The sequence below is a fragment of the Lissotriton helveticus genome, chromosome 4_1 (genome assembly GCF_964261635.1).
Source record: "Lissotriton helveticus chromosome 4_1, aLisHel1.1, whole genome shotgun sequence".
Classification (NCBI taxonomy): Eukaryota; Metazoa; Chordata; class Amphibia; order Caudata; family Salamandridae; genus Lissotriton; species Lissotriton helveticus.
In genome coordinates, this window is record NC_136063.1 from 1232151012 (window position 1) to 1232295190 (window position 144179).

Below are 144179 nucleotides of genomic sequence, written 5' to 3' on the forward strand. Positions count from 1 at the left end.
AATACAGGCATGGCTACTTCCACCTGTACCAAACGTCACAACGATTTCTTGGAAAATCGGCTTAAGCAGTTTGGGAACTTCCCCTTGCTTGAATATTGATTTGTCCAAGAACTCATGTACTTTGCAAAGAATGACTTTTCCCTAGGGGTTCTTTCCTGGCGTTATTATGCCCAACTTTACGTCAAACTATGGCATTCCTAGACACCTTCAAGGTATAAATATACCTTCACTTGCTCTAGCAAGACACGGTGGTTTGGAGCAGTTCGATTATCTACTTGTCCGACGCAGCTCGCTACAGCAAGTGCCGAAGGAAGCCAACCCTCCAGCTGACGCACTGATCAAGAGGCTGTCTTTCTCTTGCCGAGAATCCAGCTCCAGTGTTTCCAAGCTCCCCTTGCGGCGTTATGGGAAAACGAGTCCCAAGACCGAGATACCAGACCTCCTTCATTCTAACTAAGGTATGGAGCTGATTAGAACCTAGAGAAATCTTGGATAGATTATTTGCAAAGAAAACTAAACCTATGCTACACCATACTTACTTCTTCCCGCGCACTAGACTTAGGTTAGGTGCATTGGGGTAGGCGTATTTAGAAACACCAGTTGAGTATTTTTAGTCATTGTTATTTATGTATGTATGTATTTTATATGGCTTAGAAACCATACAATGCGCTTACAGTATTATTTAATAATATTGTTCTCGCTGTATACATTATACTTTGCAGTCTGCATTACGATTGTAACAGTTCACTTTTCTTGCATGAGAAAGAAGACAATTCAATAAACCTTTTATTGAAAACGTCCATCTCTCTATTTTCTCTGCAACTCTGTAGAAACGAAGCATGCACGATTGACTGAATGAAATACTTATCTATTGTTTCCGCGACTCTAGAGATATAATTCTTATTCTTGGGAAACAAAGTTGTCACGTTTATGCGGTTGTCAGAAACTAATCTCTTCTTGTGAATTTCAGAAAGTCTCTAGTGACCTCTGATCTAGCTGGCACTCACTATTAAGTTAAATATATTTGATAGAGACCTAGTTGACCTCAGTCCTATGTCTAATCTATAGGATATGTTATTCCAATGCGCAGAGCCTATTGGAAATATAGGAACTACACTACAATTTGTGTCTGCCCAAGCTTAAAATCGAAACGCATATCGCTCCCAAAAAATTATTTTAATGATAGAGGGATCCAAACCTGTAGATCTGCCATCACCAGAGGACTTGGTACAACAGACCCTCAGTTGACCTGTAAAATGATGAAATTTGTATTATTTTAAACAAAAAAAAAACATATGGATGATGGAAGCAGATTCTGCCAACCAGCAGTGTTTAGTAACTCTATCACAATTTTAAAATGTTAAAAAGCTTTTATGTTAATATCTGATGAAACCGCAAACCTGACAGCAAGTTTACGATATAGAATCACGTATTCATTTTTAACTGGTATCATGATAGGGATATTATTACCAGCTTTTAAGACAAATTAAGTAACATGCTCTTCTTTTATATATTTTAAATCATTTATATGTTTGTAAACTATTGAATCCTGATTTGCATCATGACATTGTTATGGTTTTACTTAACTTCAATAATAAAGTATTGATTGACTGTTGTATTCCCAAAGAGAAGGAGTGGTATGGGTCAGAATAGCGGGATTCCAGTTTTTCTTTTCCCTTCTCCTTTGTTGTTTACTCTTCCGGTCTTTTCCCTTGCTCCAACCAGGGTCTGCGATCTGGAAAAATGGGGCCTCTTCTCTCCACTCAGCCTCTTCCTTCCAAGTGCTATGAAGTAGGGTATGTATATGGGGAAGTCGGTACCTAAGACCATGGGTTCAGGTAAGTGAGGGATGAGGCCTACATCCATATTCAGAGAGGCTTGGGTCGGTTGGTGTTGTATGGCCACATACGTCATGGTATATGCTTTACTGTCCCCATGGATACACTGGATATTGACAAGCCCCATGGTAGCTGGTGGTCCCCGTGGTACAACTTGAGGCCTCATAACGCTCTGGCGTCATCCTGTGTCTACCAGGGCGTTTCTTAGTTCCCCATTAATGACCACTTGCCGATGGAAATGATGGTGTTTTCCTTCTGTGGAACCATACAGAGCTTGAGTATATATCGACCTCCATAGGTTCGTCCTTTTGTGGACATACTCATGCAATATACCCAAATGCGCCACAATGAAGGCATTGGGGCCCCCAAGGGAACAGATGGCCTGGGGGTTAGTGGCATAGGGTTTGGTACCACAGTCACTGTTTCCAGTTGTCAGGGGTAGTGTATTGGTCTGGGGGCTCTCAGGGCGTGACTTCCGGACTGTTTCCAATTCGCCTCTTCTTTACCTTTCTGCACCTCTTGGGCCCTGAAAAACGTTGCCACAATCTCCAAGGCTTTGTCTAGAGATATATCCGCATGCTGGCTAACCCATCCCCGAATCAGAAGGTGCAATGATGTGAAGAACTGTTCGAGGTATATTTTCTCCAATATATCCTACTTGAAGGACGTTACCAGTTTAAGCCATCGGTCGGCTATTTCTTTTATGCGATAGCACAGGGCTCTGGGGTTTTCTTGGGGTCCTTCCCGGATATGCCGCAGCCTCATCCGATAAGTCTCTTTGTCAATGCCCATATGTTTGAGTATACACCGTTTAATATCCGGATAGGGGGTGGTCCCCAGGGGCTTAGAGGCCTGGTAGGCTACTTGGAGGTCCCCAGTGAGGAGGGTCCCAAATACTGCCCCACCTATCCTCTGGCCACAGAGCAGCTTGGGCCATTCTCTCGAAATTTGAGAGGAAGAAATCCGGATCCTCACCCTGTACATACTTCTGGACTCCCACAAATGGAGGTGCTGTGAACCCTCGGAGTTGTCCGAACACCTCGGCGAGCTTCCCCATGTGAGAATCTTGGGCTTGACCTTGTCCTCTAAGAGTCTTGTGCAGGGCTTCCCTCTCAGTTTCTGCTGTCTCCAAAAACCGGGCCATGATCTTTTTAAGTCTCTCCTGCACTTTTGCCATCTTTTTTACTATGCCCTCCATTTCCTCCGATCCCACTTCTGACACCAACTGTCAGAGTGACGGTCAGAAACAGAAGCGAGGAGTCGTATGGAATCTATACTCTGGTATTTATTGAGGGTGAGAGTCAGAGAGATGTCAGTCGGGGGATAAACAAAATAAAAGTCCTGTTATTTCAGCACAGATAAAGGGGCAAAATGCAAAGTCAGCAGGCTTCGGTAGCAAAGTTAGAATGGAGGGGTTACAAAACAAATGGTTTTGGGTAGGCAGCACAGGCACTGTAGTGCAACACACTCTGGATGGGTTCCAACAGGGGTCTGTGGTCCGGGTTGTCAAAAGGAATCTTCGTTGCATCGGAGTAGGTCCGGTCGGGTTCCGAAGTTCCAGCTCTCCAACAAAAGAAAGCAAAAAGTAGCAGTCAGTACTCAAGTCCTGCTTGACCGTTATAACTTCCACTACACCATGTGAGGAACTGGCCAAAGGAGTGAGGAAGCGTGGCTCAGTGGTTAGAGGCGGCAGACCCGGAAGCTGAGATCAGCCATGGACCAGGGTTCGATTCCCCGCCTCGGCGGGTCTCGGGCTCAAAAATTCCACGGACTCGACAATTCTCGCTCCGGTGCCTACTCGACTCACGGGGTCACACTCTGCGACTCTGGGCAATAGCTTGCTTAATCTCCACTACGGCCCCTCGCGGCGGGATGCCTGGCTTTCACCTTGTGAATACCCTACTGGGGTATCTCACAGGGGAATACCAGGACAGGTTCCCTAAGCAAGCGCCTTGAGACCCCTGGGTGATTAGTGCGCTATATAAATCGAAATACATTTACATAATGGGGGACAAACGTATAGGGAAAAGCAATAGGAAGAAGAGAAGATCAGCCGACTGTTAACCCACAGTAGGGTGACCGGTAATACCCACAGTATTCAAAACACTCTACTTTGGTGTGGGGCTGGGTTTAGAACATTCACTTGGTGAGGCAAGGGAAATTAAAAGACCCGCAAGAAAGAATCTCCTTCTATCCCGCTTCCGCCTCCCTCTGCCCAAGTCACGTACCACTGTCAGCCGCAACTCTCCTGAGTTGCAGCGGCTCAGGCGCCTTCTTAGGGATCCACCAGTTCTCAGTCCAGTCCTCCAGAACCTCCGGATCTCCATCTCCGTTGTCTTCGGGTCGGCTGTCAGGAACAGCCTCCGTACTCGTTTCCGCGTCCTTCTCAGGTTCTCCAGCGCTCGCTCTGCTCTCCCACTCTTTCCCTCTCCTAGCAGCTGACAATGCTGTCACGCCTCCTTCCGCCTTTTTCTGCTGAGCCTCACTTTCTCATGGCGCCCCTAATTGGTTGTCCTGTTGTTCCGCTCTGCCTTCCCAAGGATTGGCAGTTTCTTTGTCTTTGTCCTGGCTAGAACGGTAAGAAACCCATAAGGGTTTTACCGAGGGGGTTTCACGGGTTGTGGTAGCGTCCCCAGGGGTTTCCTCACATGAACCAAGGAAAGGCACGACTCAGCCTGATCCACTGTTGAAATAATGACTACGGACACTCCTGACTTGACATGAATGACTAAGTTGATCTTGTATTTATTCTCTCAGTTACAAAAAGGAATTTACAGACTGTTTTTTAATTGTTAGTTAGATAGGCTTTATTCGATAAAAATTTATCATAAAAGCATTTTACTGATTAAAAAAATTGTAAGGCAAATTTTTAAAAGACTGTTAGAAATTCTGCACAAATAGTAAAATATCATAAAATAAGCAGATAAAAGAATATCACATCATATCTTTAAAATAGTCATATGTCCATAGATCCAAGGTTTCCATTGCAGAAGAAAGGGAGGTTTCGAACCATATTGTTCCCCGGCTTGCGGTGAGTGCACTGGAACAAAACCAGAGTTCCTTGTCCTAGGCAGTTGTGATTGCCTTGCAATTGTCTCGGTACTTTTGTCTGATTAACCAGGCACGCCCCAGGAATTTGGCTACACCACAAACAATTGTCAGAGAGGAGGTATCGGTTTTCAAGACTGTTTTTTAATTGTATTAATCCACTTTATATTGGGATTGGAAGAGATAGTAACATAGTAGACTGTCTTTTTGATATAGTAATATGTTTTGGATGATTAAATAATAATAATAATAATATTAAAGTCGTTTATAGAGCGCCTGGCGACGCCATCCCGGCATGTCCCCGCGCTGTGGAGATAAGAATAGGCAAGCAAAAGGAAGACCCCCCTCTGCCTACACACTACATTAAAAATTGTACAAGTGGGTTTTTAAAAGACTTCTAAACTTGGCCTCAGATTTTTCTAATCTTAGGCAAATCAGGAGTCCATTCCAATATTTTGCCACCATCACTCTGAAAGAGCGACCTCCCATCTTTGCTCTTTTTACCCGGGGGATAATCAGCTGGCCCGTCCCTTCTGAACGTAGAGCTCTATTTGGCTCATACTTGTGTATTAGATCTTGAAGGTAAGATGGAGTTTTATGCCAGAGTATCCTGTGGCATATTAAGAGAGATTTAAAAATAACTCTCTTCCTGACCGGTAGCCAGTGTAGAGCCGCTAGAGCAGGTTTGGATGCTGCTCTTTTGGGGAGTCTTAGAACAAGACGCGCGGCTGTGTTTTGAAGGACTTGCAGGCGCCCCAGGCTTTTTTTCTGTGGCGCCTAACAACAGGACATTCCCGTAATCCATACGGGACGTCACCAGCACCTGAGTCATGGTGCGTCTGGCATCCAGAGGAAGTAAGTCTAAGGTGTGGTTGAGTGTTTTCAGCACCCCAAAACACTTTCCCACAAGGCGACGAATGTGGCCTTCGTAGGACAGAGTGGGATCAACCCAAATTCCCAAGTTCTTTGCCTCCTTACAGGGAACAGGCATTGGACCTAGGCATGTTGGCCACCAATCCGGTGTCCAGCTCAGGTTGGCCCCACCCACCACCTCCGTCTTGGAGCCATTTAATTTCAGACAGTGCGAGTCCATCCATGTTGCCAGAGCTTGCATACAAGCCTTAAAATTGGATGCTGCCGTAGAGGGTGCTTCTGAAAAGGAGATCAGCAGTTGGGTGTCATCAGCGTAGGAGACCAACTCTACTCCATACGCTTGCACCACTTCGGCCAGGGGGGCCATGTATAGATTAAAAAGAGTTGGACTCAGGGCAGAGCCCTGAGGTAACTCCTGTTCTAAGGCCATCTCTGCTGATCTAAAAGAACCTCGTTGCACCTAAATCCAACTTGTATCCAATACCCCAGTTACAAAAGTTGTTTACAGACTCGCTTTTAACTGTACTAATGCATTTTATATTGATCAGATGTGATAGTAAAATTGTAGACGAATTTTAAGATAAAGTAATATTATCCGCTTTGGTCATTTTAAGAGGTACAAATTCAACTTTAATAATTTAACTGTCTGGAAATAATTGTCTCTCTGCATATTGTTATGGTTATTATTTTAAACAATAAAGATTTGATGTTGCTGTTGTTCTATACAAAATAATGAAAACAAAGTTGTGATTTCAAACTATTTTTATGATAAATATACTTACAGACAATTAATTATTAAAGTTGCACTTGAAATAATTTGTTTTAGAGGTTTAGAAGTGTATTTATTCATATAGTTTAGTTATGATACATTTCTGCCGAGACACCATTGTATTATTATGGATGCTATGTTGGTATTCTGTTCATCTTGCTCCTGCTAAGTGCCCCTCCCAGTCAATGTCTCCCTACATGTCTTCTCCCCCTACAGGCTTTGTAGAGTTCCAGATACTGTGACACAATTGTTTATTTTCTTTAACAAGTTTGTTTTGTGAATGAAACTTTCATCTTGTACTGAATTTATCATTCTTATGGACACTTCCACTGGAAGTTCCGATGTATATAATGTCTCACATTGTGTTGTACATCTCTAGATTGTGCTGTTGCTGAAGCAGCAAAGGGAGTATTCTTTTTTCCTTAGAAATGGGTTTGTGTTATATTTCGCTTATAAAGATCATTATTCTGATTTGCTCATTATGTATTATCACTAGTCATACTCTCCTTAATTTGCAGTTTTTGTTTATTACATATTTATAAAATGTATATAAAAAGCCCTGATTTTGGGAGTGAGCCCGGGCCTGTTCTTTTTCCTTTAGGGATTCTGTCCATTCCACATATGAGTTGCTGCCTATTGGGACGTAAAAATATTCCGATTTCTGACTATGCTCTCTGTGTCTGAGCCTTCAGTGCATATATTTTAGATTTCTCTGTATAGACTATTGTGTAATAAAAATCATTTACTTTTTCATTGAATCTAGAATTCAGTTATTGAGGGCCCACAGTCAGTATTTTATTATTCTACTAATTCATTTGGACTGATGTTGAGTAGGGTGTTAACTATTATCACAAGATCAAGGATACAGGAATCGAGCTGCCAGAGGTAACCCTTGGGGTGGTCAAAATGTTGTGGAGCGCTAGAATATTGGGATTCAGCTCCCACACATGTATGTATGGTTGGAGAGTTTGAGTCCTGGTGACTCATTCCCTCTTGTTTCTTCCTTCCTCAACTTTGTTTAGGGGTATTTGTCTCAAATGCTTAATTTAACTTAGTTCTTGATATATATTTTGGCAGATGGGATACTCCTTCCCAAACATGGTGGATATCATCATCATCATAAATAACTTTATTCGATTCGAAAGAATCATAAAAGTATACAATTTAGCATACAATTTCACAAATGGTATTTCATATCCAAATGTTCAAAGACAAGAACACAAAACGCAGGATGTATGACATTACAACGCATGCTTTTACCACGCATGCCTTTACAACGCGGTATTTACAACGAATACCTTTACAACGCATAGTGCTTTGGGGCGCTGGATAGTGAATAGTTTAATTTACTATTCCAACTCCAGTCCCCGTGGATAGTAGGGAAGGTGTTGGATGGTAAGTTAAATCTATTCCCTATCCTAGAGCGCACCCCAGCGCAATGCGTTGTAATGTTTTGCATTGTAAAAGTTGCGTCGTAAAGGCACTGCGTGGTAAAAGTTGCGTTGTAAAGGATGTTTCCCCAAAACGCAGTATATCAAAAAGCACAGGATCAATAAACAATATATTGATACAAGAAGATTCCTAAAAATCAATCCAATAGAGCTAAGCATAAAAACTACATTAAAAAACAGTTAATAATGGTCTCAGATGCTCCAAACTTCCTTATATATTCAAGGTCAGATATCCCTCAGGAAGAGTTTAATAGCTTCTTTTAAAAACAAGAAAAAGATGTAAAGTGCACTATGCATTGTCAAACTACATCATCACATATACAAGTGGGGTAGCCTCTCACACCAGCCCCCTTGATTAGGCAGGACAACTGCCAAAACTTAGTACATTTTAGACCAAATTCATTCATATAGATCATCAATAGTATTTCATTTCCATAGATTTCAGTGACAAAAACAATATATCATATCAGAAGACATGCTATCAATAGCGATTCCTGATTAAAAGTGCAGATCTAATAACACTAAGCATACAGCTACATATAGCAGCAGTTTGTAATGATCTCAAGTGCTCAAAACCTTCCTTATAATTACAAGGTCGGATTTCCCTTAGGAGGGGTTTAATAAAACGATCTCTTGGAACTTTATAGAGTGTACAAAAAAGCACAAAGTGCAGTCTGCACTGTTGAGCTTCATTATCACATGGGCAAGGGGGTAGCCTCTCACACCAACCCCCTTAATAAGGAAAAGCAACTAAAAAGTGCAGTGCATTTAGCCGAAGTCTAGCCATTGCGTATGTATAGTAAAAGATAAGTAGAACTGTTGCTGTGATATAACTGCTTCATTTGATAGTTGTTTGTCATTTTAGACAAGCCTAATATAGTACAATATGCATTCTTAATCACCATCTTGATGTCTGGTTTAATAGAGTCAGGGTTATCATAGAAATTACCAAGACCAATTTTAAAAAAAGTTTCCTTTACATAACGCAGCCATGGAATCTGCATGGCACACAGTCTATTACACTCATTCGTCCCCGAGCTCCTTGAAAGGTTGGATTGGCACCATTGGAGTGCTGGTCATCTAGCAAACAGAGATCGTTTGCCACAATGATGTGATTTAATACATCGCCCTGTATAGTGTGCTTAAAGTGTGCGAGTGGTTGTTCATTAGTGTCAAATAAACCACAGACCTTGCTCCCACTATGATAGCATATAGTACAATTAAAAACCCCCAGCCACATCATACACAGAGGAGAAATTCTTTCAGTCACTTTGGCTATTTCTACCTGCAAGCAGTCAATAATAGATGAAGTCTGCATGTCAAAAATATTATAGTACCAAATGATTAAAAGCAAGGGGACAGGAAACAAGTTAGTAATCAAAATCAATTGGTACCATGGAGAAGCCATTACTTTATCTATCTTTAATGACTTGTATTTTACCGAAATTTAGGTCATTAGGCCAACTTTTGCCCTCCCAGCCAGTGAAGGTTCAGCATGGACTACAGATGAATAATATCCGTCCAAAGATGGATCATTTCTGCTCCAAGTTTCTTGGAGACAGATAATGTCAGAGGATTTAATATATTTCATCCATACCTCATCCAATAATCTTCGTGAGATGCCAGCCACATTCCACGAGATTAAGCGAAAAGGAATATATGATGTCAGACCGCAGACCAACATCCCGCATACCATCATACCGCAAATTTGATCCCGCAAGTACTATTAGGCCGCAAATAAAAAGAACGAATACTTTTGAAACGAATATGCCTTTATCACACATGCCTTTACAACGAAAAGGCATGCATATTAAAGGTATACTCGTTGTTAAAGTAGTTAAGGTAAGTAAGAGTACCCTACCCAACCCTACACTACACTGTAATGTAGTACCCCTGCACCACCCACCCTTGAAACACAGTCTTTTTCCTACATTTACACAACCCAGCACAACCCCCCAACACTACCATAAAGCACTTTACTTCCCTACACATACACTACAACACTACCTTAATAAACTACCCCCAGCATGACCCTACACAAACACTACAATACTACCTAAACCACTACACACCAGCATGACCCTACACTACACAAACACTACAACACTACCCTAAACGCTAAAACACTACAACCCAGCATGACCCTACACTACACAAACACTACAACACTACCCTAAACTCTAAAACACTACCCCCACATGACCCTGCACTACACAAAAACTACAACACTACCCTAAACCCTACAACACTACCCCCAGCATGACCCTACACTACACAAACACTACAACACTACCCTAAACCCTAAAACACTACACCCCAGCATGACCCTACACTACACAAACACTACACCACTACCCTAAACCCTAAAACACTACCCCTGCATGACCCTACACTACAACACTACCCTAAACCCTATAACACTTTCCCCAGCATGACCCTACACTACAACACTACCCAAAACCATAAAACACCACCCCCAGCATGACCCTACACTACACAAACACTACAACACTACCCTAAACCCTAAAACACTAGCCCCAGCATAACCCTACACTACACAAACACTACAACACTACCCTAAACCCTAAAACACTAACCCCAACATGACCCTACACTACACAAACACTACAACACTTCCCTAAACCCTAAAACACTACCCTCAGCATGACCCTACACTACACAAACACTACAATACCCTAAACCCTAAAACACTACCCCCAGCATAACCCTACACTACACAAACACTACAACACTACCCTAAACCCTAAAACTCTACCCCCAGCATGACCCTACACTACACAAACACTACAACACTACCCTAAACCCTAAAACACTACCCCCAGCATGACCCTACACTACACAAACACTACAACACTACCCTAACCCCTATAACACATCCCCCAGCACGACCCTACACTAAACAACCACCACAACTCTACACTACACTAACACAACACTACACTACACAATAACTACCCCAGCACAACCCCCACCCCAAAAAAATTAACCCAAACCCCCTTACCTCTCTCCTCATCGTGGTTTTCAAAACGCAATTGCATTTACCATACATGCCTTTACAACGTAATTCGTTGTAAAGGCATGCGTGATAAATGCACATGCGTTTTGAAAAAATGCGGCATGATGGTATGCGAGGTCAATGTCCTTGCGGGTAAATGGTATGCGGCCTGAAAGTCCGCGGGATAAAAAATGCGGGATAATGGCTGCAAACCAGCGAAAAGTGCATCGATTTGGTTATTTACTATATCTAAATGTTTACTAGAGCTAATCCCTTCTACCGTGTGACCAGCTTGTATAGTATTCTGTTTATCATCACTATCTTTAGCCAAACCCTGCATTTTGTCTTTATAGCGTGACAGCTGCGAGTCACTATATTTTCCCAAAGGGTCAACAGATGATATAGGCTCGCTAATGTTCCCACAATATAATGGAAATAGAGCCATGTCTCTTTTTTTTTTTTTTTTTTTTTTTGTGTGCAACATGATGTCTCTCTCTCTCTCTTTATTATACAGTTAATAAAAACCGTAATGTACAAACAGAACAATGCATGTTAGATTAAAATTTTAAAATATATAAAAACATGATCAGGTTCCTAATGTTGGGCGTTTATGCACTGCAATTAAAATAGTATTGACGAACTTCCCAGCTCTTGCTAGTACTTGGGCTGGATTATTACTAAAACACAAAGTCGATGCTTCGCTACTGTGTCTCAGTGATTGTTCCCGAAAGACGGGAATCAGTAGGCGACGTCGATCAGAGGCAAAGAATGGGCAACAGCAAAGCAGGTGGAGCCAGGACTCATGTTTATAGTTACAAAACCTGCAAGAGGGCTGCTCGTTCCACCAGGCCCACTGGGGGTTAAAGTCAAAGATTGGTAGAGCTAGCAGCCTCATGTATAGTATTTTGTTGCGAGTCTGAGGGTTGAGGGAGTAGTTGAAGTATCTTTGTGGTTTTCCCTTGATGTATGATTCGTTCAAGGCAGTAAAGAGTTCGTTTTTAGATAGCCCGGCAACGTCGGTTTGAAATGAAATTGAGATGATTTGTTTTGTTAATGTTTTTTTCCATGTTAGCAGGGGAATAGTTGGGTTAGTAAGAGAGGTTGGTTCGATCTTTAGTGTAGAGATAGCGAGGTGCAACTGTTTGTGCCAAGGGGAGTGATCGTCTTTAAACGCAGCTTGTAGTTGCTCTTTCAAAGATTGTCCTGGTGCTCGTAAGGTGTGTATATAGTATTTGATTAGGTCGCCCAGGCAATAGAGGTTTGCACGTGTCAGGCCCAGCTCGAGTCTCATCCTCGACCTCCTCACATGCTGCGGAACGGAAAAGATTTTCTTGTAAGCTTTTATTTGTATATTTTCCAGAAATGCGTCCATTTTCCCGGGAAAGGCTAAGTGGCCGTAGGTCACTGCAGGTAATAGTTTGGCCCGCAGCACCCTTAGGATTGGTTCGGCTGAGGGACTGTGCAAATGGCGATTCAGGCGCCTAAGGCTATGGATGATCCTCATACCCTTGGACCTTAAGTGTCCGAGGTGTGCGGCTTGGTTTGCCCTGGCATTGAACCAAACTCCTAGGTAGTTGTAGCTGGTGCAAGTCGTTATTTGTGTTCCCCCTGCTCTCCAAATAAGATTTTTCTTTTTGTAGCTCCCAAAGATCAAAATTTTGGTTTTTGATTCATTCATCACAAGATGGTTCTTTATATTATATTTGTTGAGAGCAGTGAGCGATCTTTGCAATCCTGTTTTCGTGTGGTCCATGATGATGATGTCATCGGCATATTGCATTGTCTTTAGGCGAAGCCCGCCCAGTTTTGGGGCAGCCAAGGCTGCGTCAGCCAGTTCCTTTGGTAGATCCGCGGTGTAAAGATTGAATAGTAGCGGAGCAAGTACACAGCCTTGTTTTAGGCCGTTTTCAGTTATTATTTTTTTGGACAATGTTTGTGCACTGGTTTTAATCCTAACCCAGGTGTTATGGTGCAAGGATATCAAGGCTGAAAGAAGAGGAGATGGTATTCCCCAGGAGTTTAATTTGTTCCACAACGTCCCACGGTTGACCCGGTCGAAGGCTGCGCTGTAGTCCACGAAGCAGCAGAATAGAGGTAATTGGCGAGCCAGGGTAGCTTTCCGCGACAAATAGGACAGTGCCATTATGTTGTCCATCGTGGAGCATCCTGCTCTAAAGCATGACTGGGAGTGAGGAAGGATGTTATTTTCGCTGGCCCAGTTTTCTAGTTCCGCCAGTAAGACCCGGGCATATGCTTTGGCTTCGATGTCTAGCAAGGCTATCAATCTGTAGTTGGCCGGATTTGAGAAGTTGCCCTTTTTGTGGATTGGATGTAGGATTGAGCCCTGCCAAGAAGGTGGAATTTTAGCTGTGAGGAAAGCATGTGCGAAAAGGGGTGTGAGGAGTTCAGCCCAAAACTGCCGGAATTTTTTAAAGACTGCTGCAGGTATTCCGTTTGGGCCTGGTGCTCCGTCGTTCTTCATGCGACTAATGATCTTACTTACTGCGTTTTCTGCTAAGGCCAGGCCGGAAATATTTCCGTTGAGTGGGGCTAGAGGCATAGGGGTGGATGAGCGCTCCCGTGCCCCACCGTTATAAAGTTGATTAATGTGCTCCACCCATACGTTTTCAGGGACTCCGTTCTCTCTGGTGTGGCCGTTGTTGCTAAGCTGGTTGATATACCTCCAAAAATGGGCCGGATTTCTGTCCTTTAGGAGGAAGAAAATTTTTAACCAGGCTTCCTCTATGCGTTTGCTCCGTTGGGCCCATGCGCGTTTCTTGCGAGCTGCCCTGTATGGCCCTTTCGTGGATAGCTGGGCAGCTCTTTCTGCTTTTTTCCTGCGATTTGGGCCGTTTTGCCTCTTTCGTTTATTATCAAACGTTTCCTCGTTAGGGGGTTGATTAAGGGTCGTTGCATTCCGGTTTTTTTGAACGGCGGATGAACCCCCCAGAGCCTGATGCAAGTCGCTAAGAAGAATGGGCCAATGGTACAAAATGGCTTCTGGGCCGATAACGCTTTTTAGTTGGGCATTTTTCGTTACCCAATCGGCCAATTTTGGATCTAGATTAATGGACCATTTAATCCTACGTGAAAATTGCTCGTTTTCCTCGCCTATAGGTTCGCCTGTTGGTGTAAATCTGCAGGACGCGGTAAGGAAAAGACTAAAGGAAGCTCTTAAGGGCCTGTGATCGCTCTCGGTTCGATGATCGATGTTAAAGTCCATTAGGTGGGGGGCAAGCGTGTTTCCAACGAACAGATAGTCAATGGTGGAAATGTTTCTATAAGTTGGGAGGGGTGCCCATGTATGGTCGTTTGCTTTTCTTAGGCTAGAAGCAGATGATATAGAGCTAGCTTTAAATAAAGCTTGTAGATACGCGACCTCTTTGGCGGGATTATTTTCGTTTGATGATTTATCGAGCAGTCTGTTGTTAAAGTCCCCGGCTATGAGAGGGATGTGGTTGGGGTATTTAATAAGAAAGTCTCCAATAGTGGCGGCCAGGGCGTCCAGAGCTTGGTTTCTCGGATGTAAGGCAGGATTGACATAGCAGTTGAAGAGAAGCAAACGGAGCGAGTTGTTGTGATTTTTTAATCCGTTGATGCATACTACTTGTGTTCCGGTTGGGTCAGATCCTATCATAGTTGCTTCCAGTCTGTGAGAGTGTTTGATATAGACCGAGAGCCCACCCATTGGCCGCCCGAAAATGTTCTGTCTCGTGGCTGGGACATGGAGTTCGTAGTATCCGGAAAGAGGGGTGGTGGTAGTTGCCCATGTCTCCTGAAGGCAGATTAGATCGCCACTTTGAAGGTACTCTACAGCCGGGATGTTCTTGATCAATTTCTGGAGCCCGGCCACATTCCAGGATATGATTGTGAGGCCGTAGAATTGATTGTTCCAAGTGTAGTCTGTTTTGTCTTTGAGGGAGTCAAAGATACCGTTGAGCTGACTGTCGACCATTTTCGAGTTGGTGTCCTGGTTGGTAGTTGAGGGCCTGAGAGCTGGAAAGGACCCTTCTCTGGTTGCTGGAGCAAGTGATCCTCAGTTGTTCTTGCTGATGAGGAATATTGACCTGATAGTGTCCAGGGCCCGGATCTTCTCCGCACTTTAGAATGGAATAAGTGTTTTTGGAATTTTCAGCTAGAACATGTGGGTATCTAGGTTGAAGTTGGGGCCTGATCTCTATGCCCCAGTCTGCTAGTTGATTTACTTCGCGTAGCATTGCTGTCAGGTGTGTCTGTTGTTTTAGCCCTACCACAGTTGACTCGTCGTGGGAATCACCTGGCAGACTTAAAAATGTTACCCAGGCGATGTCAGCGGATCGTATATGGTTCAAGGATGGAATGTTGTTGAGCAGACGAAGAATATTTCCTCTGTTCAAGACATCGTAGTTGCCTTTAGCATGGTATCTTGGAGTAAGTACGACGGTCACCTCTTCTGGTGTTAGGCGTCTACTGATCCTTGGGGTGCCAGATGTGACTTGACTGTCAGGCTCGGGTGTTGGTCTGTGTATTGAAAGAGTACTGAAAGCCGTGGGTCCGAGTGGGAATGTTGCCGTCTGTTGGATCTCCGTGTTTGTATTGTGTGTAATGATAGAGGATGGTTGCTCAATAACCTCGGGATAAGAACTTAGGATAGATAGTCCGGGAGCAGGACATTTCCCTACGCCTGAGGCTGCTGCAGGTTCAGGGCCAGTAGACGTAGAACAGGCCTCGCCTTTTGATTTGTTATAAAAGCTAGTCAGTGAGGCGGTGGGAGGAGGCGCCACTCTGGTTGGCTCTTCATCGAGGCTCTTGATCTTTATTGATTTTTCTGGTAGGTTAATTGGTACCATTTCTTCAACTTTCTTGCTTGATGTTTTTTTCCTGAAGATTGGGAACAGTTTAGCTGAACTGGTGTCTGGGTTAATTGTGTGTATGCAGGTGGTAAAGGATGCTGCTCGATTTTTGGATTTTTCCCTCTTTTGTGCTTTCTTGAGCTTTTTCTTTGCTTTCCTGGAAAGTGGGGCTACCTTTTGGTTGAGCGCTGTAGCTGCATCAAGATCTTCTGTTGATTGGCAAGTATTCGATGGATATGATCCGGTGGATATAGTCTGCGTTGAAAGTATTGGGCTAGGAGCTGCAGGTGGGGTCGGCTGCGGATTTTTTGTTGGACTAACTGTAAAGTCTGTGGATCGGTTGACTAAGTTGTTAGTTGGTTCCTTGTGTTGGTTGGTTGATGCCAATGACAAGGAAGGTCCAATGGGGAATCTTGAGCAGCGAACTGAATCAACTAAGGAGGTCAGGAGGGCAGGTAGGTTTGCCCATTGGTCCACGATAGCCGCGCATGAACATAAGCAGGTAGTTTGTGAGTTGGAAATCTGATTTACAATATAGTCCATTTTTTCTTTCAGCTCGAATAGGCGTGTTGCTATTGTCTGTAGCAAGTCCATTTGCAGCTCCATTTTAGAGGATTGCCAAAGTAAGGCTTTGGCCGTCAGGTATTGTGGATTGGAGATTTTTGGTGATTCAGGGGCACCCATGAAGCTGGAGTTCTCTGTGTTTTCAGGGGTGTGATGTTGATAATTTGTCCCACTGGATAGTCTGTACAGCTGAGGGGTGGACTCCAGGGTTTGCTCGATTTTGGTTTCGAGTTGCTGCAAAAAGGATGCTGAAAGTTCTCCCAGGTCTTGTTTTTTTAAGGCAGCCGGGGAGCATGTGGCTGCGTTTGGAGAAGAGAGTTGCCTGGTGGGTGAATGGGGTTGATGTATGAGTACCTCAGTTGTTGTTGGTCTGGTGCCCCCGCTTGAGGCTGGTTTGGAATTGTCAATATCAAGTAGTTGTTGCGGGACTCCTAGGGCTGATCCTGTGGTGGTATGAGAGGTCAAGTCGGAGCCCAGCCGCAGTGTGGTGGGACTGTTGGTAGTAGTCATATTATAGTGTAGGAGCGATTGACTGTTAATCGCCGTTTGGCAGGGGACCTGAGTAGTTGTTAGTGGAGGAGAAGAGTCGTCCCAGACACTTGGGCTGTTTCCTAAATGGTCTGTCCTGTCATTTACTGAGAGGTTATTTAAAGGCCTCGGGTGCAGGTAGTTGGTTATGAGGCCTGGGTTGGTGGGTTTTTGGTTATTCGGTACCTTAGGGGTCCCGGAAAGAGTGCCAGAGTTCGGGACGGTTGTAAGATATGTACTTAAACTGTTTGTTATAGGTCCTGCTGAAGCCTCGCCGCTATGGGCCTCTGCGGCTGATTTTGATCTTGTAACTGGGATCCGTGTTGACATCTTGCTATGGATCTTATTGTGGATGCAGCTTAGTTGGTGGTTGGTTGAGCCTGCGATGGTGGAGGAGGCTTTAGATGGCGTTGAGTCGTAGGCCCACAAGGAGTAGGGGTCCGGTTCGGGTTTACTAGTTGTGCCCCAATACTCCTGCTACTGCTTGCAGCTCTCTCTTCCTGTGGCGCTGGGAGCGAGCTCGCGGCTCCTGCCGCGCCAGGATGCACAGGAAGGCGGTTTATAGCTCCCGCTGCGCTGCCGGTGCACAAATCTCCGCCGTGCTGCGGGTCGGCTCGCGACTCTCCGCCGTGATCAGGCGTGTCAGGCGTACTGTAAGGCGGGTCTCCAAGTTGGGGGCAAGTTTCAGGTCTCCACCGTGCTGTGAGGGAAATCTTATCTCCCTTAGGCTCTCCACCGCACTCAGTCGTGCCTGGGGGTTGTGCACATTGAAGGGAGTTTGCGGCTCCTTTAAAGGATTGTAAGGCCGGCCGCCAGGCGCGATGGAGCTCGCAGGGGGCACTCTGCGGCGGCACTGACTTCTCACGTTCAGGTTAGTGGGGGGGGGCGATAGAATTGGATGCAGAGGGAGTAAAAGTGGATGTTCAGGCTCAAAGTGCCCCCTCGTGACCCCCGCCTCACCTCTCTCCACTCTCGCGACGTAGGTGCTCCACCTTGCGGCTCCTCGCAGGTAGCTGCTTGCACACACTTAAGGCTCTGGCTAGACGTGGCTTGTTCCGCTGCAGCTGCTGTCGCCGTCGCCTGCCCTTACCACTGCCGGGCTGTTTCTGAATCCGAATCTGTATCTGAATCAGCGGCCCGCATGCTCCGACTCCGGTGCACACAGGCACACCGCGGCGGTCCGCAGCAAGCCGTCTCCTCCTCCCAGCCGGTCTGCTCCCAACCTTGCACGACGGACTCAGAAACGGCCACCGCCGAGCGCCGAGCGCCAACCGCCAGCTGCCGAAAACAATGAGGCGGCTGGCATACAGAGATGCGGCGGCAGCCCTGACTGCAGGGCAAACACTGGAGGCAGCAGCCACCGGGGAATAGCGACGGGGGAACTCGGCAAATCCGGCAACAAAGCAGCACGGCGGCAACACGGCTAAGGTACGTGGCTCCTCCCACTCTGCATGAATCAAGAGCCCTGCGTCGCCAATAGAGCCATGTCTTTAGCATCATTTCCCATAGGGGTCTCTATTTGTAGTCAATCAACCTCTGCTAAGGTACTCAATGGGTCAAAACGATTTACATGGTACCATGGTGGGAACTGTGATTGCTGTTTTATTTTATTTTGACACTCTATTCCTGTAAGTTGAATTGCCATGTTGGAGGGTGGTAAAAGAACCCCAACGGTAGGATCTGGACTTTTGGCTTATCCATAATTTGGTCGACCATCCTATCATTTATAGCTCTCACCAGCCCTGGGGACCTAAAGGTTAAAACTATACAGTCCCCCTCCAATGATTTCTCACTTGGTCCAACCCATCTGACCCTTTGTGCCATCTTAAGTTCTGGAAACAAGAAATTGTGATTAATACCTGTCTTAGCCTTTACAAGATGCAAAGATTTGTTCCTCAAAGACGGCCAGTCTTCCCCTTCCCCTGGGGTTAGTGGGCGCACATTTACTAAGACAACAATATAAGGTGTGGTTTGAGGTGGCAAATTTAAAATTAAATCTGGGCTACTAACAGGCAAATGGCGTGGGGAACGTTCCACAGCAGTGGTCTTTTGTGGTCTACTTTCATTTTGAGGGAGTCCGGCCTGGTTCTTATTAGTGGGATTTGTTGCCTGATTACCATCCTGGGTTGAGCCATCTACATCCACAGCAGGACTGGCGTTACTTGTGTATCCCTTTGTGTTCCCAACCTGTGTCACACTTTGCCCTGGGCAATCTGATATAGCGGCTTCCCCACTTCTGTTTTTACCCATTTGCTTGTTTAGGCTAGTTCTTATTTCAGCATGTGTCACACAGGTATTTAAGTGTTGGCTCTCTATGCGTGATACCCGATTTTCGATGTCAACCAATTTATGTAAAACAGGTTTTAAATGAACATTCATCATTGCTTCCAGCTTAATCCAGACGTTTTCCTCCATGCCCTGTTGTATAATCGGTGTAATCAGTGTAGTGTTATCTCTGTCAGGGAAGAATCATAACTTAACTCGGGCACTAGTTCAGGTATTATCTCTATGGTCTCGTGCGTACCCTTCTTTACAGGGGGCTTAGATGTATGCTGTTAACGTGGTCTGTTAGTTATCTGTCCCTTTCGTTTTTACCCAGTGGTGCGGACAACTTCCACTTATTTGTTTAGATTTCTGTGCCCTCGTTACTACAGTGGGTTTGTCTCATATAATGGGGGAATCTAGAATTTCCTGGGTACTGGGGGAATCTGGCAGCAATGAGTAGCACCCGTTAATTTGTGGTCCTCCATCCACCTGACCCTCATTTGAATTTGTGCTGGCAGTAGCATAACAAAGTATTTGTGAATCTAGAGACAACCTGCGTTCAGTTAACTTGATTTCATTTATAATTGCAGATTCGGCTCTTACTAAAAAAGAATCCTGAGTACCTACTACCCCTTTCCCTTTACCTTCCTTTGGTTTTGCCATTGTTAATATTACTTCACAAGACACAAAACACTATCAGATAACAAGCAAAGCCAGGATATAAAGCCCTGCATATGACGTGATATACGCAAATGTCACTCAACGGACGATAACCAGCACCCAGCGCATTACGGAAGAAATATATTAATCAGTCCACTGTGCAAGTTTTGGGCCAAAGTCTTACTTAATCTGGACGGTCAGATGTTAATGCCATGGCCCAGCCCGGCCTCTTTTGGCCCCTGACGGCCACAGACGGCCCGCCCTTTGCCCGGGCTTAGCCCGGCGCACACCCGCGCGTGTCCTGCGGGGCGGGAGTGGCAAGTTGTTTAAATATCGCCGATGATGACAAAGGGCGGGGCTGTGTGCTGGCTTGCAGCCCCGCTGTCTCCTGGGCAGTGCAGTCCGCCTTGTAATGCCCCACAAGAGTTCGAAGCGTCAAGCGGGAGGCGCGAGAAATATTTACAGCCACCGGTGAGGACAAAGGGCGGGGCTGAGTGCTGGCTTGCAGCCCCGCTGTCTCCTGGGCCGTGCAGTCCGCCTTGTAATGCCTCACAAGAGTTCGAAGCGTCTCCCGCAAAGCAGGAGGCACAAGAAGTATTTACAGCCGCCGGTGAGGACAAAGGGCGGGGCTGTGTGCTGGCTTGCAGCCCCGCTGTCTCCTGGGCCGTGCAGTCCGCCTTGTAATGCCCCACAAGAGTTCGAAGCGTCTCCCGCGAAGCGGGAGGCGCGAGAAGTATTTACAGCCGCCGGTGAGGACAAAGGGCGGGGCTGTGTGCTGGCTTGCAGCCCCGCTGTCTCCTGGGTCGAGCAGTCCTCCTTGTAATGCCCCACAGAGTTTGAAGCGTTTCCCGCGAAGCGGGAGGCGAGAGAAGTTTTACAGGTACAGGTAGATATCTCATCCGCCGTATTACAAGTGCTTTATATTCTATGGCACTCGCAATAGGGTGTATGGGATCTCCGCCATGTTTGTGACAAAGTACCCCATCCACCAAATAGGAAATACTGTGAACCAGACATTTAAATTTCTCCTTGCATTGTCGCTTATGTCTTTGCGAACCATTGTGAATTCTAATGCATTTGTGTTTCAGCCTTAGCTACTCAGAGAAAACGTTTATTTTATGGTTCATGGATTTTCAAAAACATGTCAAAATATAAGCTAAATCAAATGTCTCTGCAAAACACCAATGAAAGTAATCATCTGATATGTCTTACTTTTTGCTGACATTGTTTCACTGGCTCATTGTTAACAAAACTAGTATGCACATTTACATGTAAGCCTCTCTGTATTTGAGAGTTAATAATGTTTCTCCAAAGTTCCTCAATATAAAGAGAACTTCCATGCTTATCGTTCAAGTACTGTAAATGGGCAGAACTCAGCCTAATTTATGTGACTTAATTGCGAACACAACGTAAAAGGCAAACAAATAAGCGTTGGCAGAAACGTGTATTTGGAGGGTGGAAGTGTTAAGCCTAATTTAATTTCCAGTGTCGAGTACTATGCTGACACAACCACCAAGAGAAGCTTTGCAAATGTTTTATTATTTTTCAACATTTCAGTGCTTTCCATTCAAAGGATATACTGAAGTTGAGAGAATAGTTTATTACCAGCCCAACAAGTGACCATTTTGGGGAAAAATATAATTTAATTCAAATCTCCATAAAGAGAAATTGGAAAAGGTATATTTTCTACAAATTTCTAAAGGTGGCTAATAAAAAGCTAGGAAAATGTTAGCAGAGTGTGTAATCATCGGTCGCATAAAAACAGCAAGGGAAGTGACCTGCATACATTAGTATTTCCGGAGAGCAGAAATGCAATTTCAAAGGAATAATTGCCCACATGGTATCTTTCTTGGAAATCATCAATTATTAAGATTGCCTAGAAAGAGTCTCTCATTTGAGGACTTACATTTTTAACAAAGAAACAAGAACTAGCCTACGATAATGTAATTTATAAGATGCATTGCTGGTATGTTTTTCATAAGACATTTACGCTTACGCTGTGCTTCATGACGCAAAGAACATTTTAATATTATTTTGTAGAACATTTTTTAAAATCATAAACCCAATGAGATGATAAACCTTGTTATGAAAAAAGAACCACAGTCCATCGAGTGTATTATAAATTTCCGATCAAAAAACATTGTAGCACAGAGAATTATGCACAAAATAGTCCCCCGGTCATGCACTCAGTGTAATCCACGGATTCATTTGGGCCAGTGATGGCAGGCAGTAGGCGCTGGCACTCACTTTTGAACTACTGTGCATTCATTGTGCTCTCTCCTCTAAACATTGTAAAATTGGCTGGTACCCAATTGGCACATTTCACCTACTTGTAAGTCCCTAGTAAAGTGGTACCCCATGTACCATGGGCCTTTAAGTGAAATGCTACTAGTGGGCCTGCAGCACTGATTGTACCACCTTCTTAAGTAGCTCAGCGAAACATGTCCTAGGCCTGCCATTGCAACACGTAGTTGCAGCTTTAAACTGCTATTTTGACTCCGCAAAATAAACATTTTGCCGGGCCCAAACCTTCCTTTATAATACGAATAAGTCACCCCTAGGATAGGCCCTGAATATATCAGAGAACAATAAATCAATCAAATAAGTTTATTCGCATTTAGTAAGTGCATAAAAGTGCAAATAATTTTTGCAGTGTAAATTTATCGAAGAATAATTCAAAACAGTTCACACTTAATTTTAAACATTTCCCTTTTAAAATATCAAACTTTACATGAATCCAAATTTCTAGAGGTAGCAGCTATACATTAAAAGAAGAATATACACAGTAATCAATTTACGATGGTATCACCCTCAGGTAGGCATTTCCTTATTTTTTGACAGTTTCTAATTAGCGTGTTTAAGATCTAGCAGCAATTCAATTGAAAGAACTATTAAAAGTTGACGACGGTTAATAAAAATGATCATAAAATACGACACCCCTATCTGTAGATCTGCTCCTAGTTCGAAGGACTGAGTATAAAAAATGTACTAACATAAAACAAATAAAAGGGGTTTCCAAGGAATAAATAATTATAAGGGTGAGGAATAAGAGTATAGGCTCAGTTTATTTTTTAAAGCGTGGATGTACTGTTTCCTTTCAATCTTATAAAAGCCACAAAAGAATAAAATGTGTGACATTGTTTGGGTAGACCAGCCATCACAGGGACATAGTGTTAAGTTATTTAATGAATGTTTGAGAACTGGGTATCATAGCCATGAGGGCAAACAAGTTTCACTTCATCCTTATTACTAAATATTGGTGCATAATATTAGTCACAAAAGAAAGATATGAGTTGTGACTCGTGCGCACTCTGGACAGAGTGTGATAGTATGTAACTGTGACTTTACTTTGATTTTGTTGTCCTCTTTCTAACTCACATTTGGTAACAAAGATCTCTTTTAACTTATTCCTAGCAAATGACATGCATTCCCTGGGTGATGTGTACAAGAAAGCCAAACCCATTTCTGAAAAAGACTTTCTAACATATACAAGCCAGGTAATACTATTGGCTCGGTCGAGCTTAGTTATATCTTTTATTTTCAGCTTGGTTCAACCCAACCGAGTCCCTTTTCCATATGCGCAACCATAGAAGGAGCGGGGCCAGTTTGTCTACGTCAGTGATGAAAGGCCTAGTTCATTGTGTGCGTTCAGATTTGAACAGCCTGGATTCACTGAAAGCAACTTTTTAACAAATGTATCCTCCACTTTCTGCAAAGCACCCACTTCAGCTATGCCCCAGATTTCAGTGCCATAGGTAGCTATGGCAACAGATTTCGCCTGGTATATTTCTACGATTTCCCTAATTGATTTTTTTCCCTAATTTAGAGGTGAATTTCCACAGAGCAACTATGCTTTTTTTGCAACATGTTCATTCTATTTGCAACTATTATGGACCAGTTGAGTTTAGAGTAAAAAAAGAGGCCTAGGTACATAAAGGACTCTACTCGTTCCAAAGAACCCCCATCTCAGTTAAATCAAATAGACTTTTTCCTTCCCAATGCAGATCTTAATATAAACGTTTTCGATCTATTAACCAACAAACCCAATTCAGCCATAAAAGAGGAATAGGTGTTAATCAAGTGCTGGAAGTCCATAGGTGTCCTGGCCATCAAGACTGCATCATCTGCGTAGAAAAGAGCAGGCAGCGATAAGCCGCCTGCTGTTGGAACATTCAGGCACTGTGAGGTCAAGACTTAGTTACATTTTTTGGTATATAGGGAGAACAGAAAAGGGGCAAGAACGTATCCCTGTCGCACTCCCTTTTCAATTTTAAAAGTCTCTGTACATTCCCCATGTTTTCCAAATCTAACTACAGCCCCAGGCCTCTCTATAGATTTCCCTAATAAACAGAATTATGAAACTATCCACGCCCATCGACTCCAAAAGTACCCAAAATTCGGATGGTCCACACAGTCGAAAGCCAAGGACAAATCCACAAAAGCCTCATAAAACTGGCCGTTTTTCACACAGACATATTTTTCATTGAGTAAGGCCAGATTAAGCCCCTGGTTGATTGTTCCCCTCCCCTTTCTTAACCCATATTGAGTCCCTGCTATAATATTGTTGGTGGATGCCCACCCCTCCGGCCTATTTAAGAGCAGTCTTCCAATTAATTTTGCAGGGCTATCCAGCAAAGAAATCAGGCGATAATTTTCTGGAATCATGGGATCTCCTTCCTTATATATAGGAATGATCACCTTTTGTTTCCAGGATACTGGAGGTCCCACTTTAGAAACTGCATTAAAAACTTGCTTCAAGAGTGGGATCCATAAATTTAATGCATGAAAAAAATATCCAGAGGGATCCCATCTGACCCTGCAGACTTATGCTGGCGATTGGGAGAGTGCAAGATCAATTTCCTCTATAGAAAATTCCATCCCCCAGTGGACGATTGTCGAATCGTCCAGATGAGTTATAGCTCTATCCTTCTCTATGCTACAAATGAACTGAAAGTGAGAGAGCCAGGAGGATATGTTTATGTGGGTGTCAAGAGTGGGCTCCCCTCTTTTTGTAGGAAAGAGGCATTTACCAGCCTCAAAAATGCCTTGATGTCTTTACTTCTCAATGCCTTTCCCAATTTTTCCCATGCTTCACCCTCTTACTCTTTTTTCTTCACCTTTCTAGCTGTCTTGTATTCAGCTCGCATTGACCTTATTAGATCTTTATTTCTAGAATTCAATATAAGAGCTGCGCGACGAGCTCTAGAGGCTTTCGGACAATTTGACTCAAATCACCTTTTCGTAGAAGGAGTGTTTCTCATAGGTGGACATGTAAGAATAGATTTTATAGATGTTAAGAGTTTATTAAATTATATGACTACCTGGTCATTGTCAGCGTTAGATTCTAGACAAGCTTTGATCTCAGGTGAGACCTCTTTTACAACCTTTGGGCGGAAGTGACTTGCATCAGATTTCTCCCATTTGAGTGTAAATCCATTTTTCCTACTCAGTATCAGTTTTGGAGTACATAGAGATCTTGGCTTGGCAGGAAAATATCAAAGAAAATTAAAAGCAAGGAAAGCATGATTGATGAACTATGTCATCTCTACCTTTGAAGACTTAATGCTACTTGTATTGTTGGATTGAGTGATTATAAAATCAATTGTCTATGAGACTCCGTTGTGTTGGAAAGTAGGGAGGGGTTGGCCTGTCATTTAGTGACACATATTTATTATATTTAAATACAAGGTTAATAAAAAGCTATTTAAAATGTTACCATGATTTTGATGCACAAAATGAATAAGCAACAAGTCATTGGAGTCAGTTACAACGCAAATACACTGATCTGATTTAAGGCAACAATGTATCTTAAAATCCCCTGCCCAGATTAAAAAAATGGATCATGGATGATGTGTTAATAGAGCTTCCAATATTTTCCCTAACTCATCTGTCACATGTGTAAGATTCTTAAAATTATTATTATAAAAATTAATCAGTAACAGGTCGACTTTCCCAGGAGTTTCTGCCAAAATAACATGAAAATTAGGCAAATTATTAATGACCGTCACCTTGCTGGTGATCGTGTTTGCAATAAGGGTGAGTAAGCCTCCCTTGGATCTACTGGCAATTGACGGCCTGCTGGGGTAACATAGGAACGATAACTACACAGGCTGTTCTGACCAAGTTTTCTGAAAGCAAGTAATTGAAGTTAGGAACACTTTGTGCCAGTTTGGATTATTTTTTGGGGATTCGTATTCCACTATATTTTGTAATAAAAACTTTATGTCATTGCTCGAATCTTGTGAGTGATGCACCATCAGTGCCGGGGAGAGTGATAAAATATCATAAATCGGTATGGGGGTGATGTTATTTATTAAATCAGGACCAGCCAAATGAGCCCGCTCCACAGATACCGGTCCTGAAACCATTTGATTTGAGGTCAGTCAATCACAAACCTCCATGTCTTCCAGCATTGAGTACCTGTTAGAAAGGGCAAGTGGAGCGGGAACCATCTGTGCGTGCTTAAATCTGGGTCTCGCTGGAGGATAACCCTGATTAGCGCATACTGGTATGGGCCTGTAAAAGAAGCCAAAAGAAACTGCTGAGATCTGAGAGTGAAAGGAGGGTGCGGCAAGTAAACCTCCCAATAAATCTCTCTTCAAACATTCATTATCAAAATTTAAAATGACACAGTCTTTATTAATTGTTTTTATATCAGAGCCTATCTACTGTGTTCTTCTGGCCATTAACAAATGGTTTTGGATCAAGTGCCCTTTTTCTGAATTTTGATTCAGCCAGTGTTGAGCCTTGGCCATCAATTGAATTGAGGATTCATTTAGATGTGGGCGCAATAAAGGCATTTTTACTAGGATTACAACAAAAGGGAAAGCAGCAGGAGGAAGATTCATATATTATTGGTCTAGGCTATTTTGTGCCTGCATAAATGGTTGATTTCCCTTCACCTGTGATATTGGCTTATCTTGTAATTGCCCTTTTATTCCTAGGGTCTTGTTTGGTCACCTGTGGAAGACAGCACCTAGGGTCAAGGCTTGTATGGTTAGCTCTACTAGAAGACATCGTGTTAACTACACTAAGGTGAACCTTTGAATTATGGATAGGCGGAGAATTAGCTTGCACACAGCCTTGAGTTATATTTTTACATTTGGAACTCCCATTATTAACTTTGCAATTATTGTTTTTGGAGGTTGTACATGCTTGAGAGGTAATCATAGGATGGGGCAGGACACACTAGGTGGCTGAATTAGCTCCAGGGTCTATCACCGCTTGTTGTGCCAACTTAGACTGAGATAAGCCTTGTAAAATACAATCTATAAAGTCAAACAAGCATAAATAGGCTGCAAGGGTTATTTAAAATGATCTAGTAGAGCAACTCAGTATGGAGGAGGAGCAAAGTCTGTGGGTTGCTGACCATTCAAGCAAGATGTACTAAGTGGCATGGTGACCTTTCAAATCTTTTTGACTAGACATTTTGAAGGCAAGGTCACATTGCCTCTTTTACATTTCCCATTTACAAAGGTTGGGGCTATTGGTATTCCCCTTCTGTGTAGTAGCAACCGCTGAACATACCGTGGGTGATCTAGCAGCCACCGGCAGTTCTATAGGGACAGACAAATCGGCAATAGTTGCGCCCCCCTGTGTTGGTTGAACAAGTGAGGTTGAAAATTGTCCCAACGAGAGTCTCCTTTCTGTGAAGGCTATTTCTTTCTCTAATACCGAAGTTGCTCTATCCAAAAAGGTATTTAAAGTAGTCACAGTTACCTCCTCGGTTGCTGAAGACTGTTTCTTTCCCATTGTAGTTCAAAGGCTGAGCTGCGTAAACGTTAGAGGGGGGCCCAGCCCAGCCCAGCCTCCTCCGGCTCCTACTGGCTGGGATGGGCCCACCGTTGGCCTGGGCTAGGCCTGGTCAAGCCCGCCCGTGTCCCGTGCCACAGGACCCCCACACAGGCTTTGAGCACCTCCTGGTGCAAAGGAAGGTCATGGGCGGCACCTGCCACAGTGCCAGATGGGGGCTGTGATCCCCCAAGAAAGTGCAGTGTGCTAGCAACGATGACAGGCTCTCGTGCCGCGGGAGCCTCGAGCAGGGTTTGAGCATCTCCTGGCTCAAAGGAAGGTCATAGGCGGCACCCGCTGCAGTGCTAGGTGGGAGCCGTGGTCCCTCAAGAAAGTCTCTAATAAAAGAGAGAGGGACCCCGAAACCAAAGGGATAGGGTTCCACAATTGACGTTAGTCAGAAAGAAATTCCCTTTGGGTAAAGTAACAATAGTACATAAGTACTTACAGGCATACAAACAACCATTTAAGCAACCCACATACCACACGGAAGCAATGTAGACAGATGAAACAGACAATGTATGTGAAAACACTCTAAAAATATTTCAAATTATAAAAACAATTTATTCAGGATACATTACATTAAATAAAAACAGAAATTGGGAAACACACAAGGACGGTGCAATAATCAATAAAAACAACATTCAAGTAAAAAGGAGTATACAGGGAAAAAGGATAGAACTCAATCAAAAGACAACGATTTTGAATTCCTCCTTAGTTTGTATTCCCAGATTCGCTCCTTAGGCGTCGACGCGTTTCGGCGGTGTATTCATTTTAATCCGCCTTCATCAGGACAATAATAACGTTTCCCAAATGATTTCTGAAATTTAAATGAGACCAATCTTAAGCTTACTTACTAAAGACAGAAGATCTACTCAATGTCCAGAAATCTAAAATCACAGTCTTTAAAAAAACGTAATGTTTCCAACTCATTATACTAACATACATATATATACATTGCTTCCAAACCAGAACACATAGTACATTAATCATGCTCATATAAGTATACAACATTCATAGCCTGACAGTAGTAGTTCAACACTTTTGTTAATCATCACATCGTTAAGGGCATTGAAATATATATGTTCATGCCTAAGTAAGAATCCAGGAACATTTGATTTTCCATGAGTATTGGTGTGCTGCATTAACCAAAACTTAACATAATAGAGGTGGCGCGAAAAGAGAGCAATGATACATCACCTACCTCTGACAAGAGATATGTCTGACAGATATTGTAAGGGGTATTCAGCCTCCTTATCGTCAAATCAAGATATTCGTCCAGCGAATTCTTTTTTCTATATGTACAGACACCTAGTCAGGAAAAATGAATATATTGAAGGTTGGCCCTCTAAATACCATGGCACAGGATTCACAAGGAACTTAGCTAATGTGTATCCTTTTTTTTCCCCACACAGACTTTAGAGGAGTAAGTTACTCAATACTCTCTTCTATTTTGCTATGCCCATTAATTTATACGTTGGAGAATAGGCATGTCCCAGATTATATCTGATCTGGATACTATAGTCGATCAGAGAAGGGGGTAAATGTTTATAAATAACAGGGAGGCGGCCTCAGTTGAAAGCTCAATGCCTGTTAGTAACCCGGTGCTCTTATGGATAGCGTATACGTTCATTAAGCAAAAAATTATACTCCAAGTACTTACTAGTCAAAAGTTAGTAGTATGAGGCGTAAATACGTCTTTCAGACTCATGGAGATCTCCAGCTAAGTGGCTGGTAGCTGAGGAAATATATATACATAAGAACAGGCCATTACTAGCTGAATGCTACGAAGTAAAGGATAATTGCTATTCAGATATCTAAAGGCATACTTACAAATAGTTAAAAAGCTAGTACGTAAACACGCAGTAATGATGTATTCAGTTCCAACTTCAGTCTCTTTTGATCAGGCTTTTACACGATTTAGTAACAGCATGGGTTCAGGGAGTTGTAATCCAAAGATACCCGCTGTACGAGGGAAATCCTCTTTATGAGCCCTGCATATTGTAACAAGAAAAGGGCAAATACCCTCGTTACAAGCGTGTTCTTAAAACGCTAGCGCAATAAAGTCTAAAGCCCCCATTCAGTGCAGTTACCTTGGGCGCTTTGGTCGCGGACGTCCTGCGTGCTTCTGTTCGTCTTCCCGGCTAGCAGCGTCTAGAGAGAGACACGCAAATTTAAATACCCAGCATTTACGCGGGTGTTTGTTGATGACGAAAGCGGAAATAATAGAACGGGAAAACATACTACCCGTGCTACCAGCCACGTTAGTTAGAATGTGACGTTTAATTATTAGGAATTATCTTTGTCATGATTAAAACGTTATGTGGTTCTACAAAAAACTGATATAGCGGTTAGTATTGTAGTTCAAATTTACTGACCGTCTTGAAAAACTAATTTAAAAAGGAATTCTTTTGTTGTTCGTTTTATTTTAATTTTAATTTTATTTTAAATTTTAAAGGGTCGCTAATGAAAAGATCTTTTTGGCGCTATTTTCCCTTAAATATTTAAAATCGCATATCTCCGGTTCTACTGATTGAAGTTTTGTTGATTTGATCCTAAATTCTTTATATAAAATTACTCTATTTTTCTAAATTGGTGTGTGATTCTTCTTGTGTTGTGTTTCACTTTATTACAGTTTGAATTGCTGCTTAGATACTTTACACATTGCCTCTAAGTCAGAGGTCTTCAATCTGTGGGGCGCGACCCCCAGGGGGGGCGTGGAGTACTTGGAAGGGGGTCACGCATTTCCAGGCCTCACTTCTGACTGGAATCTAAAACATTTGCTCTTCCTTTTAAAAAACGGGAAAAAGGCTTCAGCTGAAAATGTATTGAGTCTCCTGTTCTGTGAAAGAAAGAGGCTCGGCAGACAGATAAAACAATCCTTCATGCCAGGGTGCCTGCTTGCCTGAATGAAATGCAAATGAGTGTTATGAGTCAATGTGCAAATGTAAATGGTGCTTGGGAGCGGTTCTGGCTTTAAATGCTTTGTGACGGAAAATATTGTTTTTGTCTTTTAATGGTAGTAAGAGAAGTTAACAACCGGGCTATGAAGTGCATGTTTTTAATCGCTTAGTATCTCTGAGGAGGTGTTAAAGGGACGGTTATTTGCAACGTTTGAAGCAGTCTACTTATAATGTGTGTAATGCAAGAATGAATTAATGACTTACACTTTCATAGTGCTTTCTGTCACAGGATGTGACCTCGTAGCACTAATAATCCACAAGCCACTATTCCCCACTACACCAACCAAATTTAATTCGTTGGTTCTCTGGTTACACACAGACCTCTGCACTGCATTAACTCATAGAGGTTTTCTAATGTACTACAGTGCATTTCCCACAGAGTATTAACTTTTTTAAATGTATTTTTCATTTAAGCGACCCATTATTTTATATGTAGCTACCTGATGGTGAAAGACCTAAAACACTAGCATAATATTTTGGGGCTGATTTATGAGATGCTTGAGCCGCCAGGGCCTCATTTTTTTTTAAAGCTACGGCGGCATAAGTGTTGCGATCATATCTATGAGGCAACGCAAAGTCACCCTGCATGGTTGAGTTGCCTCATACATATGGAGTAAGACAAAGCAGCTCAAGTTTCTACCTTGACTTAGTCTTTTGAGTACGAGTTCAATGGGCATTGCAGAGGGTGTTCCCACGCAACACCAATGGATTTTGACACTGCCCCAGATTTACAAAACCAGGTAAACCTGGGGCAGCACCAAAACCTTACGCATCCCCACAGCAGGTGAAATGATGAGAAATGTTCATGTCTCCTCGTTTTTTTTCCTCTTTCGATGTGTGCTGCATTCTTTCTGCAGTTCACTAACAAGAAAACTCCTCCCGGTGCACTTCCTGCACAAAACCAATCCTGCCTCCATTGGCGCTATGCAGCAATTTGTGCGCCAACGCAGTGGGAAAGAACAAGAATGCACCATATTTCATAAGTAAGGTGCATTCCTGCCCGTTCACATTGGCATAGGGCAGCGCATCAAGAAGACTTGCGACGCTGCCCTAGGCTAATTCTTCAGTAATTAGGCCTTTTGTTTTTAGCCACACCTTTGATCACGCCCCAATGCTCACTGATCTTTTGTTTGATAAACACTGTTTAATATTATTTTCCCACTGTAAAAATGATTTGCTATGGGAATTGGGAGCTTTTCTGGTTGTCGATAGTTGCCAATGAGAGGAGTACCAAGTTCTAAATATTTTTGTCAGGAGGGGGTCCTTACGCCTAAATAATTTTGACAGGGAGGTCTCGGCATCAATACATTTGAAGACCTCTGCTCTAAGTTAAGGTGACTGCTCTGTGCCAAGGTACCACAGGGTTGACCAGAGGTTAATTTAGGGTTTGCTTGTGAATTTACAGTGACAAGGATTGTGGTTGCTGCTTGAGTAGGGTTTACAGCCACACATTGAAAGAGGACAGAAGTGCATATGCCACAGTCCCCAACACAGGGTACTCTATAGGATTCCTGTGGCTCTTCATGCCAGGGCCACACTAGGGGGTCGATTAGGATGTTGGAAGGACCACCACCACCAGCCATGCAGTGGCGGTCCTTCCATCCGCCGCCGTGAGTTTCTCTCCACCAAATTAGGATGGCGGGGGAATCATTTCCTGACTGCAGCGGACGGAAAGATCGTCCGCCACTTTTCCGCCATATAGATTTATTCAGATTGCCTGGAGGACGGTCCAGGGACCATAAAATGGTGGTGGTGCCTAGCAGGCACCGTCCATAAAATTATGGTGTGGGAAATTTCAGGCCTTTCAATGGCAGCGATGTCACCATGGAAAGGCATGTGGTGATTACTTATGGGGGCCCGTTGCGGGCCCCCATGTGCTGGGGGAAGGTGAGGGTGCACATGGGGGTACCCAAGATACCCCCCTCCATTTCACAGCACTACTTGGCAGGCACTATGTGATGCCTGCCACATAATGCAGTGAAATGTACAGCAGGGTTTTTCACTACTTTTGAATAGATGGGTTTCAGACAAGCCAAAGGACATTCCTTTTTGAAGAATAGCCATTGCCCCCATGCATGGTCTCTTTTGTAACATCAGTCTATATGTTTTGTGTGGCAAATGGTATAAATTATGCCATTCAGAAGGTGTAGATCTTATATTATACCACTCAAGCAGAAATCAGTGGAGATCTGCATGAGTTTGTAAGCCCATGGAGCCAATAATCTACCACCAAAAGTATACAAAAAATGATGGACAGAATGCTCAAAATAATTTCAGCCACTGGTAATTACTCGTTGCTTGTGGTTTCTTCTGAGTGAGTCTCGCCGGGCAGTTTGGGATGAACTGTTCCCATGAGGAACAGGATCAGTACTGATTTCCATTAGGTGGGTCTCTAAATATATATATATTCTCTTTAAACAATCATACCGATGATCAGTGTGGTTTCAGAATCATTTCTTTGGTTGCTCGCCTTTTTGAAAAAAAAAAAGAAAAAGAAAATATATATATATATATATATATTACCTACTGGCGATAGCCAGTAGGTATATATAGTTAGGATTGTTTTCCATAGGGAAATCGCAACATTCCATTGGGAATAACTTTGGCGCCGGTTGAGGAATCTTCCTGAAATTTTCCTTAACTTTGCCTCGCGGCGCTCCAGTCCTTCCCTGAGAGTTTGGGGGGGGATTCGTCAAGCGGGGGCCGAGATAAAAGGGGGGTCCCAAAACGTGTTTTCCCCATGTTAATTTCCATAGGGCGGTTGGACTCACTTCCATCTTGTGCCTCGGTAGACTGGGGCACAGGAAAGCAGAAAAACAAACGTGTAGAACTCAAAAAGGGGGCAGGGAAGAAGCATTCTGACCCCCTAGGCCTGCTCAGGGGGTCCCACAAGGACCCCCAAGGCCCCCAAAAAAAAAAAATTTCTGAAAATCGCGGGGTACGCTTACGGTGTGCGTACCGTACGCGCACGGTACGCGTACCCGTACCCGTACGGTGCGCGTACCTCATTTTTTTTAAAGAAAAAAAAACAAACTTGGGGGCCTTGTAGAAACACCCTGACCCCCCTAGGGCTGTTCAGGTGGTCCCATACAGATATTAACATATATAAACGTTATCCGCTAATAGAATTAGCATTTAAAAAACCTTGCGAGTTCACTGAAAAAACCAAAGGTTTCAGGCCTTATATAGTTAGGAATTAGCATTTAAAAAACCTTTGAAATTCACTGAAAAAACCATAGGTTTCACACCAGTTATAGTTAGGAATTAGCATTTAAACAACCTATGAAATTCTCTGAAAAAAACATAGGTTTCACACCAGTTATAGTTAGGAATTAGCATTTAAAAAACCTATTAAATTCACTGAGAAAACCATAGGTTTGACACCAGTTATAGTGAGCTGAACATTTTATTCATACACACACACACCCCACACACATACCCCCACACACACACCCCACACCCCCCCCCCCCACACCCCCCCCCCCACACATACCTCACACACCCACACCTCCACCCACACCCAAACACCCCACACACCCACACACACATCTTACACACCCACACCCCCACCTACACCCACACACCCCACACACCCCCACCCACACACCCCTCACTCCCCCCCCCACACACACACACCTCACAGACACACCCCACACATCCCCCACACACACCTCACCCCCCCACACACACACCTCTGACACACACCCCACACACACATACACACACCACACACACACCTCACACACACACACACACAAACCCACACACACACTCCTCACACACACACCCACACACACCCCCACACACACACACACACCCACACACACACCCCACCCCCACACCCCCACATCCTACACACACACACCCCACACACCCCCCCCACACACACACCACACACACACACACTCATTATTTTTTTTTTCTTGTTTTGAGGGGGTGCGCGCCCCGGTACACGTATCGGTACGCGTACCGGTACGCGTACCCTGGAGAAAAAAAGAAAGACAGAGTTTTTTACAAATATAGCATTTTTATATAAATTGGAGGTAGTTCTGAAAATAACTGTTTTTTAATTCCTATTGTTGTTTTATATTTTTTTAATTGTATTTTTGTACCCCGCGACTTTAAAAAATAAGATATATTTTTTTTTTGCCTTAGGGGTCCTTGTGGGACCCCCTGAGCAGGCCTAGGGGGTCAGGGTGCTTCTACTCTGGCCCCTTTGCGAGTTTCACACCTTTGTTTCACTGCTTTCTTGTGCCTTGGTTCTAACAAGGCACAAGATGGCTGCCAGGGACCCCCAGTATGCAAGGGGAATTAGTTCCCCCTCTTCAAACATGCACGGGGGCTGCGTTGCAGAGAGGTGTAAAAAAGGGTGTGGCCTCATTACACCTCTATGCAATGCAGCCATCTGGCGCATACTGGAGGCTCCTGGTGGGCTAGTTGGCACCCAGGGACCCCCATTATGCAAGGGGAATTAGTTCCCCCTCTGCAAACGCGCCAGGCGGCTGCATTGCAGAGAGGTGTAACAAGGGGCATAGCCTCATTACACCTCTGCAATGCAGCCCCCTGGCGCATACTGGAGGTTCCAGGTGGGCTAGTTGGCCCCCAGGGGCCCCCAGTATGCAAGGGGAATTAGTTCCCCCTCTTCAAACATGCACGGGGGCTGCGTTGCAGAGATGTGTAAAAAGGGCCGTGGCTTAATTACACCTCTCTGCAATGCAGTCCCCTGGTGCATACTGGAGATTCCTGGTGGGCTTTCAGGTCTTATATAGTTAGGAATTAGCATTCAAAAAAAATTGAAATTCACTGAAAAAAACATAGGTTTCAGGCTTATATAGTTAGGAATTAGCATTTAAAAAACCTTTGAAATTCACTGAAAAAACCATAGGTTTCAGGCCTTATATAGTTAGGAATTAGCATTTAAAAAAACCTTGCAAATTCACTGAAAAAACCATAGGTTTCAGGCCTTATATAGTTAGGAATTAGCATTTAAAAAACCTTGCAAATTCACTGAAAAAAACATAGGTTTCAGGCCTTATATAGTTAGGAATTAGGCACAAGAAAGCAGAAAAACAAACGTGTAGAACACAAAAAGGGGGCAGGGTAGAAACACCCTGACCCCTTAGGGCTGCTCAGGTGGTCCCACTAGGATATTAATATATTTAAACGTTATCCGCTAATAGAATTAGCATTTAAAAAACCTTTGAAATTCACTGAAAAAAACCATAGGTTTCAGGCATTATACAGTTAGGAATTAGCATTTAAAAAACCTTTGAAATTCACTGAAAAAACAATAGGTTTCAGGCCTTATATAGTTAGGAATTAGCATTTAAAAAACCTTACGAATTCACTGAAAAAACCATAGGTTTCAGGCCTTATATAGTTAGAAATTAGCATTTAAAAAACCTTTGAAATTCACTGAAAAAACCATAGGTTTCAGCCTTATATAGTTAGGAATTAGCATTTAAAAAACCTTTGAAATTCACTGAAAAAACCATAGGTTTCAGGAGTTATATAGTTAGGAATTAGCTTTTAAAAAACCTTTGAAATTCACTCAAAAAACTATAAGTTTTAGTGGTGTTATAGTTCGCTGGACATTTTACTCATACAAAACCATTGAAATTGCTCCTATATAGTTAGTTGTATCAGTGATGTCATTTGAGATGTCATCTGTGATGTCACTGACCATGTCATGAACGATCTAATATGTGACATCATCAGCAGTGGATTGCGGGTGCGCGAAATATAGTTAGTACAACTAGTTAGTACAACTAACTATATAGGAGCAATTTCAATGGTTTTGTATGAGTAAAATGTCCAGCTAACTATAACACCACTAAAACTTATAGTTTTTTGAGTGAATTTCAAAGGTTTTTTAAAAGCTAATTCCTAACTATATAACTCCTGAAACCTTTGGTTTTTTCAGTGAATTTCAAAGGTTTTTTAAATGCTAATTCCTAACTATATAAGGCCTGAAACCTATGGTTTTTTCAGTGGAAATATATATATATTTAGTAATAAAGTACCAGAGATTGACCGTACCCTATTTTCTGTGTGAGAAAGTTAATTTCATTTTTTGTCTTCTTCTGCCTTTCCCAAGCAATATATATATATATATATATATATATATATATATATTACCTACTGGCGGTCGCCAGTAGGTATATATAGTTAGGATTTTTTCTCTATGGGATTTTTGAAAATTCTATGTCTAATAACTTTGGCGTTTGTGGACGGAATTGGCAGAAATTTTCAGGAAAATGGAACATTTTGTTTCTGAGCAGCCCCTGGAAATTTGGGGGGGGGGGTTCGTCAAGGGGGGGCCGAGAAAAAAGGGGGGTCCCAAAACGCGTTTTTCCAATGTTAATTTCCATAAGGCGGTTGGCCTCACTTTTAGCCCGAACGGCTGAATGGATTTGCACGAAACTTGGCAAAATTGTAGGGACTGGTAGCCCGATGTGCCTTTGCTAGGTCTCAATATATGTGCTCCAGTGGATTTTGAGAAATTAACGTTAAAAAAAAGATATATATCTGTAACAGCGGACCGGGCAGCGCTCCGGTTCGCGTACTTTTCGCGTTACGGAGCTTTGTGAAGCGAAGCTGATTGGTTCTCTGGCGTCTGTAAACATTCCAAACAGTCCGTAGCGGCCGCCATCTTGTCTCTCGGTAGGATCGAGAGACAAGAGGAGGCCAAAGCGAAGGGGCAAATGACCCTAAGGGGGCATAGTAGATCCTCCCTGACCCCCTAGGTTTGATGTGGAGGTTTTAAAAGGGCCCCGCGGGGCAAAAAAAAAAAAAATAATAATAATCGAACGGCTGAATGGATTTGCACGAAACTTGGCAAAATTGTAGGTACTGGTAGCCCGATGTGCCTTTGCTATGTCTCAATATATGTGCTCCAGTGGATTTTGAGAAATTAACGTTCAAAAAAAGATATATATCTGTGACAGCGGACCGGGCAGCGCTCCGCTTCGCGTACTTTTCGCGTTACGGAGCTTTGTGAAGCGAAGCTGATTGGTTCTCCGGCGTCTGTAAACATTCCAAACAGTCCGTAGCGGCCGCCATCTTGTCTCTCGGTAGGATCGAGAGACAAGAGGAGGCCAAAGCGAAGGGGCAAATGACCATAAGGGGGCATAGTAGGTTTGATGTACCATTTTGCCAAGTTTGGTGTAATTCCGTTCAGCCATTCAGGCTGTAGACGTATCTAAATGTCCTATGGAAAATTGCATGGGGAAAACACATTTGAAAGTGTTGAAATTTAGAACCAATTAAAATGTTACTTTGGTTTTGTATTTGTGTGTGATGAAAGTTAATTGGTTATGTATATATCTAAAATGAGAGGAAACCACAGCCATTTTGTGATACTACTGTCTGAGGTACATTTGTGAGGAATTTTTGGTGCTCAATTTCTGGTGTTTGATTTACACAGTACTAACGCTTCTCCTACTTTCAAAAAGGTGAGTTGTTAATTTGTAAGGGGAACTATGTTGTACACTTTAAGATCATTTGAAAAAAAAATTCTGTTATTTATTTACAGTCCTTCTGTTATACTAAATACTTGATAAAGTTAGTTTTATATTATGTATTACTAAAAACGATAAATGAAAGTGATTATTTTTTTCTGCAATTTACAGCAAGAAATTTCAAAATAAAATGGATCACAATGAAGAGACTGTGGCAATTTCTTTTGAATTATCCACTACATTTATTGAAATTGACAGCACCAATAATGAAATATTCTCACAAGGAGGAGATGACTTGAATGATTTTTTTGATCAATCTCTTGACGGCGAATTTATCGAATGTTTGGAGACCATAGAGTTACAAGAATCATCATTGCAGACTTTTCATGAGGAGATTCCTGATGAGATGATTGAAGAGGAAATTCCTGATGAGGACATGTTACTAGTTCTTTCAAATTATGAAAATTCAGAAGAATACATTTATATTTAGAAATCAAAAATTGTTTGATACATTATTCATTTTTATTTTTAATTTATGAGGTTGTAGCGAAGTGATTGTAGTATAAAATGAGACTTATAGTATAGAGTGCAACATTTTTATGTTACATAGTAAGTTTACTCATATTTACTTCCCTTCTCCCACTATATTATCTCCAATGTGTATTTGACATCTCTTCTTCATCTCCGGCCTCCTTTCTCTCACTGTCTGTCTCTGATGCATCCTATCGCTGCCATTTTGTGTAATTACAGAAGAGAGTAAAATAAAATAGTTCAGAACGTGAAAAGGGGGCAAAGTAGAGTACCCCTCACCCCCTAGGCCTTCTCAGGCGGTCCCAAAAGGATCAGTTCCTGCTTTCCTGAGAGATTATGGTATGAGTTCCATATACCACAATAACTTGCATTACAACATGCAAGATATCTATCTCCTATTACCAACTTTTGGAGATATTCGCGCTGAAGCGCGAATATCTCCAAAAACTAACACCTGCCCTGAGCAGTTCTTAGCCATGTTATCCAATGGGAGGTGGATAACATGGCTAAGAGCATTAGCTCGGTAATGCATGAATATCGCTGACTTTTCAGCGATATTCATGCATTGCGGCCGTTTTTTATCGCATTTGCGATAAACCTTGATAATAGCAAGGTTTATCTGCGATAATTTCTGACGATGCTTAGCGGTAAAAAATTCGTTGCTAAGCATCGTTAGCGATAAATATCGCTTAACTTTGGTAATATGCCCCAACGTCTGTTAACGTTCGATTCGAAGGAAATCAGGAAGTGTTGAAAAACATTGTCTGCGCCATCTTGCCTTTTTTCAAATGCCACACTTTTGTCGTGCACGGCAGCCATTTTAGATGCCTTGACCAGACCCACTCTCTGCACGCTGTCGATCCGTAGCATGGCTCCCCACCCTCGCAAGCATCTCCCCCAGGCACTGGTCACCCCCGCTCTCTGTCTTATGCATGGGCAATAAACCTCCCCCCATCTGCGCTGCTCTTCCCTGAGAATCACACTCTGTGCCCGCCCGACACCTCCCTTTCGCCCTATTCACTACCGCACCCTCTGACACTCCTCTTCCTCTGTGTCCGATTGTCCAGGCCGGTCCCAGGCTATCAGCTAGCCCTGCAGATGTAGTTCATGGCCCCAGCTGTAAAGAATCACCCCTCTTCAAAGGAGTTATAGTAGATCAAGGCCCACACCCGATGAGATCCGTCACACCACACGCGTTCCTACTATCTGAAAACCATCCTGTATTGTGATTGGGGAGGGGACCGAGCCTGAAGCGGAAGATTCCAGGGATGACTCTTTGTACATCAAAGTTTTTACAATTATGTGTCACATTAAAAATATATAGCACTCCAACAAAGTAGTAGGAATATAAAACTTTAATAACTTATAAATATATACAACAAAACAAAAACAGTAAAAACATTTAAACATTTTTAGGGAAAAAGAAGGAACAATGGTCAGTAGCGGTCGGTTGTGCGAATAGTCCCAAGGCAGCACAACGTCCAGATTTCTGGACGGCACCCAGGTGATGTTGCCTGGGTGCCGCACTGATTTGGGTATCCGGTGTGGGGCGTCCCGGGGGGTGGGTCGTCAGTAGCGGTCTGTTGTGCGAATAGTTCCAAGGCAGCAGAACGCGCTGAAATGTGGATGGCACCAAGGTGATGTCCAGTAAGTTGCCGCCCTCTGAATAACGGCGTGGGGCGCCCCGGGGGGGGGGGGGAGGCAGTCCAAAGTTCCGTTAAAAGGGCAAAGGAAAGGATCGGTGGTTTGAACCATCAGTCAAAAAGGGGAGGGGGTGCAACAATTTTTCCTATCGGGTCACACTGTGCTTTCACCGGAACTGATCCGAACTGTGGTCTGCAGGATTCTAGTCATTCAAACTGAGGCTGGCGCCAGCATGGGAGCGCCGACGTCCCGCGGCTACAGTTTCGTCACTCCACGGGCGATCATGGCAGTCATTCCCCATCGGGGGTGTCTGCGGGGGTCGGGGACTCCCGCGGCTCCTCTAGAATCTTCAAGGTCGTGGAGGACTACGGTGGTGGAGTCAACCAGTGACCGGGCCATTTCTTTATGCTGGGCACGCTCTTGCCAGGTCGACCGCCATTTTGAGAGTTCGGTAGCTACCGGCGATCGCGGGGTCAAATGAGCGGACGGGCTCCACCCTGCCGGGTGAGACGTTGCAGCATCGCCACAGTGGAAGAACCCTTTTCCGGGCGCCTGGAGCGCTGAGGGTGCAGCTGGGAAGCCTCCACCTGGGGAGGCGGGAGAGGCCTGTTCGCACCGTCTCTCCCACCCAGTGCACCCCACGGCGTCTCGCTTGACATTTGTTATGGCCGGACCAGGCGATGAGGACGAGCGGGGGGGGGGTCGGAGGCATGTGCAAGACATCCCCCCCCAGTGTTGTCGCAGCCATTATAAAAGAAAGAAGAAATGTCCCGTCCGTCTTTGGGCCGGACCTCCGGTGGATGGCGGCCGGACGCCCTTTGCTCTGGCCCCATGAACGGGTTCCTTGGCTCATCCGGTGGGGCAGGCCTTGGCGTGTGGTGCCTCTCCTGGGCCTTTCGTGCAGTGGCCTCTCCACTCCCAGGCCCTCCATGGATGCTGGCCCAGACTGGGAGAGAGAGGGTCTAACCTGCAATTCTCCAGGGTTACCGCCACCGCGGCCGGATCCCGTCGGCCTCGGCCTCTGGTTGATGGTGGCCGGACTGGGAGAGAGAGGGGAGGGTCGAGGACACAGACATTCCCCCCCTTGCAACTCTCCAGGGTTGCCGTAGCAATCCCCCTGGCCGGGTCCCATTGGCCTCGGCCTTTCCTCCGGCTACACCCTACGTGATAATCTTCTGCCGACGGTTGGCAGCAGGACCCGCCTTATATGTGTTGCTTCCGGCTGGGCGTAGCCGCAAACCTGTTGCACTTTGGAAGTTTCCAGAATGGGGCGGATGTCTGCTGACTTGTATCTTTCCCAGTTTGCCGTTATTTGGCCGTGGCAGGCGGTGGGACAGACACGTTTTGGGGCAGTGAGGGGCGATGAAGCCTCGTTGCCTTGTGGCCGTTGCAATGTCACACTTGGTTTCTCTTACTGTTTTCAGGTTTCTTATTACAGGCTTACTTCTAACGTTTCTTGTTTCTAGGACAATAATAGGTTTTATCATTACGTATTGTTATTGTTTCTTTGTTTGTTATTTAATAAAAAGTTCATCAGTGGCCTACTGATTTTCGTTTTCCTATTCCTTTCTTTCCAGGTTGTTTCATGCTAAAGTTTCTGTTAACAGGATACAGTGATCACTTCGTTATTATTGCATATGTCCTTTTCACTAGGGGTGCTCTCTGGTCGGGCCAGATGACCTAACTCTAGTAAATGGTCCGGGTGAAACAGGTGCATCAATCAGTGGGGAGTAGATAGGCATGACAGATTATAACGGGGGAGAAAGGTCCGCATTACCTACTCTTTCACTACTTGCAAAGATTTTCCTACGTTTATTTGCAAACAGGGAATACCTCCAAAAAGAACCAATTCCCAAACAGTCAATGTTCGGGCAAACAATCAATCAATGAGGAACGAAATAGGCACGACGTGTTAAAGGTTTGCGTTACCTACCCTTCACTATCTGCAAAGGGAGAGAGAATATTCCTATTCTTCCCCGTTTGCAGGCAGAGAAGATCCTTAAGAGAACCAACTTCGAACAATTCAATGCTCGATTCAAACAATCAACAAGGGGTACTGTGAACACAAATGAACGCCGCTTATGTACATACACATTGCTATTTTCAACAGGTTGTTCCTAATGTTTCTATTTTAGCGAGGTCAAAAAGAGATCCCATTAGTGGCCTACTGATTTTGCTCGATTCCTTTTGTTTTTTTACACGATTTTTCGCTATCTGCAAAGACTAAACAGAGTATTGCGACTCTGTGCTTGTTTGTAAATAGAGAATGAACCAAAGAGAACCAATTCTAAAACAGTAAATGCTTGGATAACAATCAATCAAATGGAGAGAGAAGCAGGCACGACGGATTACAACGGGGGCAAAGGCCTGCGTTAACTACCCTTCACTATCTGCAAAGAGAGAGTACTCCTAATAGAAATGAGGGGGGGGGGGCAGCATTGAAAGCAGATCAGTGTGCATAAACACGAAAATGTTTTTTCTTACCACGTACTTGACAATCGACAGCTTATGATATTTGCTATTAAAAAACCATTGAAATTCACTGAAAAAACCATAGGTTATAGACCATATATAGTTAGGAATTAGCATTTACAAAACCTTGAAAATTCACTGAAAAAACCATAGGTTATAGACCATATATAGTTAGAAATTAGCATTTAAAAAACCTTATTTTACTCACACAAAACCATTGAAATTCCATATATAGTTAGTTGTACTAACTATATATCGCGAACCCGCAATCCACTGCTGATCATGTCACATATTACATCATTCATGACATGGTCAGTGACATCACTGATGACATCACTGATGACATCTCAAATGACATCACTGATGACATCACTGATGACATCTCAAATGACATCACTGATGACATCACTGATGACATCTCAAATGACATCACTGATGACATCACTGATGACATCTCATTTGACATTATTGATCACATCACTGATGACATCATTCATGTGATAATACGATGAACCTCTTCAGACTCTAATATAACCTCAGATACACTCAGTGTAAACACAGACTCACAGATTGTCATTCATCCATGAAGTTACACACACACACCTAGTCAGTCATGCAAACAATCAATCACACCTCCATTTTCCCAACTATACAGTTATACACACCTTACTTATTCAAACATATACTAAAACATATTTACTCTCTTATACAATCCTGGATACAAGTTCACAATGATGCATACAGCCACTCACACATTCACTGGCTCTTATGCACAGTTATTTATATATGTCAAGTCTCACATGTACTGTGTTTTACATATGTACTTACTTTGACATGTAGCACTGAGATATCCATTCACTCACCAATACACTGATGCACACAGTCAACCGCCCATACAGCTGTTTCCACATGCACTTTTGAACCCATACATCTAGTGAATCAACTGCTCACACATCTATGCACAGAGTCATACACCTCCCAGCCACCCACACATACACTCAGTCTCCCATACAAATACTTGGGCAACCAATCAATAACCCATATAGTTACTCATATAGCTACTGAACAACACATGCAGCATTTTTCAGAACAACAGACATAATGATGCACAAATTAAGACAGTTTAGTCACTAACCCATGCACTCAGTGGGACACATTTAATCACTCACTCATACAATCAGTCATGCACCTACTAAATCCTTCATCCAGACACTTATACATCCACTCAAGACATATTTTAACTTTACAGAAAAATACAGTCACTGGATGTTGTCATCAGTGATGTCATCAGTGATGTCATTTGAGATGTCATCAGTGATGTCATCAGTGATGTCATTTGAGATGTCATCAGTGATGTCATCAGTGATGTCACTGACCATGTCATGAATGATGTAATATGTGACATGATCAGCAGTGGATTGCGGGTGCGCGATATATAGTTAGTACAACTAACTATATATGGAATTTCAATGGTTTTGTGTGAGTAAAATAAGGTTTTTTAAATGCTAATTCCTAACTATATATGGTCTATAACCTATGGTTTTTTCAGTGAATTTTCAAGGTTTTGTAAATGCTAATTCCTAACTATATATGGTCTATAACCTATGGTTTTTTTCAGTGAATATATATATATATATATATATATATATATATATAGCAACGAAGAGGAACAGAATGCTGGCATCTGTTTTTATTAAGATTTCATGCTCCTCAAGTGCATCCTTACTGCGGAGCAAATGTTGATGAAGATATAGCACAGTGCGCTCGACCGTGAAGGACTGCACCACCCGAAGGCTGTAGTGGGGCCACACGTCTTGGAATCATGCCACAGCCGTAATGTGGAGGAGCATGTTTGGATAAACAAACAGAATTGCATTTTGTGGCCCATTGGTGGGTCTTTATTTTGAACAGTATTTAGGCTCAAAATTGTGCAGCGCCCATTGGGACTTGGATGGCACCGGGGCACTACAGGTCCCAGCATGCTACGGGGGTCATTATCCAGGTGACCATTGGAGGGCGTGTAATTATAAATATGTGTGCTGGTTGAAAGCTGCAGGAGACATGCCTTTGGAAAAAGGGAGAAGACTCCAGAAACGTGTCAGGCAACAAAGAAGAACAGAATGCTGGCATCTGTTTTTAATTAAGATTTCATGCTCCTCAAGTGCGTCCATGCTGTGGAGCAAATGTTGATGAAGAATATATATATCCTTGAGTTCCTGGGGCCATTTTCGTGTGCAGTACTTTGGTAATCAAATCCATTGGTTAGGCGATACCGCCTACGTGTGTGTCTCTGTATGTGTCCTATGTGTGAGTCTCTAGGTGTGCATGGTTGTGTGTGTGTGTTTAGCAGCAAATTTTTGCATTAGCATCCAATAGACATCGGTACTCAATGAGGTGAAGAATTTAGTCTTAATTTTTTCATTAGAATTTATTTAGCAAAAGAGAGACAAGACATTTCGAATGACAACCAGTCTTAATCACAAGTCTTGCTTTAATAAAACATTAAAATGATATTTTTCGAATTGTAGTAAAAAATAAATACTAATCTACATTCATTAGGCACAATTAATTTCAATTAAATATAGTCAATTATAATTAAAATAAAAAATTCCAGAGTAGATATATTATTATTTTGTTTAAAACTAATAATACAGAAAACAGTTATATATATAAAATATGCAATTATTCAACAAATATTCATTTTGAAGAGTTAATGTTTTGCAACATTTTATTTTGTTAACCCTAGGTTAAACATAAGTTTTGGATTTTTTTAACAATTAAATTTGACTTTAAAATATTGTTAATATTTAAAAAGTAATTAATAAACTTTTTAAATGGATCTTATACTTTCCTGTAGGGAGATCCTTTCCACGGTTGTACAGATCTCCACCTAAATCTAAAAGGTTACTTGTAGCAACTTTACCCTCATAAATTCAGTCTTAGATGCCTCCACTCTCTAGTTGATGAAGTGAAGACATGTGAGTCTAGACTTAACTGTAGATCTACACTCACAGATGTTAAAAGCACAACAGTATATTTCGACACCCAGGTGCAGGAGTCAATTAAGACATGAGCAACATTACATTTGTATATTTACCTTTGTGAATAGACCCCACTGTATCCTATTCCCATATGGCCACTGTTTATCCTGTGACAATTTTATGTGTGCTCCTTGTAGTAGGACAAGCTCTGATGGTTGAATATTACGTAATAAATCTGCTAGGGTGTAACACTGCAGTAGATATATTCCCAGACTGCACACCTCCTTTTGGGAGTCTAAAGCATGCCCCTCTCCGAAAGTCAAAGTCAGTGGCATATCCACAGTACCCCAAAGTGCAGCCCCAACCACACTAACAGTGGAATCTAGGTAAGCAGACCTACACACACACACACACACACACACACTCAAAAGTAGTGAAAACACTGAATACCCCAACGAAGGAATATTTATTTTATTTTTTATTTTAAAGGTTTTATATAGCGCTGGCTAGACCCGGAGGTATCAGAGCACTTTACATCAGATCATAATTGCAGGTTACAGCATTACAAAGGTTACACGGTTATTAGAGCCTGGCAACATAGTGACAAGTGAGGTTGAGTCCAACAAAAAAGGACATATACATAAGGGAAAAAGCAGGCAAGGGGAGAGATTCAGGGGAGAGGGTAAGAACAGGGGAAGTAGATAGAGAATGGAGGAGGAAAAGAGGAGGGGAAGGTGAAAGACACAGCATGGAAAGAGGAGGGGGAGGGTGCCGGGGACGCAAACCGGTAGACAAATCAGAGCAGCGTCCATAGTCCAGTAAGCTGTGATCCCAGGGGAAGTGGTATCATTTCCCCATCTCTGTTGCAAGAGGCTCCCTATAAGCAGTGGACTCTCTCAGAGGGGTCTCTGAGACTCCAAGGCCTACATACTGGATCCTTCCCTAAAAAGAGGAGAGGGAGTGCTTTGGCAAGGGGTCCCATGCCATACCTCAACTGTGAGTGGCTCCCTAGGCGTTGTGGACTCTCTCAGCGGGTTCGCTGAGACTCCAGAGTATAAATATTGGATCTTTCCCCAACAAAGGTATAAGGAGTGCTTAGTTAAAGTGCACAAATTGACAGGGGGCTAGGTGGTGTAGTGTGCAAGGGCACAGATTCAGGTGAGAGGGGAAAGAAGCAAAGGAAGTAAAAAACAAAGAAAGAAAGAGTGCTAAATGGGAACAGATAGATACATAGGAGACAAGGAAACAGCAGAGTTACAGAAATACAATGAGGGGGGGTGGGCAAGACAGGGAAACAGGGAGGAAAACGGTGCCCAAAGTCTGGCTGGGTAGGTGACGGTCAGGGGATGAACTAAGGCCGATCTCCTCAATAGCTGAACAGAGCAGCTCCACCGGGCATCGGACATAGTGCTCGGACTCCGCTTTCAGGATGGAGATCAGGAGTACTCAGAGATTGTCAGATTTGAGGGGGGGAGAAACCATGGTCCGAATTAATACCAGACGCTCTTGAGGTCAGGCACAGTCCTGGTAGGATTATGTGGGGAAGATTTCAGCTGGGTGAAAAAAGTCACAACTGGTGGCCATGTTAGGGTCAGGCACCCATCGGCCTCAGCTGCAACCCTGTTGGATTGTGAACTAGTAACACTTACTTAGGACTCTTGGAAGGCAAGGCACTTGATATGGATCACACGTCAGGCTTCCTACCAGGAGCATCTCCACAGTGGATCTGCCATCTCAGGTATCAGTGAACAGGTCAGTCCAGGCAGATGAGACTTGTGCACATCCAAAGGAGATTGTTTAAATGTTTAAATGTCGCTGGCATACAATGTGGATTCTGCACACAACCGCATGCATCTGCTTTATATTAGGGTTCTGGCTATGCACCTGACTGTAATGGAAGCCGCCATTTTAAGTCCTGGCGTCGTATCAGGCAAATCAGGCAGGAAGGATCAGTAGACTGCTGTGAACAGATCACAATGAAAGAGGTATAACTTTGCAATAGGTTATAGCCTGATCAAGGGTGGAGGGTGGGGGAAATGAGCGAGGACTTGTCAAAGTCCCCTATTCATAGCCTCAGTGTGGTATGGTTGTCGCCCACCCCTATTCATCTCTCCTGCTGACCTGAAACCGAGCACTAACCGGAACCACACCCATCACCACCGGGCATCAGCCGTGCTGAACTGGTTGGAAACTGGAAGTGTTGATGGAAAGTCACCCAACTTGGGGTAAAAGATAAAGGATGACCCGATATCAACATTATAGCAAAAACAGACGGCCATATCCCTGGTTGAAAAGTGATAAGATTTGAGTCACAGGCACCATTTGCAGTCAGGGCTTCTTCACGCACACACTATTCTGTTGTTGAGGCTACTTATGTCACTTTATCCACTCTCAGATTATGTTCTCTGCCCCCCCCCCGGGGCTTCTCCAAGCACATACTATTCTCTTCTTGAGGCTGCTTATGTCACTGTACCCACTGCCTTGGGGTTCCAGGTCACATTAATGGCCACCGTCTGCCTTTCAGGGCAGCCATGACTCACGGGCACTCCACAGCCACGCCCTGTTCCAGGAACGGCAGTACAGGGATCCCGCGTTCTGCCCAGCAGGAGGCCCTGACCACATTCTGTCGCGTATGTGCTCCCGGGCTCACACAGAGGGCCCTTCAGAAATTACTCAGACCGCTACCACACCCAAAGGGCTCTTCAGTGCAATCCAGCCGCCGCTCGCCGATACTGCAAAGGGGGCAAGAGGAGTTCCTCACCCACGTATGTCTCCGGAGTCTTCTACGGCCTGGGGGCTGTCATTCTCAGTCTGCCCTTTGTTCCCTCGGTCAGTGTACCTCAAGCAGGTGAGGATGTTGTCCATTTCACACTGAACTCAGCGCCGATGTCGCTTCTTAGGTCGCCCGCCCTCCGACGACGCGAAGCAGCGCCCTCACCATTTGCTATCCAGTGCTGCTCCGCAACCGGGGCAGTATCACCGCGCCTCAGCCTCGATGTTTTCAGTGGAGTTATGTCTCCAGGCTAGCCAACCCGCCACATACACCAGGCGCTCCGCTGTGTTCGTTACTCAGCGTTCGGCACAGCAGCAGGCAGCGTCAGTTGCTAGGTCCCTCTCTCACCGCAGGGTCTGCTCTAGTATCGCCATCTTGTCCGGGTTCAGTGCCCGCGGCCAGCAGTTTCTTGTTGCTTTTAGGGGTGAGCCACCGCTTAAAATCACATCAGGTGGAAGAGGCTGGGTTTCCTGTTCATGTCACTCCGCTTAGTACCAAGGATGTCTCATTTTGGCCAGGATATTTGGCGGATGGCGACCCGGACCAGCAGAGCTATACTAAAGTGCAGCCATCTTGTCGCGAGTGTAATACACAGAATAAAGGCAGCCCAGACGGGACGCTCAACATCTGACACCATATGGATGTCAGACATTTACTTTTGCTAGTTTCTGCTTCTCTTATGGCAGATTGAATGTGCATAAGTGGATTCTTTCCTTTTATGGAGTACAATGTGACTATTGTGCAGGTTCTAACTTTTCCTTTTCACAATTATTATTGCTATCTATAAAGCCAAAACACTGGTTGCATTTAATGTGCCATTTTATCTAATATGGCACGTCCTTCTCTATATTTCTTAAGGAACAAAAAACAAAGAGATGCATTTACTATTATTTCACGCAACGCTGCACAGCAAGGAAACTTGCTGCACTGTGTTGTGTGAAAGGGAATGAATAGAAATACAGAGGTGCAATGGTGCCTGCGTTACGGGCAGTATTGTTTTTGAGCAGGAAGGAACACCTTCCTGCACAAAAACAATCTGTAGAGGCATTTTCCTCTTTATATGAGTGCTGCAGAATACAGCACCCTTAGAAAGAGGAATTAACAAATATTTCTCCTTGTTACACCTCTTTTGAGTAGGAACAACATTTTGGTGCAAACCCAAGTTTTCAAGTCTTTGTAAATCTGGGTTTGTTTCACAACACATGGGTGGATGCATGCGAACGACAATGCTTCACCCATGTAATGCCTATAGGATGTAAAGTAACACAAGGCAGCACATTGACTTTGCGTTGCTTAGTAAATCCGTAAAATTATTTATATCAGCGTTGCACCATAAAAATTATGCAACCCTGACACAAAATCATGGGGCAAATCTGCCCCAAAGTGATCACGCTTTTGTTTTATATGGCATACACTCTAAAAGCCCCACAGTTATTTTCGGATGAAAGCATCACATGTTGATATTGCACCATAAGACAATGTGCTCTGAACACCTTTCTCAAAAACGTCAATTGATTTGTACTAATTTTGCATTTAGTGGCCCGGGAGACAAACACCATTAGCATGTTACTAACAACGGATGTCCACCAACACAGGTATTTCGTAGGTGGATAAATGGATTCTATTGGAAGTGTTCAAGATGACAATAAATAATGTTACTGCTGCAATATTATAGCATCCCTGAGCTGCACATTTGTAAAGCAGAAAAAAGGCATCAGTTCCCCGTCTTGTGAAACGAAATTTTGTGGCAATGAAACTGGGCAAGACTCTGAACAATTAACAAAATTCTGTATCGTCCTCAAAAGCTAAGCAAAATCATATTAACAATCAGTCTAGTCACACAAGCAGCTCTCAGTGTCGAGTGGCTAGTCAGAGGTTAAAATTAGTTTTTATAGAAGTAAATTAGAAGTAAATGTTACTTTTTACTGATTACTCGGGAAGGCACATAAGACATGAAAGACATTATGGTCATAAAATAAAAAATGACCAGTTATGATTGTATTTGTTTTTGTACACAAATCAATATAAAGGCAGACTAAAAAAGTATCAACAACAATATTCTAACAATTGGTTCAAGTAACTAACTAGCCGCTCTTGGTGAGCTAAACATTTCAGACATCATGACCAAATTATCAATCCAAAATCGGAATAATATTGAAGATGAAGATTTATGCTCATTAGTTGAATCTATAGTGTCATCCAAACCAGCATCATGCGGAAAGTAAATCTTCATGACTCTCATGGCAAAGACACCATTTGGTCCAACGTATTATTTTTAACAGCCTTGCGGAAGTCTTCGGAAAAAAACAAGTGTTTGCTGCCTATTTGTAATGACGAAATTACCTCTACTGAACTGTGTTAGATCTGGGGGTCTCTAGTTGGCAAGGGTTATCACCTTTGTCCAAATAGGGACCCTTACTTCTAAGTCAGGATAAGGGGATTACTCTCTTTAATAACCCCTGCTCAACCCCTTTGGTAGCTTGGCACGAGCAGACAGGCTTATCTCAGAGGCAGTGTGTTAAGCATTTGTGAATATACACAGCAATACAGTGATAACACTACAGATGGACACAACACAGGTTTTATAAAAATAAGTATTCTTCATATAGACTTAAACACAAGACCACAAACGACAAAAATCCACAATACTATACTAAAGGTTACTTAAAAGATGATAAAAGTCTCTTAATTCAAGTTGATGGTAATAGCGACAAAGTTCTTGGATGCGGCACGCAAAGTGAACAAAAGGCTCGCAAAAGGGGAGATGCGTCGGTTCCGTGACCCGGGGGAACGGTTACGTCCTTCCTCAATGCTTGCGCAGAGTAGGGGACTCGTCGTGAGCCTTACCGGTGCGGAGGTGATGCGTACATTCTCGACCTGTTGCGGTGCGCAAGATGGCGCCCTGATGTGATGCGATGCCGATGCGATGATCCAGTTGCGATGCGAGAAGAGGGCGCCCTTGATGCGGCGATGCGATGACGATACTATGACGCCCTGGCAGCCTTGCGACGATTCTGTACTTTGGAGCCGCGACAGGCCCTGCGAGGCGCTTCTCCGGCGATGCGATGACAGCTCTCTCGATGCGTCGCGCTTCTCAGGCGATGCGACAGCAGACAGCTTCGATGAGCGCATGCTTCCAGGGAGATGCGACGAACTCTCGCTTCTCCGGCGTTGCGATGATTTCAGCTGTGGCAGCGACACACTTCTTCTCGATGCGTCGCGCTTCCAGCTCCCAGCGGCACGCAAGTGACTGGAGTCAGAATTCCCAGCAAGGATATTCAGGAGGGAGCTGGAGGTGAAGTCTTTTGGCCCTGAGACTTCATCAGGAGGCAAGCACAGTTCAAGCCCTTGGAGAATATTCTGTAGATGAAAGTCCTTACAAAGTCCTTCTCCTTTCCCTTGGCAATGAAGCAACCACTGCAGGCCAACCCAGCAAACAGCACTCTGGCAGAGGGGCAGTCCAAACTCCTGCAGCTTCCTTGGTTCTTTTCCTTGGCAGAAAGGTTTTTTTTGCCAGAAGTGATCTAAAGTCTGTGGGACTGGTTCCCAATATTTATACCAAAATGTTCTCCTCTCTGCCTAGTTTAAACCAGTTCCTGAGCACTGTGTTTACATGCCTCTTCTCTTCCTTTCACTGTGCAGGGCAGAAACATCAGACGCCCCACAGGAGGTGGAGCCAGCACAGGGGAGGGAAGATGCAGCACAGGGGAGGGAAGATGCAGCTCTGGAGTACTCTGTTGACAAGATTCCCCTTCTCCTTTCACTGTGCAGGGCAGAGACATCAGACAAGCCACAGGGGGTGGAGCCAGCATTGTGGAGGGAAGGCCCAGCCCTATTCAGGTCCCAGGTGTACTCTCCCCCTCCCATCTGGATGTAAATCTCCCTAATCACCACTGGGCTGTCCCACACTGTCTCCTGGAATTTCCCCAGCCCTGGCACACACAAACCCAGACCAGGAATACACAAGTCAGCAGAGGCGGGCTCAAATGGTTAGGCAAGCAAATACCTACTTTCTAAAAGTGGTATTTGCAAACACAGAATATTAAAATAACCTTTACTAAAAGATGTATTTTATTATTCTGAGTTCAGGCATACTAAACTCGAATTTCTACCATGTTCCCTGAGTCAGTTAGGATTGTAGGGATATAACAATCGTCACTGCCATTCTAATCTATGGGAACAGGTAGCCTTCAATAGTGAAAAACGAAAATGGCTGTAATTCACTACTAGAACATGCCACACACATCAGAGCATGTCCTACCTTAGACGTACAATGCACCCTGCCCTCGGGCCTACCATAGGGGTGTCTAATATGAAGTAATGGGAAGGTTTAGGGACTGGCAAGTGGGTGCACTTGGCCAAGTCGACATGGTAGTCACAGACTACACACAGGAAGCTGCTTCTGTGGGTGGCACAACCAGTGCTGCAAGCCCACCAGCAGCTTTTGCTCTAAAAGCCCTGGGCACACATGGTGCACTGTACTAGGGGCTGACAGTAGATCAAATAAGCCAATCATGGAATCCAATCAGTATATCAATTTAACATAGGGAGCACTTGCACTGTGGCACTGATTAACAGTGGCACACGGCAGTGGCGTCACTAGAGTGGTGCGGGGGGTGCGGACCGCACCGGGTGACACCATTACATGGGGTGAGGGGGGATGTCCGCAGAGCTCCACGCCTCTGCCTAGGCTCCCGTGATCCTCGACCCATGGCCCCGCCTCCGTAATGGCGAATGCAGTTTCTGGAGAATGCCGAGACGCTGATACTACCGCCGTTGATACCGGGAGCCAAAGCGGGAAAGGAGAAGGTGTAATGCGGCACTGAGCGGAGCAGAGCAGAGAAATCCCGGCGGGCGTTAGAATGCGCCGAGAGAGATGACGCTACCTCGCCGCTGCAGTAGCTGTTTTTGACCCGTCAGCCAGACAGGGGCTCGTGAAAAGCTCAATCCTTGCAGGACACGCCGCTCATCTGTGTTGCGGCCACCCATCTGTTCCTCCCCGAGGTGAGCTAGTGCACATCGTTAATAGCGGGCCAGTCAAGGAGTCTTATATCGGTCTGCTGTAACTGCATCTCTTTAGGCTGTGGGGAATACGGTCAAGTACAGGGCAGCTACGGAGTGATTACTCTCACTGTGTCAGGCTGTTCTAATTCTAATTTTCCACAGAGGAGCAACTGCATTGAAGTACATTGCATTGAAGTGATTGTACACAAAATAAAAAATTCGCTGGGGGTTCCTGAATTCACTGGAACATTAAAAAACTTTTCTCTATCAAAAAAAAAGGATAAAAGATAAGGGGAGTTTACTTCTTAAAAAAAAAAAAAAGAAGAAAAAAATGGGCAAACTTTTGAAAGATGATGACACGGTAAAACTCAGTAAAGTGGAAGCAGCGGCCCGTCAGAGAGCTAAGACACGCCTCGCCCTAGCTCTTGCTAAAAAAGCTGCACGAAAAGCGGCTTGTGAAAAAAATAAAGACACCAATAAGGAGGAGGCGGGGTGCCTTATAACAGATGATACAACACCTGAATCCTCAGATAACGAGTCGCCCTCCTCCTCTTCTTCCCTACAGCACAACGAACAGCAAGAAGCGGCAGAGGAGGGAGATAAGATGAATGATGTTATTTCAGCAGATGTACTTGCAGATGTACTTGCACAGCCACAAGCGGAAGTAGAAATCCACCCTCTAACTCTTAACCCCACCCCGGCACAGGCAATAACAGCGCCTCAGGTGGTAGAAGAGAGGGGAAACAGTGGGACGGGAGGAAAGGAGTTGAGAGATTTTCCACTGTTTACGAAAAGAACTACTCCGAAATCTCCCCTCTCTAATTCTTCACAGCCCCTTCTGGTCTCTCGTACTCTGGATCCCCCAGCCTCTAATGTGTTATCTAAGGGCCCCGACTTGACTGCATCTCCATCCCCATCTCAAACTCAGTTCGCTTCAATAAATGTAACAAATGAAGTGGTTCAAGAAGGGGGATGTATACAAGACAAGACTCCCGGGAACGAAGAAACTCTAGGACTTGATTCTAGTCTCATCGACAAGGAAGCAAGATCTGAGGTAAAATTCCAGCTAGATATTCGCGAGATGCTCAATTTAATCCTCGATGAGATCCGTGAAATCAAAAACAATCAGCGAACGGAACTTGCTGCTATTCACGCTAGAATAGATAAGCTGGAGGAATTAACATTGGCGCTCCCCAATAGGGTCTTGGAAGCTGAGTCAAGGATAGCAGTCCTTGAAGATCAGATGAATCTGGTTTCAGGAGAGACTAAAGAGGCCACAAAAAAGAGGATTTCTATGGAGAACAAACTCGAGGAGTTGGAAAACCACTCCCGTCGATCTAACCTGAGGATCGTAGGGGTTCCTGAAGGAACGGAAGGATCCGATACAGTGCAATGGGTTAACTCTTTTATACAGAAGGCAGTTCTGCCAGACTTTGAAGGAGACTTGACAATAACAAGAGCCCACAGAGTACCGGCTCAGCGCTTTGCGAACTCTCCATTTCCTAGAACTATTTTATTAAATTTTGCGGATTTCAGAATCAAGGAACGTATACTCTCCAAGGCATATCAACAACGCCAGTTTTCTGTTTCCGAAACTACAAAATGCAGGATTTTCTCGGATATGACAGCAACTGCGGCTAAAAGTAGGAAAGAGTTCGTAAAGTTGCTGCAGTTATTCAAGGCTAATGGTGCCCAGGCCTCGATTGCACAGCAATCAAAACTGAAGGTTCTCGTTAAGGGAAAAAAAATTCTATTTACTGATTTAGAAGAGGCACAGACCCTTCTTAATGAAATATCAACAAGGGCCTAGACTCAGTGGTCTAGCTATATTGAATGTTGAATACGAGGAATCCATGTTACAATCCAGAGCTAAAATTAGGGAAAAAAAAATATGAGAGTTTGAAAATATCCAGGCGGGGGCTCTTGGGTTCAGGGTCGCACCAGGGTCACACCGGGGTGTAACAAGAAGACACCAGAAGTAGAAGAAAGGGAGGGATGTGGGCAGCGTGGACAGGAAGGGGGGTCCCGCATCCATGGGGGGGTTTTTGGTGGGGGGGGGTGAATGCAGTAAAAAAATACAAGAGAAGTAGGTTTTTTATTCTTAATATTGGTTGGTACAGAAGAGGTTCAGTACTTCATAGCATTATCAATGACAATTGACTTATGTAATATCCTGTCCATTAACGCGAATGGGCTGTTAAATAAACAGAAATATGGAGCACTTTTGAAATGGGCAATTGCTTTTAAACCCCACGTGGTCTTCCTCCAGGAGACACATTTGAAATCAAACTCCCCAAAGCTGTTTCTTCCTAGATATTTTTCCCATGGGTTTTTTTCCTCTGCGGGTGTCGCCCAGAGGGGTGTTGCTATCTATTTTGCAAGAAATCTACCCTGGGAGATTCTACAAATGCAAAGAGACTCTAAAGGGAGATGGCTTTGGGTGGCAGTGAAATTGTTGGGAAAGATATTCAATTTTGTCAACTATTATGGCCCAATTTTTGATGACACCTCGGCCCTGACTGAAATTAGTGAAAAACTAAGGGGTACTGCAGGGCAAATTATAGTAGGAGGTGATTTTAATTGTATTCAGGATTTAAAGAAGGACACCTCTAATAAGAACAAGAAACAACTAAAACCAAAGACTAAAAGGGTATAAGAGGTTTTTGTATCAGAATATCAATTGCGTGACTCCTGGCGCTCCCTAAATCCCAACCTAGAATCTTATACGTGCTATTCTAATAGGTTCCATACAGCCTCTAGGATAGATTTCTTTTTATCCTCAAGATCGCTCCACATCTCTAACGCATTGATAGGCTGCAATCCATTTTCAGATCATGGCAGGATTGAGGTTGAATTAATATTAGAGGGCACGACAGGGGAGCGACCTAGGTGGCAGCTGGATCGTACCCTTCTACAGAATACGACTTGGGTTGAGGGTTTCAAAGATTGGATAAGGGAATTTTTTTTAGAAAATAGGGACTCTGCAGAGCCTTTCGCAGTATGGGGGGCATTTAAAGCAACAGCCCGGGGACAGATTATAGCATTTTCTTGCAATAAAGCTAATGTTCGCAAAAGAAAAATATCTGCCCTTCAGCATGCTGCAGAGAATGAGTATACTTTGAAACTGAACCAAAAACCAAACAACTGGGAACAAGCTAAAGCATTGCTTACGGACTTCTTCATCTTGGAAGAGATAAATAGCTCAAAAGCCTTCCAACAAAAGCTATATGAAGATAGTCAACTCATGGGTAAGCTGCAGGCAAATTCGATCAGGAAAAAACAAGAATCTTCCATCATTTTAAAAATCCAAGATCCATCAGGTGGAATAGATACTAGAAGCAAGGGAATTGGGAAAATATTCCTTGATCACTATGAGAGAATTTACTCTACGGATATTCAAGTAGAGGAAATATTGATCAGGGAATATTTTGACAACTTAAATATTCCCAAAATTTCCAAATCTAGATTTAATCAAATAGGCTGTGATATAAGTCATCTGGAAATTCAGAACAGTATAAAAGCCACAGCGGGAGCCAAGGCTTCAGGGATTGACGGATTCCCTATCGAATTCTACAAGGTTTTTTTGAAGGAGTTAGAGGATCCCTTGAAACATTTATTTAATTATATTAGATTAGGTGGTATCATTCCCTCTGAGTTTAAAGAGTCCACAATTATTAGTTTTGTAAAGAAAGGAAAGAACCCGGAAGACGTAAATTCCTATAGACCAATTAGTCTATTAAATTGTGACTACAAGGCTTTCATGAAAATATGGGCTCAAAGATTCGTGTTGGCAGCCCAGGAGGTGATACATCATGATCAAACGGGTTTTATAGCCGGACGCTATATGGCTGCCAACACAGAATATTTATTACAGGCACTCGATTATTTTAATATTAATTCAATTTCTGCATGCATTCTTATGAATGATGCAGAAAAAGCATTTGATTTAGTTAACTGGTCAACGTTATTTTGTTCCTTGAGTTATTTTGGATTCCCCGCTCCTATTATTAATATGTTACAAAATATTTACGAGGGAGCATCAGCCCAGGTGATAATAAATGCCAAACAAGCAGGGGAGATTAAAATAAATCGAGGCACTAGGCAAGGTTGCCCTCTATCCCCCCTGCTATTCACCTTTTTTATTGAACCCCTGGTAATAAAAATAAGAAATAATGATGCAATATCTTCTCCAATGGTTGGAATGTCGAAGTTAAAACTATTTGCCGACAACATTATCCTCTACATGGCTCCTGATAAAGAAAATATTTTACATCTTATGAAAGAGCTTAAGAAATATGAGAAGATAGGGGGCTACAAAATTAACGAAAAGAAAACAGAAGTTCTTATTTTAAATTCGAATTTAGACTTTCTTCCGCCAGATCTTCAGTCTCAAGCAGAAAAGGGGGACCCAATAAGGTATCTAGGGATTTACGTGACCAGAGACTACCAAGAACTTTTTCAATTGAATTATATAAAAACAAGAGATAAAATCAAGAGCCTTTTAGAACAATGGGATATACTACCCTTATCATTGATTGGCAGAGTGGCTTTGATAAAGATGAATATATTACCTCTGCTTTTATTTTTGTTTAGTAATATCCCAATTAAAGTTAATTTGGCCTTTTTTAATGAATTAGATTCCATGATAAGAAGATTCATTTGGAACAAAAAGGCCAATAGAGTCAAACTCGCGGTAATACCACTTCCTGTTAATCAAGGCGGACTGGCTCTTCCCCATTATTATACATATTACGAGGCAGCTTTTTTCGATATAATGGCAGGATTATTAAAGGCTAGGCAGACAAGAGACAATTTTTTTTTAAATAGAATGCTTGAGGAATCGGGTTCTCAAATTTTTATTTTTTTTAAAACTGCAAAACTTCCAAAAAGAACACGTTATAAGACATTCGTGGGGTATTCATCAAGATTACGGCTTTTATTTGAAAAGCATGGCTCAGATGGATCCATTTATTTAAAACTTTCAGAATGTGTTAAAATGGGTCTTAGGATTTCTTCAAATCATCTGACAGAATGGGAATCGGCCGGATTCAGTGAAATAAGGCATCTTCTCTTTCAAAATTCGATAATCAGTTGGCAAACGGTTAGAGATAGATCACATTCAAGGCGGATCATGTTTTTTCAATACTTGCAATTGAGTTATTTTATAAGAAAAGTTGTAGGAAGTTTCGATACAACACCCAATGTTTTGTTATCAGCATTATATGGGGAGAAACACAAGGGTATAGGATTTTGGTATAAAAAGCTACCCCCCCTTTCTGGAACATCTAATATAATAAGCAAACATTTGGAGAAAATAAGTCTCACATTGCAGTGTGTATTGTCAGACAAAGATTGGAAGACAATTTGTTATTTAGGAAACAGGGCACTCCGAGCAGCTAATTATAAAAGAATGTCTTTTCTTTCTCGCTGGTTAGCATATTATACCCCGCAAGCCCTACAAAGAATGTTCCCTGAACACGAGAATAAATGTTTTAGATGTAAAACCAGAGGACAGGGTGGGTGGCATCATATTTTCTTCTCATGTCCAAAGCTAGAACCCTTCTGGAGGGAGATTTTCGCAGATTTGGAGATGGCAACTGGGAAAAATTTTCTTCCAGAAGTGGAAGTGGCCCTTTTTGGCATTAGTAAAGATAGGAACATGTTTAATGAATCAGAAGAACTGTTTATTTTTGTTTCTACTGCCGTGGCACGGTCCCTGATTCTGCAAAATTGGAAATCCACGGCGTGTCCTTGCCATGTTAAGTGGGTCAATAAAATGACAAAAACATATAATTTTGAGAAAGCCTATGCAGGTAGAGTGGGTGCGGTTGCAAGATTTGAAAGGAATTGGAAATATTTTAACCAGCTTGAACTATTAAAAGGAAAGTGACAGTTATATTTTAGCTATCTGTAAATTGGTATGACATCTACATCTGAGGAAAGAGTAATATCCATCTGCCATGATATATCAAATTGCTAAGTATTTTTTATGAAATGTATTATTATCTGTGTTATTAGATATTGGCACTTTACTGCACTTCATTGCACTAGTCACTTTATATAGGTCTAAACATTTTTGCACATAATAATATTAGCAATTTTAAGCGCTGGTCTTTTTACTCTTTGCTTAAGCACTTTATGAACAGTATAGTATTATTATTATTGTGTTACTATACATTGGCACTTTATTGCATTAGTCACTTTATATAGGCTATATTTTGCACATAATGGTACCCTTTAGCGCTGGTCCTTCTTTTCTTGCATTTGCATTAGCACTTTAGGAACGATATAATAATATTATTCTTGATGCTGCCCAAACCAACTGCTGTTTATAGGTTGGGCAATCTAATTTGTTTTGGAGTTATTATTTTGAGTATGGTAATGATAATGATATTTCTTTTTGTTTTCTTCTTTTTTTTTATATTATTATTGTATTATATCAATAGGTTTAAATTTTGAAGTATAAATATTGGTTATTTTCTTGTTATTACTGTGGCATTCTATTGTCTAGGGTTGTCTCTTGGATTTTGTAATTTTCTGGGTTAATGTATGTCCAATTATGAAGAATTTAATGTACCAATGTATTTTTCTTACCTACGGCTTGTTATAAAAAAAATAAAAAAAATAAAAAAAAACATTACATGGGGTGACACCCTGACACGAAAATGAAAAATAATAGTCTGTCGAATCTTACCCGGCCATCGGCCAAGATTAATATCCAATTAGGCTACGATTTAAAATGTAAGCACTGCAGGCCGTGATTCACGCCAGAACTAAGGAGAACCGACATTATGTAAGTAGTAGTTAGAACTTTCACAAACTGCAGGTGGCGCCCTTGCAAGTCTGGCTCTATTGAAGTTCCCGCCCGTGCCACGGCTTTCTGGAAGTGAGATCAGAATCAGGAAGCGGCTGGGAATTTGAATTGAGTTGTGACAGTGCTGTGCGCGTCCTGGCGAGGCGGCATAATAAATGCGCTGCTGCTTGCGTATATTTTCGTTGGACCGGACGGGTAGTGAACATTGAAACTCGGCACTTAGCAGCATAATGGCCGTGTTTATTAAGTCGTTGAGGCCTCAGGCGCTGCTGGGAGCTGCAGTGCTGTGCGACTGGCAGGCCCACAGCCACCGCTGCACCAAACTCGCGCTCAAGGCAGAGTGCTAGACTGGACTGTGGGCTCAGTCATGACAATGCGGCTGCAACATCGTCATGACTGCCAGCCTGAGATGTATTACAGACAGACTACTACTGAACAAGAAGTAAGTACTTTGGCCTGCCACGGAGTGACTTAAGTAGCGTTGTTGTCACACCGCGTATCATACACACTGCTCCATGTAGACGGTAAATAAATAACAGCGGCGTATGATGATGATGCAGACCCAGCCGCACATTCATTAGCCGTAGTAGCGGGGGCCGGGGCACACCGTGCCAGTAAGTAGTTAATATTGTTTGATGGCTCCGGCTGCGCCATCCGCCTGTGGAGCCTGGCTGTATGCTCTGCTGCACAGCAAGCAACACAATGCCAAATCAGATAAGTTCGGAATCGGGACTCACTTTAAATCTTCACTGTATTTCTTTTATGTAGGGCAAAGTGAATATACATATAAACTTGAAAAAAACGGAATTCCTTAAAGTGACTGTGATTATTGTAACAACATATTTTAATTTCAGGAAGTGATGGCTCGTTATGAGGAAGGAAAGCATCCAGAGACAGCCCTGCTTCTCTCACGCTCAGCTTGTTACATACTTGAGGCACGTATTTAGAAAAGTAATAAGGGTCATGTCGGGAGTTTTTTGTTATTTGAAAGTTGGTGAAAGACAAACATATAGAATACTCACCTGGGCACAGAGTGTGCATGGCTGCTTATTAACAATCAGGAGGCATGATTGTATTTTGTTTAATATTGGGCCTCACTGCTACCATTTACTCTCTTGTATAGCCGTGGTGTCGTTTTAGTTTCACTGGTATTGTAATAGCTGTTTTTATGTTGTTGCTTGAGAGGCCTTTTTGTATTTTTGTGTTTTTGTTATGTTTTAATTCTGTAGGACGTACTGTGGAAACAGTACGCCCCACAGGACAGTAACCCACCGAGCACAATAGTAATGGAAACATATAAAATATATCTTATAGTAGTCACGGCTGGTCAGGGTTTTATTGCACTGGGTATTTCTCCACATCCCTGCTATCTGAGGGGAGGAGCTGGGGCCAGAATAGAACAAATTGCTTGTGATGGAGTTTATGGTGACTGCACAGGAGAGACAGAAGGTAATAGTCGGAGAGTGACTGTCACAGGGAAATTTTATCTAACTTCCTGAGCCAGAAGCCTGCCCTGTAAGTAAAGTTACAGCGCCTGAGCTGAGCTCAGCATTGCAGTCACTGTCTGCAATCTGCACAATGTTGAGTTCATCGTGAGTGAGGCTGGCTCAGGCTCCACGCTGTCGCCTCTCTCACATTCTAGTGCACTTCCATTTCTGGTGCTTTGCAGCAGTTTTAAGATGTTCCTAGAGTTTCTCCTTGCACAAATGAGTATATTTCCATATATTGATATGTTTCCCTCCTCTTCATTGCTTGATTTTGCTCGCAAATAAGTGTCACTCATAGCCATTGAATGTCACTCATAATTTCACTGACTTTATGAAAATGTCACACATAATTTCACTGACTGAAACCTTGGCAGCTTTGCCAGAGGCAGCACAGAGCTAAAAGATAGAACATTGTAGCAGGCTGTAAGTGCACAAGATCTGTTTATTGAGCCTGCTGCAAGTCTCTGCAGGGGGCAGCAAAGCCCTTAGCCGGCGCACGGGTGTCACAGGGGCCGGCCCGCGCTAGCAGCCTCGCGTAGCCAGCTTCAGCGCTGGTATAGGGGGGGTGAGACAGTGGCAGTTAAATGCGTGACAATGCATTTCAGTGCGGTGATGCAGATCACCCCACTGAAATGCGTTAGAGTCATGACTCATGCGTGATACTTGGCAGGCCTGCATTCTGGGAGTGCACTCTTTAGTTCCTGCACTGCTGTGAGGGCCACAGTTTCTTTCTGGAAGGGTTTCCTTTAAGTCCCGCCAATTGAAGCCCTACATGCAAGAGCATTGAATTACATTGTATGCAGCGGCATTTTCACTTTCACTATTTACTGCGAAAAGATGGCTCCCGCTCCGGTTGTCTGTTCCTCACTCGTGAGGGTTGTCATTGAAGATGACCGGTAAAAGTGGGGGGGCTTTCGAAGAAGGCATGTCACCTTCTGACACAGAAACCACTGCGATTTTAGACCTCACGTTTTGAATGCCGGGATGAGTACAGTCTCAGCCTTCTAACAAACTGGATCCTGGAAGTGACGTACACATTCTCAATCCAGGGATCTCAATAGTGCACAGTTTAATGCCCGGCATTCAGGGCTACCCTGAATGCCGGGCATTGAAGGTTGTTTCTAGGGGTGCTAGGTGAGATTTTGCTGTTCCGGTCAGAGCTGCGATCCCATAGACTACATCTCCTCGAGGAGGTCCATTATGGATTCATGGGGTAAGTCGTGAGGGGTTGACACCATGAGTTACCCGCACTGGGTGACACCAACCCTAGTGACGCCACTGGCACAGGGGCCAAAACATACAATCAGCAGAAATATGTCAAAACAGAGGAGGCAATCCGTCAAAAATGGAAGGGAGACTCACGCCAATGATGTCAGGTATAACAAACTGCTACATGCTTGTGCAGAAAATAAAGCACATTTAACACTACAAATCTGAAACAAGATTATTATATTGAACGTATACTTCAAAAATTGACTATTTGTGGGTGCTTCAGTTTTTCTATTGAAATACAATTGTTTCAGTCATTCTTAGATCCTCTCCTCTCCAGTCAGAGGATACGGCGTGCTGGCAGATATGCATACATGCTTGGCGTAACCTTGACGTTAGCTGAGTTCACACCCATCCACCAGTGCAGGGCATGTACAAAAGACAATATTTTTTTTGCATGTTATTGGCATTTTGAGTTGGAACCTGTATTTACTTCCCAGCACTTCCTTGTCTCGTGTTGGAGTTTTTAGAGCATCATAGTCCTCAAGAAGTTGTAGCTCACTTTCATGTTAAGTAGTGACCTCAAATAGAAGAGTTGAATTATGGACTCATAACTCACTACTGGGGAATATTTTGAATTTAAAATCTCTTAGTTCCTGCTGTTGTGAAGAGCCCCTTGGTCAATACCTTGATTTCATCACTCAAACGTAATCATTGGGACACAATCCTCCCATTCACAACTGACCTCCCTGTAGTGAGCCACTCAAGCTCACCTTTGTCAGTGTGAAATATGCACACACCACCTTGGCCGGGCGCAGCTGAAGTTACATAATAAATGAGGACGAGCCGCATGGGCCAGGCCTGGAATGTAGATGATAGTGTGAGGTGTCCTTCAATGCTGCACATGTGCAAACCAGGGCATATAGACTGCGCGGCTGTCATTGAATACAGCACACTGGCGATGGGGGCAGAGACCAGTGTGGCTGGTAGTAATGTACCATGCCCTGAGGGTATGGCATTGGAGGGACAATAGAGAAAATCTCCTTACAGCAGAGTGGAGGTGAAATGACGTGGTGGTGCAGCGCTACCTAGTGGCAGTCGACAGCTACCTTGCCCTCAGAAACCACCAGGTAGCAGATTGAAGGATCAGAGGCCTTCCAGCTGTGGGGAAGGTGAGCCGCAGTGGGTCAGCTGAGGATGGTGGTCAGAACACCTTGCCTGACCCAAATATGGCTGACACAGTGCTCCTTTCCACGGTGTGCTACTTTTATGGGACAAAAAACTTGACATCGACCAGAGCTTGAACCTTTCCCCCATCTGGCCTACCCATTAGAACATTGAATCTGTGAAGTTACCCCCAACCGTGGAGACCTAGCTTTCTGGCTAATGCCCAGTGGAGCTACCTGATAGCTAAAGACGCAATGGGCTGTGGACTTCTTCCCTCAGCCGTCACCTACCCAGCTGGACATTGGGCAGACTTCCTTCGTCGCTCTGTCGTATTCTCCCTCCTTCCCCTTTACCCTACCCAATTACCCCTCTAGGCTCCATTTATTTCATCCTCTATGTTCTTGAAAGGTTTTCCTGTTGAGACCTAGCTATTTGGCCGATGCCCGGTGGAGCTACCTGATAAGTATAGAGGAGGTGGGTTTTGGACTTCCCCCTCGACCGTCACCTACCAAGCCAGACTTTGGGTAGACTTTCCTTCATCTCTCCATTGTATCTCCCTCCTACCCCTTTCCCCTTACCCTTTCCCGTCTACACTTCACTTATCTCGCCTTCTATGCTCTTGTAATGTTTTTCTAGCAACTGATGTAACTTGTAACTGATGTAATTTTGTAATTTTGTGGAACCTCATGTAAAGCGCTTTGATACCTCCGGATCTAGCCAGTGCTATATAAAACTCATTAAATACAAAATACAAATGGTGGATAATGCACAGGTTAGCTAGGCCCAGGGACCGCAGCTGTGCTGTCGCATTCTGCGATTGGCAACCTTGCAACATTTAGTAAATTATTGGACCCGGCGACGGCTACCCCCTGATGAAAGGTCTGAGTAGGAAGGTTGGAAAAATACTTCAGGGCCATGAGAAAAAAGACAATGAAGTCAAAGAGTTTCTACTACTAAACTTTGGGTAGATGAAGTCTTCAAACTTTTCCAACACCTCCCAGACACGAGGAGCATCAATGATTATGATGTGGGCATTTTAGCTAAGAATGCACACTTTGACCCCAATTAAACCCTGATTTTTATGCTTCAAGCGTCTCCAGGCAAGATGATGGGAAGGGGAGTTGATGGACACCTTTTATGCATGCTTGAGGACTCTCACTAGCACCTTCATGGACGATGACCAACAGAAAGATGTCTGAGCACAACTGAAATATCTACATGCGCATATCCTCCACTCAGTGGATTCTAATTCTGATTACTGCACTAATGCATCACTAACACACTCTCATATACCCCCATTCTCATCACACTGCACCCAAATATATGTAAAAAATTTCTGAAATGTATTATGTTAATTGAACGCACATGTACAAAAGGCAAGTAAAAACATAAAAAAAATTGTTGGAATTAAAGAAGTCAGGAACCAAGATAAGCAAGTACATTTATTTGGCCGTCCACTCTCCTCACTCAACAGTACACCAACATCACAAGGTAAGCTTCGGAGGGGTGAACTAACAAGGGAAAAGGAGGAGGGGGACTTGAATGTACCATTTAAGTAAAAGGGAAATGTAACACGTCTCCTTCCCTATGTGATCTGAAATGAACAGAGGGAGCATGTCGCAAGAAAAACAAAGTACAATGTCCTTAAAATATATAAAGGGAGAAGATAGGTGGAACAAAAGGCATCAGGGAACTCATCACATATATGATTTTACTATTTTGTCACAACTCCACCATTGCCCATTATCAAGTTGTACAACATTGTTGAGAGCCTTAAGTATTTTGCATGGAGGGTAGAATTTAATTTGACTAGGCCCATCCTTATTAATTCTCCTCACTTGCACTTCATCACCTACTTCCCAGTTGGAGACTTTTACACCATTCTTCTGGTCATACAACTGTTTATATCTGGCTTGGTGTAGGTCGATCTTCTTAGTAATTTCTTCCTGATTGAAATCGCTTGTCTTTGCTCCTGCGAGCCAAATAGGATTGAACTTTGTGCACGGCTCTCTCCTGCAGAGGGAGACGAGCAGGGAAATACCTTTTACTTTGTTTGGTGAGGTATAGGGTTCGCCCATAAGCACTTCCGAAGGGAAGCCTCTACATCGTGCCCATTGGTGATGGCCGATTGGATGTGCTCTTTGATCAGGCTATTCGCCCTCTCAACCAGGTCATTAGCTTTTGGGCAGTAAAGAGGAATGGCTTTGTGTTTAATGTTCAAGTTCCCTCAAAAATCCTTAATCTCTTCCGAGTTGAATTGAACACCGTTATCTGTTACCAAAGTAGAGGGTATACCTTCCTCAGAGAACATGCCATTGAGGAACTCTACCACAGTTTTAGTGTTAATGGTATGCACAAATTTCTGTTTGATCCAATGTGAGGTATAGTCAATTAAGACTAACATGAATTTCCTTTGTATTCCTAAGTTGTGCATCAGCCCTATGATGTCCATTGCCAATTTGCTCCATGGTTTTGTCGGTATCGTGACAGGAGAGAGAGGAGTTTTTCGTAAGGTTTTGGATTTATCGCTCTTGGCACACGTTACACAGTCTTTGACCAGGTGCTCTGTCACGGTGTCCATTTTCGGGAACCAAAAGTTTGCTCTCACTCTACTTTTGGTAGCATCCCTTCCCCGATGCCCTTCATGCGTCAATTCTACAATTCTTTCCTTAAGACCCTTGGGAGGTACTACTCTGCTTTGGCGATATACTCTGTCCCCAATAACGCTTAGTTTGGGGCGACCTTTGTTTGCTGTTTATGCTGTGCCTGGCTTTCGTCTTCATCTGTCCCTGACAGCGTTGGAATCTCTGTTCACCTGCTCTGGGTCCCCGCTGCATGCCTCCTGCCTCCCACTGCTACTCTTGAACAACAGCACCGAGTGGCCGTCGAGTGGAGGGGGGGCCTCTGCAGCGAGGGGACTCCATCTACCATCTGCCTTAGTGGCCGGTCCCGCACCTGGGGAGCCTCGCGCCAAGCGGCGCATAAATTACCGCACTACCTCCGGCGGAGTGGGCGACCTTTGTTTGCTGTTTATGCTGTGCCTGGCTTTCGTCTTCATCTGTCCCTGACAGCGTTGGAATCTCTGTTCACCTGCTCTGGGTCCCCGCTGCATGCCTCCTGCCTCCCACTGCTACTCTTGAACAACAGCACAGAGTGGCCGTCGAGTGGAGGGGGGGCCTCTGCAGCGAGGGGACTCCATCTACCATCTGCCTTAGCGGCCGGTGCCGCACCTGGGGAGCCTCGCGCCAAGCGGCGCATAAATTACCGCACTACCTCCCGCGTCGCGGGACCGCGCGCGGGACTAGCCGGGCTAAGCCCGGGCAAAGGGCGGGCCGTCTGAGGCCGTCCGAGGTTGGACAAGGTTGGGTTGGGCCAGGGACTCCGCTCTACACTTCTGTTAGCCCACCATTGGATCCATTGTTCCTGGACCAGCGACGACCAGGTAAACAAACATCTTTTAGTTTATTGTGAGCCAACATCCTGTTCTAAATTCACAATCCATCTGTACTAATGCCAGGAAAAAAGATAACCCCAGTTACAAACACCATGGAGAACTATCTTGTCCAAGTTGTGGCGAGAATAAATAGTGATAGAAGGTCTTCCTTGGGACTAGATTCATCTACACAATCTCCACTGGCAGATAAAGAGACAGAGGACTCATTTGCTTTATTGAATAGCAGTTTTTCCGGTGGGGCGCAAGACTCTCTCCAGGAGACAATTATCATCCAGCCCAGTGGTATAGTAGCTATTACTGAAGAAAATAGTGACAATGAAGCAGTGACTGTGATCCCTACAGATAGTGAGTCCACCATCCCCACTGTTGTTCCTATTCCTGCCCCGAGGGCTACAGGGGGAAAAAGAAAAGCCATACAAAAACGGGGGGGATTAAGGTCAGCTAAAAATAAAGTTGCTACGCCACCAAGGAAAACATCTGATGAAGAAGAGAATGATTTGACTGGGGAAACTTATCTGACCCTTTCTAACGCCCAATTTCAGAAATTCTGTAGCTTGATGGACATAAAAATCAAAGGGATAGTCAAACCTCTGATAAGCAAAATAGATAAATTATCTGCCGAGGTAAGCAAATTGGAAGGCTTACTTGGAAAAACCCTGGGGGAGGTGGGAAAACTCCCAGAAGTCATTACGTCTAGTGTTCAGCCATTGGTGAGCGAAATTCATTCATACAAATCGAATGGATTGACTCCTGCTGTTGTGCCAAACCCTCCGATGGCTTCATTGATAAATCCACCTGATAGCATTTCCGGTGTTGTACCCTCTGCTCCTCTTAATGGTGAACCTAATACTTCGAAAGGGTCGTTTGAACTGGTTGTGGAAGCCTCGCCACTTGTTCTCGTACTTGCAAATGTACCCCCACTAGCTCCTGGCGAAGTTGATTCAACATCATCACTTCTAAATAAATCTCTATCATGGCTAACTAACAACATGGCCATATCTCCTTGGGGCAAGCAGCAATTATCCGAAGAACTGGTAAACGCTAGAAGGGTTGAGTGGATTGGGAACAGGGTAAAAAAATTCAAGGGTGATTGCGTTGTGCTCAATTTTTCTGACCCGGAGGTTTTGCCAAACATCTTGCCTAATATCTTCCCTCCACAGAGAAGATCTTCTTCTATTGTTCCATTGACTTTAGACTTTTTCTATCCCCGGAAAGGTAGAGGCCCCAATTCAAGCACCTTAAGAACAAAATGGAACGTTGTAACTAAAAGGGGCAGTAAGAATTTCGGCCTCGCTGAGTGGGGTCTAGGTCTGGAAAACCGATTTTCTGCCCTCTCCAACCTTGATGCTTGTGACTGACAACCATTTAACCCCAAGCCTCTGTTGCAAATTCCTTCGGCTGCACGTACAATAGGGGAGCACAGTTGTTCTACAGGTACACAAAACAAGTCACCCAACCTTGATGCCACAGCAGGACTATTTACTGCAAATATAAAAGATAACGTTAATGCCGATGCAATGTTGAATGGGTCTGTTCACAGTTCTAAACCAAGTATGGCAAATGCCACCGGGAACCTGTTGTCTTGGAATGTTGCTGGGCTTTGTTCCAAAATGGGTTGTGGAGAATGGTTTGGATTTGTCAGTCAGTATGACGTTTGTATTTTTCAAGAGACTTGGGCCTGTGATCCCGTTTTTGCACTGGGGTATTTGAATTTTCACATTCCGGCCACTAAGGGCCCTAAAGGACGCCCGATGGGGGGACTCACTATATGGGTCCGCCAGTCCCTAAAGATCGAAGTAAAAAATCTGGAGCTCCATCAAAAAGACATTCAGCTCATTAGACTTACGGGGGACTTATCCACCTCCATTGACATTTATAATATATACGCTAGAGGTGGAAGAGCAGGAAAATCAGAGGTTCTTTTGTCTCTGTATAATTTCCTAGACATTTACTCTTCTGGGAAGAACATTATAATAGCTGGCGACTTAAACCGCACTTTCGAACCACTAGACACTGGTGAGGCTTTCTTAGGTGCGGAGGAAGATAAGATTTGGGACATCCCCGCACTTGACACAATCCCAATAACTCGCTGGACCGTGGACATTCTAGGTTTAAATGCTATGTGCCTTGAACAAGGGTTAAGGGCTTTGAATGGTCGGACCAAGTCAGATAGAGTACCAGCCATGACTTTCAATAATGGGAGAAATAAGAGCCGTATTGACTATGTCATATCTAGTATGTCCATATGGTCATTTGTTATTGATATGGTTGTTTTGGAAAGGCTCGAGAGTGATCATAATCCTCTATGTGTTCTCCACAAATGGTGGCTGTCTGATGTTATGGTTCCTAGTAATTGTATTGAATCCTTACCCCCGTTGATTGTACCAACTAATGACTTACGCAGGTTGAGGTGGACAAGCGTTAGAACAGATCCGCTGATTTTAGAAAAAATAAGTATGGCAACTGATAAGGCTATAAGGGCCCTTGAGGGAGAGGCTGGGCATCTCACTAGTCAAAATGATATTACCAAGGTCCATGAAGATCTCTTTAATGAAATCAAATTCCACTTCTTAAAACCGGTAAATAAAAAGAGGATCTGTGCCTATAGTGCTGCTAAATGGTACAATCACGACTGTAAGGCGGCAAGAACCTCCTTGGGTGATGCAATTAAGAACAAAAATCTGGAGGTTATTAGATCAGCCAGGAATCAATATAAACATTGCATAGCTATGCGAAAAAATATTGGGATGAAGCCCATTGGAACAAGCTAAAAAGTGCTAGCGACCAAAATCATTCTAGGTTATTCTGGCATATAGTCAAATGGGGTCATGACAGGCTTGAAGAGGCTAGTACTAACAATGTCCCCCAGGACGCCTGGGTTAAATTCTTTAGTGAACAGTACGCTTCCAGAGATCAGTCTGTAGTCAGTAGATGCTTGCCTTTTTCACTGGCAGAAGACGATACTTTCACGCAGAGCGAAATACTGACTGCACTTAAAACTGTTCAAAGTGGTCGCGCCCCTGGCATTGATGGGGTTCCAGCAGATGTTTTCTTAAACGATACTGAAAGATGGTCCAAATACATCCACCTGCTAATAAACTACATTACCAGAGGTGCAGATATTCCAGTAACCTGGCGGGGTGCTGTAATCATCCCGGTATATAAAAAAGGAGATCGTGCTCAGCCCTGTAATTACCGCCCTATTAGTTTATTAGATACTATACAAAAAATAGTGGGGAGAGTAATCGTTAATAGGTTACTCGATTGGGCTGATGTTAATAATATTTTATCTCCCTTCCAGGCTGGATTCCGTAGGGCAACCAGCACCGTAGATCAAGTTTTTCGTTTCCAACTGATCCAGTGGAGGACCGTGGTGCTAGGTGGAGGCAGCCTGTATGCAGCATTTGTTGATTTGCGGGCTGCCTTCGACCTGGTACCAAGGGCAAAACTGTGGGAAGTGCTTGAGACTCTAGGGGTCCCTGGGGTCTTGTTGTCCTTAATCATACGATTGCATGAGGGCAACTATGCCAAAATTCGATGGGGTGGGTATGGAAATGATACTGCTGAATTCCCCGTTGAGCGCGGGGTTCGGCAAGGGTGCTCAATGGCCCCTACTCTGTTCACCCTTTTTATTAATGGTATTGTCTCCCGCATGCAATCTCGGGCAGTGGATGCTCCTTTTCTTGCAGGTGAAATAGTTCCAATTTTAATGTTCGCCGATGATACCTTAATTTTATCTAAAACCCCAAGTGGTCTGCAAAAAGCATTGGTAATATTTGACCAGTTCTGTGTAGATCATGGACTGGAGGTGAATGCGTCCAAAACAAAACTCATGGTTTTTAATCCACATAGAAATTTTAAATCAAAAATGTCCATGAGTGGTCGCACTCTGGAGGTCGTCAAATCTTTTACTTACCTGGGGATCCTTATCTCAAATGACAATAAGTGGCAGCAACATCTTAATCTCGCTATATTAAGGCATAAGCAACTAGCTGGCACTATTATTAAGGAACACAGGAAATCGCTGACTAAACCTATTAAACCACCTCTGATAATATACGAGGCTAAAGCAATTGGGTCTGCTTTGTACGGTGCGGAGTTATGGGGGCATGAAAATCTCCAGGAACTCCAAACTTCAGAAAATAAATTCTTAAGGTCACTGACAGGTACCCCACAGAGCAGTCCGCTATTGCCCCTGCGTTATGAGCTAGGTAGAAGAGAAATTTCGGAAATGGCCAAACTACGCCCGATCCTATACTGGCGTAGGCTCTGGACCACGCCAGAGCTCTCCCACTACGCAGATGGGTTCATAGATGTTATTAAAGCCGATCGTTATAATAAAATCAGATGGTTTAAAACATTAAAGATTGCATTGTTCGAATTAGGACTAAATGCTTTATGGACCGATCCAGTTGGGGCTTCCTTTCCCACTAAGTCTACTTTAAAAAACATTTTTTGGGAATATGTTGTCAATAGGAGTCTGCTAAGTATTAACAGTGGGTCTATGACCACCAGTTTCCTGGAATTTAAGATGTACCCTATTTATGAAATGTACTGGGACTACATATCGAACCCCATAGACAGAAAACTGCTCTTTCAATTGAGGGTTGGTTCCCTCCCCCTTCGTAATCTAACATCTAAGTGGAAAACAGGGGGTGTAGCAATTTGTCCAGTCTGTGGGGTAGGAAATGAAACTCTTGGTCACTTTTTGTTTTCCTGTCCAGTATATTCCGCACCAAGGCGAGCTTGGTTGGCTCCTATGTGCAGGAACTTAGGCACATTAAGTAGCATGGTAGCGCTGCGTATTGTAAGATCTACTTCTGTAAATTGGATCATAATTGCCACCGCAAAGTACTTGGGGTGGGCGTGGGTTATAAGGCAGAGATTGCTGGTAGGTTAATTATTCACTGCCTAGTTGTTCAGAGATTGCTAGACACTTGTCTATTCTCTGTAACAGCTTATTAATAGCTCAGAGACTGCTAGACTAATGTTTATTCTCTGTAAATGTTTATTTAGCTGATCAGAGACTGCTAGACTAGTGTCTATTCTCTGTAAATGCTCACTTAATGTATCATCGGTATGAAATCTTATTGGTATGAAATTTTAGGATTTTTTAATGCTTTTGTGATCATCATTTTTCGGTATTTTTAATAGTATTGTACTTTGCACCTGTGTCTATGACAAGTTATAGTTTTTAAAAAAACTGTTATGTGCTTGTGTCTAAATGACTTTGTAAATTGAATTGCTTTTTATTATATGTTTGTATGTCTGCTTTTATGAGTAATACTCAAATAAAGCACTTTTGAAATTGCTTAGTTTGTTTCTAACTTCCCAAGATTCCATGATTCCTTCTTCGAGGTCACTCCTTTTGCTGGGCCACCCTTCTTTCATGATGGTTTTCAATGTGTCCATTTCTGTGTCCTCTCTGATATACTTTTCCCATTCTTGTTCAGTTATACCAAGTTCATCTACCATCATAATGGGACTGTCTAGTATTTCTTCTGTTTCTTCACTCTGTAAAGGCACTCTGGATAGGAAGTCTGCAATCTTGTTTTCCTTCCCTGGTACATACTCCACTTTGAAATTGTAATGTTCAAGTCCTAGGATCCACCTGCTAATGCGTGGAGTACAATTTTCTAGTCCTTTCACTGTAAAGATGAAAGTAAGAGGCTTGTGGTGCGTCCGAATGGTAAAATCCAACCCCCACGAAAAGAACTTGAAATGCCTCACCACCCAGAAACAGGCCAGGGCCTCCCGTTCAATCACTAAGTAGTAGAGTTCAGGAATCGTGAGACACCTAGAAGCAAAGGCAATTTTTTTTGCCACTTTTCCTTCTTTTTGTATCAAGTGGCTCCTAGACCTTTGTTTGAAGCATCCGTGGTGAGGATGGTTTTTCTTCTGGGGTTGAATGCTCCTAGATCCGGTGAATTAACCAGATCTTCTTTGAGAGCATCCACTACTTTCTTATGTTCTTTATTCCATGTGAAGACCTTGTTCTTCTTTAGAAGATCCCTCATCGGTTCACATTTACTAGCAAAATTGTCAATATATTTTGACATATAATCCATGAGCCCTAAAAAGGACTTAAGTTTGTCTTTACTTTTTGGGTATGGAGCATCCTTTACAACATTATTAAGGCTGCCCTTGGGTCTGAAACCTTCCTCTAAGATGGAATGTCCTAGATAATTGACAGACAAAGCTCTTATTTTGCATTTGCTTCTGTTCACAGTTAATCCGGCATCCATTAGCTTCTTGAAGACAAGTCTAAGGGAGTAGTTGTGTTCCTCCACATCATGGCTATACACCAGTATGTTGTCCTGAAAACACATAATGTGATCCATCCCTTCCAAAGTTTGCTGCATGATCTTCTGAAAGACCGCCGCAGCCGACGCTAATCCGAATGGCATCCTTTTGAACATGAATGCCCCTTTAGGGGTTATGAAGGCAGTGAGTGGTCTGGATTTGGGGTGGAGGTCTACCTGGTGGTACGCCATTGACAAGTCGATTACACTAAAATACTTTGCTTGGCCCATGGTGCTAAGCATCTCGTTGATATTTGGTAGGGGGTGTCTTTCCACCCAAACATTCTCGTTGAGGCTGCGTAAGTCCACACACAACCGAATACCTTCGCCATTAGCCTTCGCTGCGATCATGGCTGGGGCCAACCATTCAGAACAATCTATTGGTTGAATAATGTCCATGTCACACAGCTTACAGAGTTCTATTTCCAAGGGTTCCTTCATTTGATTTGGTACTGGGCGTAGCTTGTGGACAACTGGCTTAGCATTGGACTTTAGTTTGATTTTATGTTGGAAGTCATGTAAACGTCCCAATTCTTCCTTAAACAGCTTCTTGAATTCCTCGCAAATGGCGTCACCCCCTTGAACTTCTTCTTTGAGTAGGACTTGCTCTGCACTGTTAGCATCTAAGATGATGCCAAACTCTTTTTAATGCTGTCATCCAAGTAGATTAGACCCAGATTCTACAATATATACCTTAACAAAAGCTTTCCTACCCTTGAACTGTATGTGCATTTCTTTCATCCCCATATCCTGTAGGAGAGATATCTGGTTTATCTGGAGAGTACTCAGCCTGACCTTTTATAACCTCAAAATCATTCTTATTCAATAGCGTGAACGGGGAACAAGAGTCTGCAAACATACTTATACTTTTGTCATTGAGCAAAACATCACATTTGGGATAGATGGTACTCACAGAATTGGTATCATCTTCAACTTATAACACATATTTCTCCCCATGAGGCACTATACATTTTACCTCCTTGTTAGGGATCCTTTCTATCTCCTTCTCACTTTCTTTGGGGTGCAGATCACCTTCCCAGCATACTCTTGCGAAATGTCCTTTCCTATTACATTTCTTGCAGGTAACAAACCTTGCAGGACACTGGAAGTAAATTGCAAAATGATTATTGCTTCCGCATCTATAACACTTAAGAATCTTTTCTGTGTTGGTTATTTTGCTGTTCACATTTTCTTTATGTCTCACTTTGTACACATCACCTTTTTCATCCTCTTCTTTGATACTGGCAACCACCTCAACATTAGGTTTCACTTCCTTTATACAGTTAGTCGTGTGCTCTACGGATTTTGCAATCTCTACTGCTTCTCTTAAACCAGGGTTCTTAGCTAAAAGTTTCTCCTGAATGCGGGGATTATTGGTGAAACGCACAAGTTGATCTCTTATGAGAGATTCAGTGAGATTGCCAAATTCACACACCTGCGTGAGGCCCCATAATGCTGCAATATAATTAGGAACCGATTCATGTTTGCCTTTGACTCTATTGAAAAACTTGTGGCGTTCTAATACTACATTTACTTTATCACCGAAATGTTTCTCTAATTTCCCCATAGTCCGTGCAAACACATCCAGCCCTTCCCTAATTTCTTCCTCCTCTTCTGGTTCTTGTAAAGTCTCATAAATTTTACGTCCATGCATCCCCAAATTATGGAGAAGAATGTGTTGTTTGCGCACAGGACTAAAGTGTTTGCCTCCAATGGCTATGAGGTAAGATTCGAAAAGCTTCTTTTGTACCTATTTATAGTGGTAAACAGTCAAAATATCGAGTAAAAAATATCGAATGGACATAATATCGAGTTTAAAATATAGAATGAACAAAATATAGAATAGACAGAATTTAGACATCAAAAATATCGTTTTTAAGGTAAGTAATGTAATATCGAATGTTAAAAATATAGAAAGTTAAAATATCGAAGTATATAATATAGGTTATTAAAATTATCGAATTTTTAATAATATCGAATTTTTTATAGTGTTTTTTATGTTATTATATATGTGAAAAGTGTGTATTTATGTTATAATTAGTTTTAATTAATGAATTTTGTTTTTTTAATTTTTGCGTAATTTAATTCTGTAGGCTGTGGGTTTATAGGGGAATAGGGTGGGAAGTAATGGAATTATAATTAATTAAATATGTATGTATGTATGTATATGTATGTATGTAAATTTATTTATTGGCATTCATTTTTAATTAATTGTTAATTAATTTATATTTGGTAATTAATTAAATTTTATTGACAATTACTTTTAATTAATTGATTAATTGCTACTTATGTTAATTTTACTAATTTTGTTTCTGTAGCAGGTTGTGGGGTTATAGGGGAATTGGGTGGGAAGTAATTTATTTATAATTAATTAAATATGTAAAAATATGTATTGGTATTTTTTTAGAATTAATTGTTAATTAATTGTTTATGGGTAATTAATTAAAGTTTAATTGCCAATTAATTTTATTTAAGTGATTAATTGCTAATTATGTTAATTTTACTAATTTATTTTCTGTAGCGGGTTGTGGGTTTATAGGGGAATAGGGTGGAAAGTAATTTATTCATAATTAATTAAATAATTCAATTTATTTAATTGTATTTCATTTGAATTATTTGTTAATTAATTTTTAATTGTTAAATAATTAATTGATAATTTGTAATTAATTGGGATGAATAGGTAACTAATAGTAATAATTAATTTTAATTTGTAATTTTAATTGATTAATTATTATATTATATTAAATTGGTAATTACTTTTAATACATTTTTTATAGATATTAATTTATAATTTTTTAAATAATATATGAAGTATTTACTTTCCCTACTGTTGCACTCTCTGGAGTGGGAATAGTAATTTTTACCCCTACGCTATCCAACGCTTTCCCTACTGTTGCACCCACTGGAGTGGGAATAGTAATTTTTACCTCTACGCTATTCAACGCTTTCCCTACTGTTGCACTCACTGGAGTGGGAATAGTAATTTTTACCCCTACGCTATCCAACACTTTCCCTACTGTTGCACTCTCTGGAGTGGGAATAGTAGTTTTTACCCCTACGCTATCCAACCCTTTCCCTACTGTTGCACTCGCTGGAGTGGGAATAGTATTTTTTACCCCTACGCTATCCAACGCTTTCCCTACTGTTGCACTCTCTGGAGTGGGAATAGTAATTTGTACCCCTACGCTATCCAACGCTTTTCCTACTGTTGCACTCTCTGGGGTGGGAATAGTAATTTTTACCCCTACGCTATCCAACGCTTTCCTTACTGTTGCACTCTGTGGAGTGGGAATAGTAATTTGTAACCCTACGCTATCCAACGCTTTCCCTACTGTTGCACTCTCTGGAGTGGGAATAGTAATTTTTACCTCTATGCTATCCAACGCCTTTCCTACTGTTGCACTCTCTGGAGTGGGAATAGTAATTTTTACCCCTATGCTATCCAACGCTTTCCCTACTGTTGCACTCTTTGGAGTGGGAATAGTAATTTTTACCTCTATGCAATCCAACGCCTTTCCTACTGTTGCACTCTCTGGAGTGGGAATAGTAATTTTTACCCCTATGCTATCCAACGCTTTCCCTACTGTTGCACTCTTTGGAGTGGGAATAGTAATTTTTACCCCTACGCTATCCAATGCTTTCCCTACTGTTGCACTCTCTGGAGTGGGAATAGTAATTTTACCACTTCCGCTATTGTATGGTAATAATATTGGATATTATTCAATTATATTATGTTACTATTTATATATGTTTTAACAAATATGATTGTAAATTTTTTTTTTATAACTTTCAATAATTATTTCATTTTTATAAGGTAATTTAAGTATTTCAAGTATATTTTAGTAACTAATTTTTTATATTAATTTAATTTAACATTGTTTTTAATAAAGTCGATATTTTTATAAACTATATTTGCGTAAACAATATTTTTTACTCAATATTTTTGTACTTACCTGTTTGTAGATACAAAGTCGATATTCTGTCTGTCGATATTTTATCACCGATATTTTTGATAGTCGATATTATGTTCCTCGATATTATGTCAGTGATCCATATATAGTCTCACGTCCCACATTTTTTAGTGGCTTAACGCTGCCTTGCAAATAAAGACAAACCCATTGCCACAGGAACATCATAAAAAGTGAGGGTCCTGTGGTGATAGGTGCTTAAAAATATGCCCCAAGTGTTTTTAGTGGGTTAACAGTGCACCACAATGATCCACTGTTCATAGCACTCAGGGGCATATTTACAAGCCCCTATTGCCACAGGACAAAAAAAAAGGGGTCTTAACATGGCGCAACGAGAAGAAAAGCTTAATTTGCCACGTTTTGCCTTTTCTATGGGTGCTTCATTGTGCAGCTCACATAGAAAAAGCCAAACTCCCTGCATGATTGTTTAAGTGCAGGAAGGGGTCCCTCCCTGCACATAAACAATCATTTTAAAAATGATGAGTTGCATCTTCTACGTGTGCTGCGCAAAGCAGCACACATACAGTCCAGCCTGCGTTTCCAAAGTGCCAGAGCGCGGCGTTAAGCCAAGAAATCTACCGCCATGCTCTTTCACTTCCCTTGTAAATATACCCCTCAGTTTCTCCTAACTCTTTCGAAAATGTTTGGATCTTGTGGGTGATACAGAGAGAACAGTCACAGACCTTGCAGCCTCTTTACCATGCCATAACTTAACACCACAACCTATAACCATGGGTGTGATATTGGGGCATTTAAGTGGTTAAGTAAACACTGCAATATCACAGTACAAGGCAGCACGCGTGTTAATGGAAAAAGTACAATTAAGATTTATCAAAATTGCTTACTGAAATCACATTAAATATTTTATCAGAATTAAAGTTACTAACCTGACAATGTCAGTATAAAGGCCACCAATATGGCACGACCAATAGAATTAATGTTGGCTTAACTTCAGGCATTCTTTAACCATGTTTCTATTGGACTTACAGGAACATTCTATTACTGGGTAGGTGGAAAGATCCCTGTTTGCGCTGGCCTTTTCCTATAAACGCTCTCAAAAGCATAGTATAGGGTGGTATTGTAATCGCAAGTGCTGAACATGTCCTAGAGGCAGCAGTAAAATATGCTGAGAAGAAAGCATACTAAATGCAAGATGTTACTACTTAAGGGGGAAAAAAGAAATGGATGTGGAGACAACATGCTCGGTATATGTTTACAGGGGCCGCCTTAGGCATGTGCAAGCTGTGCATGTGCACAGGGCCACCAAACCCCAGGGGCCACCACGCCAATATATATCTTTAATATAATAATCCTCTGAGGATGGATACATATTTGCGTCGCGGCCCCTGGCAGGGATTTAGCGGCCTCTGTTCCACTTCCAAACACCCTGACCCACCCCTCTTCACTGGCCTCCGCGCTCCGCCCCGCCCGGACCCCCTCTTCCGGGGCCCCCTACCTACGCTCCCTGCCCAGGGCCACCATGAGCCTAGAGCCGCCCCTGATGTTTATTTTGAGGACATGCAAGTATTAGAAGCGCCTGCAAGGCGCACGTGGTAGCTATAATTGTGCACAAGCAGTGAAACTGGTTGTATAGGCCACTCAAGTGTGAAGAGTAATGGATGTTATTTGTACAGTTGGTTAGATGGAGGGCAGATATCCATCGATTGTGAATATGCAGAATATAACGATGACAATCGCAGCATGTAAACAGCGTTCGGATATTGAAGATTTGGACTAACGGCTGAGTGGGCGTCCTCAAACCTGGACGTGTGTTCGAGTCTCGGCAGGGACGCTCAGCTCTTGTGATTCTGGGCAAATATCATAATCTCCCCGTGTCTAGCTAAATGAATGAGTCAGTCTGTAATGCTACTGGTTGCTCATGTAAAGCGCTCTGATACCTTCGGGTCGAGTTCGCGCAGTATGGAAACTAAAGAAAAAAGGTGAATATTCTTCTGAACGGTGACGTGCCAGCCACATGCCTAACTTAATGAATATAATATAGATATTTACACAAACTACCGATGACAACAGCCTGTTCTTTATGCTGCTCCGCAATGAGTACAGATATCAGCAATGTGTGTAAAGAAGACGTATGCTTGTTGCTAACATATAGGCTTGATTTTAGAATACACTCAACAGCGTTATTTTCTATTTAATTTGAAAAGCTTTTTTGTGAACTAATCAGTATGCAGTTGGTGACTTTATGGATGAAGTCCGATGTTGTGTTAATGCACTCAGGGATGCCAGTGCTGAATTAATTAGTGATATATTCATTGATATATTTAGTCTTTTCATCGGTGAGGCCATTGGCACAGAATGAGTGTGCCTAAGTGCCTATCCTAAACGTTTTAAGTAGACAAACATACACAAACAGTTGCAAATATATAATCACTGTAAAATGCAATATATGGAATATTCACTTAAGATAATGAGATTGGTGATGGCCAATTGTTATAAATAATCAGAGAAAACATTCTGAAAAATAGTTCAATGAAAAGAGATTAAGGTTACAATAAATATGAAAAAAACACTGAAGGCAGGCAATGTAAGTGATTGAATTTACTTCAAATTCCTCCAAAAGCACTGGCCATGGCTTCATGCATGACATCACAAATTAGATTACTGGTGTGCTAATGCAAGTGATTTGAATGAATGATCTAACTGAACTGAGGTTATATTTGACCCACAAGATTATGAAAATATATTAATAATATACATGCTACAGATGAAACGCATAACAAGGGACGTGCACAGAAAGGCAAAACTTAATTATCTTCTTTAATAAATATAACCTATATGTCATATTGTTCAGAATCACCTCTGTTGGGACAGAAAAGTTCTCTGCATAGTAAGAGATGTTGTATCCCTCTGCCAGTGCCCAACAGTACTGTTTTTTAGATTCCTAATGCTGATTTTGGTTGTAGGCAAACATGGATCATGCGTGGGCATCATTACATAGGTCTGGCTCTCGGATTCTGGTTTTGCTGGACCATGAGGGGCACCCGAAGCGCTATTCTCATAGTGGTTATAGGCTACAGCCTTCACAGGAGTTAAGCAGCAAATTGGTGTTGGTGGCAGCATAACGTGTAGTGATAAGTAGGAGTGAACAGGTACCTTTTCCCCTGTGTCACTGGACTGAGGCCTACAGGCTCAGTCACCTTTTTAAATGTTCGCTGCTGTGTGCTTAAATCAACCTTGGCCTACATCAGGTAAGTTGTAGAGTGCTGCGCAGCGTAGGAGTAGCGACTCTGTGTTGGTTGTATGTGTGACTGGAAAGGGTACTGTAAAAGGGTTGAACAATACTGTGCAATGCATTGTGTGTATGTATGAAGAGAGCAATACATTGCAGGACAGATGTAGTGCTATACAGTTCAGGTGTTGATAAAGCATGTGCTGAGTTTATGTGCTCCTTGGTGGAGTACAAAATGAATGGTGAAGAGCTGGACAGTGTGTACATACTGAGTGTGTGCAAATTTGAGAGCACCCTGGTTAAATATAAAAAAGCTTCAGTACTGAACAGTCTGAGCAGACTCTGTGTGCTTAATGCATGTGTACATGTGAGGGTACAATGTGTAGAATTATTAGTGCTGAACAGAAATTGTGCTATGAATGTACACTGATTAAATGAGGATGCAGTGGTACATGGTATGGAGGACACTGGGTTCTATTTAGGAAGACCAGTTCTGCTGGGAAAGACTTAAAGGGGAGAGGAACAGACAGTGTGATCTGTGTGTTGCTGCTTTCCTGTGAGCTGGTTTGTGGTACACTAGACGGAAAAAGAAGGCACTTACTTTTCATTTCAAAAGACTTCTCTTTAATTCAGTGATAGATCACAAGGAAGAGACCTGGACACATCTCAAGAAGGAAGCTGGGGCTGTTAAGATCATCATGAAAAGTAGGGCTTATAGTCTGGGATTAACCTTTTGCTACACATATCATTGTGGCTGAAATCCAGGTGTGAACTGTGGTCACTCCCAACACTGTGCTTGTGGACAACCACCTTTGGAGTTATGCTTGCTGTGGCAGACATCCTTCATGAAGGAAGATGAAAAGGAGAAGTGGCCACTTCAACAGAAGCAGAACGCAAACATAAAAGTCAAAGACCAAGACTCTAAATCACATTTGGCACCTGGAAAAGGACGATAAGAAGTGGAGATTGAGTTCCCAAAATCTTGTCATCTGCCAAGCATTCAAAAAGGCTGTGTGATTAGTGGAAGCTATGCAAGAATTCTGCCTGTGATCAGGATTGGGAGCTAAGACCTGCTAGACTCCCTGCTGGGTGAGGGGATATCACCCAGGGAAGCCAAGACCATCTGCCATGAAACCTGGAGCACCAGCGCCTGCCGGCTTGCCAACACCAATGTGCCCTGTGATGAAGAGGAGAGCTTTGGAGGGAGGGAGGCCCAGTGGGTAGCTCTACCATGAGGTCTCCCTGTGTGTGGTGTGAGGATTTGTCTGTGCACCACACTGCCCATTTCTGACATACATTTCTGACCATTTCCAGGTGGGAAATAGTCTGAATTGAGTTTATGAATGACCATAAATGTACAAGTATGTGTGGGGTTGACAAATAAGCAAGGCATACAGCACCTTGGTTTACCTGCTTCCTACCCCTTGAATGGGTTATGTGTCAGAATATCCTCTTCAGAAATATTTTAGGAAAAATATATTGTGTTCTAATATTGTTTACAAAATATAATCCTATTGAATGTAGATTTCTATTGTTGATCTTTTGGGGAGAGAGTTTTGTAAAGATATTTGGGGCACAATCTGTATTTCAGACCAATTTCCGTCAAGAACGTATATACAAGACTACTACTGTATATTCCACCCCAGAGAGCTGGAAACACGCCGAGATCAACGCCCTGCTCAAAAATCCCAAGGCAGACCCAAGAAACCTCAAGAACTTCTGACCCATCTCTCTGCTCCCCTTTCCGGCCAAGGTCATTGAGAAAATCGTTAACAGACAGCTAACCCGATACCTCGAAGAGAACAGAATCCTGGACCCTTCCCAGTCAGGGTTCCACAGCAACCACAGCACCGAGACCGCCCTCATTGCCGCCACTGACAACATCAGGACCCTGCTAGACAACGGGGAGACTGCAGCACTCATCCTCCTAGACCTCTCCGCCCCCTTCGACACTGTCTGCACCGGCACACTACGTGCACGCCTACACGCCACAGGGATCCGAGACAAGGCTCTGGAATGGACCACCTCCTTCTTCTCGGGCAGAACCCAGAGCGCCCGCCTCCCCCGTTCCGTTCCGAAGCCTACGAGATCATCTGCAGCGTATCCCAAGGGTCCTCCCTCAGCCCGACACTGTTCAACATTTACATGGCCCCGCTTGCACACATTGCCCAACAGCACAAGCTCAACATAATCTCCTACTCTGATGACACTCAACTGATCCTCTCCCTCACCAAGGACCCCATCACCGCAAAAGCCAACCTCCATGAAGGAATGAAGGCCGTCGCCGACTGGATGAAGATCAGCCGTCTGAAGCTGAACTCGGACAAGACGGAGGTCCTCATCCTCTGCTCCAACCTGTCAGCCTGGGACGACTCCTGGTGGCCAGCAGCACTGGGGGCAGGCCCGACCCCCAACGACCACGCACGCAACCTGGGAATCATCCTCGACTCAACGCTCTCAATGACCAAGCAAGTCAACGCCGTCTCCTCCTCCTGCTTCAACACCCTCCGCATGCTCCGCAAGATCTACAGATGGATCCCGACAGATACAAGAAAGACAGTCATCGAGGCCCTCTTCAGCAGCAGACTTGACTACGGAAACGCCCTCTACGCGTGAGCCCCGACCAAGGTCATCAATCGACTACAACGCATCCAAAACGCCTCGGCACGATTGATCCTCGATGTACCACGACACGGCCACATCACCCCCCACCTGAGAAACCTGCACTGACTCCCCGTCGACAAGAGGATATCCTTTAAGCTCCTCATCCACGCACACAAGGCACTCCACAAGACCGGCCCAGCCTACCTCAACAGACGGCTCTCCTTCTACACCCCCAACCGCCTGCTACGCTCCGCCGACCTCTCACCCGCCACCTTCCCGCGCATCCGAAGAACAACCACCGGCGGGAGATCCTTCTCCCACCTCGACACCAAGACATGGAACACCCTCCCACTGAGCCTACGACAGACCCAAGACCTGCTAACCTTCAGGAGGACACTAAAGACCTGGCTGTTCGAACAGTAGTGGCACCCACATCCCCCCCCCCCAGCGCCCTGAGACCCTCACGGGTATGTAGTGCGCTTAGCAAATGACTGATTGATTGATTGATTGCCATGGTGGAGAATGAAGAGTATTAAGCTCATTTATGCCTCACAGTATTCCTGCAAGAAAACGGAAGGCATTTTAAGCATAACTGTATGATTTTGACTGACAGCGTAATTGCGTATTCCCTCCTCTTACTATAATATCTATCACATTCAAGAACAAAGCCTACGTATTTTTATGGAATTTGCAGCCATTGGGTGTGTCCAACGAAGGGTACTATTTTCATATATATAGCAATGCTTTTGAAAATATTTCTGCACAGCACTACAAATAAACAACAAATAAACAAAACTAAATAAGGCTGTAGTTATGTAAATGTGATTAAAGCACATACATTACAACTAACGTTTTTTAGGAATGCCAAACTGTAGTGATATGTTGAACCCGTCATAGGCAGTTGCCTTAAGCCATTATAAGAAATGGCCACAGGAGGGCGCCTTATTGCATCAGACCATTTGATACTTGGTTAAGGACTGTTTTAGATATCGCTGCACCAAATCTGGGGACAGTGGATCCATGGGGCGGTGCATTCTTTACTTTGGAACTGCTAATTCATCGTAGACTCTTCAGTTTCCATAGAAATAGAAGGGGGGGGTGGGGTGGTAGTCTGGCTGGCGTGCCTGTAAACTTCATTGTTTTGAAAAGCGTGCTTGGTAGGTAAGTTCGCTCGAAACGAATAATCGGAAAAAACCTTACATATTAACTTCAGAAACCAAGATGGAGGCTGCTTAATATCAAACGCCTTTGATCTGCCATGCCAACAGTGCCATCGTACACTGCCGCCTTAATATCCTCTATTTCCCCAGTGGTCCCAATTGTTCCTATGCATCGTGCTGCTCGGATTATTACAACCACTTTCAAAGTAAAACAAACGCAGTTCTCTTCTTCTCTTCTTACTTTTGTTGTCATTACAAAGGCGCACCAACTTGACACTTCTTTAATTTCTTACCTCATACCCTGCCTTGTTAGCCGGTTATACCCTGCTGACTTCATTTGCAATTTTTACGCGCGTTTTGATGAACTTACTTTTTAATGAATACGTATCACACGCGTCTCATAAATAATGCGGGCCCTTCAATAAATGGCAATTATGCATTATGAGTTTACCAAAGCGAAAAGCAGCGGTAGCCTAAACGAACCTGATCAAAGCCACCACAATTTACTGGGCTCCTTCCCGGGGGCAGAAAACAAATGCATACATATCAAAGCGCGAAATGGCTTTCTAAATGCTCAATGAATAGTTCCAAGCCAACTACAGTTTTCAAACATGCAAGTACAGATGCACAGACTGCAAAATATTAATTCCTAAATAATTAAATACTATTGCAGACGAAACGCAAAACATAGAATTTCAAAAAGCATTAAAGCAAGCAAATTAATTAAATCCATATGCGGAGGTTGACTGCTTGGTTGGTAACAATCGTGCTTTTACTCATTAAACACAAGGGGCCTCATTTATGAGAAATGACGCATCGCTGTGTGAAAGCAGCGATGCGTCACTTCTCAGTGCGCACTCCTTGCGACATACCTGATGCGTCATATTTAATGTATGACGCATCATGTCGCAAGGAGTTACAGATACGTCAGTATTTCTGACGGATCTGTAAGCGCAAAAGTGACGCATTGCTGGAGTGTGTCACAAAAGTGACGCAACTCCAGCAATGCGTCCTGTCACATGGGGCAAGCCCCATGTGAAAGAGCCTGCGTCAGTCTTACACCTGCTATGAGGCAGGCGCAAGATTTTGACGCAACGGCGTCCTAGAAGTGACGCAGTGAAATCTCATAGATTTCACTGCGTCACTTCTACGAAGCTTTTTGCGGGGGAACTCCCCCCTGCATACATTATACCTGACGCAGGTATAATGTAGCGCAGGGGTTTACAAAGTGACGCATCTGCTTAGATGCGTCACTTTGTAAATAGTGCGTAACAGGAGGCATGTTTTATGCCGCCGATGCGTCACAAAAAGTGACGCATCGAAAGCGCAAAACTGACGCAAGGCCTCATAAATGAGGCCCCATGGAGGGACCAAAATAAAAGTGGCCGTCGGGGCACGTGTTCCAGCCACCTCGTTTCCCCGAATAGGTACAAGTATAGGTGGTCGGAGTCTGATACGTAAAATAGGAATAATCACAAAATAACACTTATTCTTCTAGATGAAAAATTAACATTCTATCAAAGGCATCAATGTGGCTCAACAGAAAAAAAAGGTCAATGTGTTCGGTGCATATTTATTTAGCACATTTTATAGTTGTGAACTGCATAAATTTGATCCTCAATGGTAGGATAATATTGCAATTAATGCATTGACAATATCAGCGACAGCACATTTCTATAGAATAAGTAAATTCAAAAGTGTATCAATGCGCTCAAGGTGCATAGAGAAAAGGTATTTAGAAGGGATGGGTAAGTGGGGGTGAAAGTGGGGACCGGGTAAAGGTGGTGTGACTGAGTTAAAATCACAGTGAAGAATGAAAAAGCCTTTACAGCCTATATACAGATCTAAGGGTTCCAAAGAACAATCTCAAACATAGGTTCCGTATTTATACATTATTTAGTCCTATGTTTGGAAGAGTGAACAGTAACAATAGTCGACGTTTCGACCCCTGACAGGTACGGGTGATTCAGAACCTCAGGATGGGGTCTTCATCAGGACGTAGGGGTATAACAGGAGCGCCTATAAATAATACGAAAGTAATGAATGTATCTCATACTCCTATACACTAATTAATGCACTCGAAATTGCGTGAAGCATTACCTACTTCGCATGAGGCCCGTTTGGGCCTGCAGCCTGGGGACCTTCCAAGGTTCCTTTCTGGTGCGAGAGGTCTGTAATTAAGTAAAACAGTGTAAATGCAGTGCGCTGGCCCACACTAGGTGAGACACCAAAGTCACACTGTAATCAATCGTAAAAGGGAGAGAACTTACTGGGAACTTTTCATTCAGGATACATTCATTACTTTCGTATTATTTATAGGCGCTCCTGTTATACCCCTACGTCCTGATGAAGACCCCATCCTGAGGTTCTGAATCACCCGTACCTGTCAGGGGTCGAAACGTCGACTATTGTTACTGTTCACTCTTCCAAACATAGGACTAAATAATGTATAAATACGGAACCTATGTTTGAGATTGTTCTTTGGAACCCTTAGATCTGTATATAGGCTGTAAAGGCTTTTTCATTCTTCACTGTGATTTTAACTCAGTCACACCACCTTTACCCGGTCCCCACTTTCACCCCCACTTACCCATCCCTTCTAAATACCTTTTCTCTATGCACCTTGAGCGCATTGATACACTTTTGAATTTACTTATTCTATAGAAATGTGCTGTCGCTGATATTGTCAATGCATTAATTGCAATATTATCCTACCATTGAGGATCAAATTTATGCAGTTCACAACTATAAAATGTGCTAAATAAATATGCACCGAACACATTGACCTTTTTTTTCTGTTGAGCCACATTGATGCCTTTGATAGAATGTTAATTTTTCATCTAGAAGAATAAGTGTTATTTTGTGATTATTCCTATTTTACGTATCAGACTCCGACCACCTATACTTGTACCTATCTAATTGACCTAGGTCAAGGAGTTCTTAGGGTCTACCCCGTTGTAACTCACTCGTTTCCCCGAATAGCAGAGATGGTATTACGGAGGCACTTGTCCTCTTTAACCACTCTTGTATTTATACCTAGGAGCAGTTTACTGGCACACAGAAGACCAATAACAGTCCCGCGTGTCTACGTTGCAGGCAGCTGGTGGTCAGCTTCAGTTCAGTTCTACGAGAACGCAAATCTGGGGGCCTGCAAACTGCTGAGCAGAAAGGTTCCTGGTCTATGATGAAAAGGTGGCTCTCAGGAATTAATGTCCCTAATATTAGAGGCTGAGATACGGTGCAGCTGTCAGGGTACACAGACAAGAGATATTTTCCAGCACGTTCAAGGTCGCTCTGATCTCTCTGAATCAGGTGGGGAGCTGATTTGTTTTATCTCTTCAGATTGTTCTATTACACTGCCAGGAACCTCCCAACTTTGCCTTCCTCCAGCTCATCAGCAGTACTGCACATTTAATGTATTAATACTTTATTTTTTGTGCTGGTTGGAAGCTGACCACATAATAACATAATGTGCAAGTTCATTAGGGGTCTACCATGCCACTAGTTATTTGTGATCCAAAAAAATAAGCTATTTGAACATTTGTGCTTGGTCTGTTGAGTCACTTTACTGTTAATATGTACCTTGACTTCAGAATCTCATCAGATGATCATGTCGGCTATCAGGTGATTTGCCTTTCACATACTTTTGCATAAGGCATCCTGATTGAAAATGAACTACAATAAGATATTTGAGAAAAGTTGTACTCAGGAACAATCTTTGTTATCCAATTTTGTAATGAATTGCAGTATGCTTTTACTTTGACTACCTTTGTTTCCCCAAACGTTTAATTCATCCTATATTTACTTTAGCCCCTATTCATAATATTGAAATTACATATACTTTTTTTTACCTCTTCCGACCATCATTTTGGTTACCATCGAAAGTGCTAAACCTGACCGTAACATTAGTCATGTCGTAATCAAATTTTAAATGTAACTTGATTATTTAAATTTCAATATATACCTATAATTTAGTATTGTTGTAAACCTAATGCACAATTATACTAGTCATAACTGTCGTTTCAATTATTCTTTAGGTGTAAAAATGGTGAAATTCAGTAACTGCAGAGGAAGTAACTGTGCTACTTAAAATAGTGGGGGTGAAGTGAAGGTCAGACAACCCAACCCAACCCAGGTTAGTCCATCAGCTCACTCTGACCACTAGATCCATTTTATGAGTTCAAAACTTCTGTTACTGAATGAAGACTACTAAAGAATTGTATCTAAAAATCTATTTTCAGGCATATCCTTTTGATATGTATTCTTAACGAACAAGGACACTTCTGCCAATATGTTTTTATCGAGTATTTAATGTCCTTGAAAGAATGTGGTAATTTTATGTCACCCCTGAGGGCACTGTGTAACTCCTCCTCTGGTGAAGTAGGCACTTGTTAGCATGTACACAATCATTATGGGTCTCCACCCCAACAATTCAATTTTTTATCACATTTGTGTAAAAACAGGTCCTGGAATGGGAACCACATGAGGGATTGAACCAGTATATCCCTGCTCCAGCATGGAATTTCCCATTCTAGGTCTGTCATCTCATACATTTCCTGTAAATGGGAAAGGGGTATGTTCTGGGAACAGTAACTCCGGACCTGGATTCTATTCCAGTAACAGGCAATCTCGGAATGAGAACCAGGAATGATTTCAACTTGTATGCTCTTATGTTCTCCTCTTTTTATTAGAGTAACCGAGCCTTGCATGTATTCTTTGATATCATTTTATCCTCAATCATTTGATGTTGGCATATACCACTTAAACGTTGCGCATTTGTTGGCATCATTATTATTGTACCGATCATTTACTAAACCTCCTCCCTGATGGCAGGTTATATTATTCTCGTGGTACATGTTTACTTGATACACGTTATTGGTAGTCAAAGTGGGGGACTGGCAGCTCCCAGATACCGTGCAGCACACAGAGATTCGTTAACAACTGGATTTGTGGATTGAAATTTTTTTAAAAAGCACGGAGCGTGCCAGGCATATCACTTTTAGGTTATGTTATTCACCAAGCAGGGGACCTAAATTAGTTGATGCTTTTCTGTCTGTCCATCATAGAGTTTTTTCATTAGAAATTTCCAAAAACCTCCTTCTACAAATATCATATCTAGATCTTTCACATTCTAAAATTGTTGCTTCCTTTTTACTCTGCAAACTCTAAAATTCTGCAAAAGGAAATGTATAAATAACTTAAATATGTAAGTAACTAAGCCTTGCCTCCTCTCTCGGAGGCACATACCATATTCTGCTGTTCTCTATTTGTTGTGTGTTAAAACAATGGGCCAAATCTCAAAACATTTTTGATTGATGCTATTTCTTGAACTTGTTGGTGTTGCAGCAGTACTTTTTTTATATATAGCACATAATTGACTTAAATCAGGTATCAGAGCACTTTACATAGCACCAGTTACGTTACATGAGGACACACATTCATTTTTGGCATGGGGAGATTAAATGATTTGCCCAGAATCACAGGATGTTTAGCGTCATTACCGAGACTTGAACCCAGTTCCCCAGGAATGAGGTTGAGCACCCTAACCGTTAGGCCAAATCCTCTCCCCAACACCTCCTGTCCCCTCCCCAACAACTCAACTCCTCTACCCAACAAGACACCAACAAAGTAAAATCCAGGATGTAGATTTATTGAGAAAATGTTCATGCACAGAGTAAAGACAATGGCTTCTGTTGTTTGTTGAGCTCCTTTGTTTTTGTGCTGCTTTACTGTGCAGCGTGTCTTATCCTCTCTTATGTTTTAATTGTGTTGTTATGCTGTTTTGTGTAAGGTATTCCGTTTAATTCCAATGCTTAATTTAGATATGTGAAAAATACTGTTCAGCAAACAAATGATGGACGGAATGCTGAATGAATCATACATTCACCCCCAGTCAAGAGATCTGGGTTCAATCCATTGTGCTTTTGCTCACAATGCCACCCCAGTTTAGACCCAGTCATATGCAAATCAGTCTTGACCCTGTGCCTCATGGGAATGGTCCAGACCGAACTGCAAAGCCAGGTCCTCCCTGGACCAGAAACAAGCATCCTGGGACCGGTTTGTGTGTATTACCCATCACCAGCCAGGCTAGCTTGAATCCAGTGGCACCGTAAGCAAGGGACCCAAGTCTGGGCATACCCATCCCACTTAGGGTAAAAAGTGTTACGCAAACAAAAGATGGACGGAATGCTGAATGAATCATACATTCACCCCAGTCAACAGATCTGGGTTAAATCCATCGTTCTTTTGCACAACATGCCACCCCAGTTTAGACCCAGCCATATGCAAATCAGTCTTGACCCTGTGCCTCATGGGAAAAGTCCAGACCGAACTGCCAAGCCAGGTCCTCCCTGGACCAGAAACAAGCATCCTGGGACCGGTTTCTGGGTACTACCCTTCATCAGCCAGGCTAGCTTGAATCCAGTGGCACAGTAAGCAAGGTACCCACATCTGGGCATACCCATTCCACTTAGGGTGAAAAGTGTTACGTAAACAAATTATGGATGGAATGCTGATGAATCAGAAAGTAGATTTATTGAGAAAACGTTCATGCACAGAGTAATGACAATGGGTTCTGTTGTTTGTTGAGCTCCTTTGTTTTTGTGCTGCTCTACTGTGCATCCTGTCTTGTCCTCTGTTATGTTTTAATTGTGTTGATATGCTGTTTTGTGTAAGGTATTCGGTCTCATTCCAATGCTTAATTTAGATATGCCAAAAATGCTTTTCATAGCAGCATGCCTTTAAAGTTAATGTGACAATCAAACATTTACTTCTATTTAAGGTGGCAAAATAGCACTGCTCCATCTCTTCAGATATTTAGGACATCAGTCATCCCAATCTGTGTCAGATACAGTGTCTTAAATTAGCACTTCCATTGCCCACTTTATGTGATTCAGCTGCACATCTTCATGCCATGTCATCTCCAGTCATTTGATTACTATGCTTATTGCCATCACACTTATTGGATAGAAGAAAGATGATTAAACTTAAGACCCCTTCAGATCAATGGACTCTCGATCACTGAGCACCTCTGAAGGCAGACACATATCAGCATCATGTGTGATTAGCAAACCACTGATTCACATCGACTGTGTTTCCCACAGCCTTAGTCTCGGACTATGTGAGTTTGTGACTTGCTAATATGACTATGGACATTGGCACTTCGGACAGGCTTTCTTTGGGGGGAGGAGACTCGACTGCGATCAATTCTTTGTATTAAATATTCACCGTTTATGCTAGGCTAATAGCCACTGATTCTGTTTTAAGAAGTGTGGATTGTCTTTTTTAGGTTAGTAAGATTACCGCATAATTAATTAAAATGATATAATAACTATTAGTACCTTGAACAATTTTTTTTATATATTTTGTTGCTAATGCAGTTTACACTTGACTAATTGTAATGTTTATGGGGTAAACCCAACTTTGTTTTTGTTTTCTGAATTTTATTTTTGTAGGTTGTTTTGGTATGTAGAAATATGAACTATGGATTCAATTAAAACAATATTGTATCTAAATACTAGCAGCCCGCCCCGACCTTGTCCGGGAGCAATCAGGCTTCCCCGACCCCCGCCCTCCCCGACATAGCAGCCCGTCCCGAAATGAGTGTTCAGGGCGCCCGCCCGCCCCGGCCCCCACCCGCCCCCCGCCATGAGTGTTCAGGGCCCCCGCCCGCCCCGACCCCTGCCTGCCCCGACCCCCGCCTGCCCCGACATTGTCCGTGGGTCCCCCGGAGCCTTAGCTTAGCCGCCGCTCCTCCCCCATGCTCCTCAGTTCACCTCTCCGCCGCTCCTCGTCACCGCTCCTCCCCGCCTGTCCGCCGCTCATCACCGCCTGTCCGCCGCTCCTCCCTGCTTGTCCGCTGCTCCTCCCCGTGCCATGTCCGCCGCTCCTCCTCGCGCTCCTGGACGCCGCTCCTCCCCGCGCTCCCGACGCCAGCACGCAGGTCGCGGCCTGCGCTTCTTCCACGGGACTACATTTTTTTTCGCTACATTTTTTAAATAACGTATATTTTTTAACTTTATATAGCCTATGTCCAACTGCACACCCTGACGATTACAACGATGTATCGGGTGTGTGGATTGGCGCTGTGGTTCCCGAGTTTACCCGCCTCAAAGGTTCAAAGTTCTTCCTTTATAATAGTAGTATAGATGTAACCAGCTACTTAATTACGATTCCAACTTTGTTTAGACTCTGATTTATTGACATCTTTTTCAGATGTTGCTTTTTCTTTACATCTACTTTTAGGACCTTTAGTGTGATGCTTGTTCCTCAGCTTCTTTATTTGAGCATTTCTTTAAGGTGGGTTATGAAAATGGACCAGTGGGAGTAATGCAGCTAGTATTAGTACATTATTTATGTTTAGTCTCCAGCACCTTCCCTGACTTAATATGGTTTGGAGTGGGAAAAGTAAATTATATATGTTTACTGTCCAGCACCTTCCCTGAGTTAATATATTTTGGGGTGGGTATAGTAAATTATATATGTTTAGTGTCCAGCACCTTCCCTGACTTATTGCCCGATTCCAATGCGGGCAGGAAGGGCTCGGACTGTCAGTTGGAGCCCTCCTGCCCGCATCTGAATGCGCCGTTCGTATTCCTTTCCGACTGAGCCATTCTGATGGGCTGGGTTGGAAAGGAATCCATCTCTGTTTTCCAGATGGCTTACGATGGGCTCGGAGAGCCCATCCGCCATCCGGAAACCCTTCAGTACTCCCCCAGCCGACTCTTTCTGGCTGAGGGAGTACGATGGCAGTTTCCCACTGCCTTTTTGTGCTGGTCTTACCCACACAAAAAGGCAGTGGGAATCTGTCTTTGGGGGGCCCCAGTAGGGCCTCCATGGGTGTGAGGCTGCCGAATGGTGGCCTAGGAGGCCCCTATGGTGCCCCCCTGTTGATCCCTGCACCCGGTGGCAGGCACCAAACAGGGTTCAGTCACATCCTATCTGCAGGTCTGTAACCAATGACAGGAGGTAGGTTATAGTTCATGACCGATGTTGGACGGACTCCGTTCCGTCCGACATAGGAATCGGGCCCTTAATATAAATTGGAGTGGGAATAGTAAATTATATATTTTTAGTGTCCAGCACCTTCCCAGAGTTAATATAGTTTGGAGTGGGAATAGTAAATTATATATGTTTACTGCCCAGCACCTTCTCTGACTTAATGTATATTGGAGTGGGAATAATAAATTAGATATGTTTAGTGTCCAGTACCTTCCTAGCGTTGATATAGTTTGGAGTGGGAATAGTAAATTATATATGTTTATTGTACAGCACCTTCCCAGACTTAATATAGTTTGGAGTGGGAATAGTAAATTATATATGTTTAGTGTCTAGTACCTTCCCTGACTTAATATAAGTTGGAGTGGGAATACTAAATTAAATATGTTTAGTGTCCAGCACCTTCCCAGAGTTAATATAGTTTGGAGTGGGAATAGTAAATAATATATGTTTACTGTCCAGCACCTTCCCTGACTTAATATATATTGGAGTGGAAATAGTAAATTAGATATATTTAGTGTCCAGCGCCTTCCCAGCGTTAATATGATTTGGAGTGCTAATAGTAAATTATATATGTTTATTGTCCAGCACCTTTTCTGAATTAATGTAGTCTTTAGTGGGAATAGTTAAAAGAAAATATATATTTTGGAGTAAGCATACAGATATATTTCTAAATGTTTATCAAAATAACATAGGGGGTCATTGCGATGGCAGGCGGACATGAGTCCGCCCGCCATCGAGAGGGTGAGTGGGACCGGCTCCCTGTATGGCGGCACTCCCACACGTAAAATTACGATGTGACCGCCACCATGGCGGTCGCCTTGGCATGTTTACCATTGTGGCGGATGCTGCTGGTTGCAGCACCCGCAGCAATAGTAAAAATGCATGTAGTGCCTTTCCCTGCACTATGTGGCCGGCACCATGCTTTGCCTCTCACTCAGTGCAGGTAAATGCAGGGGTGGTAACATGGGTATCCCCCAGTACTAAGCCACCTCCCCCAACACAAGGGGGGCCTGCCACAGGTCCTCAAAACCAATCCCCGCCAGCCTTCCAATGGTGGTTTACCCGCCATGGAAAGGCTGGCTGCGGCCAGCATCCTTATCTGGTGGACAGCACCTTCTAGTCACCGCCACCATTTTACTGATGCTGACCGCTCCGCCAGGCAATTGTAACGATTACCTGTGGCTGATCGGTGGCGTGCGGTCTTTGCACCCGCCACAGTCGGGGTCATATTCCCCCCTCATCGTAATGGGGAAATTACTTTCCGATGGCGGAAGGACCGCCACCGCACGGCTGGCGGTGGTGGGCCTTCTGCCATCGTAATGACCTCCTTAGTTTTCGAAGTAAATTGATGTAACATAAATATTTTGTTACATATACAAGATTTAAAACAATGTAAAATAAATACAGAAACATGCTCATATTTTATTTATGTTTTTATTTAGATTCAACCATTAAAGAATACAAGAAAAAGCATTTAATTTTATTAACTATATTTAATATATAGTTAAACATAGGAAAAAAACATTTTTTTATATAATATATATTTTGTATATATGTATATATAATATTTTTTGCAAACTCAGGATCAACATTTTTGTGCTATTTATTATAGTCATGTACATTTAAAAACACAAGATGTAGTTATATATTCCTTTTATACAATTTTTGAAACAAATCATGTTTTTGGTAATAGTGGTACACTATTTAATTGTATTGTAAATATTCATTACATTATTACATATAGTGTACATTATTAAAAACATAAACAATGTAACAAATTTTTATTGTATTTTTTTTACAATTATTTCAATTCTTTTACATATACTGTTATTTTAGGTAATATTATTTATATTTTAAATATAAATAATATTAACATGACATGTCATTTTGAAATACAAACATTTTTCGTAGCATTTATGGGTTTTATCACATTATTTAATAATAGTACAAATGTTTCATATACATTGACCATGAAATGTATAGTTTATGAATTATAATAATAAATATTGAATGTTTAATATTTAACTTTTGAAAAAACATGTCAAATAATTTTTTTAACATGTGCATTATTTTGTAGTATTTTTACAAAAATGTATAGTAATGCAGTTCTAATGAACAATAAGTTTAAGAAATAAAAATATAAATCTTTATTGTTTAATGCAGCCATTTTTATTCCAAACTTATATTTTGTCAGCTATCGGTTTTGTTTTAGGTTATTTCTGAGGGGAGAAGCTCGTGGTTGGGCGCTGCGTTCCATCGGGTAAGGTAAGTTTAATTTTCTTTTTTTAAACTTTAATTTTGGGTTAATTTGAAGGTTGTCAAGTAGTATATAGTGTCAGGTTTTTCAATTTTTGGTGAGTTGTATGTTTTATTTATGCATTTGCGAAATGCGGTTACTTTGTTAATCGGTCGGTGTTGGAGTTTGATAGATATGTGAAATTATGTTTATAGTACGGTGTTAGTGTTATCTTTATTTGTATTATGATATAATGTACAAGTATATGTGTGCGGGAGAGATTGTTTTTTTTTCCTCACAGGTTTTTGTGTATTGGAAGTTGCTGTTGGTAGAAGAATGCGTTTTTTATGTAAAGAAGTGTGTATTAGATTTAGTAAACTAATAATTATTTTACACTTCCTTGGTTTTCCAAGAGCGTTTCTTTTTTTAAATACGTTTTTCGGGATTTTTATGGTTTATGGTCTGTGGAGCTATTGCCGATGGATTACTTTTTATACAGTTGGATGTTTCCATTTTTTGGGGGGATTTTTTTCACTTATTGGGATTTTCATGAATTTGGATTTATTTATGGCAGTTTGGAGTACATTTCTTAAGCTATGAAAAGAGTAAGTAATTTTAATCTATTTATTCTGGGAGTTAAATGTTAACACTGTAATTGATATTGTTATTTATATCATATCAAATATAATTATTATGTCAGTTTATTTTTTCATACTAATTAAATCAATTGACAAAATAATTATGTTTTTATTTATATGACTCCGTGTTTTTAGATTACAAGTTTTGTGGATTTAGAGGTATATTTATTTAAAGTAGGTTTTTAGCTATTGTTTCAAGATATTCTAGCCCTTTAGTTGTTGGGTAGAGTCTTACATTGTATTGTAAGTACTCAAACATTTGTTTGGTTTGATTTGTTAGTTTTGGGCCTAGTTTTGTTAAAGACTGTTCCATTCTTAGTTGTTGGCAGCTTTGTTCTTTTTGGATAGATTGTAAAAGTTTCTGTAGAGTTGGTGGGGTTCTGCTTGTTGTGGCTTGGAAGGCGTTATGCCATCCTTCTACAGCATCATTAGTTTTAGCTTCTTTGTTTAGGGTACTGTTATATACATTCCACCATGGAACGTGGTATTTAGGCTACCTTCTGTGTCCGGATCTGAGAAGCCTTCCCACCCAGGTATCCTTAAAATAGTCAAGTAGGGGAGTTAGTTTTTGCTCATTTTGTTGGTAGTAGGCACTTTCAAATAATAAATTATAGTGTTCGTCAGTAATTGGGACACATGCTAGTGCTATTAGTTTTTCAATTTGATATGCAAAGTTGCTATTTGTTGCATATTCTACACTTAGGGCCCGATTCTGATCTCGCTAGGAAAGCCCTCCATACGAATTGGACCCGGAGGGCTTCCCTAGAGAGCCGCGCTGTGCGAGTCCGTCCGAGTGAGTATGATGCAACTGCATGGTTATGGACTTGATTCGTCCAAACTTCCATAGCACTCTATGGGAGCTTGTGTACGGACGCGTACACAGGCTCCCATAGCAAAAAAGGGGTGGGTGCGGAAAAGCGTCCACACTGTGTCGGGCACCCCATTTTGCACACCGCAATGTTCATGCTTGGTTTGGGGGACCCATGGGCACCCTGTGACAGATTCGAAGGGCCCGAGGAGAAGGGGGGCCTGCTATGGCCCCCCAAAGTACGATTCCAACAGCTGTTTCATCTTGCTAAGACCGACTTGATGCGGCTGCCCGAAATGTGCATTGTACGCACTCGGTTGAAATCTGCCTCCGTTGCGCAGCACGATTCGGCTACACACAAGTCGTATGGGCAGGATCGGGTTCGCAAATAATTTGGTCGGCGCATATCTGATCTTCGCATCATACTTGGTTGTTCGGACCTGTGTACAATTCGGTCGGAAACAAGGGCTACGAATCGGATCTGGAAAAGCCAAATCCTATTCGGAGGCCTTCTAACAACATTGGAATTTGGCCCTTAGTGTAGATTTGTGGAGGTGTCTCCAACTGCATTGGTTAAAGTGATAATAGCAACCTTGAATTGCTGTGTGAGGGTAGTTTTTTAGTATGGCTTGTATCATTCACTGTTCGAAGTCAATAATAATCTTTTGGGGAAAATAATGATTGGTTTCTTGTTTTACTTTGGTTAAAAGTTCAACATAGCTGGTGGTTTACATATTTGGTAATAAAGCATACATAAAGGGGATGTTTGTATTTTGATAAAGTCCATGTACTGTATATAACTGGTAAAATGGTTTGGGACATATTTTAAAAGTCACATCCCTCATCCATGTCTCACAGTTCTGTAGTTTTAGTACATTTTTGAGAGTTCCGAATATTATTATTCTTTTGTCAGTTGCTTTATTGTCATAAAGAAGAAATTGTTCTTCATTATGAGTACCTGTGAGTTCAGGTGGTATTTCTACTTCTGCAAAAGGTGTGGTGGTAGCAGTAGCTTTTTAAGTTCTAGCTATTTGGCCAGTTGCATGTTGTGGGACTCTGGGGAGCATGTCTTTAAGTATTTCTGTCGTAGCCTTTTCAGATCTAGGGCTAGCTTCTTTTATATTTTCCAAAGCATTTCAAACTTCAATTTCAGCTACGTTATGGGGGTGGTTCTGCTCTCTAACAAATAGTACAATTGTTTCCTTTCTTGCAGCCCTCCCATAACATTTGTTAGAATAATATTTACTATATTTCCAGTTGACTTTGTCGCCTGTTTGCTTTTCTTGGGTTTACACATTCCCCATACGACATAACAAAAATGTTCCTTTCTGGGAAGTAATGAATTAGGCCCCTTCAGTCAAGGTGATGTTTCAAATGCTAAGAGAAATGTATATATAAAATATTAAAAATGTTCCTGTGCTGTTTTATCATCTAAATCATGTACATTGTCAATGTAATACTCACAATGTTGAATTTGAAGAATTTTTTAAATGCTGATGAGTTTTATTTCTGTTTTCCTTTAGTTTTTATTTTTAAATTCCTGTTGAAAAAAGAGGAATTTTATTAAATTTGCTTAAATGTGTATTTAGTGGGGGGTAGTTGTGCTTAGCTTGCACTTCTATTTGACATTTTTGAAAATTGTGTTAGTTTATTTAAGCATAATACTTACTTTAAGTGCACGTAGACATTTCACACTGTTCTGTAGTTATTTGAGTGTCTTTAAAATTATCTGTAAAAGAGATATAATTTAATAAATATATATTAAATATTTTGTTTGTATAAAAAGTGCTTTGAGAACACTTTCAGTAGCAGTAGTTTTAAAATGCTGTTTTACTAACTTTGTGGAGATGGAATCAGAGTCTTCTATAATGCAGTCCAATGTTGTGGCAGCAATCTGGCAGAGTTTCTCCTTATTCTTGCTTTTTTGGTTGCAGTGTAAAATAATGTTTAATTTTTGTGTGTTTATATCGTGTTCCATTAATTGTTGTTTTACTATTAATGGGTTATTTCAATTGTAGGTGCATTTTAATGGTTGCTATTTATTATGTTAACTAATTTGGCTGTTGTTTATCATATATGGAAAAAGCTAATTAAGATTCAGTTACTGTTTTTTTTCAATACACCAGTGGTAAATGTAATTGATACTTGTATAGCGCACCACTCATCCGCAAGGGTCTCAAGGCGCTTGTACGAATACCGCTGTGGAACCCATCCTAGCTTTCCCTGTGAGGTGTCCACTCCTGGGCACCCCCAAGGTGGAGGCCAGGCATCCTTAGCGTTGTGGGGGCTGTTGTGGAGATTAAGCAAGCTATTGCCCAGAGTTGCAGAGTGGGACTCCATGATTGGAATGGGCACCGAGGCGAGAATGATCAGGTCTGTGGAATTTTTTAGCTCAAGACCCGCTGAGGTGGGGAATTGAACCCTGGTCCCAGGCTAGACCTCTGCATTAGGGTCTGCCGCTCTAACCATTGAGCCACACTTCTCCACTACTATTACTGGTATGGTATATGATGTGTAATTTATATTGTTGTAAATGTAAAATAATGTTATTGAATTTAGTTATAATATTTGAATTAGTAAATATTTGTGTGTATTTATTAATTTGTATGATTTTTTTAATGTCATTAAAATACGTGTTAATCAATTTATTGTGTATGCTGTTTGTGTTAATTAACATTTTTATATTTTTGGGGGTAAGTAGTGTGTCATTGTAAATAATTGTAACATGTTGATATATTTTTGTACCGATAATATTGTTAGCTATATTTTTGTTATAGATATTATTGTCACTTTGTAAGCTTTTTTAATATGTTTGATATAAGTTATCACAATATTTTTTGGTTCGATAATACTGATATCGATGTAAATGTTTAAAGATATTTTGTCACTGATATTTGTGTATTTTCTTTAATATGTATAGTATCTGAATATTATTGTAATTGATATTTTTGTCCAAATATTATGGTAGGTCAATATTGTGTCTGTCGAAATTATGTCAGTGACCCATTGTGATGATTAAGTTCTACTTGTCAACATAGCTTTATACAACTCAACCCCAACACAAACTCAGAGACTCTCAACCTTTCCCTTTTTCAGCTAAGAAAAACGTCCCACAAACACAGGTTATTTTTGTTTTTGCTTTCCTACAAGTGAACCTCCTAATTGGGCACTTTAACCACATTTCACCGATGGATCTGCTAAAGGATTTAAAAATGTGATGGCTCCCTTTCATGGGCTACAATTGAGAACCTTCACAAGCATAAGCTTTCACATCACGAGGGTTTTTCCTCAATGCCAAGCATGCACTTTACAGTCAGAAGCACAGGCAGTGCTTAATTTGTGCTAGTGGTTGCAGGTGGTGGGCAATGGCACTCATTATCAGAGAGGAAAATGTATTTCTCACCTTCCATCTTTGATCCAGACCAAGAGAAAAAAAGAGCAGAAAACGGAGCAAGAGGAAGGAAACCAAATCTTGGAAAAATTGTTAAGGAAACAAAGCTGGTTAGAAAAGGCATTTGAATAAATGCGACCAAGAGGCAGGCAGGGTATATTGGTAAAGTCAAGAGGCATGAAATGGAATGAAAACTGAGCATGGTTGGCGAATGTCACTCCAATCATGAGACAGTTCCTGTGGCGGATTCCTGAGAAAAACTGTATGGACCTCAGTACTCTGGAAATAGGTACTACATACCTGTGGCCACCTGGAAGTATTTAACCTAGTATCTTATGTATCCATGCATATAAGGTCATTTAGTTAGGTTTACATGTGTATCTACCTAAAGACCAAATTGTCTGGCACCCTTAGCTTATAATAACAAAATCTGTAGTATCTGACCACTGGCTATAGTTGCTCTCACCAAAATGCTGTCAAATTAAAATTCATTAAGTGAGGTGTCTCTCTGGCTCATTACTCAAGCTATGATTTGAGAGCAAAGCAGCAAGTAGTTCCATGTAGTCAAAATGAGTCACTATTCACTTGCATCCATTGCAGTAGGACTCTCCTGTCTCCTTATCCTCTCTTAAACCTGGAAATTAAATATCTTGATCACTTCTTTATATCTTCCATAATTCTCATTTCTGCTCTGCTACTTTTGCTGAAATTAGTTCAGTTATGAACCTTTTCACACAGGAAACATTCTTTTTATACAAAGGGGCCTGTTCACAACCATAAGTTTGACAATCAATGGAAGTTTATGGTCAAATGTACCACAGTTATGCCTGCCTGAAATTCACAAAGGGATTTAATGACAGGTGTTTAACTTCTTTTAGGACATTGCACTCTTTACCACTGCTAACCAATGCTAATGTACTTATGCTCTCTCCTTAAAACATGGTGGAATTGACTTAGACCCAATTGCCTATTTAATTTACGTGTAAGTTCCCAGTAAAGTGGTACTATAAGTGCCAAGGGCGTAGTAGGGGGTCTGCAGTCTGTGTGTGCAGTTTCAAACTGCCATTTTAACCTGGCAAAATAAACCATTTGCCAGTTCCAACCCTTCTTTTTTTAAAACATATATGTCACCGCTAGGGTAGACCCTGGGCAGCCCAGAGGGCAAGGTGCAGTGTATTTAAAAAGTTGGACATGTACGTTTAGGTTTTACATGTCCTGGTAATGAAAAACATTTGTTTTTCACTTCTACATGGCCTACCTCTCCCAAAGGATAACATTGGAGTTACCTTATTACATGTATTAAGCTGTAACTTCCAAAAGGGAACAGGTCGTCAGTTCATGTTTGGAGCCTTTGGAATTTTTATGCAATATCCTCTCATTTGGTAAAGTCGGATTTTAAATATCATTTTTGAAGAGGCCCCTTTGTGAAAATTGGCATTCTCTTGTCTTAGCTGTTTTAGATCCTGCAGCCTGTCACTGTGTCACATGACTGGGTGTAGCTGACAGTTGGTCTTTGGTATTCCTCCTAGATAGCCTCACACAATAGCGAGCTTAGGTGCACCTGGATAGGCCATCACTGGCAGAATGACGGGAGGGGGGACCTACCCACAGCCCTACTTACACTTGAAGGCAGGTGGAGGCAGGAAACAACTCGTATCCTGCCTCCACACAAAGGGATGCATACCCCCTGTAGTTAGTCTGGAGCCAGGACAGGGAAGGCAGGAAACCTTTGCACTTAAAAAAGATCCTCTAAAAGCTTCTCCGACTTCAAGGAAGGCACAGGTATAAATATTGTACCTCACATACCAACTCTTCGGTACACTTTTGGACCTGTGGAGACACTGCTAGGAAGAAAAACTGCTGTGCTGCTGAGAGGACTGCCACTCTTCTGGACTGCTGCCCTGCTGGAATACTGTCTTGCTGGACTGTTGTTGTGAGCAATTGCTGCCCTGCTACACTGTTGCTTTCTTGCCTGAGTCAGAGGGATTGGACCCACACAGGAAACCAGGACTCGCAGAGTGGCTCCATCGTCTAGTTTGCTGGCCTTCTGTTCAAAGTCACAGAGATATAACAGGCTCCCACCCACCTGAGCTAGCACCCAGATCCAGCTGGAGTAAGCCTCTGATCCCTAATTGGTGCCTCTGAGGTCCATTGGTGTGACCTCGGTGTAACTGAAGTGGCATTTTTGGGATCTCTTCATGACCGCCGTTGGGCCTGTTGGCGCCAAACACTTGTCACAATCACTACCCGCCAACACAAAGTTCTGTCGACCCGACCCTCCTCGCTACAGCATTGACGGCTTGCCGGAAGTGTCCTTGTTAAGCTCTGGCCTGACCCCGTGCAATGACAATAGGTTATTTGCACTACAGTTACTACCATACACAACACCTGGCCTGCTATTCATGCTGTAATGCCTGGCACACTTCCTTGCTGCTTTCATCCCCCTCCACCGCAAATGAGACTCATTGCACTGGACTGAGAAGGTAACTTTTTAGCGGCGTAAACCGCAGAATAAACCTGGTCCCTGAATTTGACCCACGCTCCATCACAGTCGGCCTGAACTTGTGACTCAATCCTGGTCTTTGTGTTTTTTGGCACTATTTTCACTAATATCTTTAAAATTGCATATCCCCTGTTCTAATAATTAGATTTTTGTTGTTTTGGTCTTGATTTATTTATTAATTTTTTTCTCTGTGTTTCTAAATTGGTGTGTGCTTTTTCTTGTGTTGAGTTTTCAGTTTATTACTGTTTGAATTGCTGCATAAATACTTCACACATTGCCACTAAGTTAAGCCTGACTGCTTTTTACCCAGCTACCAGAGGGTTGAGCACAGGTTAATTTTGGGTTTGCATGTGGCTCACCCTGACAAGCATTGTGGCCGCTGCTTGAGTAGGGTTTCACCCCCCTGCCCCAACCAGTAACCAAGTTTCTCACCTAAGCTATTACACCGCTCCCAGATCTCCTCACTCATAGAAAAATATCTTCACCCATGATTGCCAATAAAGGGAATCACTTGAGGACATTCCTTGGTTTCCCATAGCGTGGTTAGCCTTAGAAGCTTGTAAATACGCAAATACAAGTACATTGCTGGGCATTCAGAAACTACTAACATTCCCCTCTCCTGCCTGGAAATGATTGTATTGTTACTGCAGTCCAATGCCAGAATGCATCCCCTTTCCAGGGTGGAAAGATAAGTGAATCACACCCACATTTGGATGGCAATGTACATGAAAAGATTTCTCTTTGAGAAGATAATTTCCCATGAAGAAAAAAGAAAACCCTCCTAAATGGATTCATCCTCCAGGAAGAACTCTGTACAGAGGGAACTTATGAAAAAAACATTTATTTTCGAATTAAAACCATGTAGAAACCTAAGCCATGTGGATTCGAGAAAAAGTCATAAATCTAGTTTAGACTTCCTATATTTGTTTTTGTGAACAGGCCCTAACATGTTTACTTTAAGAAAAGTTTTCACCTTTGAAGTATTCATTTATTTTTCCATAACGTTGTCAACAAGTTGTTCTTGCACATTTGCGTTCGAGAGTTAAAGCAGTTAAAATGTGTTTAAATGATGTTTTAATGTTTCTCGAACGCCACATCTTTTGTGGGGGGGTACACGCTGGAATTCTTCTGATTATAAGTTCCGAAAATGGTCAGTACAGTCTTAGAATTGTGGATATTTTAAATGCATAATGTCCACCTATTCCAAAGAAACCAGGACTTTGAAACATATTTGAGGCGTTTTCAATCCTAAAAGAATGAAGAGAGATTTGACATTTAAAGTGCTCAATGTGCTGCCAGAGCTGTACTGAATAAATATTTTCATGGGGTCACTGGCTCTGTCCCTTATGCATTTGAATTACCTTTGGGAGAAGCGGAGCATCTGTGTCAGGGAAACGTAAAAGGACAGGTGTTTTACAGCTGAGATGCAATCAGTAGCTCACCATGGGAGGATTCTCAAACTATGTCATGATCACGCTTCCATTAAAATAATATGTATGTGTATTGGAAATAACAACTCCAGTCTGGCATTCAAGACATCTATTTTATCAAATGCCAAGCTTTGGTCGCCCACTTACTTGATGTGCAGAGATGGTTGTTAATATGGAAATCTGAACCCAGGTTAGCAGGCCACAAAGAACCCACACAACTATTGTGTATGTTGCAAAAAGTTTTACATTTTGTCATAAATGCCTGAAACCAAGTAGTAGACCAGTCAGAAATTTTGAAAATCAATGGTACTTATTATGTCAGTTTGAAATTAAACTTCTATTGCACAGTCTATGTTAAAAGAGGAAGGCCCTGGTCCAAATTTCTCAGAATTCCCAGGTTGGGTAAAATCAGGAGTTTCTGCCCAAAGAAGTATTCCTAGATTTGCAATATGGCGACACCAGACTTTTCAGAGCACCAAACTGGTATACTAAAACCTTGTATTTTTTATTAAAAAAAGGTGTAGCCAAGCAACTGTCCAGCTACCTGCAGAAATGTAAGGAATGGGGTACATGGAAGCTGAGCTTATGCTTGAGGAGAGGGATGAGAACATGATTATGGTCATAAGAGAACTAGGACCAGTCGATGGTGATGGTGCTGTTACAGCTGTGATCTTATTGGATATCTCTGCCACATTTGACACAGTGTAAAAGCGGCAGACGGTGACAAAACCGGCCTCCACAGGCACAAAACCGGCCCCCACCCCTCAGGCCCACCGGGGAAATGCTGGGTGCCTGCTACTGCCAGTCTGGCCCTGTGAGTGAGTCACAAGATACAATCTCAATGTTTGTCAAAGTAAGTAGGTCTGAAGGAATACATTGTACAGAGATTTTTCATCTTCTTTAAGGGTCGCTATCAGACAAGCTGGCAGAATATCTAGAAGCTTCTTGCTCTCTGTGGAGGTGCACAAATTTCCTTCGCAGCAATGGTTTTAAAATGTTATGTTTCAACCCCTATCAGTGAAAGTCCATTTTTTGGGTGCAAATCACTCTCATATTCCGATGATACCCCAGTTTATCAACTGATTAGATAACCAGCACCCAGGGCCATTATGGCATTTCCATAACTGCCTGTGGATGGGACATAGCTACCTAACACTAACATAAAATAAGACAAATAATTATCCGTATTAGAAAGTACGAGTGTTGAGACAGTTTCATGTGGACTGTCAGCATAAGTGCTGAATCTAAATCATTTACTGTGGTGAAATCATTAGATGTATTATCTGATCAGGATGCAACCTTATCTTCTGAAACAACTACATGCTCTGGTTATGTCAGCTTGTGTCTGTCAAAGTTTGATTTTAGCTCCAGCCTCTATTTGGGCCTGCCAGCTTTTGTATTGACAAGACTTTCACAAGACTTCAACATGTACAGAATGCAGCAGCCCAACTGATTTTCCATTTGAGAAAATGTGGCTACTTGTCCCAGACATGCAGAAAAGATTCTTCAATTTAAGACGTTCTATGGTTCACAAAGAATTTCCAAGTCCAGAACTATTTGTTTTAATATATCAGTTTAGCCATATGACCTGCATGCTCTCTTTACTCAATCAAATGTGAATTTTGAGGTCAGGAACACTTTAGCACTTGAAAGTGTGATTTTCAAATTGCTGTAGTTGTAGAACCTAGGTGCATAATGTTGATACCTTTGATGGCTGATATGATTTCGGTTTATCTAATTCCCTTGAGACCATCTCTGTGTCTGCTTATTATTAGTATGCTGAGTATAAATGCTCCTGATTCCTGCATTTCGGGAACTCGGGGGCATATTACCAAGGGCCTTATCGCCGCTTAAGCGGGAATTTTTCCCGCTAAAGCGGCGATAATTTTATCGCCCTATTACCTAGCTGTCGCTCACACCAGTTAGTGACAGCTATTAGGAGATAGCGATCATCTTGGGGCCCACTTTGCATGTCAGCGATAATTATCACTAATGACATGCAAAGTGGGTGTGCCAAGATGTTAGCGACTGGAAACAGTCGCTAACATAGCTATCTCCTATTACCTACTTTTGGAAATAATCACGCTAAGCGCGATTATCTCCAAAAGCTAACGCCTGCCCAGAGCAGTTCTTAGCCATGTTATCCAATGGAAGGTGGATAACATGGCTAAGAGCATTGTCACGATAATGCATGAATATCGCTGATTTTACAGCGATATTCATGCATTTCGCAGGATTTTTACCGCTTTTGAGATAAACCTTGATAATTTCAAGGTATCTCAGCGGTAAAAATCGTCGGAGCGCGGCGATATAATTATAGCCGCTAACCATGCTTAGCGATAATTATCTCTATTGCTTGGCAATATGCCCCTCGATTCGTTAGCTCATGCTAAAGGATTCCAATTACGTTTTCTGTGTTTTATAACTTTTAGTAAATACATTTGCAGACTTAAGTGAAAGAGTGAAAGTGAATACTGACATTGTCTTTGAAACTTCACTCTCAACACTAATTACTGCTACTGGTCCCAGGTTTAACAAGGCTCATTGCTTTTGTGGAAGGTCCCCACACAGTTGAACTGCTAACAGAAGTTATTTTGTGGGGTTTAGTGTTTAACACTGACGGGGCCGGATTTCACGTTTTATATTTACTTAGCAACCTCTGGCCGAAGGTGTTTATTGCCTGCTAAAAGTGTGGAGGGAAGAAAGCAAATTTTACAGATTTCCATTTCCCTTCCCCATGCACCTAAAGGACTACAGAGACTCAAATCAAGTTTGCTAATTTATTATAAGGCAAAAGAGCAAAACATAGACCCACCTCAATATAAGAATATAGAAACAAATGAATATCAACACAGAGCCAAGTCTGCGAATATAATTCATTTGGCACAATAGGCACAGAACAATGAACTGCAATATCAGAACACAACTAAGTATAGACTCTGTGAACAATTCCCTTTTCATTTATATTTCAGGAATTAAGAAAATAATCTGTGCTTCTCTACTTCTATAGTGAGATCCCTACTTAACTTCCCAGTTGGTTTCCCCTCAAAAGGGGTCAGCACGTGAAGCCTTCCTAAGAAGCGCACTCATGTTAAATGGGTGGAGTAGCATAAAGCTACGGTGTCATGCCCTTCAGGATAGTCCCATCATGTACATACCAATTACATACATTTTGTCACATCCACCCAAAATAACGGTCTTACACAAATGACCTTTTACCTAGTAGCTGACTTCTGTCTCTTCAACAGCAGGCTCTCTGTACCGTATCTTAATCCTTGTACCTGATGTACATGAACATGTCCGCAGGCACGGCAGATTTATTCTGTATAGGGATCACCAATTTTTTCATCCATGGCCAACAGCCAGCTGTGCATGATCATAATTGTTTAGAAAAGGATTAGCAGAGGATTAGAAAATGTTTTCAAAACATATGGATTCTAGAAGAAACCTTGGAGTGACCACTTTAGTATAAAAGACCCTCACTCTCCCTTACAGACAGATTGGAGAATTCCTTCCAGGCCGGGCCAAGACTCTGCAGGCTGAATCTTCAACAGGCAGAGACCTGACATCCCTTGAGGGGTGCCTTCATTGACGCAGAGACGGGGTCCTTGATTCAGAACCATCGAGTGAGGGGTTAGCACTTCCCCATGGAATTCCTGCCTCCATTAGGATATATCCTAGCACTTACATATACATGCTTCACCTACATATCTAGGCTATGTACATTTAGGTAGGCTATGCATCGTAGGAGTACGCCCATGCTATTGTTTTATATAATCTGCTTTTATTCATCTTATTAGTACTATGGTCGAAATGTATCTACTTTTTACGATATTGGTGGAGGGCGCTTTTGTGTGTGATGCTGAGTCCTCTTCCTGGGTGGTTGGGGCGGTCCTTCCTCTGGATCTTGTTCCCGTCCAGGAGGGCGGTGGCGATTCCGGGAGCGGAGGAGGCATTGGTCCAGGTTTCTGTAAAGAAGGCAACGTCTGGTGAGAGGGTGTTGAGGAGGTTCCAGATCTCTATGACGTGTCTGTACAGGGAGTGTATGTTGAGGAGAATGCATCTCATGGCATTGGTGGTCTTGGCGGTGGGGGTGGTTCTGAAGGTCTGACAGCAGTTGTGACAGGAGTACTGGCCATGGGTGGTGTCCGGTGCAGACAACTTGCAGTTCTTGATGAGGGTGGCCAGAAGTAATTTTGTTCCAAATACCTGGTGAAGCAGAATGGTTTATGGTTATTGGTTATTGACCTTGGTCAAGCATTCTTTTCGATACCCCTTCATGAGGAAATCCAATTTGTATTTGCTTTCTGGCTGGAAAACCGTGTGTTAACATGGTGTCGTATCCCACTAGGGTATACGGAAAGTCCATCACTTTTTAATCAGATCTTGAAAAAAAATCTTGAGAGTCTGGCACTGCCAAAGAATTCAGTTCTCGTCCAGTACATAGATGATCTTCGTGTTGCCTCATTGACAGAGGATGCTTGCAGAATAGATACTGTGACTTTGTTGAATCATCTGGCAAGAATGGACACAAGGTGTCCCAAAACAAGCTTGAGTACTGTTTGCCTGAGGTTCAGTATCTGGCTCCCTGGATTGAAAAGGCAAAGAGAAAGTTGTCACCAGATTGCATGAAGGCGATTTTGCAAACAGGTTCTGCTAAAACGCAAAAGGAAGTCCAAATGTTTTTGGGAATGGTCGGCTACTGTCAGCAGTGGATTCCAAATTTTTTCCCAAAGCACGACCTTTGTTCAGGTTGACACGTAAGGATATATGTGTTCCGGTACCATGGGCTGATGACTGTTTGGTTGAATTCTGAGAGCTGAGAGAGATCCTGAGTCGGGCTCCAGGCCTGGGAATAACTGGTTACAATAAAGAGTTTTCACTCTTTTGTCATGAGAGAGAAGGGTGTGCACTAGCGGTACTCACTCAGACATATATGGGTGGCATACCTTTCAGCTACCCTAGATCAGGTAGCTTCTGCGTTGCTTGAATGTTTCAAATCCAATCCTGCAACAGGTGGCAGCATTGAAAGATGTGAAAGCATTGTAATGGGTCACCCTCTCACTGTCTACATCCTGCACTCAGTGGAACTCCTAATGACGAGAACCGAAAGGTAGCACTTGACAAATCACAGGCTCACTAAGTATGAGCAGGTTGTACTGCCATCTGAAAATGTCTCCTTGAAAAGATGTTCTATCTTGAATCCCGCTACGCTGATGCCATTCCCACATATTGAAGGGGAAGATTGTGAGGAACACGACTGCTTGGATGTGACTGAACCTTCTACCAAACCCATATATAGGAATGATTAGGATTTCGCATGTGTTTAGAGAAATCATGTAATCATTTATGCACATTATAAATATTATGCAATATAAATATATCCACTTTTATATAAATGAGTCTTATAGAGACTTGTGCACCGAGTGTACATTAATGAACGTTTTTAGGTTAGCCAATCTTGTAGGCCTAACCTGCATTTCTCTTAAGTTTCATTTCTCCTTGTTTGCTCTCAAGTTATTAGTACATTAAAATTGATGTGTATGTAGAACGTTTCTTTTTGCCCCTGATGCAGGTGCATGAACTCAACCTCGTTATTTTAGATTTAGCAAGATACATGGGGAGGAGAGGAATGCCTTTGGAGAGCCTGAACAGAGAGAAGGGAGGACGCCTTTCGTGCTTGGTGAAACCTGGGAACCAAGGTCTCTGGATGAGTCAGCCATTAGACCATCTAGCTATAAAGTACCACTACCGCCCCCTGTATTCCACAGCAGTGTATGTAGTTTCTGGCAACCACTGAACATGACAACCCTGATTGCTCAGGTATTGTGGAAAACAACACAGTATATTTCGCTCAGTCACTTGTGCTTACTTTTCTCAGAATACACATAGAATGACGATTGGAACAATTTCAATAAGTATTTATTGGTCAAGTGTCAGTCAAATATGAAACATTCTTTGTGACAATATTGGTGCTAGCTATCACATTTATCTGCTCCTGTCTTTTGACTGTCGCAACAGATAGCATGGACTCACATAGTATCCTCTCATCAAGTACCCCACCACCACCATACTCCACTTCCAGGAAGGAATGCAGGACGTTGCATCCTGGATGAGCAAAAGCTGCCTAATACTGAACTCGGAGACAGAAGTCCTCATCCTCGGACCAGCCCCCTCTACATGGGACAACACCTTGTGGCCAACTGCCCTCGGCAGCCCCCAACCCCGAAGGACCATGCCTGAAACCTCGGCAACGTACTCTACTCCTCCCTCTCCATGAACCAACAGGTCAACGCTGTTGCCTCCAGCAGCTTCAGTACCCCACACATCCTCTAAAAGGCCTTCAAATGGATCCCCCTGAGGTAATGAAGACCACCACCCACGCACTCAAAACCAGCAGACTGGACTACAGAAAAGCCCTATAAGCCAGGATCAACAAGCCTCTATGCTGCAAGCTCTAAACAATAGAGAACACCGCAGATAGACTCGTCCTTGGCATCCCTTGACACAAACACACCAGCCAACACCAATGCAACTTCCACTGGCTCCCTGTCGAGAAGAAAGTCACTTTCAAGATACTCACCCACGCCTCCAAATGCCTCAACAACACTGAACCCCAATATTGCAACAAGAGCATCTCCTTCCACCTACCCAAATGAAACCTCCGATCCACCAACCTCATCCTCAGCGAAAACATGCGCATCCATAAAGCCAGAACAGGAGAAAGAGCCTTCTCCTAGACCACGACCAAGACCTGGAACGAGCTCTGGATCGACCTCATCCCTGAACATTTTCAGGAAGACACTCAAGAATTGGCTGTTCGACTGAAAGAAGCTTCTTACCCCCACCACCACGCCTTGGCACCCTCATGGGTGAGTAGTGCACTTACATTCCCCTGATTGATATACTGATTGATTGATTCGTTACCACAGAACATCATGGAATTACAGTCTTATAAACTCTTCGCAGGTCCTGAACTATTCTGTATTTGCCACTGGGCTTCTTATTACCCCATAATAGGTGAATGTCAGGGGTTTCCCCTTATCTCTTTCAGAATGCCTTGTGCAATCATAAACTCAATTACAGGTCTTATTCCAGCCACAGTCTCCGGAGTCAATTTATACTGAGACATCCTTTGGAATTTAGCATTTGGCTTGACCTGTACCTTAACTAGTTGAACTCCTCGAATGAGACCTATTTCTTCCCCAGTGAAATCCCACACAACAGGAGAGAACGAATCCCTCTAATAGTATGGTAGCTCCTCCGTTGTTAGGACAATGAACATTTTCGCCCACTAGTTCTGACTTGCCACTTTGAAGGCAGCATCATCGTCACATGTATATAACCTTACTCCCTTTAGAGTACAATAGATGGTACAATTTAACTTGCACAAAAGATCACTTCCTAATAGGCAAACCGGACTCAGGTCACACACTATGAATTAGTGTTGATTCTGAAATGTTCCTATTCTCACAGTTAACTCATCTATCATTGGAATGGTCATTTTATGATAAGTAACTCCTACCACCTGGATTGATTGTCCAGAGAGGGGCAGGTTGGGAACCACTGCTGACCTCACAGTAGAATGGGCAGCAACAGTATCACTCAAGAATATAATGGGATGAGTGTTATCAACTGCCTCCTCAAACGTTCCGTTCTGGTCTACCAACAAGGCTGTCCTGAGAGTACAGTCGTCCTCTCCCCTCACACACTGTCCCTGCAATGGGTCTGGTTCAGATCTGTATGATATTTTGATGGAAGACCTCTGTTGATACACATGATTGCCTGGGGAAATTCTCGGGGGTTGAGGTACCTGTATCAGCTGGTTTGGAACTTCCCTATACATGGACTAGGTCTAGTCACTGTGTTTAAACCATCAGATATTGCAAATTTTCCTCATATTACATTTGATTAGCTGGGTTTAGATGACAGTTGCGCTTCTAAGGCCCCATATTGTGACAATAATGACAGGTAGTGTTCCTCCTTGGGTTAACCCACTCAACTCCTGTCCCAGGGTCCATTCCTCTTCCTCTCCTCTGTCCGGGAGGGGCTGCCATATTTTGGCTCACTCCTGGACGGCTCCCCTGTCTCTGAGCCATTGTACCTCCATTCCCCTGCAGCACATCTGGTCTCTCTGCATTCCTAACTGCACCATCATCAGATTATCCTTCATTTTCCTATGTTTAGACTCTACATCATTGCTGCAATACTTACAATAACGCAGAATCTCATCCACCGACTTGTTCTGCCAACAAATCAAATATTGCTGAATTGTTAAACTAATCTTAGACCTTAATCCCAACACAAAGACAAACTGTCCCATGTCTTTCTGTTCCAGGGCATCCAACCAACTATGTTGTTTAAACGTTAGTAGGAGTCTCTGATAATAATCATTTACTGACTCCTTTGGCTGTTGGGTAGTTCAATCAATCTTGAGCCAATCAAAGCTTTGAGAGGCAACTTTATAATGAAGCCATATTATCACCCGCACATTTTTTCTCATCACCTCAGGTGGAGGGCAATGCGTAAAAGGATCCCTTTCTGGTTCTGCAGTGGGCCACTCAAATGCAATTTTGCATGCCACCTTTAAATCACATGGGACCACAATGTCAAACAGAGTGTTAAAATCTATCCAAAATACCTTTGAAATCTTCACAAACCAGTCAACTTGCTTATACCATTCTGCAGGCTTTTCCCTCAGCTGAGGGAAATCATTTGTGAATGGTGCCAAATCACCCCTGCTCCAAGGCACATGCACACACCCTCCATTCAGCACCTCTCGCAATGGGTAATCCCCTACCTTCTCCGTCCCTACTCCGGGAGGTGGAGCGTCTCCTATCCCTTCACCCTTCTTCTCAGATCACCCCTCTTCCCATCCATTCAACTCTTTCTATGTTTGTATTCCTATGACTAGCTCTCGAACATGGGTTTTCAACTAAGCCTGGGCAGGTAACTATGCTTCACCACCGTAACTTATGTAGTTTTGCCTACTCCGCATCACAATGCAAATGCGGAGGTCAGGCAAAACTACGACTCTGTGGCGAATAACCCCTATGTTGTACGTCTTGCGAATGCACATGCACACAAGCAAGATGAACAATGTAGGGGTTATCAGTGAAGAAGGACAGCGAGGAGGAGGCAGGAGAGCAGCCATGGTGAAGAGGAGGCAGCCACAACAGGTAAGTGCCTTTTTATTGACTTTTAATGACTTTTGGAGGGGGGGCATGTAGCAGAGAGAGCAGAGCAAAGTTCCACAGAGTTGTTTCCCAACTCTGGAACTTCCCGTAGAGGCACTACGCCTGTCCGCTCAGGGTTACTGTCAACCCTACTATTCTCTTCTCTTTTAATTCCTGATCAGTGTAATTTAACCTGTGACTTTCCTTTAACATTTTTATTTTTGTCAAATCCATGTCATACTTTCGTGCCAACTGAACTAGCGTCTCATGAGCTCACTTTGCCTTCCTAGTGACATCCTTGGCCACAAATAACAGCTCATCTTGATCATATAGAACTACCTTTTCCAACGGTAGGTTTCCATCAATTACCTCATCACTTCTGCCTTCAATTTCAGTACATATAACAATGTTGCCTTTGCTGCAACTTTAAGCATTCCCTCATTTGTCACATTACACTGTCCTTCCCTGTCAGCACTTTGACTTCTCCAGTGATCCTCCATCCCTTCAGTTTGAAATGTGGGCCGTACTTCCTTCCCACAACTCTGACTCTTCCCTCGACTTTCCGACCCTGCATTCAGGAACCCAAGTACTGTGCTAGATGGCTCTTGTCTCATTCCTATCTCAGATGACCTTCCCATGGTCTCCCTCACTGGTGTGACCCACATTCTTATTTTTGACCTAGAATTCACCAGTGTACCTGTCTGTCTTGTTTGTGACAGTGGATTACTAGCTTCCACAGGCACCAATGGTACACACCTCCCTCTCATTGTAAGGCATCCTCCAGACATAGTTTCTTCACCCATTCCTGTCTGCCGTTGACCTCTGCTTTCTCCCATGCTCGAATTATACATCGGGACCACAGTCCCAATGGTAACCTGCACTGTGAGGGCTTCTGGTAGTCTTATGTCATGGTCAACTGCTCTCATTCCAGAATTCCCAACTACTGGCCCTCCTATCCCTTTTGATTCCATCAAGATCTCCATCTGGGTTTCCTTCTGCCAGTTATCATTTCTCCTCCTCAGACTGAGAGTTATAAGGTGGGGGATGTTCTGTTAATAGTCTGTCTAACAGGCTATCATCCTAATCACTGTCATCCTCTGTATTTTTGGTTAATGCACCAGCTCCTTGTACCAACAGTGGGGACAACCTTTCTCCCTCCATAGTGTCCACCCTCTAGCTCTTCAACTAAGTACCCCACCTAGCATCTTGATATGACTTCCTTGCTTTTCTCATCCTTCCATGTGAATTTCTCTCTGCTTAGCTTGCGCTGTCCGCATCTAATACCTCTAATTGTGTGGGTCTGGGAGGGGGGTTTTAATGAAGACATCACTACCCTTAACTGATACAACACATCCAATCGAAATGACCCATAACGTGGAAAAGCCAATACCCCCTCTATTTCTGTAATCCTATGCCAATTTTGGAGCTACACTATTGTATGAAGTCCTACATTTGTTGCCATGTAGTGAGCCAGGGTATCCTCTGGTGGGGCTTCTTCCCCTACCTGAGTCACCACACCTGAATCTACTCTACATATATCTCATAATACCTTAAAACATCTCATTTTAATTCAATTGTTATAAAACACAATTTTACTTTTCAATTCCTGCCAAAAACCCTCCAATGCAAGTGCAGTATTACACCGACCGGCCTATCACAGCGCAGCGCTCTCTGACATCACCTTTACCTCTTTGCAGCGGCTCACCCTTCTTCACAATCTTACCATGTGCATTCACTCTCCCAGTCATACAACCAAGTAACTGTTTATCCAAAAGCTACTAAACCTAGTAACCACCTACTTGGCAGCCATTGTAACTTACAGTTACATAACACTAAGTGATTGTCTTCTAAAAGATTGATAGTATACACTTTCTCAAAAACATTTATAACCCATGACCTATGACCTATGACCTATGACCTGCGTCGGACACTCGAATCGCTGTAGTCTATCCCTGGCACCTGAGGTTTTCCACACATGGCTCTATTAGATCCACTCATACAAAGTTCCCTATCCCAAATGAGTCATCGATAGTGCTCCACAACACCCACATCAATGATCAAAAAATTATAGTGCAAAGCTATCCCGGGATATTTGCCTTCTCTTAAGTATGCTTTGCAAAAACCTCCTGGTCCGCACGTGTTTGGGCCAGTAAACCAATAAACTCACAATCACTCAACTATCATTCCAAGTTTGCAAGACATCACACAATCAATTCACCATAATCTAACACTCACATAACTATTCATGCTCATGCCACCGCTGTCTCCTCTGCACCATCAATTTCCGCCGACCTACCCCAACGCCTGCTGTCTTCTGCTCTCCATTATGGGGCTCTATTTGGGCTCTATGGGTCTAATTCTATTTCAAGTTTTCCTGGGTTCTCCCCTCACTTTTCGAGGCAACCATCCGTTTCCGCTACCAATTAATGGGGCTGGATTCCATGTTCTAAATTTACTTAGGAACCTCTGGCCGATGGTCTTAATTGCCTGCTAAAAAGTGTGAAGGGAAGAAAGAAAATTTTACAGCTCATACATTTCCGTTCCCCACACGTCTAAAGGACTACAGACTCTTGATTTAAGTTTGATAATTAATTATGAGGCCAAAAAGAGCAAAACATAGACACACCTAAATATAAGAGCATGAAGATAAATGAATACCAATTAAAGCCAAGTCTGCGAATATAATTCATTTGGCACAATAGGCACAGAACAATGAACTCCAATATCAGAACACAATTAAGTATAGATGCTGTGTCCAATTCCCTTTTCATTTGAATTCCAGGAATTAAGAAATAAATCTGTCCCTATTCTACGTCTAGAGTGACATCCCTCCTTAACTTACCAGTTGGTTTCCCCTCAAAAGGTGTCAGCACGTGAAACCTTCCTAAGAAGCGCACTCACGTTAAATGGGTGGAGTAGCTTAAAGCTATGGATCTCGCTCCCTGATGCTCTCTTTCCTCAGTCCAAAGCAGAAGTCCCCCAAAACTGTCCCTGTGCCTAAAACAAAAAGACAAAGTTATACCCGTAACAGGTCACATGATAACCTATTCCGTGAACACCTCCTTTGAGTAACTTTCCACAAAACTTTAATTAATTTAGGTTTCGTCCAGCGACCTTGGTTCCCAGGTTTCACCAAGCATGAAAGGTATCGTTTCTTCTCTCTGTTATTCCTCTCTTTCCCATATATATTCTTAAATCTAAAATAACAAGGTTGAATTCCAGCATCTGCAGTAGGGGGCGAAAAGAAACTTTCTATAACACACATAAATTATAATTAACGTATAACTTGATAGCAAACAAGGAGAAGTCAAACATAAGAGAAACAAAAGTTAGGCCTACAAGATTGGCTAACCTAAGAACGTTCTTTAATGCACACCCAATACACAAGTCTCTATACAACTAATTTATATAAAAGTGGATACATTTGCATTGCATGATATTTATAATGTGTTTACATGATTACATGATTTCTCTAAACACATGCAAATATATATCAATGCACATTTCATTCTACTGTCTTGATAGAACAATTATTAGCTTCATACTAATTACATAAAATTACAGCAAAACAATAGAATAAATGGGAGTGCTGTTCGTCCTTGAGTATAAAGCACACATACAAATTTAACCATTGAGCGCTCTATCAACACCAAGATGGCAGTTTTGTTGTTCATTGCAACCAATAAGAAACTGGTTCAAACCAAAAGTACCCCAAATCCAGGAACAATCTGGGTAAACTTGTCCAGAAACAATTGTTACTACTGTAAATCCCCAATTCATATGGTCAAACTTGTAATGGTATGGTAATTCGCATCCCAAAACTAATGCAGCTGGATTTGCAGGAAATTTAGGGGCTTATTTACAAGCCTATTGGGACACTTTTGCGCCGCTGTTGCGTCACTTTTTGTGACGCAGCAGTGATATAAACAATGCACCAGGTTCCAGTCCCCATTTACAACGTGCCCTTCAGACAGATGTGTCACCTTGTGAACCACTGCGCCACATTATACTTATTTCAGGTATAACGGATGCAGGATGGGCATACCCCCACAAGGAAGCCTCGTAGAAGTGATGCACCGTGCCACTTCTAGGATGCCACTGCATCAAAACCTTACGCCTGCTTGGAGCGAATATATGAGGTTACTTTGCATGCGTTTACCATGCATGCCTTTACCATGCAGTCGTTGTAATGACGTGCGTTGTAATGATATGCGTGGAAACAACGCGGTCGTAGTACTCACTGTGTTGTAATGGCACTGTGTTGTACCAACAGCGTTGTAAATGCTGTTTCCGGCTTGGAGCAGGTCTTAAGAGTGACACAGTGTATTTGGTATAGGCATCCTCCAAGCATTGCTGGAGTTGCGTCAGGCTGAAGACTCAAGTCTAGCAATGGGTGACTTTCACGCCGACAGATTTCTCAGGATTCCTGATGCATCTGTCAATCCTTGCGACATGGTGCGCCATATTGTAAATACGACACATCCATGGTGGCACAAGGGCTTCTATGCCCGGTGCAAGGAAACAGAAGCATCTCTGCTCTAACTTGTTGACTAATTAATAATTAAATGAATTGTGTTCATTTTTAGGTCTCGCCTGTCAATGCGCATGCGCATTGAGCTTGCGAGACTATAGCGTCTTAAACAGACTTTACCTAACTGGGCGATTTGGTGCTGTGCCCGTGGCTTTTAGGTCAATGCGCAAGCGCATTGACCTAAAATGCGCGTGCACATCATCAAATCGCCGTCTGTTCCCTCAGCCGCACTCCTCCCACACCTTTGAAGTGAAGCTTAGCTTCACTTCAAAGGCATCCGCTCCCCCCGCCCCCTGCTTCACACGTCTCACGGCCGCAAGGCCGTCTCGTATTTCTCCTCCCTCCCTCGCCTCCCAAGTGAATGCCATGCAACTGTGGGACACTCTGTTTTTGAGAATCCAGTGACTGCCTGAATTCACTGATTTGCCGATTGTCATGAAAAGTTCATTTTATAATTCAATAAAACATTACCTACAAAAACGTGATGGCTGTCTGAACATAGAGCTCGGTATTTACTCACATCATCCAGTCATAGCAGAGGAACAATTGATAACTTTAGAACAGCTAAAAAGACTTCCAGATCGGCCTTTACCTTCCGTAGGTTCTGTGGTGATGGAATGTATGACGTTACGCATACATTCACAACGCATACCATCACAATGTCTTTTAAAACCGACTGCCCCTCCTCCTGCTTTCCTCTGTTTCTAAAACAAACCGCCTCCCCCCTCACCCCCCCAGCCGAATCCACTTTCCTGTTGAAGAAATGCCATAGCTGCTTGAAGCTTATTCTATATCTGGTGCTCTCAGAGTGTACTTTACGTATTTATTTTTCTAGCAGAGAGAAGTACACCGAAGGGCACATGTACGTTTCACAGAATTCATAAGTGTATACTCCTGTCAAATGTCAATACTGTGGTCTTGCGTGCAGCTGCATTAAACCGATTTGCATATTCTGTGGCCAGCACGCCTGTGTTCATTCACCTTTGTTTTAGGATTCAAGTTATACTTTCCTATTTCGCTGTGATCTTGTGTTTTTTTGGTAACTAAATAATGGTATTAATTACTACCAAACGCTCTCACTTTAGCAAATACCTCGCCCATATTCAAACGTAAATCTCGCCATTTGCATGGAAATGTTTGCTCCAAGAAACTCGGAAGAAACTTCGAACGGTGCGGGTACACGTCTTTATTGCTGGTCTGACGAGGGTAACTGACTGTGAAGCAATTTTTTCGTATATACGGGACTCCCTCGCACATTGAAATTATGGTGTAATTTATCCCCGCTGACCGTCTATGTTTTAAGCCTCTTCCTGACCATAAGCACCTGAGAACCAGCTGCGAAATCGTGTTCCTTACAATCACTTCAACACGTTTCTTAACGTCAAAAGCTACTTCATGGAAGCATAGGACGTCCTGTCCCCTGATACTTACTGAAGACGTTTTTCTGTGATTCTACCGCTGTTGGTGCCATTGATCCCCTGGTATCTGCACAGTCACGATGAAAAAGGTCCTGATGAAGGCGGCTTAAGGCTGCCGAAACGCGCGTAGACCTGCTGCGAGGGCCCAAAGCTACATCTTGGCCCACCCTTTAGCATTGTCAACCTGCTAATCATTAACTCAGTTCCTTTCTCCGTCTTAGTTTGAGGTTTGAGTGTGGTATGATTGTTAGCACGTGAGTATGTTGAGAGATATGGTTGTTACCAAGAGGTAATTTTTTATATATTATTTCTGTTGTAGATATTTATGACCTATTTGTATTTTTCTTGAGTCTTTGATATAAATTGAAATATTCTTTTTGTGATTTCTGATTGATAACAGTATTTATATGAACTGAAAAAAAGAGAAAAAAATAAAATTTTATATGTTTTGAATAAATCCAGTATATTATCTGTTTTTTGTCACCTGTTTGGGATATTTATAGACATATTTGCATAATTGAATTAATAGGCCGCTGTAGGAACGTCCATACATTATAGTGTTTTTTGTTCCCCTCTGTTCCTTGGCCATAATTAACTTTCTTGAGGGGGTCCCTTCGTACATGTTGCTAATATTTGCTCCAAAGACATAGCCCACTGTGTTATTTTGCAAGGACTGGAACTTGTTACCTTATTCACAACCTTCGGTATCAATCAGGCAAGTTAACTGTAAGCTGTGTCTGAGGTCTGTGGCACAAAGGCCCCTGCTGCTTCACACTACGGCCCGTGTCTCTCCCCCATCGCCGCTCTCCCCGCCCCGCCCCCTGCTGCGGCCGTTTCGCATTTCTCCTCCCCCCTCCCCACAGCAATGCCCTCCTTCTTGTTCGTCTTACTGTTTTTGTTTTTTTGGTAACTAAATAATGGTATTAATTACTACCAAACGCTCTCATTTTAGAAAATACCTCGCACATATTCAAACGTAAATCCCGCCATTTGCATGGAGATGTTTGCTCCAAAGACATAGCCCACTGCGTTATTTTGCAAGGACTGGAACTTGTTACCTGCAATTACAACAAGAACTCCTGCTATAAACAAATTAACCTTCTGTGGTATCTTCTCTAAATTCAGTGATCGCTTCAGGTTATTCACAACCCTCGGTATCAATTGCCATTATAAATTACAATAACTTTTTATTTAAGTATTAATTATAAAAAAATAAAGGCCATTGTTATTTGTAATATGAATACATATAAGTCACGTAAATAAAACATATTGCATTACAAATGCTATAGGTGTCACATTTGCAAAAGTTATAACTATTGGCATTGTAAATGACAAAGCTATCAATTTAGCTATTTTAAAAACCAACACATAAATAAAATATGTGTCATTTACAAGACCAATAGCTCCAACTTTTCTAATGCGAGACCTATTGCATTTCCAATGCTTGTTTTATGTGTAGCGGGTTGTGGGTTTATAGGGGAATAGGGTGGGAAGTAATTTATAATAATTATGTAATTACAAATTTTTCTTAATTGGTATTGATTATTACGTTTTTTATTAGTTAATTTTTCATTGGTAATACATTTTTATTAATTCATTAATTGATAATTAAATTAATTGTTTTATGGGGAATAGGGTTGGAAGTAATTTAATGTTATTTAAGTAAATATGAATGTAATTTTATTGGTCTTTATTATAAATGTTTTTGTTAATTAATTATTATTATGTTATTTCTTTTACAAAAATGATTTAACTAATAAGTATGTTAATTTAACCCCTACGCTATCCTACATTTTCCACACTATTACACTCACTGGAGTTGGAATAGTAATTTTAACACCTACGCTATCTAACACTTTCCCTACTGTTGCACTCACTGGAGTGTGAATAGTAATTTTACAACTACGCTATCCAACACTTTCCCTACTGTTGCACTCCCTAGAGTGTGAATAGTAATTTTAAACCCTACACTATCCAACACTTTCTCTACTGTTGCAGGCCCTGGAGTGGGAATAGTAATGTTTACCCTTACGCTATCCAACACTTTCCCTACTGTTGCACTCACTGGAGTGGGAATAGTAATTTGTATCCCTTCGCTATCCAACACTTTCCCTACTGCTCCACTGTTTGGAGATGGAATAGTAATTGTTATCCTTACGGTATCCAACCCTTTCCGTACTGTTGCTTTTTTGGAATTGTAATTGTAATTTTATTCCCTCGGCTATCTAATATTTTTTGTATTATTTTGGTTAATGTAATATATAATTATTTTAATTTGTTATACATTTATATATATTTTACATTTTTTATTTGTATAATTATTTTATGTGTAGAGATGTATTTATAATGTATAAGATATTTTTTAGCAATTTATACGTTTTTAAATTAATTATTTAAAAAAATTAATGAGTATACATTATATATATTTCCTATAATTTTTAAACATTTTGAAGTATTTTTGACTATGCTCATTTTAATTATATGTATTAGTTACTTTATTTTATATTATTTTTTTAACTTAAATAAAAAATGATATTTTAATCAACGATCTTTTTGACATCGATATTTTGTTTTCGATATTTTTTTACTTACCATATTGTAGATAGGATGTCGATATTCTTGACTTCAATATTCTTGCGTCGATATTTTTATAGGTCAATATTCTGACCTTCAATATTCTGTCAGTGATTCGGTGAACGCATTTCTAAATCTACATTTCACCTGAAGATAAACATTGATCTCTATTGAAATTCTCTGAAATGCTGCACTCCTGTATTAAGATGGAGAGGAAAGATTTATAAGGGGAACATATCACACCCAGAGTGGAGAGGATTCTAAATCAATTGTTCTCTGTCTTGAATTTCTTTTATAAATAACAATAAACCCTATTGTTTTCAGACAGTTGAACACATTTGTTTCTATTTCAGTTTTCTACAGTTCTTACTGTGACAATTAAATCAACAAATTCAGGTAACCATAATATATATTGCAATAATTTCATGACTGTCAACCATCTAATTTTTTTTACTGTGTGTCATATAGTAACAGGTGTGTTGTTTCTTTATTTTGGCTAAGGATAATATTGTCTGTGAAATGCAGAAGTTTTAAACACCATCCATTTGCAATGACTTGTTCAATCCATATATGTTAATATTGCATATTTCCAAAATACAATTAGTTAGGGTGCAGAAGGCAGCACACATAGAAAGAGGAAGTAAGTAGGAGAAATGTCTTCTTGTTTCGCCTCCACTGGGAAGGTGTATCTTTTTTATGCATTCCAAGGTCTACCAATTATGGTCAATTTGGGAATATGTCAGAATCCATGGAAGTTGCATGGGAACACCTACGCAACACCCATGGACTGCCTTCTACGTATCTTTATTTCAGATTAGTAGAGCCACTCAGGACCACAAAAAGTTGCCTCGCATGGCTTCATAAATTTCACTTAAGCTTTATGTTGCGCAGATGTTCCCATGCAACTTCCATGGATTTTGAAAAGCTCCCGGATTGACCATAATTGTACCATGTTTCATCATGTACCATTACATGATGCAAACTTGATGCAAACCGGGCATTAAATATGGCCTTTGTTGTTCAGAAAACAATTGCTCCGTCCTTTGTTCTGGAAGAATAACCTAAGCCATTGTCATGAGGCCATGATTCCATGTCACATGACTAACTTAGCTTGTATGTCTCTCCTATCATTTTCTTATATTACTTTGGCTTGGCAACTAACACTCTTAGAGCCACGGGGAATCATAACAGTTCCTTCACATTCAAAGGGTGTGCAGCCTGCCTGTGGAAAGGTTCACATAGCTCCCTGCTTTCAAATTGGTGTGGGAGATTGTTTTTGATATCCACAGTAAGAAATGCAAATTCTGATGCCATTTTCATAGGATCAACAACTACCTGGCTAGGCTTAAAAAAGATAATATGCAGAAGAAACTCCATGCAGCTCTTGGTTATTGCAGTGAGAACTATCATCTGTGTAGGTTGAAGGGCCCTGTTGCTTTCAGGAGCACAGACATGAGCCAGACTCTGTAACTAACTTAACAGCAATTGCATTTTAGTAAATATACCATGATATTGCTTTTAATGCTTATAAAAACACTTTCCTAAGTAGAGAGCCTTAGTGGGTGGCACTTGACTGTGGAATACTAGAGGACCCTATCATTCCAGTACATAGGTGCCACTCAAACAGTCTCGCTCTGTGGGGGATGCTTTCAGTAGCAGTGAGAAACAATTTTAATATTGAGAGTGTGTTTTATTAGTTGATGTGGATAGGTGTCGGACAAAAGTGATAAAGTCACTATATTGTTAAGTCATGTAAAAGGTTTTATTAATTTAAACCTGAGCTCAACCCCTGGTAGTGATGACAAAGTGTAGACAGGTTTAAGTTAACGAAAATGTGTTAAGCATTTAAAAGTTACTAAAACATTAAAAGTCAAATACAAAACACAATAAAAAGCCTCCTTCCATTTATAGAAAGGAAAAAAAGAAAAAAGACACTGAAATGACAACAATCTAATGCAGGGAGTTGGAGGATTATTTATTCATAGTTATAAGTGAAAATAGCTTTAAAATGTGTCAAGTGCCAATGGTAGTCATGCTCTTGGTAGACTAGGACCTAGGCATTATTTGAGGCTGTCCGTGATGGTGCCTGGGTCAGCTACTCCAAGTAAATTAGTCTGGCTGAAATCTGGAAGTGGAAAAGTTCAAAAACATTTTTAAGGCCCAATCCAAAAGGACCTTGTTTTTTTTCTGAAGAAAATGAAAAGAAAGATGATAGAAGCCAGTTAGTTAGGCTGGAGCCTTGGAGCTTATGAGGTTTTGTTTGGAAAAAGTATCTAAATGCCAATGCAGAAGGAGATTTTAGCAATTTGTGGAAGTGCAGGAATCTCTGTTTGGAATAAGCCTGAATTTGAATCAGTTTGTTACCTTTCGCTGCAGCTTCCATTAGAAGATCTTGATCAAAATATTTTCTAAAGTTTCTAAACTCATTTCGGCACCCAAACTACCACAGGATTGCACCTCTAAGGCCCTAGGAAGAGAGGGGGTACTTAGAGATTCTGAGGGTGTCAGATAGCGTTCATTAGAAAAGGTCAGTCTTATTTCCAGTAGCCACTAGTCAGCTGGGAATTACCAGGAAATTGCCTCTTATTGCTTTTTGTGCTTCTGTAGCCTGGAGTCTGGAGGACAGCCAACTGGCCCTTGTTGTAAACTCCTTTGTCCTGAGTCAATGGGGAGCAGGCATAGTCCTTCAGGACTCCTCGTTGGTCACAGACAGCAGGTCCTCTCTTCTTCTGTGCTTCCACAGGTTCAGAATATTTTCCCAGAAATGCTGGGTGAGAGTCCAGCTTTGTAGGGTTAACCAGGCTGTGGGTGTGGACCCTCTAATACTCTCCTAGTATTTCTCTGACCAATGTAGTACCTCCCCTTTTAGTAGTTTCTGTTTGCTTTACCTACCAACACCCCACACTGCAATATGTCAGGTCTAGCGGTTTGTAGGTAAGTGCACTATAGAAATCTCTAATGTTCACCTACAACCAACACTAAAATCTGATTTGAAGCAGGCCCTGTACACACAACAACCTAAGAGACAGATGTTTGATAGACAGGGCAGACACAAGAATTGTCCTAGCTCCATTTGAAGGGTACTCAAATTTTTCATGTGCCTTAGATAGAAGAGTCATGCAGAATTTGTCACATTGGTGTCAACAGGAGAGGCACATCAAATACCCTTCTGCTGAGCTCAAAGGAGTCATCACTGCCCAATCAGCTCATCCTGCCAATCACAGTGGTCGATTGTGGATTTCTTGAGAGGCATATCATGAATCAATCACACTTTATTCAGGCCAGGTAGAGGCTGGGAGAAGCTTGAAAGCTCAGGCAACTTTGGGGTCTATTAGAATGGCAGTCAGAAAATCACCTCGACCACTATGGTAGCGGGAATCAACCGATCGGCGGTCCCGCGGCAAAACAGGCGGTCCGATTAGCATCCACCGTGGTGGAACGAGGCCACATAAGACTTCCCGTAGCAGGCAGAGCAGGTGGATATTAATCCACGGTGGTTGGATTCGTGGCAGAAACACACCAAACCACCGCCAGGCCAGCTGAGAGACCGCACAGAAAATTAGCATTCCCCCGCTGTAACAGCGTGACTTCCACTGTTTCCGACCGCCGCGGTCGCAAAACAGTGATGAATGGGAGAGCCATTGGAAGGGCTGTTGCATAGCCACTGCCGAGGACGCTCCGTGACAAATATGGCGGTCATCCAAAAAAACACACAACAAAGCCACCAAGTGCACACCGCAAACTAGCTCTGCCCTCGATAACACCTAACACATCCCAATGACACACTCCCATGGCAACTTCAAAAATACAAATCCCAGGACAACCCACACAACACACCTGACAGCAAGTCTCCATTTTGAAACACCCACATAGTTGAGTATAAAACCATCCCCTTCCATGACCAGAATCCTTTGCACTACTCCAGCACTGAAGGAACCAAACCCTGCAGCACATTGGATAGGCAAAACACCACACATCTCACCTCTACAACAACACACACTCCCCCACCTACACCACCCCACCCCCTCACAACTGCACCTCAACACATTAGCACATCACATACCATGGCACCACAGAAAATGCCCAAATTCACAGAGAGTGAGTTGTCAATCATGGTAGATGAGATAATCAGATTAGTACCACAAGTGTTTGGTCACCTGGTCGTACAGACCCCATTAGCCACAAGAGCACAAATGTGGGAAAGGATAGTTGACAAGGTCAATGTAGTAGGGAACACTCCGCAGTCCAGAAATGAAATCATGAAGCAGTGGCATGACCTGAAGAGGGTTGTAAAAGAAAAGAGGAACAAGAACTGTGAGCTGGCTCAAAGGACTGGCAGTGGCCCTCCCATCCCACCAAAATCATTCACTGCATGGAGGAGAAGGTGCTTGCCATACTGCATCCAGAGAGTGTCACAGGAATAGCCGGGGAAGTGCAGGCTGGTAAGGACAAACAAATGTATATCATTACACTACCATGTACTGTCTTAAACAACTCCAAAGCTACACCTCCTAGGCTCAATCCCATTCATCTGCACCACCATATCCAAAACAGGTCTCACAGATGTAACATTCACCCCATCTGATTCACCCCAAGGTAGCCAGCTGCATTACCAGGGTTGTATATGTACAGGCAGCCAGCACTACAACTTCCACCAGGCCCCCTGTCCCACCCCTGAGCAGGATGGAACACTCCCTCCCACCCAGAAGCATGTGACAGCCATCACATTACCCTCATCAAACTAACAGGTAGGTAGCCATCTTCACAGGGAGAGCTGTCTGGCAGTGAGAGGCCTACACTACTACCCCCCACCAGGCACCCCTGTCACACCCCTGAACAGAATGTGGCACTTCCCCCTACCCAGAAGCATGTATCAGCCATTATAGTACGTCAATCACACTTACAGGTATGTAGCCATCTTCCCAGGTTGTAGTGTATGGGGGTGGGAGGCCTGCAATGCTACTCCCACCATGCTCCCTTGTTCCCCAGCTTAGCATAATGTAGCACTCCCCACCCACCCAGAAGCATGTGGCAGCCATTGTACTGTTAACCTTCACCTAACAGGTAGCTATCCATCTTCCCCGGGAGGGGTGTATGTGGGAGGCCAGCACTACAACTCCCAACAGTCCCCCTTGTTCCACCCCTGAGCAGGATGGAGCACACCCCACCCACCCAGAAGAATGTGGCAGCCATTGCATTGTTCACCTTTACCTAACAGGTAGGTAGTCATCTTCCCAGGGAGGGGTGTGTGTGTGTGGGACCCCAGCACCACAACTCCCAACATCCCCCTTGCCCCACAACTGAGCAGGATGGAGCACTCCCATCTACCCAGAAGCATGTGGCAGCCATTGTAGTACACCAACCAAACTTACGGGTAGGCCGCCATCTTCACAGGGAGGGCTGTCAGGGGGTGGGAGGCCTACACTACTACTCCCACCAGGCACCCTTGTTCCCCAGCTCAGCAAGATGGAGCACTCCCCACCCACCCATAAGCATGTGGCAGCCATTGCATTGTTCACCCTCACCTAACAGGTAGTCAGCCATCCACCCAGTGTGGGGGTTGTGTGTGTGGGAGGCCAGCACTACAAATCCCAACAGTCCCCCTTGTCCCTCCCCTGAGCAGGATGGAGCACTCCCCCACCCAGAAGCATGTGGCAGCCATTGTAGTACACCAACCAAACTTACAGGTAGGTAGCCATCTTCACACGGAGGGGTGTGTGTGTGAGGGAGACCTGTACTCCAACTCCCAACAGTCCCCCTTATCCCACCCCTGAGCAGGATGGAGCACTCCCTCCCACCCAGAAGCATGTGGCAGCCATTGTAGCACATCTGCCAAACTTACAGGTAGGTAGCCATCTTCACAGGGAGGGGTGTGTGTGTGTGTGGGAGGCCAGCACTACAACTCCCAACAGTCCCCCTTGTCCCACCCCAGAGCATTATGGAGCACCCCCCACCCAGAAGCATGTGGCAGCCATTGTAGTACACCAACCAAACTTACAGGTAGGTAGCCATCTTCACAGGGAGGGGTGTGTGTGTGTGTGAGGCCAGTACTACAACTCACAACAGTCCCCCTTATCCCACACCTGAGCAGGATGGAGCACTACCTCCCACCCAGAAGCATGTGGCAGCCAATGTAGTACACCAACCAAACTTACAGATAGGTAGCCATCTTCAAAGGGAGGGGTATGTGTGTGTGGGAGGCCAGTACTACAACTCACAACAGTCCCCCTTGTCCCACCCCCAATCAGGATGGAACACTTCCCCCACCCAGAAGCATATGGCAGACATTGTAGTATACCAACCAAACTTACAAGTAGGTAGCCATCTTTATAGGGAGGGGTGTGTGTGTGTGTAGGAGGTCATTACTACAGCTCCCAACAGTCCCCTTTGTCCACCCCTGAGCAGGAGGGAACACTCCTTCCCACCCAGAAGCACGTGGCAGCCATTGCATTGTTCACCCTCATCTAACAGGTAGGTAGCCATCTTCCCAGGTTGTGCTGTCTGGGGGTGGGAGGCCTACACTACTACTCCCATCAGGCACCCCTGAACAGGATGTGGCAAACCCCCCAACCAAAAAGCATGTGGCAGCCATTGTAGTATACCAACCAAACTTACAGGTAGGTAGCCATCTTCACAGGGAGGGTTGTGTGTGTGTGGGAGACTAGCACTACAACTCTCAACAGCCCCCCTTGTCACACCCCTGAGCAGGATGGAACACTCCCCACCCACCCAGAAGCATGTAGCAGCGATTGCATTGTTCACCTTTACCTAACAGGTAGGTAGTCATCTTCCCAGGGAGGGGTGTGTGTGGGGGGGAGGCCAGCACTACAACTCCCATCAGTCCCCTTTTTCCCACCCCTGAGCAGGATGGAACGCTCCTTCCCATCCAGAAGCATGTGGCAACCATTGCATTGTTCCCCTCATCTAACAGCTAGTTAGCCATCTTATTCTCACTTGTCCCACCCCTGAGCAGGATGGAGCACTCACTCACATACCCAGAGAGATGTGTTACAAATTAAAACCCAAATGTGACAACAGAACAGGCAAGTTGACAGTGCATGTACCCTCCCATTCCTCTCTAAAAGAATGGAGCCAAATGTCAACACCAGCCCTCACATCCCACCAAAATTCCCACAGATAGATTTACCACTTACAGTGTGCAGACTGCTAAGCGTATGTAACTGTCACAGAAACAGAAGTGTGGCTCAACAAATCCCTTCTCAAAGCAAATCAGGGCACAAACATGCACAGCACTGAATTCTATCTGTAAGTTACATCGGGCTGAGCTTGAAGGACCATATGAAAACCAACCATGCATGGTCTGTCGAACCAATGAATCGAAGCCCAGGACAGGACAAAGGTATGCATGAGATAACAATGCCTAGTACATGTGCAAAGGTAAAGCCTGCCAGGCAGAGTAATCAGCAAAGATGCCTCACATCAAGTTATTTTGCCTCCAGTTGTCAGATGACAACATGTCCTCATAATACCAGAATACGGGTAGGCCGCCATCTTCACAGGGAGGGCTGTCAGGGGGTGGGAGGCCTACACTACTACTCTCACCAGGCACCCTTGTTCCCCAGCTCAGCAGGATGGAGTACTCCCCACCCACCCATAAGCATGTGGCAGCCATTGCATTGTTCACCCTCACCTAACAGGTAGTCAGCCATCCACCCAGTGTGGGGGTTGTGTGTGTGGGAGGCCAGCACTACAAATCCCAACAGTCCCCCTTGTCCCTCCCCTGAGCAGGATGGAGCACTCCCCCACCCAGAAGCATGTGGCAGCCATTGTAGTACACCAACCAAACTTACAGGTAGGTAGCCATCTTCACAGGGAGGGGTGTGTGTGTTAGGGAGGCCTGTACTCCAACTCCCAACAGTCTCCCTTATCCCACCCCTGAGCAGGATGGAGCACTCCCTCCCACCCAGAAGCATGTGGCAGCCATTGTAGCACATCAGCCAAACTTACAGGTAGGTAGCCATCTTCACAGGGAGGGGTGTGTGTGTGTGTGGGAGGCCAGCACTACAACTCCCAACAGTCCCCCTTGTCCCACCCCAGAGCATTATGGAGCAACCCCCACCCAGAAGCATGTGGCAGCCATTGTATTACACCAACCAAACTTACAGGTAGGTAGCCATTTTCACAGGGAGGAATGTGTGTGTGTGTGAGGCCAGTACTACAACTCACAACAGTCCCCCTTATCCCACACCTGAGCAGGATGGAGCACTACCTCCCACCCAGAAGCATGTGGCAGCCAATGTAGTACACCAACCAAACTTACAGATAGGTAGCCATCTTCAAAGGGAGGGGTGTGTGTGGGTGGGAGGCCAGTACTACAACTCACAACAGTCCCCCTTGTCCCACCCCCAATCAGGATGGAACACTTCCCCCACCCAGAAGCATATGGCAGCCATTGTAGTATACCAACCAAACTTACAAGTAGGTAGCCATCTTTACAGGGAGGGGTGTGTGTGTGTGTAGGAGGTCATTACTACAGCTCCCAACAGTCCCCTTTGTCCACCCCTGAGCAGGAGGGAACACTCCTTCCCACCCAGAAGCACGTGGCAGCCATTGCATTGTTCACCCTCATCTAACAGGTAGGTAGCCATCTTCCCAGGTTGTGCTGTCTGGGGGTGGGAGGCCTACACTACTACTCCCATCAGGCACCCCTGAACAGGATGTGGCAAACCCCCCAACCAAAAAGCATGTGGCAGCCATTGTAGTATACCAACCAAACTTACAGGTAGGTAGCCATCTTCACAGGGAGGGTTGTGTGTGTGTGGGAGACTAGCACTACAACTCTCAACAGCCCCCCTTGTCACACCCCTGAGCAGGATGGAACACTCCCCACCCACCCAGAAGCATGTAGCAGCGATTGCATTGTTCACCTTTACCTAACAGGTAGGTAGTCATCTTCCCAGGGAGGGGTGTGTGTGTGGGGGAGGCCAGCACTACAACTCCCATCAGTCCCCTTTTTCCCACCCCTGAGCAGGATGGAACGCTCCTTCCCACCCAGAAGCATGTGGCAACCATTGCATTGTTCCCCTCATCTAACAGCTAGTTAGCCATCTTATTCTCACTTGTCCCACCCCTGAGCAGGATGGAGCACTTAATCACATACCCAGAGAGATGTGTTACAAATTAAAACCCAAATGTGACAACAGAACAGGCAAGTTGACAGTGCATGTACCCTGCCATTCCTCTCTAAAAGAATGGAGCCAAATGTCAACACCAGCCCTCACATCCCACCAAAATTCCCACAGATAGATTTACCACTTACAGTGTGCAGACTGCTAAGCGTATGTAACTGTCACAGAAACAGAAGTGTGGCTCAACAAATCCCTTCTCAAAGCAAATCAGGGCACAAACATACACAGCACTGAATTCTATCTGTAAGTTACATCGGGCTGAGCTTGAAGGACCATATGAAAACCAACCATGCATGGTCTGTCGAACCAATGAATCGAAGCCCAGGACAGGACAAATGTATGCATGAGATAACAATGCCTAGTACATGTGCAAAGGCAACGCCTACCAGGCAGAGTAATCAGCAAAGATGCCTCACATCAAGTTATTTTGCCTCCAGTTGTCAGATGACAACATGTCCTCATAATACCAGAATATACACATGGGGCATGGTATCCATAGACATGCTACACCATGGAAATGTAATGTATGTACCTCCAAATTATGTCATGATGCACATCACGGTACAGACATACAATGTGTAAAATAGTTAACTGTGTGTTACATAACCAATAAATAAGATACATCAAACAAAAGGCCACAGGTGACCAACAACTGACTGCAGAGAACGACAACATCAACCTGCAGGGCCAGTCTCCATCCCCGAAACATGGACTCTCAGATGAAGACTCCCTGGATTTTGAGGATGCGGAGCTCGAAGCTGGTCCATCTGGTGTGCCAGGGCACAAAAGATCAATATACAAAGAAGTCCTAAAGTCTATCCACAAAGGAGTAATAATTGATATATGAGCAGACCAGATCCCAGGTACTCATGACTGTAGTACTGAAGATCAACAAAGAAAAGGTCTTGTGATTGGTTAGAGATGCAAAAACAGGGGGTAGCCTCAGAGAGGGAAAAAACATGTCCAGTGTCATCATCTGGGCTACCAAAAACTATATTTCACCATACCTCCAACCAAGAGGAGGATGGACAGAGAATATAGTTTTACCCTCTTTGTAGAGTTTTTACAGTAGAGTAGCAAGAAAGGGTAGGATTCCCTTAAAAGATTAGTGCAGTATAGAAGAAAGAAGTGATTTAAAAAGGATACGCATCGGAGACACCAATGGTACTAAGTCAAAATAGGTTGCCTCAAGGATGTCTTCCTGTCTAAAAACAGTGCTAAAAATAAATCAAGAGCAGTTGAAATATGCCACTGCTCTTATGGTCAACATGTTTCAGCTTGTGGGGTGTAGACTCACTAGCATTCTTCAGGACCTTAGTGCTTCGAAAAGAAGCGTAATTACTGTCACCAATTCAGTACATAGATACATACCTTTTTGTTGAATTCACAAAATGAATAATCTTTTTTCAATTCCTCTCCAAATGGGTGTGATGTGTCTTACATCTGTGAAAGAGTTAAGTAGGGAAAAAGAAAAGTAAAAGAAAAATAATAATAATAAACTGCATCTCTTCAAATATGTCATAAATAAAGTTATTTATAACAGCAGTGGTAAACTTACCAATGCACCATGAGGACAGTACCTCACCTCACTGACCACCAGCGTGTGTCTAAGAGGCCCCGCTCTGTAGGAAAATCGATACAAAAAGCAGGTAAAAATACATATGAGTGTTACCGTCAGGAATGCAGGCGTTTATCAACAATTATTTAAACACATGTGTAAACTTCTCAACCATTTAGCAAAACTGAGCTGCGGGCCGGCGTCAATCATATGACAACCAGGATTTTTAAGACTTGTCCTAATATGACTGTACTCTTGTCAATTTACCACAAGTTGGTATTATTGTGAAAAGTGGTTAATTCGATTCTGTACACATTGTTTGATTGTCAAATTGAATATACAGAATTCGAAAAAACCTTGACTAGTATCTGTATCTGTGGTTTGTTTATTTTAATGGCTGTTTAAGCTGCCTGGGGTAGCCAAGGAATGTAAGACCTTGCTCGAATAAGTCCTGTTATCCAAAGACTACCGGCAGCCTTTTAGAAGTGAGAGAAAGACTCTCTAACCACTAACTGCAACGAAAATAACATGAGTGCCACTTTTCGCTAAGCGTAAACATATTAGATAGAATGGAGCAAAAGTCTTGTCCCTATACCACATGTTGGTATTGTTATGAAAAAGTGGTTCGAATCTGTACGTGTTGCTTAATTGTAGAATTAAATATTTCGAAATCCAAGAGTAGTATCTGTATCAGGGGTTTGTTTATTAAACGGCTAGTAAGCTGCCTAGGGTAGTCAAGGAATATAGGACCTTGCTTGAATAAGTTCCGTTATCCATAGACTACCGAAAGCCTCTAAAAAGTAAGTATGGGTGAAATTTGCAAATTCGCGTTATGCGAATTCGCGATCTGCAAAATCTGCGACTTCGTGCAAATTTGCGGATTTTTTTTGCATGTTCACGGGCCGCTTGCAGCGCATCGACCGCGAATTTACCCATGCGGTCATACATGGGGGTGGCCATCTTGTTCGCATTGTGTATTTCCGTTTCCGGTCGCTATTTGCATGCTCGCGTTGTGCGTGGGGCGCGATTATGCGTTTCTCGTGCGTTTTTGCGTGCTATCGCGCAAACTTACCCATGCAGTCCTCAATGGGCGCGGCCATCTTGCTTTTATTCATTGCTATGGTTCTGGGCATGCTTTCTCAATCGTCCCCTAATCTTTGCAATCCTTTGTTTCTTTGAACTTTTTTTGATCTTTTTTACTCATTATCTATCCCTCTCTTTTTCTACATCTATATTTTGAGTTTTTTTCTACTTTTGCTTACTTTTAAAGCTACTTTTTTTAACTCTTTTCTTTTCTTTACTTTTTCCCTATTCTTTCCTATTTTTTTTTCAGCTGTCCAGGACCATGGCAAAGGGAGCCAGGAAGAGCAAGGGGAAGGGTCCCGCACCCCGTACCCGGCTCCCAAGCGGGCACTTAAGGGGGGGAAGCAGTAATAGCCCAGGAGCTTTTCAGCGCGGTGGAGGCGGCCGCACTAATGTTCTTCATTCACCGCCACCTCCCCTAAACCGTCGCGGCAGGCGGTAGGCTCGGTGCCAGGTACGGGCTCCGGAAACGTCAAAGGCTATGGAGGAAGGTGTGCCGGGCCATGTATTGTGAGTCTGGGGTCCGCGCACCTACAGCCAGGCGACACACCGGTGGTCCGACGTCCTAGACCGGAAACACGACCTGCTCGACCTGCTAGGCGTCGAGATCCCTGGGCTTGGTGAGTAGTAGTAGCTATTTAATCACTACTCTGTTTTCTCCTGCTCTATGTTATCATTTTGCAAATGTTTGTTTTTTCCGAAGAGCAAGAATGCTGCCGATTACATTGCAGGTAAATTATGCTTCAAAAGCTTCTGTGATTGCAGGTGCTGGCCTGCTCACTGGCGGTGCTACTAAGCTTACTTGTTTTCAATTTTGTGTTAATTTGGCCTGGGTGATGATTATGTATCAGTGTACTTTACAGAACTGCGTATGCTAGACATTAGAGACTCAAGTCCAGTCCTTCCTTTGTACTCCTGCCACTAAGAAGAGATAGTGGTGGTGATCATGACAGACTGTGTCTGTCACTTCGCGTGCTGCGGAGTGCTGCCTGCCAGTCCTAGTAGAACCTTTTTGTAGTTGGTTTAGTGAGTAACATAACTTTCCAAGTAGACGGTCCGCGAATCCAGCAATCTCCTAGTAGACCACATCAGATAGGTCAATAAATTTAGTGCAATTGTTGTCTATTTCCCCGAAATAATTTGTTATTGTTTTTTTGAAATGTTTAATGTGGTTGACAACAATCATCCATGTTTGTGTCTTTCTTTCATGTTGTACATCAGCTTCCCCCAGGGGCAAGGGGACACAGGAGGAGGTAGCGGCGCCGGGATCGGTCCGGCGAGGGCTCCTCTGCTGGCCCCAGTAAGTTTTCCTGTTAATATTAATAATTATACTTCCCTATCTTTTACAGCACCTGTATTTTTTCTAAACGTTCCTCTTTCTATTTTTTCCTAAATCGTCTTTGATCTTCTTGTAGACTGTTTCTAAATTCTTATCCTGCCTCTAGTATGACTCTCTGTGGTACTACTATATTATTATTAGTCTGTCTGTGTAGCTAACTAAGCTTGCACAGTTGGCAAAAGGTGTTAAACAAAACTCCTATTCTATTCAGCAATAGCTCTATGCACTGAGTGCAGTCCTCTGGGTTGTCCTTAATGCCTATTGCAGCCTTCTAAATGTTTATGCTTTGACAATTGCCAACAATAAAATGTCAATGGCCACCAAGAATAACATACTAGTTTACTTTTTGATTGGATAGGAGGACAATCCATTATACTACTGTTGCAGGGACTATTCTGCACAAACAGAACTATGGACAAGAAATAGGGCATTGGTTATAAATTATAATAGTCGCAGTTAGACTTTCCACATACCTCAGTCATAACAGAAGTTGAACCCCCAATCTCCTTACTGACTAGCTAGTGTGTCAGAGTCCTTATTTAGCTCCCGAATGCAGCGATGATAGATCCCCAATGAATATACAACCCAGGACATAAGACTACGGAGTCAGAGTTCCGACCTCTCTGAGCCACGGACTCATGCTTGCAAATTGCAAACCCTTTCTCTCACTCACTCATGACCAAAAACCACAGAGTCTATGTAAGTTTTAAAGCTTTATTAAAGTAAAACCATTTATTATTAAAATCAACTTCATCATATATGATAAACGGTGAAGGATTCAAAACTGAAAAGTGGCTGATTTCACACATTAATTGTGGGAGAGCCCTCACCTGGTTGGAACTTCAAGTCTTCTTTGTGGGGATGAATCGTTGCTGACTCCGTCCAAGTGATGATGATCTGATCTTGCTCTTGTTCTTAGAAGGGAAGCTTCTGTCTGTTATGAGAAAAATGGTGCATGTTAAAAGGCAAGCATTCATCAGTTGTGTCAGAAAGTGTGGCAAGACATGTTACGGCTAAGCATAAATTAAAAAAAACCTTCCCTGAAGAAAGGGAAATTTGTAGTTTAGAGACTAGAGAGTCACAAAATATTAAATTTGTTTATGTAGTACTAGTAAAAAAATGTAATTCCTAGACAAAATAGAGAGTGGTGTATATGGCATCTAAGAATATGAAATGTATTTTCTAGGCGGAACATCGGCACAGCCATCCACCATTGCCGGGGCCAGTGCAGAGGTGGGCACTCCTGGGGCGGAGGCGGTGCAACAGCCATCAGAAACTGCTGTGAGGGATGCCACGGTAGTTGCGGGCAGTAGTAAGCTATTATATTCCTTACTTATTGAGATTGCAGACTGCAGAATGTGCTCTCTGCACGGGTGTATATGATGTACAGTACAAGTACACTTTACTGTTAAGAAGACTTACAAGTTTAGAAGTAAGTTTCTGTCAACCAGGAAGAAGACATTCACCCTTGACTTCGCATGAGCAATAGCATTAGCGGCGGGAGTTGACGAGTAACCAATGGCCTACTCTAAGTTTGACTTCAACTCAGCTGTGAAAGTTTTATCGAGAAGCCAAGTCAGATCAGAGCTGAACTTGATGGATGGGATGAACAAAAAGGGAAAGAAGGGTGTAAGGAAGGACGAGCAAGTTAAAAGTAATGACTGGAAAAGAATGATACGTGTTTTTGAATGCTGCCCGAGATGGCTGGGAATATGATGCATGGCCGGTTGAAGGCTGAGCAAGGATGGGTGGAAGGAGAAAGGGAAGAGGACTGCCTGGGTGGGTGAAACAGAAACTGTATGTGTGCGCAATATATCCTTTGGTTCAACTGCAAGTCAAGCGCGGATGCATGGCTGGCGGTTTCCAAAATAAATAAAAAGGTTGTTTTTCCGTGAGAAAAACTAAGGTTTGTCCAGTTGAGACATTAAGAAGAATGATTGACATTTATTTTGAATGGATGGATGCCTGGATCATGGTGCTATCTTACTCATAGATAGCATAGGTGTATGTAGACAGAGTAGACGGTCACTGGATGAAGTAAGTGTTACTTTGAAGAGCATGTAAAACCGCACACACACGTCCGTTCCAGTGTAGCAAAGGCGAGGAAAAGAAGTTGTAATTTTTAAGAAAACTACCATGACTAGTAACAGTAGTTTGCAAGCACAGCATATATCCTGCCATTAAGGGGGCCACTCACTACCTCTGTTAATAATTTTATTACAACTCTGTCATTCATATGTGGCCTATCAGTGTTCACTCAATAAAAAAAAAAGCATCACATATGTAAGCAAATATCCTGTGAAGGGATAGATAATCATATTATTTATCTTCTTCATTTTCCTTTTCTAGTAGTCATTGGAATTGCAGGGTGAAGGTTAAATTAATTAAGCATTAGCCCTTGTAACAGAGTATGGCCAGTGCCACCCGTAATAGAAAAGTAAAAGTTTCACAACCTGCATGTACTAGAGTGTTACAGTAACGCAAGGCTGGGTCATCATGGCTTGCGTCTGTTTTTCTCGGATGCAAGTTGACTGCGCTGGCATTATGCCGGCTTCCAGAAATGTACGTACCAATTTCGCTAAACAAGAGAGAAGAAGAAGACTGGTGTACTGTCTGAGTCTAATGTAGTGAGCCCATATAGTGCTAGTAGAATTGATTCCTGAAACTCCCACTAATGTTAGAGCAGAGGCCAACGAAGTGGGAGGTTAGATAGATACAGGCCACAAATATTATGTACTGTGCTTGCAAGTTGCTAGTGCTACTGTGACACAACTTTCTGCTTAATTAATTTGTGTTAATCTTAAAGAGCATTGGTTACAGCATGTTTTTCTTTCTTCATATAGATGCTCCTTCCAAACCAACACGGAAGGAGGTGGCTAGAGGGCCAGGCAAAGGAAGCTGGAGGCGATTGTCGCTGAATATCGGCGGCTGGTGGCCCAGGAGGAGGAGGACACACAGTCTCAGTCCACAACATCCATCACGACAGCTGCATCCCCCGCCGTGCACCCTGGGTCAGCCAGTCAGCGCAAGCCTCCAGCGGTACGGAGCCATGGTACCGCAGCCACCCGCCACCGCCAAGCAGCCAAAAAATCAGCTGCCCCCCACAACAGGTGCAAGGCACGTATCCACCGCCTAACCCTCAGGGTGTCCAACCTTGAGCAGGAGATGGAGAGAGTTAAAACCCTGCTCAAGAACCTCCGCAGGGAGCGACGGGACCACCTGGCCAAAGGACACCGCCGGCGGCAGTAGAGGAGGAGAGACTGTCCCTTGCCCCTTTTTTAAAGACTTTTGGGCTCAGACTGCATTGGTGGGTTCCAATCAAGATCAAGATCATCAGAAGGAAGGGGGCTTGAAGACGAACTTGTAGTAGCCCTTCTTGACCTTTTTCTTGCTGGGGATCTGGAAGACAATGGATCATCCTCAGGATTAGTGGCTTCCTCGGATGATACCTCTGCTTGAATCTCGATTTCCTGATGTACCCCTACTTCTGGAGGAGAAAGCATTGTGGGCAGTTTTGCCGCTCCATGTGCCTCTCATTGCGCCTCTCCTTGCGCCTCTCCATGCACCTCTCCTTGCGCCTCTCCTTGTGCCGCTCCTTGCTCCTCTCCTTGCACCTCTCCTTGCGCCTCTCCTTGCGCCTCTCCTTGCGCCTGTACTTGTGGCTCTCCTTGCCCATGTACTTGCGCTTGTACTAGTTGCACCTGTGGTTGTCGTTGCGGCTGTGGTTGTTGAACACTCGTCAGCTGAGTTACACCCTGCGTTGATTGGGTATTTTCTTGCGATGAGCCAACATCACTGGTCGATGATGGTGAATGAGCAATGACAGTGGCTGCCTCTGCAGCACTCATGGGCTTGGACCTAACTTGGTGTGGTGGCACTGAGCCCAATGAAGCGGAGGTGCTGCTCCCAGCTTGGTCCCCGGTGGACCCTGCTCCTGCAGGCGTTGTTTTTTTTCCCCCGAAAAAAGTGTCTGTGGGCAAACCAGTCTCCTTGGTAAGTGGCACCACTTGCTTCTTCTGCTCCTTCTTACTGGCAGTGATACTGGCAACTTTATTTGTAGAGGAGCAACGGCCACCTTTCTTTGGGCCCATCTTCTTCAGATGTCAGAACAGCAGGCCGCAGTTGCACGAGTTGCAGAGTTGTCTGTGGCCACAAGTGATGTCACAGAATGTTGGGCTGCACACACCACTGCAGGACTTCTTCCTGGCACTGGTGGTTCTCTTGTGCACCTAAAAGCAAAGGAAGCCAGAGGAACATCAGTTAAACACCCCAAAAAGTCGAAAAAACACACAAAAATCACCGCAATCCAATGCCATCCATGCATTCAATCATGTTTAAATTCAAGAGGCTCCACACAAAGCCTTGGTGCATATACTACTCACTACCCCTGGGCATAATGGGTAAAAGCAGGGCATGCTGGATGCAGGCCTATGGCACAAAGCACACTGCCTGGCTTCAAAATGGCCCCTTGTCCCCCAGCCACATGGCTAGGCCCTGCCTGGACCAGGTCTCAAAATAGCCCCCACCCACATGGCCAGGCCACAACAACACCCCAAAAAGTCAGAAAACACACAAAAATCACCACAATCCAATGCCATCCATGCCCTCAATGATGTTTAAATTCAAGAGGCCCCACACAAAGCCTTGGTCCATGCACCACTAACTACCCCTGTGCATAATGGGTGAAAACAGGGCAGGCTGGGTGCAGGCCTATGGCTCAAAGCACACTGCCTGGCCTCAAAATGGCCCCTTGTCCCCCAGCCACATGGCCAGGCCCTGCCTGGACCAGGCCTCAAAATGGCCCCCACCCACATGGCCAGGCCCCAACAACACCCTAAAAAGTCAAAAAACACACGAAAATCACCACAATCCAATGCCATCCATGCCCTCAATGATGTTTAAATTCAAGAGGCCCCACACAAAGCCTTGGTCCATGCACCACTTACTACCCCTGGGCCTACTGGGCAAGTGTGGCTTTACACGCACCCCAAAATTAAACCAAAATCCCACATATAACAATGAGCTATTAAATTCAATATCATGACATAATGAGATTTAAGTTCAACAAAACTCACAGAAACAGTTGTATCATGCACCCATGACTACCCACAATATATATTTTTTTAAAGTTGTGGAAAAGTTTAAAAATTGTAGTTGCAGCAACTGCAATGCCCCAAACAAACAACACCAACTTACTTGTAAAATCTCAAATCCAAAAGTGATCCAAAGTCCAAAAAGTCCTCAAATACAAATATCCAGCAGCAGCCATGAAAAGTAATCCTTCCAGCTCCAGGTCCAAATGAAAAGTGACCAGGCCATGGACAAAGCACTGGGAGTAGCCTGCTAGACAGAAACAGGAAGTTGGAGACTCTGGGCCACTTCCTTCCTCCCACCCCCCCAAAAATGGAATTCCTTGCACAAAAAAGTGCAGCCAAATGTCAATATGAGGAGTTATTCTGATCAAAATCATCATATTCAGAAGGTTTATGCTGCCTGCGGTGGATTTCTTGTGCAGAATTTCAATTTTTGCAAGTTCGGCAACGCGAGCTGTTCAAATCGCCCGCCGGAAGTCCGCTGCGCACCGCATCTACGTGTTCGCAATTGTTTACTCCCACGATACGTGATCGCGGGCCCTTATGACGTACTCGCGTTGTCAAACTCTCCTACTGCCAGATGGCGGGCCGCGATGACGTACTAGTGGTCGAAAAACTCTTGCGCGATCATGCAGCAAGCTTCCAAAATGGCGCAGCACACGCAAGACAGGATGAAAAACAATTTGGCGAACTCAGAATCAAGGTAATTCAACGCCGCACGCGCGATATTGTATTTTTTAAGCGTGACCAAGCAAAAAAATCCGCCAGCTTGCGAATTGCGGATTTCTTGGCAAATTCGCGGGAAATGGCAGACCCTGAAATTGCCAAAAATCTGCAAATTCCACGGACAGAACGGATTTTGCTCCCACGCTTACTAAAAAGTGATGGGGTGGCTCTTTACCCACTGACTACAGCAAAATAACATGTGTTACACTGTTCGCTAAGCATAGTAGATTGAATTTGAAAAAAAGTCTCTCTCAGAATGAAGATCTCAGCGGCGGTAGAACAGAGCACAACATTGCCCTTACCTCTTCGTCGTTGCCTCTAGCAGGAACACCGCTGGGATGGAGGTGCGGGTTCCGTGTTTCCTCTCTCATTATATACGTGAAACTTAATTAGCTCAATAAGACGCGTGCCAATAGCGTCATGGTGAACTGCTCATAAACCCCAATACTGATGGGATATGTAGTTTTGTAGATCGCGTCACGGTGACCTACTCATAAGCACCAGTGCCGATGGGCTATGTAGTTATTCTGACGTTTCTCATTATGCACGTGTCCAGCGAGGCACGTATCAGTCGTGTCACGGTGAACTGATCAATAGTCTCAATACTGCTTGAATATGCGATTTATTCTACCGCTCAATAGGAATAAATGCCAATAGAGCTTTTTAGTTTAATATTTTCTGAGTTCGTTCAACAATCACAAAATCCCATTCATGACTACCACGTGACGTCATAAATCATGGGAAATGTAGTCCCACGATATCATTCACTTCTAAAAAGTCATAATAGAATTAATCCAAGCTCACAAAAGAAACTGGATAGAAAGGGTCTTGTGGCAATGTATATTTAAATCGAGACGTGTAGTTTCCAAATGTTTGTATATCTGAACTAATACAATGGTCCCTCTGATGAAAAAAATCTTCAGAGGTCAGGCCGAGGAAGTTGTGAAAATGTAAAACGGCACAGGCTAACTTTTCTGTATAGTCCTTAACCCCTCCCATGCTCATGACGAGCTCAGCTCGTCATGAGCCTCGGTTCTTGTGTGTTCATGATGAGCTGAGCTCGTCATGACCGTTAGAACGCTCGCACGCTGGGCAAATTCCCCTGCTGTGCGAACGTTCTAATGAAATGGGTGTGGTCATGACGAGCTCAGCTTGTCATGAGCACACGACCACTGTGGCTCATGACAAGCTGAGCTCGTCATGAGCACCGGGGCGCTGTGCACGCCCCCCCTCCCCCAAGCACGGCAGGGGAATATGCCCCGAAGCCAAGGGGTTAAAAAGCGGGATCGAGATAGGGCTATGTTTGAATCGGGCCTGCTCTTATCTAAAAACCATGGGGATGTCTAATCTTAGAGACAGTAAGCCAAGTTCAGCAGATTCGGTGTTGAGACTTGGAAGGATGGCACAAAAGATCCCAGGACCCCACTGTCCCCCCACCACCTCAGCAGCACCAACAATAACTATGCTTACCCCTGCTGGAATAACTTCTGCAGCCTACACCACCATCACCACCAGTGCTGCCTGCAACACTCTCCCTGCCCCAGAGGATGATCATCACACCCCACCAACTGAGGAGGGCAGGGAAAGGAGGCGTGTGCCTACAGTGGTGAGGCAACAAGTCCGCGAAAGCAGGGAAGGTGAGAGGGCAAGGGGTAGTATTGGCCAACAGGACCCTGGGACCGAAGCCCTGGACAACATCATCAGAGTCCTTGGGGCCTATGAACGGGCCCAGGGATGAATGGGCCAGGCTGAGTAAGATTCATGTGAGCTCCGCCTGCTGCTGAGGTCCATCGCTAACCTCATGGCCAAATTGTGGACCTATTGGGCCAGCTAGTGTCGGTTCTTAAGTACAGGCCTGCCGCACAACCAACACCTCCACCTCCCTCCTTTGTCCTGCAGGATGACAGTTCCACTTCTTCCCCTGCGGGCATGGAGAGGGAGGACTCCTCAGACCCCACTGGTCCTGCAGCTGAGGCCCCCTCTACAAAATGATGAAGGGGCCATCCAAAGAAATCTGAGAGAGGAACCTGTGGCAAAGCACCTACCAAACGCCAGTCAAAGAGCCAGACATGATGGCAACCCTCTTCACTATTGCATTGTCTTTATTGACTGTCCTTCCCCACACTCTCTTGGACTGGGTCGCCACATCAATGTGGTGACTACCCGATTGTCTCATCTACCATCACTGACAACTCATTGCTTCACTATTCACCTTTTCGCAAATATTCACTCCCCTGTCTAATGTACCCATTTTATATAAACATTCCTTGCACACACGTTGATGCGTCGGCTCCGTATTTATCACAGGATGTGCAGTCTTCACCATGATTACAATGTACCTGGAGTACAGATTGTTTGTAGGCAAGAAGAGGCTGAAGGGACCTTGGAAAACACAACGGAACAATAATCACTAGTCAGGTGGTGGCATCACAGCCATCACACAACACTTATTATCAGGGTACTCCAATCTGCACACATTACAATGAGCAACAGTACCAACCCGAACATCCTGTATCTGTGTCAAACTACCCTGTCCCCGGAGCATTGTCACCCAGCACTGAGTCAACAACAAGCTGCAGTCATAAAGCTCACATACACCTTTCCACCACCAACAACATCAGCAGACAATGGCTCCGTTGTTCATTGTCACTCACCTTCAAGTGAAGTAGCGATTGATGCGCTGTTGATGCAGGTCGAGACCTTCCTTC